Source organism: Calonectris borealis, chromosome 2 (assembly GCF_964195595.1).
Source record: "Calonectris borealis chromosome 2, bCalBor7.hap1.2, whole genome shotgun sequence".
Taxonomy (NCBI): domain Eukaryota; kingdom Metazoa; phylum Chordata; class Aves; order Procellariiformes; family Procellariidae; genus Calonectris; species Calonectris borealis.
In genome coordinates this window covers 20,988,957-21,133,135 of record NC_134313.1, presented here as the reverse complement: position 1 = coordinate 21,133,135, position 144,179 = coordinate 20,988,957, and the positions used below count along the sequence as shown (strand labels likewise).

The 144,179-nt window shown below is 40.6% G+C and overlaps 1 protein-coding gene across 1 annotated transcript; it reads right to left on the bottom strand.

Moving 5' to 3' along the window:
- Positions 1-47,493: 47,493 nt before the first annotated feature.
- Positions 47,494-124,119, bottom strand: RSPO2 (R-spondin 2). Its single transcript, XM_075144505.1, has 4 exons — positions 123,586-124,119; positions 60,642-60,830; positions 48,783-48,926; positions 47,494-47,750 (listed from the first exon to the last, which is right to left on the bottom strand). The coding sequence occupies exons 1-4, from the start codon at positions 123,677-123,679 to the stop codon at positions 47,494-47,496; spliced, it is 684 nt and encodes a 227-aa protein (XP_075000606.1). The 5' UTR covers positions 123,680-124,119.
- Positions 124,120-144,179: the final 20,060 nt, after the last annotated feature.

Genomic DNA, 144,179 nt, shown 5'->3' with positions numbered 1-144,179 from the left:
GCTCTAATGGGTCAAACCAATAGTTCAATATTCTGCCTCCAATAGCGGCAATGGGCAATACTGTGTAAGGTGAGCACATGAGCCACTATCTGCAGTCCATTCATCTCATACTTCCTCAGCATCTGCAATCATTGGATCAGGGATGGTGATTATGCTTGCCTATATACTCACCTATTCCTGTTTCAGATTATGGGTGTGAGAGGATACATACTTACCTATTCCTCTCATCATCTGTTTATAGACCTTTAGTCCATGAATTTCTCTTCAACTCTCTAGAGATAAAATACCTGATCACAAAATAAATTACTAGGATCAGCCTTAGGATTTGAATCCACATGCCCTAGTCAAGAGAATAAGCAGACTATGAGACATTTGAGGTAGGAGGGCTGTTCACTGTTCCTGCCAAAGCCAGGCCACAGGGCAACAAGGAACATGAGGCCAAAAGGAGAGTAGCAAACTGTGACAGAGAAATCCTGTGGCTGCACTCCATGTCCCTGAGATTTTTTGTGTACATAACACTAGAGAGCAACTAGATAAAAGACTGAAACAATTCTGGAGCAAAGATCAGGAGCCTCCCTGCAGCTGAGGGCCTTAACTTCTGTACATGGCAACTAATACCTCAAAGTCCACTCAGAAAGAGAAATAAAACATAACCTCTCACTGAAGTTTCTGATAAAAAGAGGACTTCAGGGGGGAAAAAAAAAAAAAAGCTCTTATCTTTCCCATAAAGTCCTCTCAAAGTCTGACAGGGAAGCTAAGACATAGTTGCAAGCCAAGACATGACATATTCTCTAACTGCCACTGTTCGCTCTCTTGAGTTGAATTTCTATTTTGAGAAGTGACTGGGGAAAAACAAATCAGCCTCATTTTCAATGTTTATTCATTTGTGGTCTGTGAACTATCAGTTAGTTTCATTGGTATTGCCCAATTAAAATCAACCAGATTACATGAGTGCCACTGAAGATACAATTTGAAAACAAGGAGGTTGGGCATCTCCTTCACAGCTGGCATGACCACAGATACACTACCAGACAGTTTAAGTAAGGATCCAACTTCACTGAAGTTGAGGACATATGTTCATTAGACATAAACAGAGCTAGTTTACATTAAAAAAAAATCAGTTGAAGTTTAGAAGAGTTAGACAATGGGCTGAAGGCTGGACTCACTTAGGATGCTCTTTCTAGTAATACTTTCCTTATAGCATTTTTGACTCCTGAGAGGAACTGCACTTTACACCCTGGCTTGCCTTCCCTCAGGTGTCCTGTAGGTCAGGCTGCTCTAATACTTCCTAAAGTTGATGTCCTTTCCCCACTCCTGGACAGAGTCTGCTCACGAAAGAAATGAGGTTCAGCGCAGAGCTTTCGGTAAAGAACTAAACAAAAAGCTGACAGTGGTTTTGGGTTACACTTTCAGAAGGGTACATTTTGTTCTTGTGGGTGTCAGTCCAAAATAACATCAGTCTAAAGTTTACTGGAATTTATGCTGGCTTACACCATCGGAAGTGAAAGTGAACTAGTGTCAAAAGACAAGTACATTTTGTTGGTGAAGGGAAAAAGATGTGCAGTTTGAATTCAAAAATCTCTCATACCCCCTGGTAAGTGGTAGCATCAGTCATCAGTAGCATCACTCACTTAAAAAAGCATGGCACTTGTGCTGGTAGTATCCAGTTAATTTTATTTTCTATTCTATTTTTCTATCTCTATTCTATAACGAAGTTGAAGCACTAACTCTGATCTTAATCTGTCTGGAAAATCTTCTCAATTTAGAAGTTCTCAATCAAGATTTTATCAATTTTTTAATTTTAATTAAAAAAAAAAAGTTACCATGGCATTCAATTGATTTTTGTTTTATTTTTAGCAAACTCAAGTGAAAATCTATATTTTTTCTCTGCTCTGCAGTTTTCTGTACTATAAACTCATACCGATAAAGGAAGACACACAATGTAAGTTCTACAAGTATTCACTTTTCTTTCGTAGTCATCTTTATGTTAAGCATATAGGCGTAAGAGGAGAATAATTTCCTAATACTGTGTCATATGGGAGGTTTGCATTGCCATAATGTGGAACACAACCTCTTTTTTTTTTTTCCTCAGGAATAGAAAAGAGACATGTAACAATAATTTCTCTCTAGCAAGAACGGCTGAGATGCATTAAAGACCAGTCAGCCACAAAATAATTGCTCTAAACTTGCACCTGCTTTTTTAGGGGGGTTTGGATTTTTTTAATTTGAAGAGGCAGATGCTGGGAGGTCAGGATAAGGTAAGGCATACTGAAGATAGAGAGATCCTAAATACAGAGAGGGGCTATGCAATTGTCTCTTCTGGGACAGGTGAATAAGATATAAAAGAATGTACACTTTTGAAAAATAACTTTTTGCACATCATTGCAATGTAACGCTTTTTTTAACGGATGATTACAGCATGAAAGTTCTTTATCCTACTAACTTGAATCTCTTCTAGTTTTAAACAGATTTCCAATAGCTAATCATTAAACTAGGGGCATAAAAACTTTGTGAACACAGAAGCTCCACTGCTCTGAATCCTTCCACTGTTTGAGAGAAACAGTTAGATTCAAAAAGTAATGACAGCTCTGAAAGGGGAAAAAGGTGGCATCTGTACCTGGTCAGCCGCTTACCAGAAAAGAAGTAAGACCTTTACAAGCCTGCTTCTGATCAAACTTGAAGGAAATAAGAGGTAGAGCGGACACAGGCTGTTTTCATGATATCCATCTTTGAAAACCTGATTTTCCTCACTTTTCCAAGAAACAGTATCTGTTTGAAGATCCTGAAGAAGTAGCATAAACCAGTCTTCTCCCAGAGCTGTCCCCAGTTCTCCAAGCATGCCAGCAGAAGTATGAAAGCCACCATTGTAAGGATCTTCTCTGGAATCCTGAAAGGGAGTAGTCCAGGAGAGGTTGGACCTCCTCTGCTCAGCAGTCAGGAGGCCACCACTGGGGTACTGTGCCTGGTTTGGGGTACTCAGTATGAGAGGAATGGAGTAAGTCCACTGGAGGGTCACTAAAATAGTTAAAGGGCTGAAGCACAAAACATCCAAAGAGAGCGCAAAGACACTGTGGGTGTTTCACCTGGAGAAAAGGAGGCTAAATGGAAATCTAGCAGCACTCTTCAGCTACATGATCAGGGCTTATATAGAAGACTGAGATCAACTCTTCTCAGAAGCGCACAGCAAAAGGACAAGGGGCAATGTACACAAATGGCAACAACAAAAAAAATCCCTGTGAAGGCAGTCAAACATGGCAACACAGACTAGAGAGGTTGTGAAATCCTCCACCTCAGGCAGATTTGATATAACTTTGAGGTTAGCCCTGTTTCAAGCAGAGATTGGGACTAGATGATCTCTCAAGGTCATAGAATCATAGAAACATAGAATAACTTAAGTTGGAAGGGCCCCATAAGGATCATCAAGTCCAACTCCCTGCAGGACTACCTAAAACTAGACCATATGACTAAAAGCATCGTCCAGGTGCTCCTTGAACTCTGGCAGGCTTGGTGCCGTGACCACTTCCCTGAGGAGTCTGTTCCAGTGACCAACCACACTCTCAGTGAACAACCTTTTCCTAATGTCCAAGGAATAGTTTTTTCTAACCTCAAGAGGAGTATGAACCTACCAAAACCCCAGTGCTATGAATACATTGATAGGATCCACCATGCAAAGGCAGGATAAAAACAGATGTCTAGGACAAAGAAGAAACTACACACGAGGGCACTTACTACTTAGGGATGAGTTTCTTCTATCTGCACTCTCAAGGAAACTCTGAATATGAAGGTGACGGGGACAAGAGAAATTAATGTATATCTAATGTACAGTGCCTTCTCAAACATGTTGTAAGTATCAACAAAATAGCTGTTTGGAAAAACCTCAAATTTTCTACTCCAGTGGGAGAAAATCTTTATCCACACACCTCCAATTCTTCTCTATGTATGCTATTCCAAAGGAATACACTCTTTGAATTAAAAAGGACCAAAAATATTTTACTCAGAAGCTTGTGACATCATTTTATTGTATTTTGTAGCATTCTTTCCATGACATGCCTAATACAATGTTTGTAACCACTACTAGAAGGATTGTATTCACTGCACTTACAGCCAAATTTATTAACCAGTAAGCAAACAGGCAGCTACAGTTCTTATTGACTTTTTTTTTTTTTTGAAGTGAGCATTTAATGTCCAAAATAGCAGCCCAGGATTAGAACAATCTTACTGTCCTTAGCATTATTATGTTCTAGGTAAATATGAACGTATTCTAAATGAAAGATGGTGAAAACCTCATGGTTAAATGGAAGTCCACAAGCGGTTTCATGGAACATTCAAATGTGCCTAACTACTGCACATTTTTGTAGCAACACTTGTCCTAGCTAAATATGGATATATTTGTGCTTATAGATGCTTTATTTCCCTAGTTTATTTGTAAAGCATATAACCCATAAAACTGAAACTGAGAATGTGGGATTTTTCTAAAGTATATGTCAAGAAGAGTTTTGTAGGGGTCTGGGGTCTGTTTTACCTTTTCCTTGCTCTGTGTAGGTCATATGCAAGTTTTAGTCCTAGAACTGGAATAACTTCTCTAAGTGACAGCATAAATGACAGCCATTTTAGTGTGGACTTTTCCAGCAGATATTCAAAAAATCTCCTTGAATGCAAGCCCAATAATGCTAGATTATCAAATCACACATCCTGAGCTGTTTTAGCTTCCCACACAGAAAATTCTCTCCACCTCTCCCCCAAAAAAACTCAAACAAACACCAGATGCAGATTAAATTTGCCAAACTTCTACAAATAACTGGCAATACTGGGACATTGACTGGGGTTTGCTATACTTCTGAATGATTGAACTTACATAGCTTTTTCTTTTGTTTCTCCCCCATTCAGGTATTTGTTTGCTGTATCTGACTGGATCAGGACTAACAGAAATAAAACATTGTGCATTATATTTGAAAAAAACTACACATATAATCTTAGATACCACGAACTTTCCATATAACTTCTCTTCTGACACTCAAAACATCTGTCATCATCGTGCCTCACCTTAAAAAAAGTTACATTTCCTTTTCTGAGACAAAGTACACCGGGGCTGAGATAGGAGTACAGAATAGCAGAAAAGACTCGCAGTTTACTAGTCTGGCAAGTATACTTCAGAGCTGACACTCCATTGCGAGGGTCAGTACAAGGTAGTTTAGCCATCTGAATGTGCTTTACAAATGAGAAAAAAATCCAGTTTGTAAGTATTGAGAAATATGAGAAGATACTTAAAACATAGTAAAAAGTAAACATTTACTGGATTATTTTAAAGTATATTACTAGAACCAACAGGAATAACTTTAAACATGTATGAAGTATTATACATAAAAATGCATAGATGTACAGTAAATATGTTCATTTATATGTAGACAGAATAATATGTACACATAGGGTCTGTTGTGCTTCTGTAAGTCTAAGCAGTAATTCCTGTGGTATATTGTCTTAAAGCAGTTTTATTATACAACTGTTTCAATGTAGCAGGCGCTGAGAACAACGTACATTAACACTAAGTAGGTAAGTCATGCCCATTTACTCTTGAAATGTACAAATATAGGAAACAAATGCCATAAATGCAATAGTACCTACGCCTCCGAGACTTCCTTTTTTTTTTTATTTAAATATGCACAAGTCCGCCTAATGGTGATACATAGGTTTCTTTCCTGCTTCCCTTCTGTGTCAACACGTTGACCAGGCACTCAGGACAAAATCTTTGACGCACTTCAGCACCACTTCCACTGATTCAACTCAGTGCACTCCTGACCTTGAAGCCTTCAGGTCAAAAATGAGAGGAAAAAAATAAAATAAAAAATATATAAATAAAACAAACAAGCTTGTGGGCTTTTTTCACAAGTTATTTGCCACCAATACTGTCAAAGCAGCTGAATCGTAGTGCATCCATGGGCAGGAGCATATAGCAGCTTTTGTGCACTTCGCAAAAAAATATATTAAAGAAAATCAAGTCTTTACTGGCTTGTTTTATCTGTTGCTAAAAAGATGCTGTGCTGCTTCTGAGCCCTTTCCATCAAATTCTTTTTCTTCTTTTTCTTGTCCTTTGTTTTTGTTGGCCTTCTTCCTAAAAATAGGAAAACCAATATCAATGAGTCAATTAAGTAAAGAATACAGAAGTGATATTAGACTGTAGTCGAAAAACTCAGTGGCACAGAAATTATTGATGGGGACCACAAAGGTAATGCTGGCTAATGAGCTTCGATCATCAGTGAAAACAGAAGTTTTCAATGTGGTACGAGAGGAAGCAGGGTCCTCGACTGTCATCACTTGTCCACAGGCACAATTTTGCTGGTATGAGTAACCATGTTGAGGTAGGTCTCACTTTCGGCAGGATAATTCACGCAAGCAACGTTATGCAAGAGGCTGGGGCCCAGAGCCAAACAAGTACATAGGCTCCTAACTCACTGAAAGCTGGATACGTGCCTTAGACCCTTGCGTAAATTTGCTTGAGTGAGTAATCCTATTTAAGTCAAGTCCAATATATCCATGACTTCAATGAGAAATTAGGCACTACAGCCCAAGTATTTGGTTGGATGGTGTCCTACATGCTTTGGCAGAAACAGTGCCGCCTCAGTGAAGAACTGCTATTATTGCTTATTAGTACACTGTGCCTCATTCTCACAGCATATCACTGTGCAGAAACAAAAATTTCATTACATGCTTCTTACTATTGGAAGTTCACTGAAAAATAATCAAAATCAGGAAATCAGGATCAATGCATGAGAAAAAATTCTCAGGCTCCTGGGATGGGAAAGTTTTTTCCTGTTCAGCTCTAATAATAAATCAGTGCCCTCTGATTATCTCAGCAAAGATACCATGGACTGAAAAAATGCTAAATACAAAGGCCCTCATTCAGCAATGCATTACCTTTTAAGTATATGTTTAAATCCTATCAAGTCTAGTAGGATTTAAGGAGACGACCGAATGCTGTCTGGAGCGAGAACGGTCTGGGTTTTCTTGGCAGTATCGTATACTGAAATATGTGATCAATGGTAAAAAAATAAGATTGTTAATCTCTAGAAGAGCCAACTTCATAAACTTTCAGGAGAACTATATGAACTTAAGAATACAGTAAAAGGAAATTCAAGTAGCAGACAACATAAAAATATGAAAATGCATTTTTCATCTACCTTGTCAGTACATTATTAATTGGGAGAAATGTTTGCCAATCTGGCTTTGTCTTACTTCCGTATAGTTTCTTAATTAAAAAGGCCCAAATCAGTATGAAGCATTTTTCTCTATTTGGTAATAACACTGAATAAATCTGATTCTAAAATTATCAGAATTTATGATTCATTAAAAATATAGGGTTATTTACTTCAGATTACATATTTGTAATATGCTGTCTAGGCTACTATTCTCTAGGAATTATTGGAATACTTGTATATAAAACAGGACAGGACATTAAGGTAATGAACACATGAGTTTAGTCCATATTAAAATCATAAGGGTCCTTGTCGTTTTCTTCTGCTTCTCATTAAAGTCTGGCATTAATGCTACTATGGCATTTTGCCATTTTTAAATCCAGTTAATCCTACACAGTAAAACCTCAGTCCAACCAATCATTAATCAAAGCAGCTTTTAAGTTAAAACTCTTTAGTAACACTGTATCTAATGACTAGGCACACCTAATGAGGTCAGAGGGAAGGAATACTTGACACAAAGTGGCATTACAACAAGATGGTTTGAATTATAGAAATTTCCATATGAAAATTTTATTACGTGATTCTACTAGTTGGTATATTGTAAGGCCTCAGAACTGGGATGAATGTATAGTTCAACACTATATATTATTATACAGTATTCTAACTTGCACTTTAAATATTCTAATTTTTTTAACCCAAATCTTCGAAATATTTATTAAGGAAGGAGTAGATGAGGGGAAACAATTTGAAACGAGTGACCAATGCTACTGGTCAACTGATTCTCACAAGACCAGCAGAATTAATTAGAGCTTTATTGGAGTTTTGCTATCCTGTTTGCTCAGTGATCTTACTTTCTGAGGTTTTTCACTGCACAGACCAATTAGTAAAAAAAATATAAACTCCAGTCAGTGCCTCATCTAGTTTTGTAGTGGTTTAACCCCAGCTAGCAACTAAGCCCCACACAGCCGCTCACTCACTCCCCCCTGGTGGGACGGGGAGAGAATCGGAAGGGTAAAAGTGAGAAAACTCGTGGGTTGAGGTAAAGACAGTTTAATAGATAAAGCAAAAGCCGCGCATGCAAGCAAAGCAAAACATTCCTACTTCCCATTGGCAGGCAGGTGTTCCGCCATCTCAGGAAAGGAGGGTTCCATCACACGTAGCGGTTAATTGGGAAGACAAACGCCATCACTCTAAATAGCCCCCCCCTTCCTACTTCTTCCCCCAGTTTTATATGCTGAGCATGACATCATATGGTATGGCATATCCCTTTGGTCAGTTGGGTCAGCTGTCCTGGCTACGCTCCCTCCCAGCTTGTGCACCTGGCAGAGCATGGGAAGCTGAAAAGTCCTTGACTATGAGCACTACTTAGCAACATCTAAAACATCAGTGTGTTATCAACATTATTCTCATCCTAAACCCAAAACACAGCACTACACCAGCTACCAGAAAGAAAATTAACTCTATCCCAGCCAAAACCAGGACAAGTTTTCTCTACAACCTCCTCCAGAGAACTAGAGTAAATGCTTACTGTAAGTTAAAGGTAGTGAAGGATCCTATTATTTTTCCTCTGAAAACTTTGAGATGCGCAGATAAAATGACACTCAACCCACTTGGTATCTTTGTCTAAGCCTTACAAAGTAGCTTCTGTAACACAAGCATCAAATCAAATTGCCAGCACGCTCCCCATACAATATCCTTAAAATAGAAATGAACTGGACTAGATTTCAGTGATTTGACATGTCATTGTGCAACAAACACATGGCAGTGCTTCTGCTGCTCTGCAGCAATCGTCCCTGTACCTGCTTTTGCCCCAAGGCACACCAAAGGCAAATTACCTTCTTTTACATGTGCCATGGAGTCACAACCCATGCAGGGGCAGTACCACTGAGCCGTTGATACCTGATAACTTTTTCTCCTGTTAGTGAGCTCTTTGGCTGCTCACTGTATTTCCAAGTGCCCTGCTGTACAGAGTAAGTTTCATTATTTTAAGGACAATATTAAACCACGCAGAGAAAATCCAGATGGCTGGCGATGCTGAGAGTTCCAAATTCCAAGTGTCATTTTAACCAGAAAACTGAATATAAAAGGTATTTCTTGGCTAACCATTGATTCCCATATTGTTACTAGAATGCAACAGAGATTAGAGATTAGTAAGAAAAAAGTGACTATAAAGACTATAGAGTTCAAACAAAGTATGCTGCTGGAGTCCCCACGCATGAGAACTTTTATTAAATGCAGATTTCCATTACAGTGCTTATTTTGTCAGCAGAAACACAGTGAACAGAAGTAACTTCTGAATATCTTGCTACAGACGTCTTCTGAAGAACATGGTGTTTATGATACCAAAAGTAGATCCTCAAAGAGGATCTGGGAGCCAAACTCTCCCAGTCCCCCAACTGGAGGGCACTGAGGTGAGGACGGTAGATGGAGGAGGTGCTCCCCCAGGGCCAGAATGGCAGCGGCTCCCTGTGCTCTGTGCCGTGGGTCGGGTGTGGAGAACCTCATCTGCAGGGACCCTTGCACGGTGTCGCCCACCCTCGTCATGCTCACTGCTCCTTGAGAGCAAGAGCCCTGACCCCAAGCCCCTCTCTCCATAAGAAGCAGCGGGCTCTGCTGCGCTTGGCTTTGCTGGGGCAGTTGAAAAGGATTGGATTTTAGCAGTGGTGTATTATAGTCCAGAACTTGCTGTGCACACAGAAGGCAATTCCTGGCTGAAGCAAACGAGGAGGGAGAGCAAAAGGACTCTGTCTCTGTAGAGGGGTTTTACCACTATCGATAACAGGTTATAGTATAACTGCACAGGACAGAAAGTGAAAATATCTGAGATATTAAGTCTGATCCACCCAGCCTATAAACCCCTCCTGATCAGAAACAGCACCCAAGCGAGCAACTCGTCCAGCGCAGCCTCCTGGGACCCGCAGCCAGCACCACTCTTTAAGCGACACTACATCCTTCCTAGGGATAACTCGCCTGCTTGTCATCTGGCAGGTAGCCATGCGCCTTGCTTCTCCTTTCCAAGTTACAAGCCTCCACATCAGGTCTGATCTTCAATCTTTATTTTATGACTGCAATCTATTTTTGAAAACCCTTGGTATTAACAGCAATGGGAGCAAATACAAATAATTCATGCAAAGAGCAGGATTTCTGAGCACTGTTCAGGTTACTGTATTCCTATTTTTATTTTGATTGCCTTTTCCCTTGCATACTAACTAGCAAACTAACATTTCCTTGAAAAGCATTTTTTATCTGTGTCTAAAAAAGGGGTCCTCAATTTTTATTATCATAGTCAGCTCTGAACATAATTTACAGAATTTGTTTAATACTCTGTAAAGTCATGTGTATACACTGAAATGTATAGGGCCTAAGAAAGATCTTAGCTGGATTTGGTGTTCAATTATCTAGCAAATAAAAGACTTCAAAGATTCTCTATCATTCTGTATCTCATATTTCTGCACAGGTTATTTTACAGAAGGAAGATTGGCAAAGCCATTCATTCAAACCCTTTATTGCCATGTTATAAAATTCAGTTTTGCTGTTTGCTTTATAAATTACCAATGAGTAAGTCCTCATTTTCTACTAAGTAACTTATCCCAGTGGTTGGTATCTTTACGGTATTATTCATTAAACTTTTGTTTGGACCACTTGCTTGTGGTAGGTAGATGGGCAACTAATACGCTATGCAATGAAACATTCTCGTTAGCTAACAATGTACCACAACTTCTAATGGTATGATAACACATAGGTAATAGTACAATAACATATAGATAATAACACAATTCTGACATGAATTCCTGAAAAAACATTATTTATGCTAATATACACAGCAATTGGCCGTACATCAGAGTGTAACAGCTACGAAAACAATTCTTTAACTTGGCTCTTGCTGGTTTTTTTTCCTTTTTTGTTGTTTTTGTACCATTTTGTCAGTGTTGTCCCTACAGCTGCTGCATGCTGGTATATTAGAAACTTGTACTCAGTTCTCTGGTTTGTCTCATACCCTGAACTGAAAGGTGCTTGGAAATACTGCATGTTCCTTCTGGATGGACCCACCTGGTCAATTTGGGATACGTGTTACTTGGTTCAGAAGGAGCCTTCATCACCTTCTGTCAGCTGCAAAGGCAGCTTTCTCCAGACAGAGTTTAGGCAGCAGATTCCTAACATTCAAGGCACTCCTGATTCTCCAGAATTAAAATGCAGCAGATGTATTCACAGGGACTCCCAGCCATGTTGAGATCCTTGGCTCAAACAGACAGCATCAGTTTAGTATCCAAACTGTCCTTCATCTGCTGTATAAATACTGTTGTATGTACTGCGCTTCTAATGAAACCCGTCCATTGCTAGTTTCGGCAGATGGAGAAAACACAGCATACATCCACATGAGGGCAGCAAGGATTTAAATTTAAAACATTTAATAAAAGAAAAAAAAGCAACAACTAACTGCAGCTTTATCTCATAGTGTAATCCCCTCACAAATTTTCAGCGTTCTCACATACAAATTATTATTTTACAGATATCAGAACGTTTAATACTCCCTTCTTTATTTAAAACATTTGTCTCTTCTATTGGTGACTACTGAATAATGGGACTTACAGGTGTACGCCTGCTTCCCTTCCCTGTATTTTCATATGCAGAACTTTCACTGTTAGCAGCAAAGGCACAATGGTGTCCTGGGATAACAGCAGACCTCGCTAAATACACCTTCTAATCTTTTCTTCCCTTTCATTTGTCCTTTTAGGAGCTACATGTTGCACACTTGTACATCATTCTCCTATGGCTGCAGTTCTATCATAGACACCACGTGTGGCAGCATCTCCTCCCCACATGTCCTGGTTTTGGCTAGGATGGAGTTGATTTTCTTCCTATTAGCTGGTGTGGTGCTGTGTTTTGGATGTAGTATGAGAATAATGTTGGTGGCACACTGATGTTTTAGTTGTTGCTAAGTAGTGTTTACGTTAGTCAGGGACTTTTCATCTTCCCGTGCCCTGCTGGGTGTGCAGGGGGCTGGGAGGGAGTGTGGCCAGGGCAGCTGGCCCAGCTGGCCAATAGGCTATTCCATACCATATGATGTCATGCTCAGCATATAAGGCTGGGCAAAGAAGAAGGAGGGGGGGATGTTCAAAGTGATGGCATTTGTCTTCCCAAGTAACCGCTACGCGTGAAGGAGCCCTGCTTTCCTGGAGATGGCTGAGCACCTGCCTGCCGATGGGAAGCAGTGAATGAGTTCCTTGTTTTGCTTTGCTTGCGTGCGCGGCTTTTGCTTTCCCTATTAAACTGTCTTTATCTCAGCCCACGAGTTTTCTCACTTTTACTCTTCTGATTCTCTCCCCCATCCCACCAAGGGGGAGTGAGCGAGCGGCTGTGTGGGGCTTAGTTGCCGGCTGGGGTTAAACCACAACACCACAGTAAGCTAGAAAAGTTATTACACTCAAATTGTATCACTGAAGGATGGCAGACACCCAGAAACCAATGACAGCAGTGGAAAAACGATAGAGACACTCGATGATTAACCAGTCAGATCAACTCAAGAGAAAGATGGCAGATGTAAGCTTCTGAAGGAGCCCTCTCTGGCATGACAACTTCTGTCTTGCACAGACCCGTAGATGCCTCATCATTTACTCCCCATTTGCAGTGCACATTAAACTACACGTAAACACTGACTGCAAAAATCCAACAACCAAACAAACAAAGGATTCAGTCCAGAAATGATTCCCCAGAGGTAATTTATTTCCTGGGCTTTCAGTTGGGTTAAAAATTTTGGATACTGAAACTGCCAGAGAAATGCACAAATTGTTAAGAAATCTTATAAACACATAATAAAAGAAAAATTTCCCCCACTGCTACAAAGTCAACCTCTTCCTAAAGCATGATTTACAAACCAATGCTGACAAATGGCCCATAGGGAGAGGATGCAAAGAGCTTTAATAACTTAGCAAACCACACACTGCGGGCATTTCTACCAATGTCACCTGCTACCGAATTCATGACAGCTTTCCTAAGCTAGTTTGCAGTTGTTTTTTTAAACACCATCAAATTTAGGCTGAAATTGGCTATGTTCAATGTGTGTTACAGGAGGAATATGACTTGGGGAAAATCAGCCAAAGTAAAATAGCCTTTTTGGACAGGGAGTGAAAGACATTGGGACTTGGATGGTGACACTGGAAAAGAAGTAAGAAAGTTGAGGAGATGGGACAGAAAGGGTCAAGTGTCAGAAACCAGTTCCTCATTTTCCTGGGTGAATTTCTGATGTCATTGGAAGAAGTCCTGCGAACACATATTTGCCCCTGAAGACAACAGAAGGGACGGTATGATCACAGAGTACATCAGCTGCCCACAACACCATTTCAAATCCCAAAATACCAGAATTTGCAAAGCACTGGAACATGGTAACAATGGACAGCATAAAAAAGTCATGAATTATTTTATCATTCTTTCTTCATTTGTAAGGGTTGAATAATAATAAGCAAATGAAGTCTTAAAAAAATTACTCAATAAAAATAGAAAAAAAACATACCATAATTATAGACTTTATCACAACTAATACAAAGAAGGAGCAAATGAAGGCACTTCTTCAGCTTTGAAGTGCTTGAGTTTGCAAGCTTACTCGTCTTCTTTTGTACCTTTTGGTGCAATACTAATAGCTAATGGTATAAATTATATGTATTCCTGGCCTACTGAAATTAATAATAGACTAAGAAAATGAGTTCCCTTATGTAAATGCACAGTTTGACGTTTTTCACACATTCTTGTCTATTTGATGTCAGCTTTCCTGATGAAAATCAGGGGAATTTCTATCTTGAGTAAACCTTGTAATTTCTACACAAATCATTACAAAAGCACTGGTAGTGCAGAAATAATCTGCATGATACCTTATTCAGTCCCTGGCAGCCAGAATCCTGGTATTTTATTTTCAACTTAATAATTTCACAGCTTCAGGTAAATTATTTTATCTCAGCCAACACTTAACATTGCATATACTTTGTGTTTGTATACACCAGACATCAGCTACTGAGATGAAAGCTAATTTAAAAGAATCAAAGAATAATTGCTCAATTAAAACAAATATCAAATTATCCCAAGTTTCTGTATCTTAATCCCACTAGCTTTTTTTGTTTTGACACATCCACTAAGAAATTGAAGGTTTTACTATTTAGGGCAAAAATAAGCAAAGTGAGGTATTCTTTTTCTCCCAAAGTACACTTCTATTTTTCATCTGGCCTGAATACAAACTAACTAAGCACTACTAAAATCTGATGTTCTTTCCTTCTGGACAATATTGAGTACCACCAGACATTGTCATCTGTTTAAGAAATACTGATTCCTCCACCAAGAATGGAATTTACTTGTCCCAGCCTATTAAGAGTTCAGTGGATTTTCTCCTCAACTTTAGGGCGAATTCACTGGGAAAAGAATCGTCTTACATTGCTGAAATGCAATGCATTTCCCACAGTGCAGTTTTCCAACGTGTACAGTAGATGGCAGTGAGATATTAACTGAAAACTGGCTTCCACTTCCATCATTTCAAAGAACATTAATTTTTCTTTCTAGAAGTACTCATTATTCTGCCTAAACATAAGCCATTCTATTCATTAATGAATATAAAAAGTGCAAAAAATAAAAATTCACACATTCAGAGAAGAAAGCAAAAGAAAGCACACTAGGGGAAGAGAAAAACTAGCAAACTCAAAGTGACATGGAAACTCTCAGAAAACTCTGACAGAAGACCTATGTTTAACTGAATAGTATAGGCGTTTAAATGTTGGGTCCTGTTGTCCTTTCAGCCACAGTTGTGTGAAAATAGGTGGGTCTCAATTGCAGCTAAAATGTTTATCTAATGTAGATTTAGCTCAGAATCCAAATGATATGAATATCAGTTGTATGCAGGGTACTCACTATTCTTACCTTAGTCAACACCATGTGAGATCAGATGCTTTGCAAGCAGAGCCAAGCAAAATATTTCGAGTGAAAGGTTTGGGTTTGTTTATTTTCCTTCCTTTCATGGTGCAATATAAAGCATAAATTTCAAAATAATAAAAAAATATTTATACAGAGTCAAGAGTACACATACATGTGTAAATATATTTTAACTCTATAGGCAACAATCATATCTAAGAACTGATTGGCTTTGAACTTCTCTAGGTTTGATTGGACACTAATCTGACTTAAAACTCCCTCTGTCCAGTATTTCAAAACAGATTCTTTATTTTAGTTCCATTTCTCCTTTTTCTAGCCAATTTAATTACTTTTATTTTTATCTCATCATATAAAGAATAGAAAATAAATTCTATTGATACAACATTTATTTGTGGCACTTGCAAGGTTTAATTTCGTACTGAAAATTGCATTTTGTTCAATTAAGGGTTTCTTACAGAGAAAGAGATTATACTGGAAAGTTGATATTTTTTAAGAGATTTTTTCCTCATGAAATACTATTTAGTTGTGAAGGGTTTGTCTTTTTTAATTCCCTTTAGAGATTATGGTCAAGAACTGAGGAACAAGTTTGTTCCAGGACCTTTTTCTTTTTTTCTTTTTTCTTTTTTTCTTTTTTCTTTTTTTCTTTTTCTTTAACTGAAACAGCTCAAAAAATAGTTTTAATTATCACTTTTGCCTCTCTTCAAGCAATGCACAGGTAATCCTATTGAAGTTCAGTAAGAAAAGAGGCTAAATTGAACACCTGACGACGGAATAAAGTACAATCCAGCAGGAAGACTCCTAGTGAATAACAACTGAAAGTGAAGATGAATGTATTATTTCTAATAATATGATGTAAAATTATTACCTCAGCCTGCTCATCAGGAATGGTGTACCAGATAAACTGCTGCACCTGCGTTGCTCGCTGATATTCATTTGGTTTATACTAGAGAAGGTGCTGAAACAGAAAGTATTCATCCTGCCTACCTAAATTTGGTCAGGTTAGTCTCTGTTTACCCGTAACTACCTTGGTGTATACTGTGTGCACTTTCCCCTTCTCCTCAGACGTTTTTCTGGTGCAGTGAGATGAAGCACACGCACTTGTTTTCTTCACCAAACCCACAATCAGAACTTCACTCCATCCATTATAACTTTTACTATCTGTACTACGGTCATGATGGCAACGCTGCCTTGGTATTCTAGTCAGGGTATCATCTCTTCCGAGATTTCCCCTCTGCTGAAGCAGTGCGACACACTCTTTATACCTAATGATCTAAATTTAGCTTTCAGGACTTCCCTTTACCTGTACATCCCACACAACTACAGCCACAGACTTCTCCATAGTAATGCTACACCTGCATTACTAAATTAAACAGGGTTAGAGAATATCCCCAAATACTGTACTTCAGTCGTCTGTCATGTTTTGACCTGGGGCAGCCCCTGTCCTTCCCAGGGAGACAGCATAGGCCAGGGCTGCTCCCGCAGACATGTCCCTGGCTTGGGAGCTCTCAGCAGAGCAATACGGATGTGGACCGACCTGGCCGCTCAATGCAGTGCCAGAGAACACCCCAGCATGTTTAGTTAACTACTATAGAGATAGTCACTATCTTTGAGCTGTGGCCAGTCACGATTTAAAAGATGTCCTGAGTTACATGGCTTTAACCCTCAAATGTATTAGAGTAGCTTTCTTGCTGGCTTAAAGAGAAGCACTTTCCCAAGTCTGCCTACGAGGACCTAGTACTCATATGCATGCCAGGCTGATTTATGCTGTAACCAGTTAATTCCACATCATATAGCTACAGGAAGTTTATTCACTTATCAGAAGCTGGAGAAAGGGCACTTTTCACCCTAAATCTTGTTTCCCAATAATCACACACCAGTTTTTCATGGATATTAAAATTAATACTGCACAGCCATTTATAAAAAATGGATAGATACAGTATCCAATATGGCACTTCAGCTTGCTGAAGCTTTTGTTTGTGTACTAGCGTGGTGGGTTGACCCTGGCTGGAGTCCACGTGCCCACCAAAGCCGCTCTGTCACTCCCCTCCTCAGCTGGACAGGGGAGAGGAAATACAACGAAAGGCTCGTGGGTGGAGATAAGGACTCAGCAATTACCATCACGGGCAAAACAGACTCGACTTGGGGAAATTAGTTTAATTTATTACCAATCAAATCAGAGTAGGATAATGAGAAATAAAATCAAATCTTAAAACACCTTCCCCCCACCTCTCCCTTCTTCCCGGGCTCAACTTCACTCCCGATTTTCTCTCCCTCCTCCCCACCAGCGGCACAGGGGGATGGGGAATGGGGGTTGTGATCCGTTCATCACACGTTGTCTCTGCCACTCCTTCCTCCTCAGGGGGAGGACTCCTCACACTCTTCCCCTGCTCCAGCGTGGGGTCCCTCCCACGGGAGACAGTCCTCCATGAACTGCTCCAGCATGGGTCCCTTCCACAGGGCACCGTCCTTCAGGAACAGACTGCTCCAGCATGAGTCCCCCACAGGGTAACAAGTCCTACCAGCAAACCTGCTCCAGCATGGGCTCCTCTCTCCACAGGCCCACAGGTCCTGCCAGGAGCTTGCTCCAACAGAGGCTTCCCACAGGATCACAGCCTCCTTTGGGCATCCATCTGCTCTGGCGTGGGGTCCTCCACGGGCTGCAGGTGGATGTCTGCTCCGCCGCTAACCTCCATGGGCTGCAGGGGGACAGCCTGCCTCACCATGGTCTTCACCAGGGGCTGCAGGGGAATCTCTGCTCCGGCGTCTGGAGCACCTCCACCCCTCCTTCTTCACTGACCTTGGTGTCTGCACAGTTGTTTCTCTCACATGTTCTCACGCCTCTCTCCGACTGCTGCTGGTGTTGCACAGGTTTTTTTTCCCCCTTCTTAACTGTGTTACCCAGAGGTGCTACCACCGTCTGTGATGCGCTCGGCCTTGGCCAGCGGTGGGTCCGTCTTGGAGCCGGATGGCATTGGCTCTATCAGACATAGGGGAAGCTTCTAGCAGCTTCTCACAGAAGCCACCCCTGTAGCCCCCCCACTACCAAAACCTGGCCACGCAAACCCAATACAACTAGTATCATCAAATCACTGTCACAACTTCAGAAACAGCTTTATGGCCCATGGAACTTTTTCTGAAGTCTGTTGTTTATATGGAGTCTACTTTACAACGAAGTTAGGAACATTAAATCACCCGACTGGGTTCTGTTAAGTATGATCTGGACCAGTGTTTGAAGCTCTGCTATTAACTGTAAAAGGAGTGCATGAGGAGTTCTGCAAGGAAGAGAAAAGGCACCAGGATGACGGTCCCTCCATAACGCGGTCATGCTGCCCCTGAGCCCGACCACTGCCTCCGTGGGAAGTGGCAGCACAGCTCTCCCAGGATGTTGATGCTAATTTTTTTCCACTGCAAACATGCCATGGGGAGAGCCGTGGAAAGGAACAGCTGGATTAAAGAGTGAGTTTCAGCACTCCAGGGAAAAACACGGTTCCGTCCCTACCCCAAAACTGGTATTCAAACAGGTACGCAACCACCGTACGTTCATCAGCACATACACAGGTGTAACCTCTTTGGTTTTAAAGAAGACTTATTCAGACTAAAATATCAGACACTGACTGTTTCATGCTGCCTGACAGACTTGGTCTGGAACGTGAAAGAAAGAGAAGTTGTATGACCACCAGCTATTTGTGTTATTGTCTATTTTATTTCATAAAGAAGTACTGTTAGGCCTGTTTTCATTTTCACGCACCACACACCTAGAGCTTTGCTGTACCCCTGCTCCCAGCCTGGCCGTGTTTCTGGCACACAGGCAGTGTCTGTGGGGGCCATCTCGAACTCTGGACCATGAAACTGTAAAAAAATCCATCATGAATTTAAAACTACTGCACGAATTTTCTTCAAACTTCCTCCTGGACTTTTTTCTCAGTGTTTGAGCTATGCTTGGTTCAATTCTCTGTGTAATTCTTGCCACAGGAAAAACTTTGCACCCCCATTCCCACAACACCCCCCCCCCAAGCATGTCTTTAAATGTCACCACGTTGCTGTGAAGTGTTAACTACACTTTTTTGACCAACTGGCACTTGAGGCTTGAACATGAGCTGGCTGAGGACAGGAGGAAATATCAGTAAATCAGGATCAAGGACCTAAGATAAACTGAGCTTAGAAGCATTTCTTGTAGGCTTTCTCCAAAGCAATCTATAAACAGACCATGGGACCACCTAACTTTTTTTGCCCCCAAGGTACTAAACTGGTGTACACCACTCATGAAATTCTTGTGCCCTGGAAAAATAATTTTGTTCAAGATATTGTAGGCCTTTAAAAACATAATAGTTAATGGGTTTCAGTGAATGGGATGTAAAATATTTAGTATCTTTTTTTTGTATTGCAAATATTGAGTTATTGAAAGGCATTTTTCCCCCCCCTTTTTTTTTTTGTTAATCCGAATATAGTGTAAAACAGCCAAAAGCAGAAAATTCAATCATCTGATATGCTTGGAGATTTTCACAGTGAAAGAGTCACATTTGAAGGAAATAAATGAGGTAGTTTCAAAGTTATGGTTATTTAAAACGGAAATTCACGCAGAAACAAACAATTCATGCTGTACTTTCTTTAAATTATGCTCTGCAACATTTCCAGATAAATTCAAGTCCACATGTAATAGCAGCATTAGATACAATGTATCCTATATAAAATTTTACTGCAGATGCACATGGGGGCGTAGTAAGAACAACCACAAGCCAAATAACTTGTGATTTCTCAAAGTTTATTATTAGACTTAATAACTTAAAGTGCCTTGTTTGCCTTGAAGCCAGCTGAACCAGTTCTTATCTGAAGTTCACTGCATCGAGATTGTCTCAAACCTGCATACCTTTTCAAAGTCTGTAGGTTAAATAATAAATACCTAGATACGAAAATTAGATAATGCATGTCCCTTTACGAATGCTTACACTTTATATTAATATAATTGAAAACATGTTTTATTCATTAGAACTTAAGATAATGCACTGGTTGCAGGTGAGAAGTGGGATCAAGAGAACATCTAGTGAGATCTCTTACATAAACATGAGCCATCAAACATGATTCTCATATGCTGTTGAGTTCTAATAACTTGTTGGAGAAATGCATCCGGTCTAGATCAGAAGACAAGAGGAGATGGAGGATCCACCACTTCCTCTGGTAATTGTCCCAGCAGTTAATCATTCCACCACCAGAAATATCTGCCCAATTTGCAACTTAAATTTTAATATCCAGCTATTATTTCTCATTATGCCTTTCTCTCCTTGATCAGACTTTTCTCTTTATGCATTGCAGATAAATCTCTGCTCATCATCTTTCTGAGAAGTTAAACACATGGCAGTCTTTGTGCACCTTTCTTTAAAGCTTATTTTGTAGCCCTCAAATAAAGTTTGTGACTCTTATCTGCACTCTGTTCAGTTTTCCAATATCTTCCACAGACTGGATGTTAGAGGTCTGCTCATATATAGGATAAAATTGAATTATTGTGCTTTTTCCTTATTACCAAAGTTATACCGCCAAGAATTACATTTGAAATTTTTCTCTCTACATTGTAGCGGACCCGTGTGATTTCTTCTGAGAAACACTGTTTTTTAGGTGCCATTCCTCATCCTGCAGGTATGCGTTCCTAGTTCAATAATTCCTTGATCCTCCAGTATAACTTTACATTTAACTAAATGAAAATTAATTGTTTTTGAATGGGTCCACTTTACAAAGCAACCTGGATTTTTATTTAGGTCTACTCTAGGTTATTGTTTACCATTATCCTCAGTTTATTATTTTTTTAATTTTTATACAATTGACTGAAACAAATAACAATGCTTACCGAACCATATTAAGGCCATCATCACTTTTTCCTACCTATCCAGCCAGCACATGCTTTAATTTTATTTTGTGGTAAAGATAAGAAAACTTTATAGATCTATAAAAGCCCCAAGTTTGAGCACATTCATTTCAAGTATAGTGGTCAGTCCTGCCCGTGACTTTTGTGGCGTTTCTGTTAGCTTCATTTCTACAGCTGCAAATATTAATCCAGAAGGAACTCAACTGACTTTGCAGAAGCTTTCCACATATGAATGTACAGGCTTAGTCCTCACACAAAGAAATTTTACTTCGAAAGGAAATTCGTTTGGATAAACTTATCTGCTGATGGTATGACAAAAACAAGAAAAACCCAACCTGGGCTGGACTTAACCATATGCCTCTAACAAATTTTACATCAGAAGTTGCAATAAACAAATAACAAAACGTGACCTATGAGGGGAGTGCCATAGAGCCTAGACTTGTTATTCACCTTCATCATAAAAAAACTATGTCTAGGAAGAGCCATGAGAAGCCTGAATGTAGTATATTTCCAGAATGAAACCAGTATTACTGCTGTTATGGGGAATGACCCTTTTCTGGGGCATTTTTGCCCCAGGTGTTCCTCAGTGCCCACCGCCTGGCAATTACCACTCTCACAGCTTTGCAGGCAGAAGGGGCTGTATTAACAATTTCTAATCCACCAAAGTACAAAATAGTGCCTGCAGGAAGGCTCCGACTGCCTCCTTGGTGCTGGAGGCCTCCCGGCAGAGCGTGCAGGGCTGGATGAGGAGCACGCGCCTGTTCCTTCCCCCAGCACAGCTGCGTAGCCAGGAACACCTACAGTGGGGCAGCGCTGGCTTCACGTATAGCAAACATGCAGAACTGAACAAAGGTTTACTTTGACAATTACTTTACTAAACTGAGCACTTGACAATAAATTTATCTACGAGCTGTTTCACATGCTTAAACAGACTAATAATGAGTACGTATTTCAACCCTAAGTGCATCAGTGTTCAAACACATTGTATTTAAAACCATGTACTTTTTATATTTAGCACTGACCTGAAGAACAACAACAAAAATAATTTTTCCCTTCCCAGAGGTAAGAGACATGGATTTGCTAGGGGAATGAATGGTCTGCAGCATCTCTGTTATGCCAGCCTATTGCTGCAGATGCTCTCAGCACCACAGCGGGCTGTCTTCCCCCCTCAGATACGCAGCAGCTGGATACAGCCTTGGCATCACATGATATAAGAAGCAGTATAATGTGGTGTCTAATAATACATACAGAGTGGACAAATTAGGCTCTCTTCTTATTCTGATATACATCTGCAAGAAAGACAGCACTATAATCTCCACCATCAGTTTAAACAGCCAGTCTAAACTAAATTGAAAACTAAAGTTTTTTCCTGCATAGAACGTTTTAAAGTATATATTCACTGATAAAGTTGAAGAAAAATGTGTGGATGCTTTCTTAAGAAGAAAAGGGAAAAGAATATACAAAATAAACACAGCATGTAGCTTAAAGGCTACTTGCCATAAAAGGCTTTTCCTGACTGGAAGTTACAGATGTACTTAAAAAACAGATGTACATCAAAGACTGTTGATTAGAAGCACAGAGAGAAGTAATTATCAGTTATTTTTTTCAAAAAAGAAATTCTTTATTTGAATACCAATAAAACCTTAGTATGTACAGAATGATTCCATTGGTTTAATTAACCATATGAAAAATATAAATGTATATGCTATTCCTGCTCCTCATCATCCCATTCTTATGGCTACTTTGGGTGAGTTGTGATGGCTATGAGATCTTGGCTTCATTATTTTGTGACAGTATTAGCTTAAAGACATTGCATAACTGAAATTGTTCAAGATCTATTTACTTTTTGCTTAGAAGTGCCTGATGCTAATAATTCTTTGTGGGCCAGAGGTATTTCCACCAGTACATATTGAGGCTGGCAGTCATAGAGAGTCCATCCTGCAGTACAGCACAGTGGGTACAGTGGCACAAACCACAATCCTTGCTAAACTGGTGGCCAGCTGCAAGGGCTACATCTTATGAATAAAATAAAAAGAGCCAGAGTACAGGTTTGAATGCTGTCCTGAAACACTAGCAGGTTTCCTGGCACGTTTCTGACTTGTGCCAACTAGTACTTCTCCCAAGAATGGTACATTCCTGTCTGTACATTCTTTGCAGAAGATCAAGAGATGATGAAAGAAACATTTACCTGAACCTTTTAGACTTCACTAACTTCAAATTAGCAGCTGTTTTTCAAGCTGAACAATTTTTACAGTTCTGATTTTAGATGCATATGTGATAAGCCTTTGGACTGGAATACATGGACCTAAAAAACAGACGTGCAACTGTATAATTTTGGCTACATACTCAGGCTGGGCTGATACTGTTTTGAACACTGGAAGGAAGTATTTATTTGAATCAAGCTCAGCTAAGTTATTATCAGCTTCTCACATTGAAGTATAGTTGATCTCTACTGAATGCTAATTACTTCATCATGTTAGCAAATACTCATTCTTTGGCCAGTGCCTTCATCACAATCTCTTCCATGTGTTGATTTAAACTGTCCTATAAGATTAATAGTGGGTGACAACTGGATCATTTAGGGTGTGACATACTTATCAAATTAGTTACAAGTACCCACTCAACTGTTTATTTTCTCTACTGAGACAATTAATCTACTATTATAGCCACTTTCCTTCTCTCTAACAGACTGGAAGGTAACATTTCTTCTTGTCATTTGCTGACTTCAGGAGATTCCTTTCAAAATCCTGTTTGAATTTATTCTCCTTCCAGTTACGCTTAACATCTTTCAGTTTCCTTCTGTGTAGCTGAATAATTACTTACTCCTTAACACTACCAGTTATTCTTCTTTAAACTCTTTCCCCACACACAGGCTTGGAACGTGTAATTTCTGTTGTTGTTAATTTCTGTGTAAATAAACTTCAGATAACAGCTCTTTTCCCAGACCTGATTTCAACAGGAAACATAAAGTACCAATAAGCAGTCGAAAAGAAATGTTTGTCATAAAGAATAAGCATTTCTCCCTGGTTTGCCTGTCTATGCAGACAATTAAAATCTGCACAATTATATGGATTATTAGTTAGAAGTTGCCAGTGTTATAGTTTGTCTCTATCAGAACTATGGAAACATCCTAGGTAAGAGTCACAAAGCAGACTGACTCTCCTATCTCCATGATCAACATTCACAATGTGCATTAATAGTTATTTACATGTAATTAACTAAATGGAAAAATCCTGCCACCTATAAAATGAGCATGCCATATAGAAAAAATAAGTTTTAAAATGCACATTAGGATGTAATATCAACAGCATACCATAAGTTAAAGAGTTATACAGTTAAATTTTCACTGATATACCGTTAGCTTTTCAAAGAAAAATACCTTAGCCATTTGAGTATTTCTAGAATACCGAAAATAATTTGGCCATTTTAAACTACCAATCAGTTTCTGCATGGGTCTACCCAATAGACAAAACACGCAGAAACATTTAAGAGTGATTTGTGAGGTAAGACCAACAAAGCAATTATTCATTGTCAGGAAATGTGTCTATTTAGATTAAGTGACCATAATATTATTTGTTTCCAACAAATACAATTGAGTGATCTTTAAACAATACATTATTTTGAAATACCTCTGGCTTAATAAATTAGAGGACTGATTTATTTTTGAAAATCTGGATAAATATACAAGCAAAATCCTTGTGAATCAAGACTTTCCATGCCAAGTCTCAACTACGAGGGATTTTTTATGATTAAGTATGAATTCCTGGAAAACATGGTTTATCATACAAAACCTGGCAAAACTTTCACAGTATTTGCTCTAACAGGCGCCACTGTAATGGCTGTAGATCTATGAATAGGCCAAGAACAGAAGCTAAAACTAACACTGAACAATACATTACAAAGTGGGAAGATAGTTTTTTTTTCTTTTTTAAATCATAATAGGTGGGATTGATTTCAATCCATAATTTACATAATGAAGAACTTAACTGGCCTGATGTCATCATTTCTCAAAAACATTGTTTTGATAAGTGATTCTGTTCTGAAATTTCATCTGGCAATGAAAATATGGTCATCTTTGAAGAACTGATTTATTCTCTTCTTACGTGCAAGAATTACTGCTTGGGAACGTAACTGAGCTTTCAAACAACAGATCAGATATAAGTTACTATCGCTAGCAGAATTTTGTTCATTCCATGCGGGCCATAAGTCTTGAACAATGCGCTGACCCTCAAATTTCACAAATCCTTAAAAGCCTATGTGCATAATGTTACGGGCTGAGATAGTCAGCTGGTGGCATCGGAATAAAAAAACACGAAAGCAGCTGCTCTGGGTCAACCAAGGATCCATCAAAACCACTATTGTAACAGTAGCCCAAAACTAACATGTCAGTAACAGTATAAGAGTAGGACAAAAATATATGCTCCCTTTCACAAGAAACTTCACTACCAAGCATGAGGCCTGGCATGTACATGGCCATATGGAGTCACTTACTGCGGAAGGGCTTGCAAACAGGTTTTGTATTTTGAAATCAAACTATGCCTATCAGAGAATGGTTGAAGTCGGAAGGGACCTCTGGAGGTCATCTGGTCTCACCCCTCCTGCTCAAGCAGGACCAGGTAGAGCCGGTTGCCCGTGACTATGTCCACGTGGCTTTTGACTGTCTCCAGGGTGGGAGACTCCACAACCTCTCTGGGCAACCTGTGCCAGTGCTTGGTCACCCTCACGGTAAAAAAGCATTTCCTGATGTTCAGAGGGAACCTCCTGTGTTTCAGTTTGTGTCCATTGCTTCTTGTCCTGTCATTGGGCACCACTGAAAAGAGCCTGGCTCTGTCCTCTTTACACCCTCTCTTCAGGTATTTACACCCATTAATAAGATCCCCCTGAGCCTTCTCTTGTCCAGGCTGAACAAGTCCCAGCTCTCCTCATAGGAGCTCTTCCTCACAGAAGAGATGCTCCAGTCCCTTTAATCATCTTCACGGCCCTTTGTTGAAGTATGTCTCTCCAGTATGTCCATGTCTCTCTTGTACTGAGGAGCCCAGAGGTGAACGTAGCACTCCAGGTGTGGCCTCCCCAGTGCTGAGCAGAGGGGAAGGAACTCCCTCAACCTGCTGGCAACGCTCCTCCTAATGCAGCCCGGAACACTGTTAGCCTTCTTTGCTGTAATGGCACATTGCTGGCTCAAATATATAAATATATTATATATTGAGATTTCTTATTTAAAGGTTGTACAAATATATCCCCTTTACTTAGATTACCTATTAAATACAAAAAGGTATCATCACGAAACATCAAAATTATCTGGTAGACTGATAAAAGGGATATTATCAGTCTAGATTAATTACATCAAAGAATTTATTTCACACAGAATGAAAGATCGCTTGCAAAATTGAAAGAATTAATTATACCACTAATGAGTAAATAAAAGAGGCATACAGAGTTGAAAACTCCGGTTATTAAAAAAAAAATAAAATGCAAGCATAGGAAGCAGAAGGAAACCAGGGAAGCAGGGAGGAATATAGTTAAACAGGGAGAACTGTGTCAAAGACAGAAGGAAGAAGAAAGCACACAGGGAACTGGAGATGTCCGGAAATAGTTTTGAAATGTGCCAGGAGCCTGGTAGTCATTAGGCATAACCAAAAAGGCAGAGGGAATGACATGTAGACATTTTGGTGAATTTATGTTAAGTGATGTTTTTTGTAATCACCCTCAAAACGAAGTAATTACTTATTTAATATATTATTTTTAAAATAAAGTATTGCAATTATTTTATGGGAGGGCAGAAAACCGATAGCGTTATGCATGTCTGCTAAGCTCAGCAACTTCGAAAATTCAATTTTTGGTAAAGCTACTACAGTTTGGTGTATACCTGGAGTTTTGATTTTCAGTACACACTATGCAAGCACCTGTACAAGAGCGGATCTGTCTTTGCATGAGCATCCTGAGTGCAGAGTCGCTCCATCAAACAAGAATATCAAATCTTGTCTCAATACAGGACTGAAATTATGCATAACATTTGAACAGAACATTATGCAATACTACCAGACTTTTTTCTTTTTTCACTCAAGTGACTTAAAAAAACATATCAAATTTTTTGTGGCTATGTTAGAGAGCTAAGTAAAAGAAAAAAAAAAAACACCCAGAAGTAGAAATGTCCTAACAAAAATGCACAGTGTGTGCAACAGCCGACCGCTCTCCAAACTGCATTGTTCCATTGAAACTCATTTATTGTAGTAACCATGAAATGGAGTTTTAAGGTTATTTACTAGCCACATCTTGACATTTAGAAAAATAGCTGTATATCAAGTAACACAATTATACACAGTACAATAACAATATAATCGTGCAAAACAAAACACAATCCGTTAACCACGATTTGAATATTTTCATATGCTTCTGCAGTTCCTACTTTTAGCCAGTAGTGGAAGCTCCAAAAGACTGGAAGAAAGATTGTTCTTATGACATGACTTCAAGGAGAGATTTTACGTTTCTATTACCTACTGAAATGTTTATCCCTTCTTTTTAAAGGTAAGATAAATTAAATGATGGTCAAGAATTTTTGCAATTATATAGAAAGCTAAATATTCTGGAGGTCATGGTTAGGATTCTAGGGATGTGGGTTAATATCCTGACTGTATTCAAAGACACACTGTGCTATCATTATTCCAAACTAATAAGTAATTCACAGGTAGCTACAATAAAGAAATCTCTGTCCCCCACTCTTCCTTTTATTATTCCACCCTTTGATTCAGCTCTTGAAAAATAAGGTTTCAAATACTTGAAAATAAATTGAGTATTTTTCACTGATACCAGGCAATTCCAAGGATAGTGCAAAAAAAGTTTTATGGCCAAACTGTTTCAAATCCCATTTCTAAACCAAAGTCATGGAGGGCTCCTTGAGGAGAGCTCAGCACATGTGACCACTGGATTATTTTGTCCCATTTGGGCTAATAAGTGTAACTGCAACATAGTCAGAAATATTTCATAAATTAGGTCACTGCTTCTGCAAAAAAAAAAAAACAGAACATGATTCTATGGGACTATATGTAATCTAGCATTTTACAATCTTGAATTTTAGTACGGAGAAATATAAGACTTCAAAAATCTCACAGCACGCTCTACAATACCATTACTTTGGGCAGAAAAAGACTAAGTTTAAGATGGACATTTTCACAACCCCCCTCCCACAATCTGGGATTCAGAACAGCAAGTCCATAAGGCATTTTGAAAAAAGCAGGAAGAATCTCTTAAAGCACACTCATCCTTCTGAAAGAATACTCTTCAGCAGCAAATGTTCAAAAGTGCTCAGCACTCAGTAGGGCCTGTTAATAACAAAATTATTATTGAACAAATTTTTGAAAGCCTGAACAACAACAGCTGTTTATTAAAAGAAGCACCAAAAAGATTCAAATTATTCCAGCTGCAAGGATCTTTTGGATTTAGGAAATACTAGCAAGCCTGGAAGCATACAAATACTTTTATTTCTATGCATATAGGCATAGATGTTAATATTTGTATTATATATAAACAAGCTATTGTCCCAATCTCTCTAACGTGGAGCATTAGCTTTTGGGGATAACGTGGTAAGTTTTAGGTATAAATGAAAAACATGAGAGATGTCAAATCTATTTAGAAAAAATTTAAGCACACACAAAATCTAAGTTTCCATATCTTAGCCAAATGTGTTGAGAGTTATAAAAATCAAAGCACAATAATAAATGTTGGCTCTTCAGCTACAGCAACTCAAACAAAAATGTTTCCAAATTTTAACATTATATACACGATTAAATACTCAATTTCCTGCTATTTTTCCATCAAAATAAAGCTAGACTGTAATAAACACTGTATGAAGCAAGGAAGATCTAGATCTGATTATTATTATTATTATTTTAAATTTGACAGAAAAGCATTCCAAAACCTCCAAACTAGAATCATAGAATCATACAGGTTGGAAAAGACCTCTAAGATCATCGTGTCCAACCGTCAACCCAACACCACCATGCCCACTACACCATGTCCCTAAGGGCCTCATCTACACGTCTTTTAAATACCTCCAGGGATGGTGACTCCACCACTTCCCTGGGCAGCCTGTTCCAAGGCCTGACCACTCTTTCAGTAAAGAAATTTTTCCTAATGTTCAATCTAGACCTCCCTTGGCGCAACTTGAGGCCATTTCCTCTTGTCCTATCACTAGTTACTTGGGAGAAGAGACCAACACCCACCTCACTACAACCTCCTTTCAGGTAGTTGTAGAGCGCGATGAGGTCTCCCCTCAGCCTCCTCTTCTCCAGGCTAAACAACCCCAGTTCCCTCAGCCGCTCCTCATAAGACTTGTGCTCCAGGCCCTTCACCAGCTTCATTGCCCTTCTCTGGACACGCTCCAGCACCTCCATGTCCTTCTTGTAGTGAGGGGCCCAAAACTGAACACAGTATTCGAGGTGCGGCCTCACCAGTGCTGAGTACAGGGGCACGATCACCTCCCTGCTCCTGCTGGCCACACTATTTCTGATACAGGCCAGGATGCTGTTGGCCTTCTTGGCCACCTGAGCACACTGCCGGCTCATGTTCAGCCGGCTGTCAACCAGTACCCCCAGGTCCTTTTCCTCCGGGCAGCTTTCCAGCCACTCTTCCCCAAGCCTGTAACGTTGCCTGGGGTTGTTGTGGCTGAAGTGCAGGACCCGGCACTTGGCCTTGTTGAATCTCATATAGTTGGCCTCGGCCCATCGATCCAGCCTGTCCAGGTCCCTCTGCAGAGCCTTCCTACCCTCCAGCAGATCAACACTCCCGCCCAACTTGGTGTCGTCTGCAAACTTACTGAGGGAGCACTCGATCCCCTCGTCCAGATCATTGATAAAGATATTGAACAGGACCGGCCCCAGTACTGAGCCCTGGGGAACACCGCTCGTGACCGGCCGCCAACTGGATTTAACTCCGTTCACCACAACTCTCTGGGCTCGGCCGTCCAGCCAGTTTTTTACCCAGCGAAGAGTGCACCTGTCTAGGCTGTGAGCCGCCAGCTTCTCTAGGAGAATGCTGTGGGAGACAGTGTCAAAGGCCTTACTGAAGTCCAGGTAGACAACATCCACAGCCTTTCCCTCATCCACTAGACGGGTCACCTGGTCATAGAAGGAGATCAGGTTGGTCAAGCAGGACCTGCCTTCCATGAACCCGTGCTGGCTGGGCCTGATCCCCTGGTTGTCCCGGACATGGCTCGTGAGCACCCTCAAAACGAACCGCTCCATGATCTTCCCCGGCACTGAGGTCAGGCTGACCGGCCTGTAGTTCCCCGGATCCTCCTTCCGGCCCTTCTTGTAGATGGGAGTCACATTGGCGAGCCTCCAGTCGTCCGGGACCTCCCCAGTTAACCAGGACTGCTGGTAAATGATGGAGAGCGGCTCGGCTAGCTCCTCCGCCAGCTCCCTCAGTACCCTCGGGTGGATCCCATCCGGCCCCATAGACTTGTGAACGTCCAGGTGGCATAGCAGGTCATTAACTTCATCCTCTTGAATTATGGGGGGTTTATCCTGCTCGTCGTCCCTGTCTTCCAGCTCAGGGGGCTGAGTATCCTGAGGATAACCACTCTGACTACTAAAGACTGAGGCAAAGAAGGCGTTGAGTACCTCAGCCTTTTCCTCGTCCTTGGTGGCAACGTTCCCCCCCGCATCCAATAGAGGATGGAGATTCTCCTTGGCTCTCCTTTTGTCATTAACATACTTATAAAAGCATTTTTTGTTGTCTCTCACGACAGTGGCCAGGTTGAGTTCTAGCTGGGCTTTTGCCTTTCTAATTTCCTCTCTGCACGACCTAACGCGATCCCTGTACTCTTCCTGAGTTGCCTGACCCTTCCTCCACAAGTGATAAACTCTCCTGTTTTCCCTGAGTCCCAGCCAGAGCTCCCCGTTCAGCCAGGCCGGTCGCCTTCCCCGCCCGTTCTTCTTTCGACACATGGGGACAGCCCGCTCCTGCGCCTTTAAGACTTCCTTCTTGAAGAACGTCCAGCCTTCCTGGACCCCTTTGCCCTTCAGGACTGTCTCCCAAGGGACCCTCTCGACCAGTGTCCTGAGCAGGCCAAAGTCCGCCCGCCGGAAGTCCATGGTAGCGGTTTTGCTGGCCCCCCTCTTTACTTCACCAAGTATCGAAAATTCTACCATTTCATGGTCGCTAAGCCCAAGCCGGCCCCCGACCACCACATCTAGACAAAGTACCTCTTGCACTTATCTTCAAGAAGTGCGAGATCACCGTAAGTACATTTTAGCACCTTTTTAATGGGAAAATATATTTGCTAGCATAAATGAGATTATGGAGCTTGTTTAGTATTAACTTCTGCCAAGCGTAAACAATTTTTCTCCGAGTTACAGTAACTATAATCACTTCATTTTCTGTAAAATGGCTTAGACTTGAAACCTCCCACACTTTCCCCTTGCGAGTACTCTGGACTGTTAAACAATCAGAAAGCGCTTGCTTTCAAAATCTAATACGTGTGGTAGCATGGTGGCATCACTACCATTCAACAGCCTTTTAAAATGTGCTTTTTTCATTTTAAATTGGGCTCAGCTGAACGCCATATTCACATGAACACTGATGTAAGACGATAACTTCAATCAACTCATCTTTGAAGAGTAACACATTTTTAAAAGAAAGCTACTTTTTACTAGCAGAATGTAAATATAACTAAAGACTGAAGTATTTTTATCTGTAGCAGCAAATTGCTGTGCTTGATAAAGGATTTGGAAAGTCTGACTATATCATAACTGGGTTTAGTGCAAGCTCTTTGAGGACACACAATTATACCTATTCAATACAAATGAAACTGCTGACAGAACCAAGGAAGTAAATTACCAGCTATTATTTCGCTTGGTCACAATGCATTGCGTTAGCTCATTTTTCAGAGCCTAAACTAGAATATGAATTTCTAATCTCCTCAAATTAGCATGCTAGATCATTGTATTGAAGTGGTCCTTCACTAATAACACTTGATTTTTTGCTGCTGACTACGTTTTACATAAATACCATGAAAGCAAGCTCTTTGGAAATACGCCAAATCTATAGTCCTACGTGACAACATTCTCTTCTTCACAAATTATATGCCAAATGTTTTCGTATGGAAATACATCAGAGTTTTCACATGAATACCTAAACGAGACACAGCATTTTAGCAAACACTAAAAACTCTAAACCAGCACCTTTAAATATGTTCCTTTTGGGGATGGATGTCTGGTATAAGTTTGACAACCACATTGAGTCAAAAATCATGAGCCAGACGCAAGTAAAATTTTAAACCACTAGATTTTAAAGCAGTAATTAATTTCCAGTGCTTTTTATTTCATTTATGGTGTTGAAACATTCAGGTTGTCCATGTTTTCAGACTTTTGCCTGCAGCTACAAAGACTGGAAAAATAGCTGAAACATGAAAACTGTTATTATGTGGTGGTTCCAGCAGCTGAGCTTTGAGAAATCAGGAAACTGGTGACAAAAATCACACGAGAAAGCAATACAGGGAACTCCAATTAATGTCCTCATTACTACTTTATTCTCTGCATTTAATCGTCTTACGAAGCAATAAGGTAACGCCTTTTTATAACAATTCCTGCAAGTGATGCACGGTAACGTCCACAGTTCAAAGCGTTCTGCTGAAGGAACCTGAGCTTTCTCCAAGTGTCCACAGGGGACGAATACTCTTACAGATTTCAGGGCATTTGCACCTTTCCTCTGGCAGCTGAAGCATCGCCACGCTGATAGTGTCAGAGTTTCACTTCCTGAAAAAGTGTCTTTCCAAAATCATTCATTTTTGTGTGAGAGAGAAGCCCAAAGTTTCCACATCACACTGTTCCCAGTAAAAAGGCCTTCCCCTGTTCTGTTGTTTATTATTGCCTTAGAACAAAACCATTAGAAAAATTAGTGTAAGTGGTATAAAAGGTAGACAAAACAATTCAATTGCTAGTGAGCTGACATGGTGTCTTTACCACATACTGAACAGATCTAGAAAGTTTACACAGTTAATTGTATAACTAGATGAAATTCTGGTTCACATAGAAAAATAAAATACATCCCTATCAATAGATCCACTCCCTGCTTTAATAGCCCTGAAAGATGATACGGAGATGCTGACTTGGACAACTATCTAAAAATAAGTAAATAAATTTTAAGTGGTTCTTTTGCAACATGTTGCTCCCAGCTTTGAAGTGCACACACTGATGCAGCCAGTTAGAACTCCAAGTCCAGAAATGCTATTTAAATTCTTATTCTATACTCAACTGGTTGGGGAAAATGTAATTTTTTTTTTTTTTAAATAATTTCTTCTAGGACAACCTTTCCTGAATTGGAGAGAGGTTCCAAAATTGCTCAGTGAAGTGAGGAGGACTGCAGTTATATTCTGGCTCCTATTTTAAGTTCACTTTTAAGTTCCGAGATCCTGTTACTTTGTGGAACAAGTAATGATTACAAAACAGCCAGATTAGCTTCTCATTTAAACCAATCAAGCAACGAAACTTTGCTGGCTTTGATGGAACTTCTGACTTTTGGCAATAATCATCAAGAAGCTCACGCTCATCAATGCTATGAGAGATCAATAGGAACTCATCTATAGAACAAATTGACCTATAAGTATCTCACCCAAAGAACTAGGATGTGAACACTTTATAAGCTTAAATCACAGTTTGAGATACTGTAAACCTATGACACCATAATAAAAGGGGGTGGGGGATGATGTTCCCTTCCAAACAAATGGAATTTCTTTTATCTCCCTGAAAAAATAATTCAGATGGTTGGAAGAAAAGTAATAGAAAAGTAATATATTATTCTTTCACAACATACTCCACTCAAAAAACATTATTCTGGAAAAGACATATGAATCAACTTTTTTTAGAGCTTGAAATTTTAAGGACAGTTACTTATTTAATAAAAAAAACTCAAGTTGAAAGAAATATTCAGCATGTTATAAAACTTCTTACGAAACACTTTGCTGTTTTTTGGGCCGTCTCTATTACTGAGTTCTGCAGAAATTATAAATCCCTCTTCTCCTTTTCCTTGCCACAGCTGCAAGAGAAAATGAACCTTATCTCCCAGGATTTTTCCATTTATATGTCTGGGACTTATGATCCACTGCTCTCAAAAGGGGTATTACTGTAGCCTACGCTCAAGCTGGCATTGGATTGCAGAGCCGATTAAGAAAGTCTGGTGGCAGAATAATCGTGTACTGACTGCTGCGAATTACAGCTGATAGCATCTATTCATATATTTAATCACCTTCAATGGTTATGAAAAATTGATTCTGCCATTACATCAGAACATCAGTATTTGGTATTATAAAACTGACACAGTCTGTAATGATCTTGAAACCAACTTCCTTTTCCTTCAAGGCTTACCTCCCTGTATTCTGCCACGCTACTTTCTTTTAGCTAGAAAGCTTCCACCAGTTATTCTAGTTGTCTAAACAGAGCAATGATTTGAAGCCTGACACAGGACTTGCTCAGTAGATATTTTTTATCTGTGCAGTTTTTATGGCCCAGAAATTTCTTCAGCCATCAGTTATCAAATACAATCTCTTTTCTTCTGTTGTAAATACACTCCAATAGTCCTACTCGTATATCACTCCTAGTGCTATATGGCAGAGTTGTGAACTGATTTTTAGTGCATCTCTCCTGCACAATCTTTTGCAATGCTTAAAATTTATTCTCCGTATTTGGCCAAATTGTGGGTTTTCTTTGCTAGGTCTTACAAAAGTTGTGCCTTCTAGTTTAGATGTTATAAGGAACAGATGGTAAATCAGGAGGTAACAAAATAATCTGGTCCATAAATTCAGAGCAAAAATACAAAGCTGGAATTTGACCATCTTTGTGGTAATTTTTAACTAGCTTTGTTTTAGAAACCCTTCAGGCATTTGTCATCTCAAATAGCAGATAAATGTAGCACTTTTGTCAGTCTTGAAGATACTATAGTATTAAAGCTAAATGTAATCTAGCTTCAAGTCAGTTATGCTAGATCTGATCAAAGCTCCCTGGCACTTGCATCTAGTCAGCAGCTAAGGTTTCATTGTGCAACTTTAAAAGCAATGAATTAAGCAAAAAAGTTTGACAGTTTTTACAGTACTCTTTCTAGTGTGCTGAACTCTGTGTAAGTGCAGCTGGCAACCCATTCAAGATGTTCATATTTGTATCTCACAGAGAAGCAGAATAATTTAAGAGCGGGCTGTCATTTTCATCAGGAGTTCACCATAATGTGTGCCACGGTGTTACCATGGGATATTCATGTCATTGGATCTTTATGCTACATGATAGTGCAACTCCAACATAGGAGCTTGAAAGTCATGCCCCTTGTTTCAACTTCTTAAACAAAGTTCTTAATAAATCTGACATACTGTAAAGCACCTGCTCTTACTGGTGTCCTACTGCTGCTGCTCTTTGCAACTAGATACCTGCATGCTTCTCTGCTCTCCAGCAGAGTCTGACTTGGTACCAGGTTCCCAGAAGTTATCAGACTTACATGTCTGATCAGCTAAGAATGCCAAGGAAAGCTCATAGGAAACCAATAAATTATAATTTGAGTAAAAAGGCTTAAAATGGACAAATATATGAACAGCCAAGCTAATCAGGTTCTACAAGAAGATCTCAAATGAATAGAATTAAAAGATGAGCTAACAGTTTGCTACTGTGTCTGCAATATTTATACGCAGTAAATAGATGTGCATGACATAAGATTAAAGTGTCAAACCTGAAGGTGATATGTACGGCTGTATAAACTCAGCCTTCATTTGAACTCCAATAGCCTTCTTCCTGATTCACGCTGTATAAAGAAACATAAACTGATAAACTCTCACATTAACTGGCAAAGATGATGTAAGATTCTAATTCAGTGGAGATCACTTTATGGTAGAATTTTGGGGCCCCTTCAGAATCTAAGCTGTGCCAATTTAGACACACAACATAAATATGATTAAGAGAGAAGTCTTGTTGCATAAAGGAGCCCCTTTGGGAACCAAAATATTGATGCAGTATTGTGTCCATCATAATTAATACTGCTTCTATACTTGATCATCTGGTGCAGAATGTTATACAGACACAGGCACAGTACTGAGTTACCTCTGAGGTATTACATTGCTATTTTACATGTTACTGCTTATTTGAGGCTAATTCATTCTTAAGACTGTGCCCAGAAAATTAATTAAATCTACCCATTTTTAATGTGAGGCTATAATACCATGTAAAATCAATGCAGAGTAGGGAAGCCCTGTTCATCACGAGCAGTTCTTGCTTTCTCTTGCTCTTTTTCTCTGCTAGTGTTCCCACTCCTTTTCCAAACATTACCTGCAGTCATGTTTATAGTTCTTCAGAAGGAACCTGGAATTCAAACTGTTCAAGAGGACGTTCTTTTCATTCACCTCTAAGGTGCAAAGCAAAAAGTACTTCAGGAATCAGTGGTGTCCAAGCTTTCCAATCTGAGGTAAAATTATCTCAAATTATCTCAGAAAGCTCTAAAAAAATCCAAAACAAGAAAAAACAAGCAACAATAAAAAAAAGCAGCAGATCTTTTCCTCCATTCCCCTCCTTCTGTGCTGCTCATGAGAGGTAAAGATGCAGACATATCTAGTAGCTCTCTATGAAGGATTCCCACAGCCCATCCTTAAAAATCAGTGCAGTCGACTCCAGCCTAGTTCTAACACTGGCAGCGACTTGATCAAGTGAGAGCAGCTGCGGAGATTGCTCCTCACCTATCCCCTGTCGGCATTCCCCTTTGACTCCTGTAGCCAACTGGAGCAAGTTAATTAAATGAAATCTGGCCTACAGCAGAGTACTGGAAGCTGCTGCATTTACAAATTGAGCATGGTCTCTTTCCAGAATTTTTGTGAGCCCCTTTGTGATAACTATTTGACAGGAATAAACCCCACAAGAGAATGAGTCCCCCAGGTTAGCACTCGTGAGCTATGCATCCATACAGCAAATCACAGATCTTTATCACAACTCATTCCACCAGGATTATGTCAGGATGTGGCCCCTGTATCAATGTTGTGAAAACAAATAATATCTGTATAGCCTAATAGGTTTATTACTTAAGGAGAGACTTCTGTGCAAGGACAGCCTTAGTGAATCCTTAAATATGAGCGAGGCTGGCTGCTCTCCTGACATGCCACACCTGCAGCAGATCGCTCTCCAGACCTGCCATACCCAGGCCTGTGGTTAGGGAGAGGATACGCATAGAACGGTGCCTTACTCATTGACCTTCAGGGAGGAAAATATAATCTCAGGTAGGTGAGTGTTTGCTGGTTTCCCTGTTGTGACTGAAACGGCTAACACTATAATGCATAAAAAAAGATGTCTGGCTGAGACTCAGAAATGATAACGTACATGGCTTTTCCTCCTACAGGTGGACCATAGTTTCAGAATGAGCAAAAGACAAAACCAACAGGAGTTGCTTCATAAGGGCATGCACAATAAAATTTATCAGGTACCTTTTATGGACAAATTCAATCTCTGCACTTGGATCAGCTACAGTTCTTTTCAATATTTGTATTTCCATGTGGATTAGCAGCTGGCTATCTTTCAGCATTTTTAAACAACCCTGAACTGTATAATTGCCATGGGAGAGTTCTAACTCACACTCTGGTCATTTACAAGGATTTACACTCTGGTACTTACTCGGTTATTCATTAAAAACAGATAACTCCCATAGGAGATACTGCATCACATGATGCTCATGCTACTTCTGAAATACAATATACTTAAGGAAACACACATGTTGAAAGAACTTATTTGGTCTAAGATAGAATAATGGCAATAAATAAATTGTGCGTACAACCTTTTAATGATTGGAAAGACTATGTGAAAATCTTCCCAAGAAAATATTTCCTATTACTTTATCTAAAAAGGAGAATTGAAGAATAATCTATATTCAGAAGGAAGGGAAAAAATGTGCTTGAGTTGGCACTTCTGTACTGCCAGTAATTCCCTGATATCCTTTGAAAATAAGTTGAAAATATATCATGCTGCAACATGATAAAACAATACATAAAATTCCACAGGCTGAATTGTCCTGATAAGGTACGCAGAGCTAAAACTTTGCACTTAGGTATATATAGTCCATTACAAGATATGCTTTGGGCAGTGGTACTTAAGAAGGAAAACTAAAACAGAAATCAGATGACAACAACCTTTTTCCACGGAAGTGTTTTGCTAATGTCTTGAAAGGTACCCTCTAAAGGTCACTTTAGACAGATTTTATTTCTAGTCTTAAAAAGAACCGTGAATTTTTAAATTCTGCTTAAGTCAAAGAGAACTAAGCCTCTTAAAACCTTTAAAAACCTGACCTGTCAGTTAAATAAGCAAACGAACCAAAACCAAACTTCACTACAACAGCACTCCAAGGAAATTTAGGCCACTTACATCTAAGCTAAGTTACAGGTTTCAATATAAGTAATGTATTATTTCACCATATTCACACAAACCCACAGATTTTAATAATTGCAATTGTAACCCATTGTAATATTTATCTGGACTAAAATAGCAAAAAAGGGTTTATAGGAACACTGTGACTTAATATCAAGCTGCCTCAACTTCCATGCAAGATCCACCATACCAGTTTCAAGGAAAATACCAACCCAAATACTGAACAGTTAAAAAAACCCCTCAAACTTTGAGAAATTCTATGAACACTGAATGGGCACAAGCAAAGAGAGAACTTACGAATTACCTAAATCTTGGAAGGGTTATTTTCAATAAGTGTTGATATTTTTCAGGGCACTTAATTGCTCAGCTGCTTAATTTAACTGACCTTATTTCAAACACGTGGAAAACGGAGGACAATGAGTCAGCAGCCATATGTTGTTCACAGAGCTTTGAGAGCCACCTAGACCATCAAGCAATGTGATGTAATTTCATAACAGCAAAGAGGAGTCATTCCTCTAAAATCTGCAAAGGAAACCTGGATGTTGGTCCTTACCAGATAGTACTTGGATTTAGAATTAAACATAACTGCTACTCAAACCAATGTTCAAGTTTATATAGCTTATAAAAACTATTTCTACCTACTTTTCAGATACAAGTCTAACTGGACTGCATTTTCCCTTTAGAAAATAACTAGGGAATGGATTGCTTCCAACAATGTAATAGAAAAATAACAGCAATTTTTAAAAAGTCACACTAAGTTTACACTTGAACTCATTTTAATGAATATGAATCAAATGCATGTGCAATACAGTTATTTAATCTCTTAGCTCATACGTGTATCTTTTCTCCATGTATTCAGGGTTTTTTTGTCGCTCAGGTTGGGGGTTGTTTTTTTAAAAAAAGTGCTGAAACATGTGCAAGAGAAGTTTCAGAACAGGATTTCATAGATGCATTCAATCACGTATTTCCTCATTAATATGATCAAACAATACACAAATTACACTGAAAAGTAATATTTATATTAATCTTTCTGTATCTCTGTCCTATAGCTGTGAACATCAACGTGTCATGCTGGGTTGTCAGGATCGAACAGACTTGTTGTTCATCAGCCTTAAGGAAAGAACATATCTGCTCATGTTTCATCATTAACACACCTTAATTTTCTTTACTGCTTTGATAGGAAAGTATGGAGAAGAACACTCCTCTATCAACAGATTCCTAATTTTCCCATCCCTGCTGCAGGACAGAAAAAGAAGACAAACACACAAGAAATATCAGTATATGTTTTTTGTTTCTAAGAAAAAAGAATATAAAATACTATATTTTAATGCCGAAAAGAAAAATCAGAATTTCTTGCTATATTTCAGTTACTTTATAGTATGCTTTCGGCTGAGAGGTACACTGTCTAACTTTATCTGCAAATCTAAGAGGCATCAGGTATAGAAGTGCTCCAATACAGGTACATACATGCACTATATATGTTTTCACATCTAAGTGTAAATGAATGCAAACATCATGAAAATGTAATTTCAAATTTGCTGTGCATTTTTATATTTTTCACTTAGAAACCAATAAAAATAACAACATTTTTTCCTCTAATTTATAAATCAGCATCTCACAAATAAACGTATGAAGAGGAACAGAGCTATGACCAAAAAAGGGAAAATATTTAATCTCCGGGGATTGTCAGAGTAATAGCTAATCATGGTTTTCTCACAATTGACCTGATTTAACAGGAGGCTGGATTAGATGACCTTCTGAGGTACTTTCCAATCTGAATTACTAATTCGATTTTGATTTTTTTATTATTACCAAATAGAAATGACAACCTTTGTGCTCTTTTTTAGAAGCCGTCACAAACTATTGATAATATAACTATGCCTCTTGCCTATGTGCCTTAATTTAAAGTCTAGTTGCAGGCACTCTTACTGAAATAAGCAGTATTACGGGTTTCATTTTCCTTAGGGTTTGGATTTCCTTAACTATTAGTTTTCACCTGCAGCAGTCCCTTCTGAATGTGACCAGCTGAAGGGTAGAAAAAAAAAACATTTCAATATTCTCAGCACAACACTCTCTGTACAAAGCAGATGTTGACAATCCAGACAAGCAGATTCTGCAGCTGACAAAAGCTTGTTTCCTGAACAAACTTACTAACAAGCATGCCAGGCTCCGAGGGTTAAGCCACACTATAAAACAGTTCTTGTTTTCTGGAAAGTCTCCAGACTACGTCCGTCTTGTCCCTTCTTGCTCCCACTTGCTAGCTCCTTCACAAAGTGTGCAGAATGGCCACCAACTACACCTCTCACAAAAATATTTGCTCATTACTATTGCTTTCCCAACCTGCACTGGGCAAATAAGCATCTTTGGTGGAGTTTACTTCCTGTAAACTCTGCTGATGCTGAAATGTTTTTCCCTTTTTTCCTTCAGAAGCTTTGAGTCATGCTTTGTAACTGAAAATTATGGGTTATATTTTCAGACAAGCTAAGGCCAAGCCTTCTTGGTCAGAGTGTAATTGGTGCTCACAAAATACATCAAGGAAGCAAGCCTGCTTGGTGATACCAATATTCTAGCAGAGCCAGTACTCAGCGGAGCTACACTTAATGCAGTTTCTACCTGTCTGCTGAGGGCAAAAAAGGGCAGATTTGGTCCAATGCTACTGCAAAATTAACAGAGAGCTGCAGTAGGCAATGACAGTATATTGTTGTAAATACTATGTACTACAGTCTCGTTTAAAAGGCTGATAAGACTTGTAAAAGCTACTTTTTAGTATTACAGTGATAAATAATATTCCAATGACTTCAAGATTCTAACCAAAGCAGTAAAATCTTACTGTTTGTAAATCTTGTCATATTTCTCAGAACCACAATGCCTCCTATTTGCTACCAACCCTCTTCAGATCATGCCTCGACTTATAAGATAATCTTTTCTAAGTAGGATCATTTTCTTTTACCTATAACTCACCACATACATGTATGTCATGACTTAACTAACAATGGAATGAAATCTTCAAGTTACTAAAAATGTCAACAAATTAGACTGGACTTTTCTTTAAGATTTGAAAAGTCAAAGCAAATCAAAAACTAAAATACAGTTCTATATCTGCAACTCTACAGTACTTCTGCTGGTCCTTCAGTGTTTTCTTAGATTGCCACAGCGCATTAAGTTAAAATAGAAGTACGTTGTGCTATGTATCTTTTAGATACTATGCAAGATTTTGAAATTACAAGTGTGCAGCATTCAGCCAAAGACAATTAAGTGAACAGGTCAAACAATAATAAAGTAACTTAAGAAATCAGCACTTCCAACTAAGCTTCCATACTGATTAGAGCTAAACTCGGAAATGCATGAAACAATAGTTAGCATTATATTCAAAACATTAGAAATACTCTGCATGTTATTTCAATGTAAATAAAAAAGGCCAAATTAAGACATCTCAGCACTATAACAAACATGGTAAAGACTTTTGTTCCTTTTTCCTGTGAGCAGTCATTCCAGCTTCTCTCTAATTGGGAGTAGAGGATATCAGAAATTTTGCAAAGCCCGAACAGGAAGAACAACGTTCTTTCAGCCTAAACCCACAGCATGTCCTGCCTTCTGCAGCAGCAGAATCATCCAGGTTGGTCCCCAGTCCGACCTCCTGCTCTCAGTAGCATCAAGACCATTCAGACCAGATTGTTCAGGGATTTGTCCAGTCAGGTCTTGGAAACTTCCAAGGATGGTGACTGCACAGTCTACGGACAAATCTAGCCCACTGCTCAGCTGTCTTTGTGGAGAAGGCAACAGTTCTTGCTGTTCCTGGACCAGTCTTTGTCACCTAGGCTATCTGTTATCATGGCAAAATAACAAGATCAAGAGGAGACGTAAAATATGGTGGTTATGTTTACTGAGAAAGTAACAGTTTCTACTATGTTTACTAGAGAAAGCCCTAGCATTGACTAGGCAGACGGTGTTTGCAGGTATTGTGCCTACTTGTGACTACGAGTGAAAGGTGTAATTTAAGGTCTCAAAAGCACCCTGGCTTACAAACTTTTTCACATTGGGCACTTCAGTGTGGATGTAGTCAAAAAGCTCAAAAGAACATAATTATCTGTGGGATCACAGAGATCACTCACTGAGTTCTGGTGCTACATTTATTTTGAGCTTTTTTTTTTATTTATTTCTCACTTATGAAGAAGAGATTCATTGTAGCTGAAAGGAACCTTATGAAATTCAGCAAAGACAAGTGCAAAGTCATGGCCCTGGACCACCTTGTCTGACCCTACTTTGAGCAAGAGATTGCACTATGTAACCTCCCTAGGTCCCTTCAAACCTGTATTATTCCATAATTCTATGACTTTGTTGGTTGCGCATCTAAAAAATTCTTCAGTTAGCCTCTTCTAAATAAATCTAATAAAAGAGAGAAATCCTGATTTCCTTTGCCAGGTTTCAAAAGAAAACAAATGTTAGCACCAAAGTTTCGGGGGGAGTGGGAGGGACGACACAAGAACATTTTTGACCCTTTACACTGCAGGTTGTCAAGTTAAAGCCAGAAATTTTAAAACATTCACTCTCAGAGGAAATATGTCAATTTAAGGAAGGAAAAAATACTTACTGACTAAAGATAATTATACCTGTAACATAGCTTCTATAAGAAATTATGCTAGTTTAGTATACTTTAAGTTTATAGCTAGTGTCTTCACCAAAGTGTATGTACAGTTTTACTCTACGTATTGTTTAACCTACCTTAAATATTTTTGCAAACTGGGATCATTAACTCCCTGTTTGCCATATCACTAGTAGCTTATCAGATTAAAAGAACTCACACTACTTGGTTAACATGCATTTTGCAGCTTTGCATATTTATTAGTTTTCTATATTTAAGTATATATTCTTTAATCTTTTAATCTTTTCAGTCATAATTTCTGAATATTAATAATGAAACGTAACTGCAGTATAAGGACAGAAAGTCTGATTGGGTCTTTTTACTATTGCTCTTCCAGAAGTCTTAAATTCTATTGCAGCAATGGAAAGAAGAAAGATTACTGCATAAAAAGCCTCCGAAGTCCAATCAAGCAGCATGAAGTCCATCCAATTAGTCCATCTGTGTCAAGGAAAGAACTCCCTCCCACTGTAGTCTCATGACCTGTCCTGCTACTTTCCCTCTTTCGAGCTCAGGAAATTAATGCAGACATACATCCCATCTTCACCTCTCTTTCTTCATGTCCGAAATAAGCATTCAGAAATTACATCATGATTTTTGCTAGAAATAATAGAGCAATATTCGTGTATCAGATGATAACTTGAAGAACTGCAGTCTGATGGAAGACTAAAAGAAGTAGAGAGCTGCTTTGCTCGCCTTTGTAATACTTAATAAGAAACATGAGAGCAATCTGCAAGTACCTCCCGGGTACAAACAAAAGAGGAGTGATTTACTGAGGTGAACATGGGAAACAAGTATAAAAATAAGAGGTAAAAAGAGACTATTTGTAATAAATACATGGGAAAACTTCTAGACAGCAAGCTGTATCGGCCCATGGGACATTTCTGCCTCCTAATTTCCCCATTGCTTATAACACAATCACTCTTTTTTAAAAATTCTTTTTTTCTTTCTTTTTGAGCTAAAGAGGAGAAAATTCCTTATCAGGAAGAGACCAGCACGGATAGGAGGTGGCTTGAACGATCCAAGTCATCTTCTAAGTCTAACCTCTCATAGTATGAGTCATGTTACACCCAAGCCACAGGGTAACATACATAACATGAACAGATACACAAATGTGACATTCCCATCTGGTAAAAATAGTTAAATCAATTAGTACTGACAATAAGAAAATACCACTGAGTAACATTTGAAATCAAGTAGAGTATCCTCTTTTGTTGCTGGCTTCAGTAGGAAAGAAATGAAATCATCTTTCACTTGCATTCCAGCTTGTATCTCTACAACTCTGCAAATATTGGGAAAGTGATAAAGAATTCTTCTTCATCAGCTAATTTGTACCACAGCCATATGGCCAGATGGGTAACATCTCAATCCTTGATAAATATGAAACTGAAGTACTTAGTAGGAAAACTGAATTTAACTTCACTTCTTCTGCAGACATGTAAAAATCTGTTTCGGAAATTTTTCTGTAATGTGGACCATAAATAGTAACTGCAAAAGGTACAGAAGTAGAAAGCATGTGTCAAAAGCACTTTATTTGACCCTGTTCTACCAAAAAAATCCTTACTTCCTGTGCTCAGTTTAATCCATCACAATCTACAATCATCTTAGCTGTATAATCCAATACTTATCATAACATTTGTGTGAGTTTATGTACTGAGAACGTTAGGAAGAAAGGATTTATTAACAGCCTCTCAACCGACATTTATACCAGGGATTATGGTTCTTCAGTCCCCCAGTAGTGCTAACCCTACATTTTTCTCTTATTTCCTCCATTTAAAAGTTCAATTACAAAATTTCTAACATTAGGAAAACACCGTATTTTTAAAAACACAGAATCTCCTCCTTAACAGCCAGGATCTGCTCAATTTCAGCTTCCCAGCGTCTCTGCCTCCTGCTACTTCGCAGTGAGTAAGCAAGCAAAGAAACATTTTGGGTGTCTAATGGGGCAACCTGCTAACTAATTAAATATGATAAGGAATGGGATCTTAGGCCAGTCGTGTATATAATCATAATTAAAACACACTACAAAACAGGAGGTTTTGAACAGGACAATTTTTGCGGCTTCCCCACCTGCAGAGATAAGCAGGCCTGGGGAAGACTTACCCCAGGCACTTAAAACACCACTAAAATACTCCCTCCCAGGAGTTTCTTAGGAGAGAGAAAGGAGTTTATACCTGGCCAGTGTTTTATATGATTGCACAGAAGCAGTATTAAGCATCAGCATTCAGTGCTGAGAGTTCAAACCTGCAGTTTTGTACATTTTTATTTTTATCTCTGAAAACAAAGGCAGGGAATTCCACACCATGGGAGGACCGGAGAGGACTGTAATCTTTAGGATTTACTGGAGCCCACGGTTATGAAAGAGTACTACAAGCCTTTCACACTGAATTTGTATTTGCAGCAACAACTTTCCTGATACTTAGTGAAAAAAATGCAGATATTTGGTCAAAGATCTTGATATAGACTAAGCAATAAATTTCCTAACTCTTAGGAAAGCCCACCACTGTGCCTTTGAAAAGATGATAAAATTTGAGAGGTAGATCTTTAATCAGTGACCTGAATTTGAAACAACCTAAACATACAAAAAGGCATGAATGTTCAATAGCTCTGAATTACCACAGTTACATGAGCATGCTACAGCATTCACAAATATTATGGTCCACTTAAGCACACTTCTCAAACAAATTACAACAACTAGTATCCTAACTAAATCATGAAGACTAAACCCACATCTGTAATTTTCTACTTGCCAGGAGTTTATATAGAAGCTGGACATTGCATCCATGAAATACCTCCCTCTATACACACTGGGTACATAAATGACTAAATCTCTACCACATGGAATTGAGTTGAAAATATTATGCAATTTTCTCAAATTTTCTACTACAAGCTAAACTTCATGCATTTGAACAGCAAAAAAAGAAAATACCGATTGGAGATTTTGTAGAGCTTCACACAGGCTCTTTTTTCTTCCTTCCGTTTTAGCAGTAAAACATTTCCCCAGTTGATCTGATCACTAACCCCATCTGGGCTTCAGAGTTTGTTAGAAGTAACTGGAACAGCTCATCCACCTCAGCAGGCTGCAAGCACTTCGAAGTGTAGCTACCTTGATGTAGATGCAGCTGACTCACATTCTATAGAGATGTTTTGTAGGTTCCACTCTTCAATGTCTTTGAGAAGTTTATTTAGGTTGCAGATTAACTGTGCCATACAACGCATCCCAGTACCACTATGACCATGCACAACGTGCGCATGCACGTGTGTATGAGTATAGGGAGTGGGACAGGGACGGAGAGTGCATAACAGACCGGTTAATCTGGGTAACAGAGAATCACTTTTATATTCTCTTCCAGATTGTGGCAAGGTCCTGGAGACAAAAATGAAGCTTGCACAGATTTAATCTGTAAACTAAAACTTTATGTATAATTTTCACGCATACTGGTGGGCAGTATGTCCAAGCCAAGAGAGACATATTCAATAATTCCAGAACACAAAGCAAACTTATTTATGTACCTATTCTAAGATTATTCCAGTTTTAGCTTATTCATCAGGTTATGGCTTTTCTCAGGACTCTGCAACCCTTTATTCCTTTTTATTTGTCTGATCTCATGGTTGACCAAGCTTGCCGCAGAAGGTTGAACTAGAGATCTCTTGAAGTCCCCTCAAGCCTTTAATTAATTAAAGTTCCTTTAATCCTATGATTCCAAAAGGAATGGCATCTTTATCACCTGTTGATCACCCACCTCTCCTGCAAATTCTGAAAACTCTGTAAGTGTTTATTCTGCACAAGTGAAAGGTTAATCATTTCAATTTAAAAGATAACAAAAACTCCTCTCTACCAGTGACGTGTCTCCACTTTGGGGTCTACAAAACTGAACACAAATTTGAAACTCCATTTCCTTTTTCAAATCAGCACCACTACTTAAGTCTTAGAACACCATGATAAAGAAATTTGATTATTTCTTTTATCTACTCGTGGTAATTGCCATAAGCTGGTCTCATGCTGAAAAGCTTGATATCTGTCACTATTCTGCTTGTATCACATCTGTCATAGTTTGGCCCTCATCTACAATATTCAGAACAAGTAACACATTCCAGCTAATAGTTCCCGCTAACAATGCCATGTGTAACTAACCTCATTTAATTTAAATGCCCATTTAATTCAATTTAAATACCCATCGCACCAGTACTGGGTGTGCTGCCTGCAGAGAGGTTTAGAATCATAATCTTCCCATGCACAGAGCAATTAGTTATTCCACCATCACTATCGTTTTCATGGTGAAGCTCAAACTGCAATCTGTTATGGTTCTTCCACGAGGAACCTCTTTGAAAAAGCCTCAGCACCACACCAGGAAAAAGGCAGTTTCATAGTCTACTGAGAGACTGATCACTCCCACGCTGAGCCTTTCCCTGGAGTCTTGCTGCACAAATTAGGACTGCTGTAGTACTGCTGCCTTTCAGCCTTGGCTGGCAGAGCAGAGACAGGATTTCCCCTTCAGCTGGGATGAAATAGCTCTTTTTTCACGTCAGAAATAGGATTTCAGTTAAGGAAAGCTCATAAAGATTTTTGTGGCATGGACTACGCTTACCTCCTGGACAATGCCTCATGGCCATTTTACACCGTCTGGATTCTGCAATGGTTGGGCACGGTATCGTGTCTTTCGCTGGCTTCTTCACAATTTGTCTTGTTCTCGTTTCCAGGCCCCACTTAAATCCACATGTTTTGTTATTTCTGCTGCAAGTTCCCCATTCACTCCACTGACCCACTTCACAGCCTTCTGATAAAGCAAAAGAAAACATGAGTCAGCAATTCTTCTGAGTTTTTTTTCTTTGTTTTCTTTTTTTTTTAATTAGAATACACTATTAGAAAGCACCACCTGAAAGTTTTACTGTTAACAGGCAAAAACTTAGAAATAAAATTAGAATCTCTTACAGAACCTGAATCTTTTTGGCCGGCATCAACCTGAACATAAAACCATCAGACTCTCAATCTGTATAGATATATAGACATCATGTCAGTCCCAAATATTCAAAAACCCTCCTAAAATCATGAGATTTATTTAAATTTTTCTCTTTTTAATAAATAAATCCTATTTGCTTGTCACTTGGATTTGCAAAGCTCAAGAGTTCACATTTCCAGGTCCTCTCCATCATGAAATGCAAGGAATACTCTTGAAAGAAAGAGTCTATTCTGACACAATTCCCAGGCTTCAAGATAAAACACCAAATTGTGAGACTCGAGAAATATTGTGAGAACTGCCAATGCTGGCTGAAAGTTATAAAGTAAATTTCTACTAAAAACACTTATCATCTGGTGGTTTATATTTGTTAGTTGCTAATGGAAAAGGGGGGAACAGCAGAGAAACTAAAAGTGAATTTAAAGCCCAGATGCTACAGGAATTCAGTCTGCCCTGCTCCTGATTTCTGGCTTTGGTAAAAGGCAAAATGAGCAGGCAGTTTTATAAGGGCAAGAGTCCAATGAATATGTCAATAACTTAAAGTTCTAATGCAAAAACTGGCCCTCCTGAAATCTTCTAAATTCAGAGTTATAAAGCCTCATACAAGGTGATTTACAATTAAGAGGACAGAACTTTCTGATGCAGAACCCAATAATGCAGCATTTCAAAGTTTGGAAAAAACTATCATTAATTATTATTATTAGGGGTCAAGAGATCCAGACACAATCTATTAGTGAATATTTCTTGACAGAAAGTACCAAGCATCAGCTTAAAAATAGCGTCATAAGTATTCGAACCTGTCCACCTGGCAAAAGAGCTGCTTCGGCAGCACTGTTGTGCTAGAAGACTCACCCACGCATTCCATAAGCTCTTCCAAGGCTGCAAATCCCGGGGGGCATCCTCGGAAGCAGCGGCCTCTGTGCGAGTAGAAGCCAGTTTTGCATTTGGTACAAAAGTCTCTGCTAAAGCAGGAGTCGCAATTTTCTATTCTGCATCCTGAATCAAAAGGATCATAAGGAACAATGAGACAGCTAAGTTATGTTAAGACTAAAAATGAAAGGACTTATAAAGCAATAAAATAGAAAAACCAGAAGCGCTATAATGAGGAATACTGTCATCCTGAAATCCATCTGCTCTATAAGAGAAATTACAGTTAACTGTAATTATTTACCACATTTTCCCCTACATCCTTTTAATCCTTTCTTTTTTTATCAAAATTGTGGACAAAACCTCTAGTTAGGTGATATTTGAGTTAATTTCATCTTTTTGGAGGAAAAACATTCAATGTCAATTATTTTTGTGTTTAAGTAATTTTGAGGAAACTAAAATGCAACAAATTGTTTTGGGAAGTATGCATGTATTATATATACTGTCTTCAGTTTATTATTTGTCATTGCAGACAGGATACATTTTTCTTCCATGAGTTGATGCTATAAATAGCTGAATTAATGCTTTCATGTATTATGTCTGATGTCCGTATCTACATATATGCATGTGCTACCATGCAAAAAGCTTCCATTTTTCTGGATGTAACTCCTCTCTATTATTAAGGCAGTTAATCCATAAAAAATAGCCATTATTAAATGACTAAAAGACAAAGCTATAATCAATTGTAAAAAAAATAATACTATTGCCTTTTGAAATATTGGATTTCTCTGAAAATTTAAGAGAAATATCCACAATAGATTACAGACTCAGAAGCAGACTATTCAGAAACATCCTATTCCATACTAAAACATGGCAACTTGGAAATGAACTGGATGTCAACAACCATATGCACACCTGAAAAGCAGAAATACTTACATGGAAGCTTATGAAAGTCAGTCATACATACCTACAAAAAAATGCCAGGGAAAAATGTTCCAAAGATTAAAAAGTAAAAGCCATTATATTTGGAACAGTAATGAACACTTCAAAACTAATTTAAAAAATGTAATCCTTCAGCTAACATACATAAGTTACATAAACTACATTAACTGCATCCTGTCTTCAGCTATCTGAGGTCACAGCAGGAAGCATTTGTTATTTATGTCATGCAACAATATACTAATCTTTCTGGTCACTTATGTCATTCATTTATTCTTCATTCTTTTCTAAAGAAAAAATAAATCACAAACCATAAGGACTTCTGTAACAGCTATTGGTAAATATCCCCTAACAATACTTCAAATTTAGCCAATCTTTATAAAACAGATTTTAATATTTATTCTTGAATTTCAGCAGGCCAAAATAGGGCAAATCATAACACTTCAACTGGGTGGTCATGGGAAATTATTCTTTGTTAGGAACTAGGAAAATATGAGGCTTTTTAGATCAGATTTCTTGTGACATTGGACAATAAATTAGGCAGATCGCATGTAAAGAAAAAAAAATATTTCAAATGCTGGTACACCTTTCTTTGGTTAGAAGGAATGAAAACAGTTTGAAGTCTTCCACTGCCAAAGGGAAGCTCTGCAGGCTCAGTTTAGACACAACCACACACAATCTGCATGCTACCAAATCTAGTGTCCAGCACCTCTCAAAAGTGCTTTTAGAACTTGTGTTCATCTAAGCAGCACAAGTTGGGCTTCTTCTCCACAGTTTAGTTTATAGGAAACTCCCAAGAATGAGAATTTCTTTTTCATGAGGTTTGAACCAATCTCCAAAGAACAGGAGATCAATGCTCATACAATGACCCTGCAAAATCACTTCCCCAGATTAATGTGCCTGCAAGGCAAAATGATAAGGTGAGCTGCTCTGGAGATGTACCGCAATAGTTAATTGCAAATCTGGTTTGTTACACTCAAGATGTACTGCAAGCATTTTATTAATTGCAATGCTTGAATCAAACATCCAGTGTGTTTAAATATTCAGAAAAAAACATTTGCCTCTTGCCCACCCACACAAGACAGTTTGAAAAGACATCAAGGTTTTTCCAAATCATTTAGTCCAATGATGAGGTGCAGAACAGAACATTAAAAGAAAAATTAGCATCATGTGATGCTCATCACTCCCTCACATCCAAGTGACGCAAGTATATTTTTGAAATAATGTTTTAGCTATTGCTTTCAAAACATGTTGGGGAGTAACATGTTTAAAGTTTACTCAATTTGAATTTTTTTGGGTGGAAGAGGGATTAAATTAAAAACTTCTGGTACAAGTTGCCTTTTGATATCATATAAACACACTTAGCAGGCGAAAGCCTGCCTCACCTTACGCTAGGAATATCCTCCATAAAACTATTGCTATTTAACAGCACATATGTGAATACTCCATATTTAAACATTAAATGAATAAATCAATCTTCTTTCAGTTTCTTGAGCATACTTCAAAATTCCCATCCTATTTATATCTTTTGCTTTGCCTTCTATGGCAGTTTTCTTCTCTATCACAGTAGAGTCCTTGCCATGACAATTATATTTTGGAAGCGTTAGTAGGGGCTCCTGGTGTAAGGTTGGGTGGAGTTTCCCCCCAAGGAAGTTTATTTTCAGTTTTTTCCTATGAAGATAAATTAGTCCAAACATGAAATGCGTATTATTTAATCTGTATCAGATGCAAGTTAGGGGAAAATACTGAAAAAGTATTAGGAATACTTTAAGAATTCTGAAATTAAAACATTAATTCACCAGAGTGATACTCAGTGCAATGCTCAGGGTTACTGGGTGCTAATCGTGATGATAGTTTAACTCAGTAATAGACCACACTGTAGCTGAAGATCAACTGGGATTGACAACTTCTCCTTTTTGACATCCTCCATATACTCTGTTTCAAATCACGAAGGGTGCTGGTGCAGCTCTAGGCCTTGCAGGGATTTTTTTATAAAATTTAAACAAACTAAACTAAAGAATTAAAGAAGAGCAGTACTCCAGAAGTTAGAAAAGCTAACTTTCTAAAAGTCTATTTCCAATTACAAACTGTCATAGGAGTGGTTATAAAATAAAGAAATTTTTAAAGAGTTTATTATTTTTGGTGCCTAGCTTCATTTTATTATATTGTTTAAATGCTTTAGGGGTAAATTTTCTTTTTTTTTTTAAATAAAAGTGCTATTAATAAATTATTTTTAACTGTGACAGAGGTTAGTAAGTTAGAATAAATGAATTCTTTAAATTCTTTTGCTTTTACAGCCAAATATACCAACATGAAGAGAGAACGTTTTTAGTTGGACTCCTAAAAAATGTTGATACTCCATTATGAATATTAAGATACAATGGTTTGGAACTAAATGTAAGTGTGACAAATTTTGTATTTCTTATCATTAATCAGAATCATTATCTATGTATACTTTGTTAAGTATAAGTCTTAATGGAAGTATATTGCAGAATTCAAAAATGTTTTGCATTCTATTATTTAAATAATAAATTGGATAATAAATGAATACCCTAGTATGAAAACTACTAAGAGCTGTTTGACATAATATACAATAATTAAGAAAACCAGCATTTTAAAAAATTGTTTCAGCCTTTACACAAAATAATATAATAAAAAACAAGGAAATATTTTTTAAAGTTAATGACCTGAACTCCTTTCTTCTGATTTCGAAAACTGTGGCACCTTCTGATTTCAGCATCTTATGGCTAACTCTGGAGAAGGAAAGCAAAATCTTTCCTACTTTTCAAAACCCCTTTCTAAATCCTTTTAGATTCCCTTTAAATTAACTAGTTAGCTTACTGATATAATAAACTGGAACAAGAGAGATTTTTTTTTTTAATCTGGAGAAGGTTCTTGTCAAAAGCAATTGTATTACTTCAATTTACTAGCTATAGATCCAATTGCTTTTCTCACCAGTTCAGTGGTTTCATTTTCTGTATAATTTCAGTAACTAAACCATGCTGCTAGTGTATTCTTTTTATTCCACTTAAAAGATTACCTAGAAGTTTACAACACCAAAAAACCGCAAAGGAAACAAGACCAAAACACTTGAACATAGATAAGATTTTAGACCCAAGGACCTCTTTAGAGGAAAGAAATAGATACTGCATAACCCACAGTATTCTTCAGAAATGTTTTGAATTTCTTTTCTCTAAAAATAAACAGAAAATGGTACCCAGTAGAGGTTTCCCAATAGACAAGGGTAACTGCCTGGGAGATTTTAGAAGAAGTAAGAAGGGAGAGCCTAGAAGTGGAAGCTTTGGAGGCACGGGGAAAGATAAGATTGGTGTTGAGGGGAAAAAGAGTTGATAAATTCAGTCGTGCAGAAGAGCCCCAAAGAGCAATCACATACCTTTGGCAGGCCTACCATACTTGCAGGGCAACAATGTCAAGGTTGGAAACCTAATCTTCAGAACCTGAGAGTGAAGAAGTAAAGGGTGCTTCATTGCTGCTGTTCCCATTTAGCTAGCAACAAGAGGTCTGTAGGTTAGGGGCAGACACTTGTGAGTCCCTACCTCTTCCTTCCCTTGTATTCAATTTTGCAGTGTCTCATCAAGGGTCTGCTTCCTACCAGACCTCAAATGCCTTCTATTCCTGCTCAGCATCATGTCTCCTTATATCCCACGGGCTCTACTACCCTCTACATAGCCAGGACCTCTCAGACTCATCATAACACTCTTACCGTAGCTCTTCTAGCACAATCTCGTATTTTCTTTCCAGTGTTTCTATCTTGGGAAAGTCAGAAAGTCAAATATTTGCTTCCATTCTTCCATGTGAAAGGTATAAAACACCCTTGAAAGCCACCCTCATATGAAGACTACGCATCTTCCTCTGGTACCACCCTCACATAACTGGGCTTCAAAAAGCACTCAGGGAGGCCCAGAGAAATCTGCTGATATGTTTGATTAGCACAGCCTATTTCTAAACAGATGACATTTTTACATACAACAGAGTTGTATGTAAATGCTAAAAGAACAACATTCTGACCTCACTGAAATACATGGCAAAGGTCCTAATTGCTTCAGCAAGGGCAGTTTTAAACTAATAACTTTCTTAGCCCATCAAATAGACCAGAGCCCACTGCAATGACTTTAATGGGCAAAATTAATATTAAAAACCTTAAAGAGATATAATCTTTCATGATAAATACATATTTATAAAGTGAAAAGTGAGAACTGAAGAACAGCAGTACTTCAAAAGTTAGAAAAGCTAACTTTCTAGAAGTCTATTTTCAATCACAAGCTGTCACAGCAGTGGTTATTAATTCACAGCTCCGTGACTTCACCTCCCATGAGAAAGGGTGGAAGAGAAGTCACTACTTTACCTGGTCAAGCTAAGCTGGGTTGAAATTAGACAGAAGTGCTTTGCTCAAGTATCTTCAGTGTTCAGACAAAACAAAGCAAAACAAAACCCTATGCCTTCGACAGAGTTCTGAAATGTTGAATTATGGGACAAGATAAGTAACTTCTCCAATGGAAAGTCTATTGATACTGTGCAATCTCTTAATTTAGGCTGACAGGAGAGTAAGAACTTGAATGACTGACATTTCAGTGGAGCACGAGGGTAGATTATAGTATGTAAAAGTGCATCCATGTTCGAGAGCAGTTGCAGAATATGCTCAAGTAAGAAACATAAGTCCACGAGCTCATACTGTGCCACTCCTCAGTCAATGGCCAGGAAACCTACCAAACTGAAGGACCAAATTCTTTGGTTCTACAGAGGAGAAAAAGAAAAAGGATCATAATATCTCCCTTAAAAAAGGCCATTGTCAGAAAAGAATCCGAAGACAGAAATTTAAAACATCTTTGACTTTGCTTACTGAAACAGAGTGGCAAAAGACAAGTTATGTACAGGACTTAGGAGCCAAAATCCCCTTTTCCTTAATTTTCAGTGAGCGCTGGCACTCCATGGCACTTCAGAAATAATTTTCTTCTCAAGTGTTTTGCACATACACCAGATTTTAAAAAAAAAGTAATAGCTATGAGCCATGTTTCAGTCAAGGTTAGTGCAACCAATCTGATCTATAAGATGTGCATTTAGCTAGCCAGCAATAAAACATTGGTATTTAGGCTTTATCATTTCATTTGTATTGACCCAAATGTTCCTCTGCCATTTACTTGAATATCATAACAAACTAAATCTGATTGACGTGGATGAAACGTACAATATTTATAGAAAACTACATAAATGGTACATTAAAGAACATTGGAAGGAGAAAGCCCGGATTCCTGACAGTCACGATAAGCCACTCCTACTCATTCTTCTTTTAAAATAAGCATTAAAGAATTGACAGACTTTCATTTTAGAGAAGGAATCAAAAGCCCAGGAGTTCAAAATACAAATTCAGATATTGAATTAAATTTAGACTCAGGTGCATATGCCTGTTATTGTAAAAAAAGAGTATGAGCTCCTGTAAACAACTTCTTTCTGTATTATAATTATAGAGAGCATAATGTTACCAAAACAAATACTATCCTTCCACAGTAAATTTATCACCAGCTTATAAGGTGATGCAGAATAAGGTGAATGGTAGGGAAACCTAATGCCTTTGAAGCTCAAAATAACGCATAAAATGCTCCATACTGAGATGCATGTGCTTCATATTTTAACATACCTTAACAAGAAGAAGGTTTACTATATTAGTTTATCATACGAACTGCAATATGATGAATTTTAAGGTCAAAAGTTGTCTATCTCAACTATAAAAAGTAGTTAACTCATTTGTAAAGTATTTTTACTGATATGCCTAATCTTGAAAATTTTACATGAGCCTTATTTTGCCTTTGTGAAAGATCCGTATTCTGTAGTGTTTCTATTGTCACATTGTCCCTTTCTGAACATAATCAATGTGATTGACTATCCACCCATAACTCCCTTCATAACAAAGGTATTTTGTAGTACACATAGTGGAAAAGACATCTGGTCAATTCCTAGTAATGTTAATGATGACGACAATTCACAGCAAGTTCTGACAGACACCAGTGAAGAGCAGTTGAGTATGGGAAAGGGAAGTGAGAACATGTGAGAGGATCTGCATGAGTGGAAACCAGCAACCACCAGCGTAAGAAGGAGAACTGAACACCTTCGAGACGGAGAGATAATGATCGTATTTTGCAAAGGGAAGCTGCAGACTGAAGCTGGGGAAGGAAATGTGGCATTCTTAAATTGAAGGGCTTGGTAGTCTTTGCACTGAAATTGGGTCCTTGCTTGAGGCGTCCCCTTGTGTTTAAGAAGTCAAAGTAATAGATGATGATTCACTACAGTTAGTGTTTTCCTTTTGAAGGTCAGACTCAGTCTTTCCATTGAGGCATCATTCTAGTGGAGCCTCTGGGCCTATGACTTGTGAGGTTGGTTATCCTGGGGAGTAACAACTGTTGCTTGGTCCAAAGCACCTAATACTTTGGTCTTTCACACTGAGCTCTGACTCACAGCGCCCTGCTCTTCTTGCCTCAGATCTCTCTGCTTCTTCTACCCCAGAAGCTCCTAACTTCACCTATCCCCAGAGTGTCCCCATGCCCACCACACTCACTTCTTCCAACTCCTGCTCCCATCCCTCTGCTGTAGCATTGGTGCTACCGACTTTACTTCACGCTGCCATCCTGACATGTCCGTTGGCACTCTACACCAATCTGTCATTGACCAGCACCACCTTCTGTGCTAATCCTCTCCAGAATTTCCTGACTTGGGAGAGACTTCAAAAATCCAGACAGACTACACATTTTATAACTCGCCTTGAGGACACAAGGGCACATGAAGGACAAAGACTGTGCTAGTGCTAACAAGAGCAGGAGACAGAGGCAAGATGCTGAAGAAAGCTTCGATGTGAGCAGTTCTTACAGTGGATGGAGTATCAGCTGAACAACCAATGGAAAGAGAAGAGAGACCAAAACTTTCAGGAAAGTCACTGAGGGGACAGTAAGGAGAAGAGGAAAATCATAAGCAAAAGAGCTTTAATCTACAAGGGAATATCTATAATAGCCAGCTATTTAACCTCCTAAGCAGATGTGGCTTAGGTAGTTGCAGGTTTATTATTATTATTATATAAATAAAGATTTTTAAGCTACAAATTTGGCAGGGGCTGAACATGAGTGCTAGAGAATGATAAACAAGAGTCACTTGACCATAACAGTTTAGTTTTTTATCCTAAAGTTTACCACAGGTCTACCATTTCATGGAGTGCAATGCTTGGAATACAACATCCTAATTATAAAACACTATAGTTAGGACATTTTTAAAAATAAATAACTTAATAAACACTTAGTGATACATTTCCAGTATGTTCTAATCTTGATTCATTATTAGTTGAGATCTTTTAAATAAATGCCAAACCACAGTGGTTTCAATTAGTACTTTACAAATATACAATTGCCCTATTAAATCTAAATTGACTACAGATTTAATAAATCTTAATTCAAAGCACTATGATGATTTTTGTTGCCAGATGGATGGAACAAAACTATTCCATCAAAATACAAAGTAAGGCCAAAAATCAAAAAAGTCCAAGTGAAAAAAAAAAAAATCATTTGAAGGAGGAAAAGAGAGTGGAAGAGATAAGGGAAAAAAAAAAAGGAATGCCTATAAAATAATGATAGCTAGACCTCAATTTCTGGCCATCCAACTCCATTTTCAAAATCCCAAATGCTATATTAAGCTTGTTTTTAAAATATAAAGCCATATTTGAAGGAAACATACACAAAAGTAATGAAAACTGTTTCTAAAAAGTCAGAAAAATTATTTTATTTCAAGCAAATAGTGCTGCCCCTGTGGTAATTGAACCCTCTGACAGTTACAATTGCACTGGCTACAATAGTCTCAGAGGTCATATGTTCTTCTATACTACATAAGAAATAGTCAAGCCGTGATATATTAATGATACCTCACTATTTTGTAACAAAGTTCAAAAAAAATCATTACCTTTCTTAATACAATGAATTAACTACACGTGTTTAATAAATGCTCAATTTGTTTAAAAGCTTCTCTTTATCTTGTTTTTACTTAAGGCGTATGGAAGGGGGAATTACAATTTTAGCAATGTTTGGCCCTCCTGTGAGAAAGAAGGTGAACCTAAACAAATGGAGTAGCCAACCAAAGCTGAAAGGAGCTGTAATTTCTAAACTCTGAGTGCTTCCTCTCCCTAAAATTGTAGAGGTTACTATGGATACAGACTAAGTTGAAAGGTTCAAGACAGGCTTGATCCATTAATCAGACCAATGTTAAACCAACCACCCAGGTGACAGATTTCATCTTACTCTTTAATTCAGCTTTGTTTTTTTTCTCAGGAGATTATTTCTTGTTGGAGCAGTTCAGTTCAAAGTCATTAATTATTAAAATTTCTTGGAAAATTAACAAAGTGTAGCTCTTCTCTTGGGCATTCTGCTACAGAAGAGACTCAACACTTTCCAATTTTGTGTCCAAATGTACTGCACTTTCATACTGCAGTGTTCAGGAGGAAAATCATCTCCAGCAGGAAAGTCTACATCGATTTCAAGAGACAAGCAGTCTCAAAATTACATGATTCACTGTTACTAGAAAAACAGTCTAGAACCACTTAGCAAATTCAAGACACACATACTGCTTACATGTAGAAAAGAAAATTAGTCTTGAAATTCAAAATTTCCATCATTTTAGAGCTGCTGCACTTGGCTGTGGTATTTATTGTGTTACATTTGGCACTAACTATGTTTGGCTTTTAAAATCATGTCAACATTTTCCATAAAAATATGTTCTATAGCTTCTCTAACAAAAATGGGCAAGAGTTTCAGTAACAAAATATTAAACAGCTTTTGTGCCTATAAAGATATTAATAGGGCAGAAATAATTTCAACTTATGTAATCCAAGCCCTGTAACTCCCAGAAGGATTTTAACATAGCCAGAATTTTTATTATTTTTAGCTGAGATAATACTATCTGAGCAATGGAGTCTGTAACTAAGCGTACCTCAAAGTATTTAGCATCACGTAGGAAGAATTCTATTCTATTTTTTAAGAATGTTTATTTTAACTCAACTTCAATCCACAAAATGTCTGTGTGTCCACAATGCAATCTATGTGCCATGCAAGATCACCAAACCAAGAACAAAAATGAAGATGTGATTTATAAATACACCAGTTGGCAGTTACACTAAAATAAAAATATACAATACAAAAACCATTGGAGGGGAACCAGGACTGGTCAGTAAATGCAACTGCATCATTATTCTCACAGGGGGAGACTGTCAAAGGCATGAGGGTGAGTTAAATATCCAGCGCTCAACACGTGCCAATATGGGTTGGACACAACTCGCATTTATGCTTTTCAAAACCAATCCTGTAATTCAGGGAAAAAGGCCACTTTCTGTAAGTGGTAAAAATGAAAAAAAGTTATATTGAATTCACCATCCACCTTCTGCAAATAACTTTTTTTTCTTTTTAAGAAAGTAAAGAAAGACTGCCCGTCCAGACTACTTTTCCTGTCTCACAAGCACAGTACAAGCTAATACAGAAAAATTCATCTATTTCCCAAAACTGTAACTAGATTCAAAAACATTTTTACATGGACAAGTTTTTACAGCCCAGTTTTGAAAGGTTTAAAGTGGACGAGTTGCTGAATTCACAAACGTGTTATAAAAATTAAGGCCAAGATCCTAAATTACTTTACAGAAGGGATACGTAAACCATATACTGGTCTCATTTAATTTTTCATCAAAACCTAGCCACCTGGTACAGATTAGGCAGCACTCAGCAATATTACACAGCAGTTGGGAACACAACGCGAAGAACACCATATCTTCGGAGCCTGCGCAGGGAACGGGGAAAGAGAGGCGGGCTGCACGTGCAACAGACGGGTCGTGAGTGCTCCCCCTCCAGCCCGGACTGCCACGGCGTGACCTCACGTGGGTCTCAAGATTATGTGTGATGTGAAAGCCAGCACCCGCTTTCTCACAACGCGGTGCGTCCCAGCGACATGCCGCAGTACTGAGGGGGAGTGTGCCGTGCCTTTAACAGACACTTGATTATTCCAGGAAGCAAAGAAAAGCTATTTCTCACTTCAGGTTCTTAAGTTCGGTGACCTAATTCTGTTAGGCTATCACACACACATACACAAAAACCCATAAATACAAATTAGAGGTAATAGCAATGATTAATAATCCATATGGGTAATAGTCCACATATGAGCATATGGAAAAATCAATATCGGCACAACTGCCAGACAGCGGTGAAATAATGTGTAGAGATACCAGAGCACTCACTGGTTTTAACAGTTGTGCTTCTAGGCACAAACATGCAAACAGGGAATCTTGTTGCACATTAGCAGGTTGTAAATTTCCAAATAAAATGCAGTACTAAAAGTGAAAGGTTGTTTGTTTGTTTTTAATAGTACATCTGTTTTATTAAAATAGCAACACTTACATATTAAAGCATGTCTGGTGTGAGGTGTCTGGTCACCTGAAATTTGTGTGGGAACAAAAAGCATGACAAGAAGCCCACCCATATATCGGTGCATATACTGACTAGTACCTACACGAGGCACTGTTAAATTAATGCTTAATCCTTTTTATTTTCATATAATGGAAATTTGTTTGTTAAAACTAGGAATATCTGCTTAAATCACCATTCTTTCCTAAATTTCCCTCCTAACTAAGGCAATAATAACAATAAAAATAACAACAACAATAAAAACTAGGTTAATGCATCAACTATTTAAGCTGCTGAATGTTACATATCTTGGAATGAGCTGGGATGTTCTTTAGCAAAGAAGTTTTATGATGATCTTGAGACATCTGTGAAAATATCATCATGTTCCACAACACATCATCTTAAAAACTGAGCTTGAATTATGGCCGTCCTATAAAAGTGAATGTAAGCATTCAAAAAAAAAACTCACTTGAACATCTGTTCATATCTGGCGTTCGGAGTCCGTAGTACCCTGATGGGCAGGAATGCAAGCATTCACCATATTGTCTCATTCCTTCTCTTCGTAGGAAGAAGAATAACTTGTGTTGGCATCTGATACACCCATTATCCTTTGAGCAAGATAAACAGCCTTTGCAAATTGGATTTGGTCCATAGCTAGCTGCAAAATAAGGAGATAAATTACACTTTAAGATCATTTGGAAATTATTTTGGCTGGAGGTCCTCTTCCCTCTAAAATGTTACTCATCTACCGCATGATTACAAGTAGTTTTGAAAGGAAGGTTCTGAAAGTGCAGTCATTCTCACACATCTGCACTGGCAAGTGAATACAAAGAAATGCAATTTCTATATTTTTAATTGTGTGTAGGGCAATTTCATGAATTTACACACTTTTTAAATACAGGTAAAGGCAAGCAGAGACCAGCCTACATAAAGTGCACCTCTACAACATAAGTAAAACCCAGGTGCCAAGTCCTAGTTTGAAGCTGAGCACGTAAGCGCACAACAGCAGCAAAATATAACAACATCAGCATCCTGATATATGCACCTGGAATGGTATGTCCATGGAAATCCAGCAACTTCTGGCTTGTGAAGAGAGCAGTATTAAGAGTAACGAACTCTCTACAGTACAGGTACAGCACTAGCAAGGCATGCTGTCCCATAGCTCTCGGTGTACTAGAACAGCTGTCTTGCAGTCTCTTCTTGGGCTTTCTAATGAGAATGTCAGGATTATTATTTCCAAAAAAGAGTAGCAGTTTTAACTTCTAAGAGCCTTTTTCTACAAGTTTCTACTCAAAATGGGCTGAAAACCATACACACAGACATTACTGAAGGAAGGCGTTTAGTGCAGATTACCATTTTAGGTCACCAGCTGCTATGCCTTCAACTAATTCTATTCTCTTTTTTCTTTTTTTTTTCGTGTTACTTGACTGATACTGCAACACAAACCTTAGCTGCATCACTCTTTGTCCTTATGAGCTTTTACTGTCCTGCCTTTCTGCAGAGTCGCAGAACACTCCCCCGTCCCTATGGGCTGTCAACTCCTTCTCAGGCGCTGAGTCAGCACAGCAGGTTAGCAGAGGGAGGATGGTTCAAGACATTCCTGAAACCAGCATAATTTAACAGGTCTGTTTTAAATATTAAATTGGCTACAGGACTTCACAGAAATTTGCCAGTTCAAACCTGGTTTACTGGAAACAAAAGAAGAATACTACGCAACACAAGGAAAGTGATTTTTTGGGGTCTCAAGAGCTTTTTAACAGAGGCCACTCTGAGGACAGCTGATCAAAAGGGCAAGGACTATGTTTAATTGTTATATTTTTAAATATTTCAAAGTATTCACACCCTAACATAGTATTCTGGTACTTTTATCTTGTATGGATGGGTAATTGAGGTTGTTCAATGGATGACTTCACCAGCAGAGCTGGGAAAAGAAAAAAGGAAAACCCCACCACTCTCTGAACCAGTAGCTGATAAGCTTTACTCTCACCTTCACACATCTGCACACCACATTCCCACTCCCTCTCTGCTCCCGTCCCCCACACATGCCTCTGCAAGTTCAACATGACAGCATTCAACTCCGATCTTCTACAAAATAATCCTAGTGGGTGGCAGGCAGGACGAGAAGCCAAGCAATCCGGTGTGAAACAGCTCAGTCAGTGGGACACTTTCTGAGTGTTGGAGTCCTCTGGCACCAGGCTCACCTGGTGAGATCCTCTTGATGAGAATAGCATCCTTACTTTCTGTGGTATATGTACGATTCTTTGGCTCTCTGTTAACCCCTTTGTAATGACACACCCTACCAGACCAACTGCCTTATACTCCTAAACTAGTTCCCATCTCCTGTTGCCCACAAGACCTCAGATATAACTTTTCCTACAGTTCATCTTGCAACTATTCTCATTCACAATCCACATCTTCAAAGACATACAAGAAGAGAAACAAACAGATGATGAGCTAGGCCTGGATGCATCCCTCATCTCACTGTCAGCAGGGATTGCCTATCTGTAACCACATCAAATAATATGTGACCATGTACTCCAAAGCAATTGTTGCTTAACACATGGTGGGCAATCCTGTAGACTTCTGAATCCCCTTTTAGTCTCCTTGCATCTCATTCTCAGTAAATCTGTACCTCCACCTTGTTCAAGCTTCCTCAGAGAAGCCTGTACTTTAACAAAAGAATTAAAAGGAACAAAGCAAAAGTAAAGATGCAAGATGCCTGAATTTATTCACCACTAAAAGCCTTTTTTGGAGTTTGAACCAGCTGAAGTCAGGATCTCATATACAGCATGTTGTTTCTTCCCCGAATCAAGGACTTTTTTTTTCTCTATATCCCTCAGCTACACAATATTGACATCAAGTAACCCAGCTCCCCAGTTCACTCCAGGCTTCAGCCTTGGCTGTCCACCCTGTGTAGCTGTCACTCCAGCCCTATGCTCTTCTCTGGAGTGAACTAACTCCTTCCAAAACATAACCCATACATGCCCTTGGGGAGAATCTGCTCCAGGGAATCCTCCAAGTAGCAACATGAACAAGACTGCACCACTCTGCCACATAGTCCTCGTACCCTTTTCTAGCATTCTGGAGCAGAACTCACCCCTTACACCTGGGTATCCCTTTCTTTAGGGGTACCCCTTACATTCACACCACCCAACATGTAACAGTTGTCATAAAAATCCATGATCCAAGCATGCTGTACCATCCTTGCATTATTTCAGAAACTTTGAACAGAGAGAAGGATATATATGATTATGACTTAGCGCCAGGCCAATTGCTGCATAGCATGGGTATAGCTAAAGGTTACTATTCTCAATAGTCTGGTTTGGAGAGCAGGGATTATGCTCTTGAGCGGATACATTTGTAGTGTCCATGTAGGTCTCATTCCACCTTCCCTCATTGACCCCCATTAAAATCCAGACTTCTTGGCCACAAAATGTGTCTCAGTTGGACTCTACTGTCCAACTTTCCTTTATCTATGACTACCCACATGTTACTCTCCTCAAATATCTCTTTTTTTCTATTTCTGTTACAATGTCTTTGTTGATAACCCTTTGTTCTGCAGACAAATTTAACTATGCTGACTTCCCTGGGCTTCAGCCATAGTTTTATCCTAACATACTCTTACATGAAAAGGAGCTAACATCATAAAATGATTCTCCATTATCCTGTGTTATCCTCTGTTTAGGAGATGGACAGCACATCTTTCACAGCATAAGGTCAGTACAAGATATAGGAAAGGGCTCAATAATACAGTAATTTTGTAAGTTGTATACATTTATCCCAAAATTTTAACTTGTGTGTACGTTCCCCAAATGATGACATCTAGACTCTCCTTCTTCTTTATCTCCTGAACAGCCTTAACAAATTATTTGTAATTTCTATGCCTCTATTTTTTTTCCCTCTTATAGGAACACTGTGATATTCAGTTCATCAAAACTTGTAAACTGCTCTCAAATCCTCAGATGTGAGGTATTATAGATGTGACACATGTATTGTTACTTAAATGAATGATTATTAAACTCACACATTGAATTTGGACAACAGAGTTCAAGATGTCACATAGTTAATGGTCACATAGTGATGACTTTCCCTGTTGCTCTCCTAAATACTAAGTTATAATAAAAACCTAAAAATGCATCAGATACCTTTCTTTTCTTTCTTTACCACACTAGGCAAAAAAAAAAAGAAAAAAAAATCACTGAAGAATTACACAATGGTAAGGGGAGAGAATATGATTTGTATGCTGTAATACAGACAGTAAACTTCATGAAAGAATCTGAAAACTTCCCACTGTGTTGCTTAGGCATCAAACTGAATAATTTCCAGGTATTTCACATAGAGTAGATTATTGTGAAGTCTATCTCACAGAATCAGTGTTCTTCCACTTTGTTGTTGCTTATATTCTTTTCCTAGCTTCATGGGAATCATACTGACTTCTGCAACCTTTCTGTCAGTTCAACATGTCCCAAAGCACGGAAAATCATGATATGCTCTACTACTAAATTTCTTGGACATTGAACATATACTTTAACAAATCAAATACCATAGCACTGTTTTTGGAGTCACATAGGCATGCCATCTTGAAGATATCAACTTAACTTTCTCTCTTTGCCCCTATGTACGCAGGCTATAATTAAATCCTACAAAATCCCCCCTGCCCCAGAGTCTTCCCTTTCCATCTTGGTTTTTTAACACAGCAAATACAATGTATTCTTATCACATACAGCTTTTTCAATTCTCATATAATTGCTCTTTGAAGGAGGAAGTGAACGCCTCTGTGTTCAGCAGAAACATCTAAACACTTCCTTTTGAATTTCTTCATAACCTCTTCTTTTTCCTTCTGTATTAGACTGGAAGAAAAAAATAACAAGCTTACAAAACATAGTCAATCACATTCCAAGTTACCAGCTGCATGATACGCAATGTAAAACATCACGCTACTCTCAGTTCTCACATCTCTATTTTGACCCTGCCTGGAACACCCTCCTCAACTCTGTGTGCCAGGCAGGCAGGTTTCCTCCAGCCAAATCCCTCACGGAAACTCGCTCCTTCCACAAGGCCCGCAAATGTTAACCAGTGTCAGAGCACTGCTGTCGTCACATCATAAAACCGAAAATGCACACATGCTCTAAGTTAGCACCATCCTCTGGGTCTCAAAGCGCATGATTGCCCTGGCTGTCTGCTCAGACTGTAAGGTCCTTGCAGCAGGAGCAATGTTTTGTACAGACACGTAAGTATGTGTGGTGTTCACACCCGGGTACAAACACAAACACACACCTTTATTCAGAAAACACATTTTCTATTCCTTCTGCTTGCTGCTTCTACAACTATACTCTAGAGCATCTCTATACTTAAAGAAAAAATACAGACTTCATTCCCTATGTTGCTTTTTTATTTTAAATCTGGGATTAAATTTGCCAAGTTTGAAAAGGTTACTTGAGAACACAGACTCGTACCCAAACACTGAATGAAACACTTCTGAACTCTAAGGGTGTTCAAAGTTTCATGGTTTGGATCCATATCAAGTAAAATCAAATGTCAGCTAATTACTTTAACTCTTGTCTGGATCAAATGTATTTAAGCCATATTGCTGAAGTGGTTTTAAGTGAATTGTTATGACTATTTGAAATCACAAGAGAATCAACAGTACAAAATGAGTCTAGCCTGCTCCCCACAAGAATACAAGTTGTTTTGTAAGCAAGAGAACTAAGAGCATTTGATTTCCTATGATCTTACTGTCTTGCAGCCCATACCACAACAACTGCTACTAATTTGTGTCTTTCTTGTATACCTTCTTGTGTACCTTGTATACCTTGTTAGGTGTCACAAACCTCTTTTGAACCAGAGCTTCAGCTCACTACAAGAACCTAGTATTTTTACACTTCTGTGAAAATCAGGCTGAAATGGACAAATGAATCCAAAACCAACTGGAGAAAGAGGAGGGCCTGGCAGAGAAAAAAGCAGTAGAAAAAGTCATTACCTAAATGTCATTTCTTTAGAGGGCCAGGCTAAGATGCTCATTATGTTCCTAATACCACTCGCTGCCTGGTCATTGTGTCACTATTTGGCAGTCTTGGTCTTTTGAACTCTCTGAAGTCAGAAACTGGGCTTACTGGTACAATGGCCAGCTTAATGGCACTCCTGCCCTAACTGGGATTACAGCCACATAAATGCTGGTAATTGGATTCGAGTTCAGATCTAGCAGGAATGTCTCTGAGACACTTATCACTGCAAACATGAGGTGTGCAGATGGGACTCGGGAGGGAAGCAACTAAAAGACCACTACAAGCTGCACTTATTGCATAAAGAGTAGATTTCATAATCCTGAATTCAATTAATGCTATAAAGATATCTCATACATATCTCAATAAAACCAACTAAAATACACTCAGGCTTGGCATATGTCTTCAGTATACCAAAGAATGGAACAAAGAATACAGCCTTACAGGTACACCAATATCATATAGTATACCAGTGTACTAACACTGTAAGACTGTAAGGTCGTACAGTTAAAAACCATCTGATGGGCTATGAACAGAAGCTGGCCAAGAAAAATACCTAGTTCTCATTAGAACTGTGTAAGTTTTGGACAGAAAACTTCAATAACAAAAAAAAAAGGGAAAAAAATTGACTAGCTTGACTCTAGTCATTGTCTTAAATTAAGGGAATTAAGAGATTCAAGGTCAAAGGGGATTTTTGTGACCAATTAGCCCAATGCCCTGTACAAAGAAGCCACAGAACTTGTGCTTTACTAAAACATATCATTTAAGAAACCATTCAATCTTGATTTTTAAATTGTCAGTGGTAAGGAAACCACCGCAACCTTTGTTAAGATATCATAGGGGCTAATCATTCTCACTGTTGAAAATCTGCAGTGGAATTTTGAACTTCAAATAGCAACCACTAAACCTTTTTATATCTTTGCCTGCCAGATTGTTAACAGTTTTTCAATGTTTTTTCCCCAATGCAGACACTCTGATCAGGTCAAGTCTTAGCCTTCTCATGGGTAAGATAAACAGAGAAAGATTCCAGAATGTCTCACCGCAAGGCAAAGTATCCAGTCCTTTGATCAATCCTTTACCATTTTATCAACAGGCTTACAGACACCAAAAAAAGAGCTCAGCAATGGAAAAGCGATTGTACCAGTGCCAAATACAGAAGTGATATAACTTCTCTACTATTCCTAGATATTACTCTCCTGAAACATTCATGTGTTATATAAATTTTTTTGACCACAAAGACACAGCTTCCCAAGTACCACGCTGCTCTGGGTAGGAAGCAGCCATTTTCTGGAGTTACGCAGGAGATCACCCCCTGCTATCTTTCTTAGGACACTGGTCCTTAGCCACTCAGGATCATTTTCTCTGAAGTTGTCCACAACTCAGAAAACCCACATGTTCCCCACTGTTCCTCTGAAGACAGACTAACTGTAGGGTGGCATTTCACTTCAATGAGTTTGGTATAAATCTCACCAAATTTATGCTCATACATGAACAATTTTGCCTGCTTATTATGAAACCATTTCTTCAGTTCCTTTGCAGGTCTTAATTATATTTTCAATACCAAAATTTTATGCTTAAACTACTCTCATTTGTCAGCTCATTTCATTCTCTCGTTACTGATATAATGTTCTTCTGATTATTCTAGTCTAGGCCTCAGAAGTCTTGTCTTCATTCCATCTATATTCAAAAGACAGTGGACTTTCATTCCACTCCCAAATCAAAACATTTTACTTTTGCTACATGGCTATCCAGCTGAATACTTTCAGAATATTCTGTGCTGTTTTCCCTGCCACCATGGTAGGGAGAATCACTGTGAAGATCAGTTAGATATTATTCTCCTTCAGCACCCTGGCAAGTCTCAAGAAGTCACCTACATGTTGAGATATTCTGCAGTATTTAGTGACTATAGGCATTATCAGCATTGCATACTGACTACTAAATTCAGAAGCCTACTTTATCAATAAAATTACATGTATGTTGGTTTCAGGATGCCTTGGTTGCTTAGATATTTTGAGAATGTTACTGACTTTCTTTCCAGCTGGGCTGAACTGCCAGTCATAGATGTATCTCAGCTATCTTTCTTCATTCAATCATCTGGAGCTTTTAAAGGCATCTCTCGTATTTTAATTTCTGGATACCTGCTATCAACTGGAAACATTTAACTCCCTTTGTCCTTTTCTGTCTGCTGTTCACAGCCTACCAGTCCTCACTTGCCTTCAACTCTACTGAATGCTGCTTCCTCCTTCTACTTCTGATGTGAATCCTCCTGAATTTCCCTCTGTTCAGTTCCTTGGGGCACAGTTCCTCCCTCCCTGAAAATGGAGCAGCAATGCTTCCTCAATCTGGTTGCTTAGACCTCTTCCATTTCCCCAGTGTTTCCCAGTGACAGTACTTGTCCTTCCAGTCCAGAAATCCAGCGCTGTCAACAATTTACATTTTATGCACAGGAAGTCCTTTCTGGCTACCAGATGGAAAAAAAAATACGGAACATCTGTTGCAGGTCACAAACACCACTCCATCACCTGCCATCCTAAAAATCAAGTACAGAAATAGACACTGAGAGAAAAATGTCCCACTCCCTGTTCAAATGTCCTAGGAAATATTAGCGTTTATTGCTGTTTGCTGTTCACAGATTCACCAGTTTTATCCTAGGTCTTCCGGCTGTCACTGACAGAGTAATTCAACACTCACACTTGAAACACTGGGGATAAAAGGTACAAGCATCACAGACACAAAGTGCATGCAGAGACAAAAAAAGGTAAAATAAAATAAACTAAAAGAGCCCTCTTCCCCATATGTTCATGCATACAGGCCAGATACATAGCCTGTTCAGAAAAAAAAACAACCATCAAGCCTTACCAACCCACTGGTTCACAAATACCACTCATAGGTCATCTATCTTGAAACATAGCCCCCCCGCCAATACTTACATTTGGTGTTCAAAAGTCTTGCATGATTCACATTCATGTGCAGGTTGCCAATCTCATTTCTGAGTTTTAATTTATAGGCCAACCTACTTCAGCTATAGTAAGAAATTGCATTACACCAACTAATGGACCAGCCATTTCCTTTAATTCATTCAAGTTGTTGATTTGTAAAGTGGCTGCTTCGGTTATAATCACACTGAGAAGAGTCCCTCCAAGATGACCTCTGTTTCATCTGCTTATGAATTGCTAGAGTGATGCTTTTTTAGGAACTCTGTAGTCCAGCAGTACCAAAACATAGCCAATACATGCCCATCGCTGTACTGTTTGCACAGCTGCAGGCAGTTTTGTCTACTCCAAATCTTAAAATTCTTTATCTTTAGGCATTTCTGTAAAAGTATCCATGATACAAGCTTGAAATAAACTTCTATCAGGTAGTTTTATGATTTAGGATACTTATAAGCCCCAGATAACTTGATTAAATGCCGATAGCTTCATGTATAGTAACCTCAAAAAACTCCAAACATAAAACCCAAGAGGATTTTTAATATGCAAAACTTTTGAAGGATAACTTGTCTTCCAATTTCTCTTATTTAGAATTTACATTTATTACACTTTCAGCTTTCTACAGGTCTATAGAATAAAACGCAGAAATCCCCCAAAGCCGCTACCTAAAAAGAAGAAAATAATCACATCTGAGATTCTGGGTTGTTCCTCAAACCCCAGCAATTCAGACATGTAGGCAAAGCACCACAAGACATTACAGCACAGATTAATTACATCCGATGAAAACTGAATAAATCAGTTGACGGGGCAGAGACCAGACCCTGAGTCTGCTCTACCCCTAGGATCTACCCCAATGTCCGGCTCTCTCTGGCATGCCCTTCGTGCAGTGGCGGGGCTCCTTTGCCTTAGTGGCACAGCGGGCTGGTTTCAACAAAGGGATGTCTACAGCTCCCTTCCCACCCAGGCCACCACGCTATCACTCACCGGCTGCAGCTCTCCTGCAGACAAAGAAGTGCAAAGGAGCGTGAATACTGAGCAGCCTAGCTGCTCGGCACGGGAGCTCTGCGCCTGCACAGAGCCGACCTTAAACCATCTATAGCAGGGATTGGGAATTTTCAAAACCTGTTGTTGTGTCCTCCCAAACAGGCTTTTGAAAATCATGTTCCTCAGCTAAGGCTTTATCTCTTTTTCACTTATATCTCCCATCTCTCACCTACATATGGCCCAGGAGCTCCTTCTAGGCCTTGTATGTAGGAAGAGGGAGGCAGAGAAGACAGTACGTGACAATCCCCACGTTCCCCAACTTATTTCAAGTGGAAAGTTTATTTGCCTTCCATTGAAAATAAATCACATTGGGACGCACGAGCAGACGCTCGGAGGCTGGCAGTTCCATTTCTAATACAGAAGAAATAGTCATACTCCTTCCAGAGACTTACTATACCTTGGACCAACTCTTTATATGTGGTGTTAATGGGGAAGCTGTGAAGAGAAACAAAACTAAAATACAAACACTCCTTTACTTTCCTCATAACACCACGCTGGTGGGGAGGTCTGGTCAGCGGGAGTCCACAAAGCAGTGTATTTCCACCTCTCAGGTGGTTAAAAGTCAAAAAAGACACCAGTCTCAGACCTTTCCATTTCAGGTTCCCACGCTAGAGTCATCCAGAAATGCACAGGCTGTAACAGCTTATTTCTTAATTACAAAATTGCACAGAAATGCACAGGAATGCACTTTCCCTGTGTATTTATTCTGTGTGCCACTATCTGATGGCACATTCAAAAGCAAACTTCATCCAGCGTATTGCTGCTGTAAATCAACATCTGGGACACAAATTCTATTGGAACAAAGTCCCAGGCATTTAAACAGATTCATTTTTTCCCAAGCCTTTTAATATCTAGAATATTTCAGCTAGCTGCTGTGAATAAGATTCATCTCTAGCGTGCAGGTGAATAAACAGAGATTTAATTTTTTCCCCTTGGATGGCATGTTTACTTTGTCTTCTATTGTAAGTTATAACTTTTCCAAGCACTGAAAACTGCAGGGATCCAACGTAGAGGCGTTCCAACAAAAACACAGTTCCAAACCCAGATCCACCCAAACCGCTGAAGACAAAACATTATTGGAAGCACTAAAGCTAAAGAGGTGAAGATCCAGAACACTCTGCTTAAGACACAAAGTACAATGACATACAAGAAGATTTTACATATGATGTGTGATATTTCACTTTGCCATTTCATACTTTTACTGAACAATTACTAAAAAGGTAGAAAAAACTGAGGAACAGAAAAAAAGTAGTTAGAGAAGGAGCTCAAGCCTTTCTTTTCACTTCCTGGAAGATTAAATTCAACGTATTTTACAAGTGATAGATATCCATACAGTAATTCCAACAGAAATAAACAAAGGCAAAGATTATATGATTACTTTCATTGTTATATTAGGCACCACTAAACTAATGACTACATGCTTAACTATTGTTTACTATCACATTTTTATTGTACCACAGGAACCGGCATGTAAAGGAAATGCCAAACAAATAAATATTTGACTGTGATTGTAAATCTGTAACAGTGAAGAACATGCCTTGTTTCTCTAGTTTATATAGCAGTGAACACACTGGTTAGTGTTTCATAAATACCAAACTTCTGAAATGTTGAACAGCATGAAAATGGAGCTTTTTGCCTTTTTTTTAAAAAAAAAAAAAGAATATTATTAAATGGAAAGGCACAGAAAGTGGTACCCTCTGAGAATGAAGAAATATAAGGTTTAGATTGTTGGGAATAGTCTGGAAGATTTAATGGCCTCAGACATAAGACGCTGAGTAGGAAACTTTAAAATGTACATAAGGCTATATTCACAGTATCATAAGTTTTGCAGAAGAAATGTTGTGCAGGTCCTTACACTGAGCAAAAGGCAGTTAGGAGCAAAGCTTCAGTGGGCGTCTGTACAAGCAGACGTCAAAGCTTGATGGAGGCAACCTGGGTTTCAGGTTAGGCTTTAGGTTGAGAATGAAGCTTGGGCCACATAGAAGTAAAATTGGTCCCCACAGTATTTTAGAGGACTAGGCTGGTACTCTCCAGGTAGGAGGCTCTCTCCTGGAGACTACAGTCTACAAGTCTGTAGGGAAACCCATTTGGGTACTGTGTAGACACAGCACTGCATTTCCTCAGCTACAGCAGCTGACAGAGTAGTCAATGATTATGTTTGTGCTAGAAAACCAATAGCATTTACAAGCTCCAGGTGGGGTACTTAGGCTGAACCCATTTCAACCCTGTATTGAAGCACTAGGCAGCGAGTAGATACTGCTCTATTTTCGACAGGAAATTCAAAGCTAGATGGGCGCTGTGGTTACTCCAACAGCTACCCAGTTTCAGTAAGACCAGGTTTCCAAGTGGCATCACAAGACTCCTGAATAGGTAAAGGAAGGCACAGCCATTTGAAGCCCCAACTGGATAAAGCCCCAGCTAAACTGGTCTGGCCTCACACCTGACCCTGCTTTGAGCAGGAGATTGGTAAGGGAGGTCCAGTCTTCTACTTGGGAGGTCTCTTCCAGACTGACTTATCCTGTGGTCCTGTGACCTGAATCTGAAGTATCAGATTTTACTTCTTGCTTGAAGAAGGAGGTAGCTTGAGCTACATGATGTGCAACGCACTTCTGATGGATGAGGAACAGGTAACAAAGCACACAGGGATATGGAAAGTTTTCTGGATGTCCAGATATATTCTTTTTCACGGGAGATCCCATGGAGCGAAGCAACAAGTATCAATGAATGAAATGGAAACAAAGCATTTTGGAAATGTGCTGTAATTGCAAATAAGGGAACCTAAGGGATATCTTCACAGCTGGAAGTACCCTTACCCACACAAAGTGAGCCAAAAAGAGAAAAAAGCTCACCAGAGGAAAAGATCTATAGGTAGCAATGTAGCTCAGCTCCAATGAGACAAAATTCAGGAAAGCACAAGACAACATCCACCATTGGCCAAAAACCCCCGAAACTTCCCCCCAGAGATACCTTTCTTTTGAAAAGAGCAGAGATGTTCCAGAAAGACAGGTGGCAACTTCCTGTCTCCTGCGAGCAGAGGACCTCCCCACAAGGACAAGCCACCCTGCCCTACTCTGACACTAGAACAGAGGTTTCATTATCACACTCCTAAAATGAGAATTTGGATATGAATACCCACTCTGTATTCCCAAGACTGAGGAGAAAAGGCTGTATGTTCAAATGCTGAAAATCCCACCCGCACCCCCTCGTTCCAGCACGTGAGACTCTAATAAGCAGTGATGGGGACAGTATTCTGCATCAGGCAAACAATTACCCTTTAGTGTCACACACACAGAAGTACAGCAACTCCATGGCCTATAAAGCTCACAAGACTAAAACATTAGTACCAGTGGGCTTCCAGCCCTCCCAAAACACCAGGATAAATTCTTCCTTAGCCATCAGCTGTCAGAAAAGAAAAATGGCATCCCAGGGAACTTTGGCATTGGAGAAATCTGATGAGAGATATGTCTGATATGAGCATTTAAAGAACGTTATCTAGAGTTTCTTTAGAAATACAAAAAAACCTCACCTTATTAAAAAGCACTACCTTAGTGTGCTTATTATGGGGCAATTCAAAGTTAGATTAATTTTTAAGACAAAAAAAACCAGATAAATGCTGATCAAAAATTAGCAGTTGACAACATACCTGTGAGTTTTAGACTGGCTACATTTCCACTGTACAAGAAGTACATAGCATAAGCCAGAAATGTGATTATTTGAAACTGCAATGGCCAAATTTGCCAAGCTTAAATTACTTCTTGGCATAATTGACTGGAAACAAAAATTAAACGTTGGGAAGAGTTAAAATTGGTAATTGTTTAAGGATATTCTACTGGATGAATAACAAGCCATAGTACCACAAATACCAAAACAAAAAAAAAAAAATGTAGGGCAAAAAAGACCATTCTGACTAAAAAAAAAAAATTATGTGGAAGTGGTATTAAAGCACAGCTTCAAAGGATGGAAAAACAAGACGTTAATAGCAAATAATGTAAGTTAAAAAATGTCAATAATCAACAAATAACCTAAAGGGATCAAAAAAACCCAACCAAAAAAACCAACCCCACCCCTTTAAACCCTCAAATCCCAAAACTCAACAGTGAACAAACCATATTTCTAACCCTTAAAATAACAGACAGAGAAAGCAAAAGAGCCTAACATGTCGTGTTTGGAATAAAGCAGGATGTATCCACCCAATGTGATAACACAGCTGTAATCAAAAGTTTGCCGTCCATACAAAAGGAAGCTATGCAAGACAATTTGCCAAAGAGGAAAAAAAAATTAAGCAACTATCACTGCCAGTCAATTGCTAAATGCATTAACTTAATGCTTCTCTCTAGATTTTTATTCTTTTTTAATAAATGCTTGAAGACTGATGAAAGCCCAACAGCTTGGAGGACAGCCTATGTACCAAACAGGGAACTACAGGCTGATTCACCTGACATCAATTTCAGGGGAAAAAATGGAGTCTTTAAGAAAGCGTTGCATCATTGAGAAGTAGAGACTAAATATACGTACCTACATATGTAATAGACAGCTAGAATAAGCAAGGGTTTAGATCAAAATAAACTGTTACTCTCTATGAGCATGGAAGAAAAGAAAATTGTTGGTGAGTTATACTTTGACTTCTTCAAGTCATCTGACTTAGTACAACATGACATTTTGATTTTAAAACCCAGCTCACCAACTAATCTCTAAATGTACACTGTATTAAGAAAGAATCAATGCTTACTAAAAAAGCTCCAAAGAATATACAAAATCTTTGCTGGCACAGTCTCCAGATGACAACAGTTGATGGGGTAAGTCATCAGAAGGAACCATTACTGGTACAGAATCACCTCAAGTCTCAACTAAGCATTTACAACCTAAAAAATGCAGTTGAACAAAGGTAATTCCAACTACCCAGGGGAAAGGAGGGAGGGGGTCCATCTTGCTGATGATGACTGGAAGCCGAAGTTAGGCTTGAACTAAAACCAGATGTGTCCACCAGGTAATTAAACACTGCAACATGCTACCTGTAAGATGGAGGCAGGGGGAGAAGGGAATGGGAAGAGGTTTGGACTGGCTTGAAGCCCTAGTTAGGGAGACTACCTCTCTCTTCAGAAGTTACATGCTTTCATGGCACTTCTGGGATAAAGTATTTGGTTCTTGTTCCTGGAGATGTCATGCAAGCACTTCAGAACACATTAATTGTGAGTGTTTATCACAGCTTGGATCATCAGTGTGCTTTTATATCAGGAATCCAAATCACCCCCCATAGACTGAGCTTTGCTCTACGTGACAGAGCAGTCCTGGAGCTGCATTTCCTTCAAATTAACCTGAACTGGAAAATATGCTCCAAGTGTACACCTAACATTCTTCAGCAAGTAGTATGCATCCAGTTCACAGGACTGGATTAGAGCCCAAAGTAAAACTCTGAAACGTGTAAAGCATGGGCACCAGGTCCCCAGAACTAGTTGTTAGGTTCTACAAATACACTGCATTGGACCTCCTTTCTTGCTATTGTAGACATGGCCAGTGAGTCTTTCCTGATCCCAGGTAGGACACAAATGCCCAGATTGCCCTCAGTAGTCTCATGCCTTTTAAGACATTAGTTATAAATCACATATAGTCTCATACTTCAGGGCCCAGTCAGTAACCTGAAAAGGTTTAACATGCAACTGGCAGATGTAGTTTTCCAAGAATAAGGGAAAATCATTTTTCTTCCTCTGAATGATCAGAGACTGGCCATAGCTAGCGGCAAATAACATGCTAGATGGAAACTCGTGTCTAGTTTGTATATGTCCCCCATATACTCAGAGTCAGGCTAGTTATCAGATTACATTGAGAAAGGAATTTTCTTCCATCAAATCAGCATAGACTTGCAGCATGTGGCACGGTTTACCTGCTGGGACTGTCTGGGCAATTTTCATGTAGTTAACGTCTCGCCTTTCCAAGGACCTGAAGTATTTTGCGGCTGCTTGGTCACTGCTGTGGTCTATGACACATAGTTCAGTAATCTGTGAATTGAAGTGCTTTGTGCCAGTTTGAGTCTTTAGACTACATACATCTGAGTAAAAGGTAATAATACTTGGCAATATATTATAATAACAGTCATTCCTGGTCTTAAAAAGCAAATGAGGATATGCTAGATAAATCATTTTATTTTTTATTCCCTTTTATTATAAAGGCTGTACCTCTGAGACGAGAAATGAACTCCCCCAGGGAGCCCTCAGCTTAGGATAAGACACACCTAGGTTCAAGGAATAATTCAGCCACAGTTGTTTTCATGACTTGGGCAAATAACTTAGCTTTTCTTACTCTAAATTCTTCATTCTTAAAATTGAGATAATAGCACTTCACTATCTCAGAATAAAAGGAGTGTCAATGCCTTAAAGTAAGAAGTTACATTAGCTTATAGCTCACTTTAAAAAAAGAGATAGGGGGAAAAAAAAAAAAGAGATCAATTCCATTAAAAAATGGAAAAACTTCATTTCTGGAGTATTTCATAAAAGAGAAATGACTTCTCTAAAGTTCTCCCCTCAGCTCTCAAAACACTTCATCCTAGAGACCACCAGAGAGAAAAACTGAGTAAGCCACTGAAAAAACAGCTACTGAAAAATGCAGACCAGTATTTTCAAATGAGGTACTTGAAACCTGGCAGCTAAATCGATACTTTGATATTTGAACAGGTTTTTATTTTCGACATTGCTGTACATTAACAGACTCCAATCATTTCAAATAAGTCAGTGGGAACCAGGACCACTCCAGTTATGAGTCTCCTGGTACAGTTTGCTGAATGATAAATATTTGTTGATAGTTCTCCAGAAAGGAAGGACTGTGCAGTACAGCCTTGGTGCAACTATGGTCTTCAACTCAGCCTGCTAATTCATATCACAATTACAACTCCCATTACTAAATTTTTGACTTGAAATAAAATCATAGAATCATAGAATCATAAAATCATTAACGTTGGAAAAGACCTCTAAGACCATCGAGTCCAACCATCAACTCAACACCACCATGCCCACTAAACCATGTCCCTAAGCGCCTCATCTACACGTCTTTTAAATACTTCCAGGGATGGTGACTCAACCACTTCCCTGGGCAGCCTCTTCCAAGGCCTGAACGCTCTTTCAGTAAAGAAATTCTTCCTAATATCCAATCTAAACCCGCCTTAGCACAACTTGAGGCGATTTCCTCTCATCCTATCGCTTGTTACTTGGCAGAAGAGACCAACCCCCACCTCGCTACAACCTCCTTTCAGGTAGTTGTAGAGCGCGATGAGGTCTCCCCTCAGCCTCCTTTTCTCCAGACTAAACAGTCCCAGTTCCCTCAGCCGCTCCTCATAAGACTTGTGCTCCAGGCCCTTCACCAGCTTTGTTGCCCTCCTCTGGACACGCTCCAGCACCTCCATGTCCTTCTTGTCGTGAGGGGCCCAAAACTGAACACAGGATTCGAGGTGCGGCCTCACCAGTGCCGAGTACAGGGGCACGATCACCTCCCTACTCCTGCTGGCCACACTATTTCTGATACAGGCCAGGATGTTGTTGGTCTTCTTGGCCACCTGGGCACACTGCCGGCTCATGTTCAGCCGGCTGTCAATCAGCATCCCCAGGTCCTTTTCCTCTGGGCAGCTTTCCAGCCACTCTTCCCCACGCCTGTAGCGTTGCATGGGGTTGTTGTGGCCGAAGTAATTAACTAGAAGAAAGGAAACACATCTTCCCGCTGGAAGCAGATGATATGAGTTTTCTCATATCAAAGATGAGAAAGATTTTTCTCTCAACGGCAAAAGCTCTTTAAGAATCGGACTATTAGGAAAGCCCATGGAGAGCCTAAAAAACATCATTTGAGTAAAGAAAATCCTAGCCATACTGTCATTTAACAAGAGCCGCTTAAAAATTAGCAGTACTAAACATGCTCTCACATATATTTGTCCAAAGTCACATACTAGGACCTCAAAAAAAAAAAAATTAAAAAAAAAATCTTCATTCACATAACTACCTGTAAAAAGAAGCCTTGGTGTGGACATGTCTGGGCTCTAAAATGAGAAGTGAAAATGACTTGAGAACAAATTTACTTCATTGCATATACTAATGCACGCTCATACACTGAGAAGGAGAGCGCACTCAAATGATCCCCTAATACATCTGTTTTCTTCACACAGTTATTTCAAGGGAAGAAAGCAAAATATTTAAATGTATCTCTCACTTTGCATCTCAGATTTACTTGAGTTTGTAATTCCTTAAGATTTTTAGGAGGTATTTGTGACACATAAAGCTGCAGCTGAGAATCATAAGCACATTTTCACCTCTACCACCAGAGGCAAATTTTTAGGAAGTTATGACACTTACTTTTGCCTCTGAAGAAAACATCATTAAACACATTGATATTTAAATTTATATTTAAACACTTCATTACTTAAACTGAAACCTCAAGTTACTCCTGGAATCTCTATGGTGTTGTTTTTTGTTTGTTTATTTTTATTATTTTATAACATTGTGAAGCATGCGGAAAACAGGCTATTCTAACCTGAAGTACATTTTTAAAAACTGGAATAAATGATGCAGCTAGAATATTCTTCAAAGTGCAGCTCCTCTCCAAAACATGACTGCAAAACCAATATTGTGGTGTTCCACACTTGTGCCTCAAGGACTTCCAGAACAAAGTTTGTTCAAGTTATGAGCTGCACACATGTAAATGTGTACATGCACACATATACACACGCACACATATTCCCTGCCAAAATCAGCCCTAGAAAACTAATCAAATCATATCATGCAAGGTGCTTGTATCTCCCTCAAAGATTTTGTACTCACTATGTTTTCTATTAAACCACTTAAAAAGCATGACCTTCATAATTAAAAGGAGATGTAAATAAAGGCAGAATTTAGGTTGCCAGTGCAATTTTATTTCATTATTCTTTAAATATATAAGCTGGAATCTAAGGCATTTTTTGTCACAATGCCGGCTTTGCAAAGCCAACAAGACAAACAAGCACCTTTTAACTCTATGAAGCAAGAATGACAGAGAATGCATGCAAGATAGTCCCAGAGAAAAGAGTGTCTTATAAAAGATTTTTTGTATTTTCAAGATTATTTTATCTATTTTTTTAATTCAAAATACAATCACCATGTCTCAATGCAGTACTATTAACTGTTGCCTAAACACTCATCTTCAGCAGTTAATATTACAATCATCCAGATATAGCATGATCCTAAACATGAGGCAGCTCCTAATTTTAGTTTAGTGTCCTCTTATGCATGGTAAGTAACATCAGGGTCTCCTTACATTCGGGGTCATGGGACAAAACACAGTGGTCCAACTCACTAAGATGAAGAACCTGGCATCACCTCCATGAATGGTGAGCTCCAGGATGGGAGCACCAAGCCCTGGACGTACAGTGACTGCCAGTGCCTCCATGTGGAGCTGTAAACTCCTGGCTTACCACGACTGCCTCCATGCTGGTCATCACAGGCAGCTAGTGATGGTAAGTTTGTGATTACAGTCAACCCTTTACAGGAGACCTGCCTCCAGCTACTCCCTCCCTCCATCTGAGCAGGAGCACTGGCCTGCGTGACTCTGACCCTGAACTCTGGGCACACCAAAATACAAGGTGATGTTAACTCTGTCGCTGTTTTCCTTTAAAAAAAATCTTGTCTTACATCTGCCTGAACATAAAATGAAACAGATAAGTATCTGATCAAGACAAAAGATAAAGTAGATGATTTAGAATCACCATGGAAAATGCAGCAGAGATAATCACGTGTGATTATCAGACTTACATATTTCATTGCAGCCAGAGGAGAAGACTGGATCTTGGAAACAGCTTCCCCTCTCTGCAAGCTTTCTGTAGGGATTGTTTGATGATGCAGTGCAGTCAGGTCAGACTGGGGTTCTGGCAAAAAGATATAAAATATCCTGCAAAGAGGGAATGAAAGGGGAGGGGAAAGAGGGATATATATATAATGGCACCTTCCTATGCCCATTCTCTCCTCCTACACTCCTCATATATCACTATTCCCCGTGGAGCTATTAAACTCAGCGTATAGCCCCTTACAATTATTATAACCATCTGATTTTTATAACTTCCCACTCCAGGCTTTCATTAACCCCAGACTCACTTGATGCCAAGTCTTCCTTCCTGGAGCACCAAGGCTATGTGTGGAGTCCAGCTGGCGAGTCAGGGAGATGTCGTAAATTGGAAGAGTGTGCTGGAGCTACTTAAAGTTGTGGTGAACCAGAGGAAAAGGACCAATTGCACAAAAGATTTAGGAAATGGATAGAAGGTGTTAAAATATCCATCGAGAGCATAATTTGTGAAATGACATCCAGAGCACAACAAAACCTAACACTAAAGACATCTACACAAACCAAAATTATCCACCCAAACCTGGTTCTGCGCAGAGTGACCCATAAAAGCAGACCCCGAACAGCCACCATACACCTATCGTCGTGCATTTCCTGACTTCTAGGAGTGCAGCACAGTCAGAAAGCAGCAGATTTCCCAGTCTTGCTGATGTGCTTCTAATTTCAAAGCTGCCAGACTTTAATTGCTTTTCAGCAACGACCTCACATGGCATGCTTTGGCTGGGAACATATTTTTATAGACAGTTATAGCTCCCTCACTCCAAATGGAAACATTGACAGGTTTCTAACTCCAGAAATATTAGCAGGAACCATAACAACACGAGTCTGGTTTAAAACGTAACCTGTGACCTGGAAAGTCATTTTTAACACTTTGTGTTTTAACATTTTGTGTGCCTTTTTGTGGTTGGTTAAATGTAAACATTAGAATCTGAAAAAGAATCCCAGGTGCCAAAAATGCACAGATTTCCCTCACTCTCCACTATGGTCCTTGTTGAACAGCTGCTTCCTTCGTCTCCAAAGATGGAGAGAAAAACATAATTGTGCCATATATGTGCACGAAAACATTGTGCTATGCTTAGCCCTGCTTTGTTGCAAGCACTATAAAACACATTCATTTTAATTTAGCTTTTAAAAATTACTTAATTCATATCCGGAAAACCAGACAGAAGGATGCATAAACACATTCACAGAATCATAGAATTGTTTGGGTTGGAAGGGACCTTTAAAGCTCATCTAGTCCAACACCACTGCAATGAGCAGGGACATCTTTAACTAGATCAGGTTGCTCAGAGCCCCGTCCAACCTGACCTTCAATGTTTCCAGGATGGGGCATCTACCACACTCTCTGAGTGTTTCACCACCCTCACAGAGAAGAATTTCTTCCTTAACATCTAGTCTAAATCTACCCTCTTTTAGTTTAAAACCATTCCCCCTTGTCCTGTCGCAACACGCCCTGCTAAAAAGTTTGTCCCCATCTTTCTTATAAGCCCCCTTTAAGTACTGAAAGGCCGCAATAAGGTCTCCCCAAAGCCTTCTCTTCTCCAGGCTGAACAATCCCAACTCTGTCAGCCTTTCTTCACAGGAGAGGTGTTCCATCCCCCTGATCATTTTCATGGCCCTCCTCTGGACCCGCTTCAACAGGTCCCTGTCTTTCTTGTGCTGAGGGCTCCAGAGCTGGACGCAGTACTGCAGGTGGGGTCTCACCAGAGCAGAGTGGAGGGGCAGAATCACCTCCCTCCACCTGCTGGCCACGCTTCTTTTGATGCAGCCCAGGATATGGTTGACCTTCTGGGCTGTGAGCACACGTTGTCGGCTCATGTCCAGCTTTTCTTACACCAGTACCCCCAAGTCCTTCTCGGCAGGGCTGCTCTCAATCCCTTCATCCCCCAGCCTGTATTGATACTGGGGGTTGCCCTGACCCAGGTGCAGAAACTTGCACTTGGCCTTGTTGAACCTCATGAGGTTCACACGGACCCACTTCTCGAGCTTGTCCAAGTCCCCCTGGATGAAATCCTGTCCCTCAGGCATGTCAACCGCACCACTCAGCTTGGTGTCATCTGCAAACTTGCTGAGGGTGCACTCGATCCCACTGTCATTGATGAAGATATTAAACCATACTGGTCCCAGTACAGACCCCCGAGGGACACCACTTGTCACCAGTTTCCATCTGGACATTGAGCCGTTGACCACACATCCTCTTCACAGCGCTGCAGCAACCAATTTATCTGCAAACAGTTCTAACAGGGGACAACCCGTTTCTGATGAAGTTGACTCAAAGACAAACTCATTCACAGGCAAAATGATCTGGTTACACAAACCTGCTCACTTACAAAATGAACTGGTTCTATGCTAGAGCCATGAACTCTGCCTCATCAAAAGTCAAATAAAATCACCACAAATGCTTGACTCTTGAAACAACAACTAATCTGCCAATTCAACAACAATTGTGAAAAAGGGAGTTCATTAGAAAAATGGCATAAAATAGAAGGGGATTTTATATGTCATGCTATACTTCCACACCACTAGTTGTGTGATGACTTTCTAAATACAGGTTTTTAAAGTATTCTATTCCCTAAGTACATAACTCTCTATCTGAATCTATCTAATAATTCAAAATCCTGTGGTACAAAAACGGTCCTTCTCATTTGCAGGGATGTGCAGGAAATATAATCCCACTTCATAGAAGATCTTCTGGTTTCAAAATCAGTCTTCGTTCCAGTGCAGAATAAAGTAGGAATAAATATTTCAAAGATAAGCCAAGTTCTGGTGCTGCCCACCTGACAAGAGTATTTCATTGTGCCAGAGGCAGGAACTGGCATCCCCAGGGCTTCCCAGGTACTCACGCCCTTCATCGCATTTAGTGGGCTAAAGAGAAGCCCCCAGTGACCGGCACCGAGACACACCAGTCTGCTCTCCCCACAGTGCCTGGGAAGCTACTGGGGCAGCCAAAGTCCTGGCAGCACTGGAATATGACGGTAAAGTGAGAGCCCCAGAGCTCAGGAGCTGCAGCAAACACCACTCCCAGCTTCAGCCTCCACAGCATCTCTCCTGGCTACAAAATACTGCCCGCCAGACTAAGAGGGGTTTATATGCCAGTGGTTTCTGCAGTCATTTCAAGATGGTCCAGACCTGGTTGCATGTAATGACCTGCTGACTGGCAATACTTATGTCCACCCACATTCATTTTATGATTAACAATCTTCCTGCTATTGTATTCAGTAGTAACAGAGCCTCCCTGGCTCACTGGAAGCAGACAGGCTACAAGAGAGCGCATGCAAATACATACACAGTGCAGTATTTTAGAACCAGCTTACTTTTTAACTATATCCATTAAATTTTACTTTGTTCTACACCCCTCTTTTTCTCAGCAGAAGATATAAGATATAGAATTGAAGAATCCTGATTTACAATCAGAAGAAACGATAGATAAATCGTCTTAGAGCTGAAATACCACATTGGGAAACATAAATTAAGAAGTTACTTAGGATATACTTTACTGCTTAACTTCCTGGTTGAAGACTGGAGAACATGCATTTATCAATACATAGAAGTTCAATGGGAAAAATAATTACCATCTCCTTTTAAAAGCTGTCTGAACTCTCTGTTTCCTTAAGGAAACAGAGTCTTGCCAGCCTTAATTATAGTTTCCTCCAACTGTAACATTCATAGCTCTTAAATCCTTAGTTTTATTGCCAGTAATTAGAGAGTGTATGGTTTCTGTCCAAAAGATGGAAATGTTTTAAAATATTAAGAACTTTGTCAAGAAAATTAAGTACTTTGGTATTGCCAAATGACCATTTCACTCTGCCCCCTCTGCTTCCCCTCACCCCATTTTGCTGAATTAATTTTGGAACATAACATTTGGATTTGGATTTGTCCCAGACAAATGAACTTGAAATCATTATTTATCATTTACGATGCCTTTTCTAAACACATTTGGCAAGCGAATCCCAGCCAGATCCCTTTTTACCAAAGAGTGTGTTTGAACAAGCAGGGCTTTAGACACCAGGAAAACAATTTGTACCAAGAGTCAGAGTACTAAACCCGAACTTTCAGTCTTAAATATATTCTGCAAAAGTAAGTGCACTTTCAGTATATAAGTGATAAAATATATGACTAAAACGTGTGGGCAGTATTGTGATCATTGCAGGCTAGAAACAACATACAGGTTAAACAGCCTTGTTAAGTAGTGGAGTAGGCACACATACCACAAAACATATGCCTTAGAGATCTTCTGTTATATTAGCCAGCTAATGACACATGCTTTGCATCCAAGTATCATTAAAGGAACACGAACAAACAGCGCACAGCAAAGCAATGCTGTAAAACTGGAGGTAGACTCTGCAATGTTATATCACTTATAAAACAAAATCTTTGAACTAGAAACTGCACTACAGCCACTGCTACCTCAGGAAGCTGCGGTTTGCTGCTTGGAACGCTTCATTCAAGTACTATTTTTAGGAACGCGGACATCTAAATAAAATTTTGTAGGCACACAAGGTTATCTAAGGGTAAAACTTAGTTTATCGTATTCAAAAACAAAAGAGAAAGGGAATACAGAACAATACGTGTCTACTGGGGCAGTCTTTTTGGAGAATGTGTGATTAGGAGACAAAGAAAGGCTTGTCATAACTCTTTCAGTCCAAGTTGTGCTCTTAGAAATCTGCACCACCACGAGGCTCAGAAGGGGTCTCAGATAAAGAGATGGTAGTTTGAATGCCACTTCTTTTCAAGAATGGATTTCTTTCCCATAAATAGCTGGTGGAGAAGCCAGAAGTGCCTTGGATGGTAATAAGTAGGCTGAAGTTTTTTTCTGGGTTCATCCAGCTGATTGTGATCAAGCTGGTATCTCCCTTTCTATTTAAACATGAATGTGGTCTTTCTCATAGCTTTGTTCCTACTGATGGCACAGGTACCACTAGAATTTGCTGCAGAGACAAAGACCACTAAGGCCTTCAACTGGTCCATCAGAAAACTCTTTGTTGTTCCTCATAAAGGAAAGTTCCAGCCAAATGCTGTCTTACTGAATCCTCCTGCAGCCCCTGTACAACCACCTAGCATGGCATGGACCCCTGTGGAAAAGGCCTATATTCTCTAATTAGGTGCAGAGAGAACTAGGAACACCTCAGTTAGGAACTAAGACGCTCAAGTCTTTTACATGCCCAAGTATCTAATTAGATGTGTTCTTTAGCAGACAAGCAGGTCACATCAACTTTTTACGCCAGAGGGCCATAAACTAGGTTGGTCTGAGGGCACGTAGGAACATTAAGGGTATACATGAAGGAATTTCAACAAGTTTGCAAGGAGATTAGCGTGCAACCCAGTTTCACAGGGGGAGAACAAGTATGGGGGAAGTACAGACAAGAAAAGGTCCAAAAAGGAAAATTAGTCTATCACATTCACACGATTTTCATTTTATTGGAGGAAAAAGTACCGCAAGCAACCTTACTCCAGGTCAGGATGCATTTGACTTGAGGTCTTTACTTCAGTTCTTTACTGTACGAGATGCATAGTAACAACGAGAAGCAGAGATACCGTAACAAGGAAGCCTAGGTTACATTTCAACAAAGAAATTCTGTATGCTGCAGCTAGGTTCCCCACCTTTATTTCTAGCTAACAATAAAATGGCAATTAGTTTTGAGTAGTAAGATGCTTAAAACCGTTCCTACTATCTTCTTTCACTACCCATCCCCCTGTTCTTTTTGCGTGCCTCCACAGTCCAGGTTTGGTTGTCAGAAAGGCTGCAGGTTGTGCATTTAGACTCTGTACTGAACCAGTGGAACATAAATCAGCATTCAGCTGATTTAGTCATTTAAATTATAGGAATTTTATATACTTTGGGGATTGCGTTTCTGCTGTTTGCATTTTAGCAACTGTGCCATTCCCACCCCCATCAATCCCGCTGTGTACAGGAAGTCACACTCCTTTTCTAACGATGGGATGTTACGCTTGTGTGTGTCTGTGTGCGTGCGTCTGTATCCAATGTCAAACCACTTCCTCAGGCTTCAAGGAAAGGTTCTTGGAGAAGGTGGTGTGCAGAGGAGTGGATGTAGAACAAAGCTCTCGTGGGAAAGGGAAGAGAAAATAAACACCAAGGTAAAGCCAGCAAAGGAGTTTGTTAATACTCTGTTTCACAGTGCTGGCTGATCTCAAGTCCTACCTGTCCCAGTTGCAGATGCAGAATTGACAACTGATTATTCGATGAATTCTGCCTACTATGAAAGTCCTGTCAATACTTTAAGAGATGCTTCAAATTTCTTCTGTTCTCTAACAGTTTGCAGTTCCACGCTTACCTCCTAGATGTCAGCTGCCAGTTCTGCATGCTGCTGGGACAGACTAGCTAGTAAGATCCAGCTGGAAGTTAACAAGCCGAATCTGGCCCAGTGCCTTTTCCCTGGAGGAGGCAACCCAGCCAGCCCAGCCCAGCCAGCTGCCTCTCGCACAGCTGGGCTGGGAGCATCTGCCACCCCGCAACGTCACGGCCTTGCAGAAACCTGCGCGCTGCAGTTTTCTTCAAGTGTGGAAGAAAGAAGAGTCAGCAGAACTGCAAGCTGCTGTTTATCAGAGAGGGAAAGGAGACAGGAGCGGAAGAGGTCGGCCTCCAACACAGTCAAGGCTGCCCTGAGCTTCTGCTGATGCCGTCTCCCAAGAAGAAACCCAAAACTGCCATCTAGTTCACATGCCCAGTGGTTAAGACCAGACCACCTTAGGCTAAATAAAAACCTAACCATCAGATCTCCTGTGGTGTGTTACCTGTAAAGTTCTCAAAATAGAAGACCAAAAAAAAAGCTTTTTGGAACCAGATCAGAAAGGATGAAACTATTAACTGCAAATGTGCTAATCCCAATCTTTCCTCATGCTTAGCAGTGGGAATTGTCAGTTTGATGTACATGAAGGGACAGATCACACTTAGCAGGGCTCGGAGAAATCTCAGAGGTTTTTCATCCCTGTGGAGAAGATTCCCGTGGTGGCACTCAGCTGGAACAGCAGGGAGTTGCCGGGTTCTTCCAGGCACAGAAAGTGTTACTGGAGTCCTGCTGGGCAGCTGTAACGTCTCTGCCCATTCATCAGCTTTCCCTCAATGGTTCCTTCGGCTCAGGAAATCTCCCTGCAAATGCCCATTTCTGCATACACTGTCCAGCCAACAGAAATTAACAGGATATGCTGAAGTGGGATTTAGAACAGGAAAAATGAAGTTAGATATTCTGAAAAACCTCTGAAAAGGTCACCTTTCATGAAGAGGAGTGATCATCCGGTCCATTTGCCTTTTTTAATCGTTCTCCACCTGCTGGTAGGAACGTTTTCGACACTGCAATACAAGAGAGGGTGAGGAAAACTATCTGCCCTTAGGAATTAATAGAAATTTCAGAAAACAATGCCCAGAAAGGAAAGCTATACACAGACATACACACTCAATCTCTGTAGCTGAACAGCTCCACCATTTGCTACCAGAGAAGTGCTCTTCTAGGAAAAGAGACCATGACTCAGTATGACTAAAGACCAAAAAAAAAAAAAAAAAGGCAGACATCAGCCCAGACTGGCTGCCCTACTGCAATGCCCCAAATCACTTCTTTCTCAAATAGAGATGATGATTTAAAAAATGTATTTATTAAAATAGGGAGAGAGTTAAAAATATGATTTTAGTAACAAAGCAGTTTGGAGATTCTACAAGCAATTACTATATCAGTTTAGTCTTTGAACTGTTTAAACTAAAGATTAGTCTCATCTCCTTCTGGCTGCTGCTCTTGCAGACGCATGCAATCTCAAAATATCATGTGTCAAAACAAACAAATAAAAATGCATCCAAAAGTAAAAAAGCTCATCCAAATGTACCTAAGTGTCTTTGGCAACACTAGGCACAAATACATGACAGAACAGACCATTTTTTGCTGAACTGATATATCAACTCTGACCGTGTCCAGAAAGTGTGCAAATGTAAGATTCTGGCATACAGCTGGAGGGGAAAAAAAAAAAGTTAATCTTTGTAAACCACAAAATAACATCTGCTTACAAATGCGGTGCAGTTTCAAGTATGTTCTTGTGAGATCTCCCATCTTTACATACTTATTGTGCAGAGCCTTTTCACAGACTAAGAACAGAACCTTTCTGAAGAAGACACCATCATGGAGAGACGAGGCTGAATGCTGCTCAGCTCCACTTGTAGCGATAGGAATCCACTACCAGCTTAAGCCACCTCACTAAGCAATTGTATGAAAACAATTGCACCATAGTCAAAATGGAAAGTATATTGACACTCCTTACTTCCAACGGTCTTGAAACCAGCCTCGTTTGACTAGATATTTAAAATCAGTTACATCTGTACAAATTTGAATTTGTTTGGAAACATCAGTATGGAAAGTAACTTTCAAAGTGAAATGATAGGGGAGTCTAGACAATATATGGTACCAAACAAGCACGCTTGGGACAATATATCAAGCAATAAAGCTGTGTCCCGGAGATCAAGTACTGTTCTTTAACTTGACATCAAGTAGCAAGTACCTGTTCTCTCCTTGCCAACTGAGGCGGCACAGCACAATTCCCTAACCCTTCCCTAGCTGCACTGGGTCTGGTCTAACAGTAGTCATAGGTGTCTGTGGAACTGGAATAAAAAGACTTACAGGAAAAAAAAAAAAAAGGACAAGCACAAATGAAATAATGAATCTAATGAGGTGTCAGAAGTTGCAAGACCATACATACCACTCTAAAAATCCTACCTTAACGTACAGGTGCATACAAGTCAAGTATTTTCACCTGCACATGGCCAGTAACTTTACCATGAGAATAATTACAGACTCAGTTATAAGGAATCAGAGCATAAAATGGGAATTCTCTGTTTTCTACTTAAATAAGACATAAATACCATAGGAAAACCCTATTTTTTGTGGTAGGGGTGGGGGGGGGGAATATCTAACACTCAAGAAACTGAATTCAAATTCCTTCTAGAAATAAAAATAAATTTGCTGAACATATTTTCAATAAATCCTTCAAATCTATGAAACATGAGTCAGTCCAACTCTTAAAGCACTTTTAAAAAGTACTTTACAAACTCCCTTTGATCGACACCGGAGACATAAAACCTACCTACAAGGTCAGCTGTGGAGAATATCAAGAAAAGCAGGGGCCACACAGAAGCACTTGCCTACACAGACAAAACAAATACAATACATATAAGATTTCAACACATTTTCAAGTCTTTTTAGAGTTGGCAGAAAATGCATGTTCCCTTGAGTCCCATTGAAACTATAAACTTTACCCAGGTCTCAGCTTTGAGAGTCTGTTGAAACAACTGTGTTTTCCACAGTGTATTTTGTGTCGACTACAAATGTTGGAAAAAAAACCCATATTTTTTCCTTTTTAGTTTTTTTTCTTTTTCCTCTTTGCTCTCCAAGTCAGTAAGTGAACATATGAGACGATACAAAGAACAAATTATAGCACTGTGGAAACTCTAAAACAAACACATCACCACAAATATAAGTATTAGAGATAAAGATCAGTAACTACAATGCAAAGAAAAAATATTTAGAAATTAAACAGAAGGCAGAAGCCAGTCAAGCACCAGTGTCAAAAAGCAAAAGGATTTAAGAGCCAAACCACCGCTCCACCACCCCTGCCCCTCCAAAAAAGAAAGTCCAGGATGGTAACTATGCAGAGCCAGACAGGAACCAGAGGAAAACAATAACCTATTTACACATACAGAATACTATGGAGAGGTTAATATTGCTGAGCAAGTGAACATACCAAGATTAGGAGCTTGGCAGAACATCTTAACGTGCTTTCTAGACAATCCTGAAATTCAACGTACCATGGCAAGACTGTCCACAAACACTACTGCTGAAAATGTTTCAACTTTTAAGCTGCTTTAACAGATTTGGGGACAAGCAGATTTCTTTATTTGGTAAGTGTTTCCATCAACTCATTGACAGTTGTAAGAATAGGAATGTCATCCATAGGAACTGTGTTAGCTTTGTGCACACGAAGGTTTGCAGGATGTATTGACTCAAATCTTTTTTGTGAAATCAAGGTTCTGAAAATACAGGAATGAAGAACAGGAAAGGACCTGTGCAGGTTGTACAATGTAAAATACTTGTCATAAGCCTTTTAGGTTTCATCTTAAAAGCGTTTTTCTGCCATAATCCCTTCTGCTATCATTCCATCATGGAATGATGTTTCAAAAAAAATTCACTGAAACTTCGATCTTCAGACTCTACCAGAACTTCCCTGACCAGAGCCCACCTGCGGGGATTCTGAGTCTTGACAAAGGTATTTCTTTTCACAAATTCACAATTCAAAATGTTGTTTTGCTCAACTACATTAAAACAAATGCTTTGCTTTACTAAAGTTCGTAACAAACGTGATTTAATTTCCACCACAGACATCCTGGATCCTTCTCAAGTCATAAACAAGTACACCCTAGTAACAAGCTACAATATTTAGCAAGCTAGGGATGGAATTTATCTCACCTAACTTCACCAGCTAAAACCTTAAGGATTCACTCTTAGGTCAGCCCCTCGGCATAAGATAAATTACCCTCTGGAGATGATCATCCTCTTCCACTGACTACAGAAGAACCTAAAAGCTAAGTGGGCTGAACATCCCTGCTGAGATGCCCATTTCGTTTCACTGACTAACGGCTAGGTCTGACTGAATCTAACCTTCAGATCACTAAAACTAAGTGAAATGGGTCTCTCTCTAAACTTTAATCTACGACATTCTTGTACTCTGTTTGCTGTAACAACCTGTGTGATGCAAGGGTACTACACTTCTGGGGTACACAGAAAGATGCTTTCCAGTAGTATCTGTTTTCTAAGCAGCAGCTCCAAAAATATATCATTTTGGCATAAATATCTAACAGAAAGAATAGAGAAGTTGCAGTAAAATGAGAGTTATTTTGCCTATTATTTCACAAGAGGTTTGAAAATATCTTTTTGCTGTACATTTGGCTGGGAACTATGATCACTTAATGCATATGAATTCATACCATCTCCTTGAAGTTGCCTCTAAAGACCCCTTTTATCACAGTTTATTTATTACATTTAAAACTCGTCAACCACGTAAGAAAATTACTTTTGGCTTAAATTTCAGTCCAATTACCTTTCAGTGGTTGAATTTCCAGCTTTGAGATTTAAGGGGATTTTCTGGGGCTTAATGCTTTTTTGTACATATGTGCATTTAGCATTACTGTACTGTTATGCTATAGGAAATGAGGCACTCATACTTAGAGAACACCAGCTTCTTGTTAAATTCAATCAGCAGACAAACAACTGTGTCTTTGTCACAGAAGCCCAAGTTCAAATGCATAAGGATCAGATAATGAAGAAAAAAAAAATCTTGTATGACACAATATGCTTTCACTTTATTTAAGAAGTGAATGCACAAGTATCTAAATCAGATGCCCTGGAACTAAAGCAGTTCAAATGAGTGCATTTTAAAGCCTAAAATATGTTTAAGCAGTTGGATGTTATAACAGCATATACCACATTAAAATTAAGTTAAAATCAGACTTTTTCTGGTAGTCTTAGATGTAAAAGAGAAAAAAAAAAAAACAAAACACAAATAAATTGCTCTAAGCTCCAGAAATACTTTTAAAATTTCGGGAAGAGGGGTTAAAAGAATCAGAATTCATTTTCAGAAACAAATTACCATCTCAACATCCTTGTCTTTTATGTTCTGAATATGTAACAGGAAGTGGGAATTGTCAGAGGTATGTATAACTATGCCTAAATTATAGCTATAAAGCCAGCCAGCCTAATTCTTAGAGAACTTCTAGTTAGAACCTACTCAGATTACATGCAGATAATAAAAAGAATTAAGCTAGGAAGCTGAAGGGGTTTTTTGCCCACACGTTATTTAAACATGAATCCAATTACTGAAGTTTCATGAAGCGGCTGTCTCACTCCATCCATTTTCCCCTAAAACAAAGATGATATAGCTGTATTGTGGTGTTGCACAATCCTGAATTAACATGGGCAAATGAAATCCCTTCTACAACATTATTCTGCTGTGGGAGGGGGTGTGGAGGAATCCCTTTTAGCATAATAAAAATGATGGTGATATAATGAATAATTATTATGGGATTTTATAGCTGGAAGGGATGGTAGTTATTTCAAAGCTATTTGTAACCAACAGCCTTATAAAAAGCTAGAATGTATTACATATGTGCAGAAGGTAACTGCAAGCATGTATTAAACCCCAACATCTGAAATAACGAACGGATGTTTGTTTCTACAGTAATTACCTCTCTATCAAAAAATGTGGGCTGACGAGCAACTAAATTAATTAATTATCAGCCTTTTAAGAAAACAGAAATGAGGACTTAAAAATAAACCGCCATGAGATGAGAGCTCTCCTTTCCTTCTCTGATGGCTATATGATTCCCTTCCTTCCAGCAGCAGTTTGGTTTTCTGGTGAAATGCATGGGTGGACGAGCCCTGGTAGATTAATTAGTTCCAGTTGCCATTCAAAAAAGGGCTGATGCCAAAGAGCAGAGCCTCCAAAAGGTGGTATTGCCAACACTTAAGATGTGGGAGAATGGGATCCCAAATACCCAGGTCCTGGATTCCTGTGATAAATACAAGAGCAAACAATGGGATTTCTTTCTTCTCTTCTGAAGAAAAAAAAAATCTGTAAAGGAAAAATAAAGAAACGGTGTCTAAGTTTGCAGTCAGTTTGTATAACAGTCTTGAAATGCATGAACTACTTTACAGACCATGCAGAACTTCTAATTTTTTGCTTTATCTCCCTTGCTTTATAGAAATATCAGCAATTCTGAAAAGTTTTGAAGAGACTGTTTTACTTCATTATCATGACATAATGCTGTGATACCACTCAAGAGGATGGTCCATACGCCTTCTCTGTATCTCCAGGAGTTAAAAATGGATCCCACTGCTGTTACTCCCATGTAGCAAAAAAACATTTCATTTAGTAAGTGATCTCCCTGTCTTTACCTCAACCTGGGAGCTTTTTCATATTACTTCCCCTGCTGCCTTGTTGAGGAAGGGCAGTGAGAGAGGGGCTGGGTGGGCATCTGGCAGCCAACCAAGGTCAGCCCAGCACTTAGAACAATCTTGAGATGAAGTGTGAATATCCATGTGGACTATGGAAGTGGAAGATGCACCTGAAGGTGGGGCTGTTCCTTTGAACAGAAGAACTAACTGCTCTGAATATGACTTTGAGGGGGTAACCTACAAGTAGTAAAACAGTTCCTTTCAAAGTCAGTCTACTTTTTCAAGCAAATCTAAACAGTTCATGGAATTAATAATTCAATATGAAAAAAATTTTGAATGAAAGTAATAGAAAGGTTGAAATTTTTTAGTTTTTCCAAAAAGTCTTGGAAAAGACCATTTTTATATGCTTGTTTTGTAAAATTTTGATTTTTGACACCTAGACAGAACGTAGTAAGAACTTCAACAGTATGCAATAATTCCTCTATATGTGCTCACACACTTAAACACACACATTTACACATACTTTTCCGAAAAGCACAACTCATTTTAAGACATATAATGAAAAACTAGATTAGATTCCTGCCTATGCCCTCTTAATAGAGCTATGGCCTTTGTTTTCTACCAAAACATGCTTGTCTCATTAGGGTACACTTATGCAAATGTCCAGAATTCCTGTCTCAGAGTCCATCGATAGTTTCTGTCCCCCCTCTTGCACATGCCTCAGTGCCGCTCTGCGGTTTTGATCCATGCAGCAACAGACCCAGCTAGGAATGGGGGAGCAGCACATCCTCTGACATGATGTGGGTATCCACATTCCTCACCAGCCTGTGCCTAAGGGGTGGAAGCAAAGGAGGGATTGCTACAGATTTTTTTAACGTGCTCCCTACAGGAATGTTGATACAGAATCCAGTGATCTTATTTTCACTACGAAAGGAGTGGCTAAGCCAGGCAGCACGCATGTAGGGTCAGCGGGTTCGGAAATACTCCCAAGTGTAAGCACTATTTTGGAGCAGGCAATCAGACCCCTTACATCATGCAGCCCTAGGCTAGCTACCCATTAGTATCTAAGCACCAGTTTCTTAAAAATGATGAACAGAACTGCTTTATTTAAATGCTTAGCCATGAAACAACTTTTAAGAACTAGTAATTAACATTTCTATATAAAAATATTGTCACTGATGCAGGAAGACTGCATCCTATAGCTACATTTTCCTATATAAATCTACTCTTTGTAATCTCTATTGCAAAAGAGGATAAACTAAGATATGAACAATTGTTTTAAAAATGCAAGTGATATACTTGAAAAGCTGCTTGTTGTTCAAAATGAGTTTTTCCTCAAGAGCCGGGATACTACATTTCAGTTTTCAGGAATTTAAAGGGACAATGCAACCAACACTGATGCCTGCTTATTGTAACAATATAAACCATAATACTGTTGGCTTGAATCCATTAATGAATTAATCTTTGTCAGAAGAGTGTCTATAAAGAAGGTTCTTAAAAGACCCCAAAGACATTATAGCACTGATGGTTTACCATTATGTGGTATAGCAAAGTTTTACTCAACCAGTTCTAAAAGCAGACATATGGAGTCCATTAAACCCCTCTCTTTTTTGTGGTGTAATTCTGAATGGCTGTATTATGCTACTTATTTAAAATATGGATTGTAACTTCCACCACCAATTAATAAGAGTTCTACACATTGCATGCAATTTATAAGATGCACAAACTTTGTCATCAGCACCTAAAACTGAAACAATGTCAAGAACGGTATTTCAGCTAACTGTAACAAACAGAAGATTAATATGATGAGAGCCAAATAACATTGACACTAATTAAGTCAGGGACACACAATTTAGCTGCTGTTAAAGTCAACGAAGAGGTGCTTCTCCTGTAAATCTCCTGATATTTTGAATGGTTTGTCTTTTTTTTTTTTAATGTGTACATTGCTATCCTCTGTCACACATGCATAACCATACTCAACCACAATATTCCCAAATACGGAATTTACATTTAATTTTATAAATAAATATTTTTAAAAAGAATCCCACACATGAAACTAATCAACTCAGCTGATCTCCCTCCCATAATAAAAACTGCCTTCTTCTCAGTTCCTTCCTCTTGGTGCCACACTCTGCCCTCTTACACCAGCATCATCTTTTCCCACTTTCCTTTCTTCACTATGCTCTTTTGGACTTCCTGATTAAAGCAATTAGGCCTCAGTCTTACATGTGGATCTTGAATTCAGTGGAGTTCAGTATGAACCTAGAAAATCCCTTATGTATACCTTTCTGCAACATTAGGGCTATGATAAAAGATCCCAAGAGGCAAGGACCAGGGCGCATGCTCAAGGTTCAAGTGACTATCTTCTCGCAAAGCATCCTACCCAAATAACAAAAAGCAAGGAAGTACAGCTTAAGAGATATTTAGAAAAATATAGCTGCATTGCACTTGCACAAGTACTTATGCATATATGGATTGTCAGTCAAAAACTTCACAGCAGAGACTAACTAAAAGAAAGCAACACAGGAAAGCTTGTTTATCTTTACTCAGCCCCCTAACACTGGGAAATGCAGTTAAAATGCAAAAAACACCAGGTTTAGTAAACTTCTCAAGTAGCTAAGAAGAAAGATTTTCAAAGATACAAATAAGAGTAAAGGAACTAACTCCCTTGTCTTACTGAAAACTTTAAATTTTCAAATCCATATGACCACCACGTTCAATTTAACATAATAACATCTAGCACTAAAAAGTGTGAGATCTAAGGGAATCTGATAGTCCACAAATGCAGTATCTCACTCATATGCTGGCCACTAGAAGTAGATACATTGAAGAAAATCGAAGGGAAGAAAGGACAATCCATTTAAGACTGTTCTCCCCACATGACAGCCTTCAGCCTGTGAAGTGTTACAAGGCCACGAAGATGAGGATGTGCAAGGTTCTTTGTTGAGCAGACCTGTGTCTCACTGAGCCCATCACTGGCTTGGTTCAGCTCAGGAGGAGACCAAGATGACATGATCATATGCTGGAGGATGTTGGCAGTTAATAGTTATCAGCACCTGTTAAATATTACAAACAAAGCTTGAAGCCAGACTTAGGTGAATGTAAGGTTCCCTGCTAAATGCTTAATCAAGCAGATACCATCCCTTGCAACTTTACAGTGACACTATCGCAGCTTTTTCCTTCCTATTTTGGCCTCGTTGGCTTTATTCTGAATGGGAAAGAGAAAGATCATCTCCACATGAACCCAAGAAAAGACTGTCCTTTGAAAACCAGGTCTTACACTTTATCTCCTTTCTGTAGTTATAAAACCTTGAATACTTCATACAGCAATCATATAACCAAGAATTAACAATCAAATATAACACACAGCACATAACACGTTCTCAGATGAGTCACTGTACTCTTTATATTCTTGATTTGTTGGCTTCTTTGCAGAGCAATCATCAGCTAATTACTGGGCTAACTATAGAACACCAAAATTGTTACATCTGCTCAGACACGGCCATCAAGGAAAAAAAAAGATTTCTCATTTCATATTTGAGTTAAAATGAAAGCATACATAATGATAGTTTTCAAGAGATCTCATTACTACTTTGCTTCAACTATTCACAGTTTTTCACATTAATACGTCCTTTAAGTTTTTAAGAGGACTGCACAGCTATATTATCTACCCACCACAACAGGCTGCTCTCCCAGGCCTTGTAATACATTTGAGCAGATCTGGGTTCCTCAATTCTATATCTGGAAAATTCCAATGGATCGGGTAACATTACAAAACCAGAAACAATCTTTCTACAGAACACAGGGTGCAATTTTTTTCATTGCTTTTGCATCCCACGCACACAAAGTGAGCAAGGAGTAATATCACATGCTACTGCAAAAGAGTTTACAGGTCTTTTAACCAATATGAAAGCCAACACAGTGGACGAGACAGAGTTGCCCACTGTACAACGCCTTGGGATTCACAATGCACAGTTCATAGCAAGGAACTCTGTATCCAGGAATGTTTCTGGAGCGTCCTCCACTGCATTAGCGACCTGTTAAAATCATCATTGTATCAACACAGAAATGCATCTCTCCCTACTGACAGTTCTTCAAATGGCAAAGTACTTGCCAAAAAAGGACTGGCTTTTGTTCAAAGAAAACTATGCAACATGGACAACAGGCAGCCAAGCTGTAACAGCAGCTTTTAAAAGTAGCAGTAAAAAAAAATTTAAAGAAATCTAAACAACTTTTTCTAAGTAAGCTCGTCTTTTTTTAAGGAACTGTAAGAGGAATGTCTACTACTGTTACAGATACAGGTACCACTGCTGGTAGATATTAAGTTTCCAATTATTTGTTATAACACAGCTGAGAGTGATTAGACAGTTTACATATGACTGCTAGGAGCCCGGTGCACATTATGTGGGCCATCAGGTCCTGCAGCCTAAACACAATTCTTGATTTAATGGATAAATGAATTTTGCTAAACCACTTCAAATACAGGAATGTTTTCTGAATCTGTGCACAGGCTGTTAGTATATTTCCATGAAGTCTTATTCCAAAGAGATCACAACGCACTTTGTCAGACCCAGTAAAAACTGCACCCCAAAATCCCATACCAATGAATTAGATACTGTTTTCTATGGCTGCTTGTAAGCTTCTACACTGATGTCTTGTTTGGCAATTATTTTTCTTTTTACTAAATGATACTTTCTATGAAAGTTGTCTGCTTTTCATGAAGAAGGTTGGTGGTTTTTTCCCTATTTCTCTGCCTAACCTCCCCCACCACTGGAAAACACTACTTTGTTTTTCACCACCAAATACACTGTTTCCTTTGCTCATTTTTTCAAATTAGCATCTCTGTGCTGTGGAAGCATAGTGATCTTGGTCCTAAAGGAAAAACCTGAGGCTTAAGAAAGGGACAAAGTAAGGCTACAAATTCTCTTTCACTGCATCTTCTACTGCTCAGTTGCCAGTGTCCTGGAACTTGACTTGTTCTTACAAATGCCATTATTGAAGATCTGAAATTTCTGCTATGCTGTCTTGTAAGAAGGGGAAGAAAGTAATATGGCAGCACACTAACACAATACCAGAATTTTGCAGCATTATATAAGTAATTAAGCATTAATTAGGTGGTCCCAAAAGGGTATCTTCTTTTTCATTTATAAAGGAACTGACATTTCACTTACGCAAATGTATTGAAAGTCTGTCTATCCTGGCAGCCAACGCACTGAAATACCTTCAGGTTGAACTCCATGGGGAAGAACGGGAAACTTTATAAAAAACATGATGGCTTTCAACATAAACAATATGAAACTCTGCAGTACACAGTGGGTCCATTTCTGGAATTACAGACTTCAAAAACTTTTGAAACATCACATACAATGAAGGCCCTTGATCAATACTCTGCCCTTCGCAAATTTCAAGCAGGAGTCTGGCACCTTGACAGTGCTAATGCCAATCCAAGAGGAAAATATTGCATGGGAAATTTAAAGCTGTATTCAAAGGCCTTCAAGCTTCCTTTCCACTTGCACGGTCCTCATGGATGAGCTACAGATAAGATACACAGGCTATTCACTAGAATATACTTTCCAGTTTGGAGGTCTGCTTTTCCCACTGAGTAACACCAACTAATTTACTGAACGTATAGCCACTGAGACCATTATGATCATCACTTCCAAGATTCTCATAGCGCATGCTATGGTATCAATAGGAATTTATTCTTTCCTACTTCTTAAGTGATCTGAGTAACTCTCCGATTAAACTTGGGAAGGAAAACCAGTCCCAAATTAAAAGATCATGGTAAAATAGAAGAGCTTGGATTTACTGCTTCATTGACTAGAATTATTTTATTAGTAGTAGTATTATCCCCAATGTAAAAATGTAACCATTCTCATAATTGAGGAGTCTTTTTCTTCTGTAAGACTTACTGAAGAACTCTTCACATATTCTTTAAGTTGTCTTGTTTCTGGATCCAATGAAGAATACTGAGCTGAAGGTAATAAAGCCACTGGCCCTATCTGTTTAAGTTATGTCCAGCAAGATGTGATAGGCATCAACATATAATGTCAAACAGTTGACATTTCTTAAGGCTTTTTGCTCTTAACCCCAAAATAAACCAATAGCAGATGAGCCTTGTCAACAATTTGCTAGTTGCTTAGTACACTCTGACTACCATGTTCTAGAATGCACACTATATATCTGGTTGGTATTAAAGTGCATAATGAAGAACATATTTACATCCTGTATTTTTCCAATCTTATTCACTATATTACAGGATTAATGGGCCTACAGTTCATGTCAGGAGCCAAATTGTTCTAATAAAATATGAAGCATTTATCTACTGAGAGGCTGGAAAGGGCACAGTTTGTTTATTGCCAAGTCTGAAACAATGCTAACAAGAGTGTATGTTACTAAATCTCATTCATGCCTGTAAGATTTCACATGCTAAGACTATGCTGAGTAAATAAAATTCAGAAACCTAAAGGAAATCCTATTCTCTTCTTTTTATTGAGCATTAGTAACAAGCTTGGCTCTGTACTGGAAACAGCCTGTTTTCCAGCTCACCTCAGCTACTTCTAAGGTACCTAACGCCTCATTATAATCTACATAAGACATGGAAAGTACTGGGCAAATAAGCAAAGGAATACAGTCCTACCAGAACCCAGAAAAATCACTGGATAAGCAAAGTTTGTTGACAGCCATATCCAACTGTCACAGCATTTCACCTGGCACTTGTGAACCAATGGTGATATTCTCATTCCACTCAAGTCAACAGAATACGTGCTATTAATTTCATAGGGCCAGAATTCTCCCTGTATCTTTGTCTTAAAGAACCTACAGAGCAGTTTAAACAAATAACAGTACACTGTTCTAAAGTCCAAGTATGAGGTTTTGACCATCATGTTGTTCATGGAGAAAGCTTGCAAAGAACGTATTGGATAAAGGCACTAAAAGTGGAAAATAATGAATGCTAAGGAACAGGTCTTCCAAGTTACTAATATCAGAACAAAAAAAGGTATGTAGCAGAATGTAAGTAGAAACAGAGAACTAGATAGTAGAAATGAATTTATTTCTTCTAAAAGAGATGTGCAGTCTTCACCATTATAGTTCTGTTACAGGTCTATGCCAGGAGCAAATGTGTAGTCCCATTTTCCAGATGAAGAAAGATGGGGACAGGAGGTGGACGGAACAACTCACCAAGGCCACACAGGTGGAGAGTCAGGAAGTGAAAATAGTTCTGCATCCTGAGACAGCTCCTTATCATTGCAGTCCTCTTGTTCTAAATCTTAGTAAAACTGAACATAATCAGTGCAAAACCATGATTCATATTGCTCTTAAAAAATTCAAACTACTAAATTTTAAAAGGCTTCAAAACTTCCTGCAAAGTTTTCTTCCAAAATAAAAATGAACCAATAAAACCATTTTCAATAAAGACAGGGGGTTTTGGAGGTTGGGAGACAGGAAGAAGGTGATACTTCCAATAAATATGGAAGTTTCGGCAACAAGTTCCGAGAGAAAATGAAGGATTTGCAGGCAAAACAAAAGAGCTTATAGAAACTTGGAAAAGCCATGAAGGAAGAATGCTAAAAATTATGCTAAAGCTGCACATGACTGAGAGGAGGAGCAGTAAAGCCATCTAATTAGAAATGGGGAAGGTAGAAAAGCAGAATAGGTGTCTTTAAACATAGTGGAGAAACACCAGATCAGAAAAATATAACTCTGGAAATATGCATATATTACCACATATGAATGTATCTGAGTTACAGAAAGATGTATGGAAAAGACAACTCAAACTCTCACTGCTTCCACACTATACAAATACACACTTAGTTGCAGGACGTCACTTTAATTCAATCCAACAGCACTGTGCTTTACATTCTGCATGTACTTAGCACATTCAAAACATCCACCAAATCTTCTGTCATCCTCTCTGTTGTCAGCCCAAGGCATCAGTTTGAGACATCAAACAATGATGATGGACCAGACTTAGAAATCTGGAACTAGAACAGATGGAGCTCATTTGCTGTTCAGATATGTATAGTTTATCTCCTCATCTTGCAAGAATACCATTAAAAAATGAAATTAAATGAAGTAGCTTCTGTATTTCAGATCCACTTAAATCACAGTAGGCTGGGTCCCATCCCGAAAGAATGACACTTAATGGCTACAGGGCTTTTTTTAATCCAAATCAGAATTCCCTCATAAAGAAGACAAAAAATAAAAATATATTAAATTTACCTGTGCACTCTAGGTGCTTAGCGTTCAGCACATTTCAAGCAGAAATTAAAATTAGTATTTGACAAGGGGGTACTGAATTTCTTTGGTTGTTCTGTGGGAATGCAAATACAGTCTTAAAAACAGGCAAGTCATATGTTTATAAAAAACTAAAAGCCACTTGGCTCACATTGGCATAGACGAGGTTTGTGAATAATAAGGGACTCTAGAATTAAAGGAAAGACACTGGCAGCTCTGAGGAGGTAAAGACAAATATGCCATATATATTTTTTTATTCTTCATATAAGAAATACACATTTCTTAATTTTGAGAATGCCTTGAATGTTTAAAGCTATGTTTCCTTTTTCAGGTAAGTTACAGTAAAAGTCGGTAAGGTATTCAGATAAGTATCTCTAAATGCAGACCTCAAACATCTTCATTTCAGAGCCCCAGTCTGAGGTGCCTCAAGCCTCTTGTCATTTTAAAAATCTGATCATATAATTATCTTATTCTAGTATGAAATAAAACATAATTTGTTTTTTATGAATATAGAAATTGTTCTTACAGCAATTTAGTCAGCCTACTGCAAATGCCTACTTGCATATGAAGAGCTCCATCCTTTGCGTCTGAAAGTTAATAAAATACGTCAGGATAAAACCCCATTTAAATACTTTATTCAGATGCATATCTTGTCATGAAAAAGAGGGCAGTAATTTCTGGATGCTACACAGCAGAGATGCAGAGTCACACAGGTTTTGCTGTCTCATCTCTGGCAGACATGAGAACGCAGAAGACTTCACATCAGATAGAGCCAACACTTTCTAAATCTCTTAGATCATTGCCCTGGATGCAATGTTCTATATGCAGGTGTTTGCTCAGTCAATAAACTCGGAGGCAGGAAACTCATTTATGTGCTTATTATCCTTCAAAATAACCATATACATGCCTAGAGATTAACACTCTGGACCTCTTAGCCATACAAGTCACTAATATAATTTAAACTGCACTGTGATAAAACACCAAAGGAACTGAGGCACAGAGGCACAGAAATTAAATAAAAACTTGCAGTTCTTGTTTAAGCTGTGAATGCTCAACATTTATTTAAGAAAAAAAGGAAGAGGAAAAAAAACTTCTGTGCAGGCACGCATGCAAAAATCCATTATGGGGGTGGTGGGGTAGAAGAATCTGGTTTTAAACATACTGACCAGCTCTGTTGGTAAGAGAACCAGGCACCTTGGATTCAAATTTCATGCTCTCACCACTAAACCACAATCCCTGCAGAGCATTTAAGTAAAGCTGTAAAATGGAACATCAAACACGAAATGCAAAGCTCTATGAATACTATCAAGAGCATTCAGCTAATCAGATTTTTCCTTGGCTAAGCATACGTAAACAAATGAGAAATTATTCCATATAGCAGAATATCATGGGGATGTCTACATGGTTACTACAAGGAGAGAAGATATAGTGTTTCTGTTACAAACTAAACATGAATGACAAAAATCAAGAAACAAATTAACACGGTAACAAGCAGTGATGAAAAACAAGTCAACTATGTTTGTGGCTAAACAAAATGGTTAATGCTTAGTCACAATTTCATAAGTTATCAGTGTAAGATGTAAATGCAAAAGAAGGATAACACTAAATAGTTCTGACATTAAATCATTTCAATACAAGCCCCTTGAGAGACATGCTATTCCTCCACAGCACTACATTTCATTGCGTGCTTTTTCTCGTTACGTATCTCCCAGGCTTAACTGTGACTTGAGGTATTTTTAAGAAGAAAGATCAAGCCCAGGAAGAGATATGCTATGCTGAACCTCACAAAAATCTAGAATCAATCACCATTTTCTGTAGAAACAGAAACTCTGTAATGAAAATTTTACATGGAAATTGAAATACTGAGCAAAAGCATTGCTCACTCCAGCAGCGGTCAATAATGCTTTAGAGAAAGGTATAAGAAACCTCTTGTTGGTAAAGGCAAATTAATGTCCACACTAAGAGTATTCCTAGTCTGTCATACTCAAGTCTAAACCTAGAAGCATAAGATGAAGTAGTTCCTTTGAAACATTCTAATCTTAATATGCACAATTTTTTTTTATTTCCATATAAAAGTATTTCCTACACCACACTGCAAGAGTCAAATGTCAGATTTAGCAGGAATGGCTATAGTGGCCTGCTGTGGTAAAGACCCACCTAGTCGCATGATGCGGGCACAATCAATCATTTTGTTTTATTCTGCCCCTATCCCTTCTCCTAGAGAAGCTGGCGGCTCACGGCCTAGACAGGTGCACTCTTCGCTGGGTAAAAAACTGGCTGGACGGTCGAGCCCAGAGAGTTGTGGTCAACGGAGTTAAATCCAGTTGGCGGCCGGTCACGAGCGGTGTTCCCCAGGGCTCAGTACTGGGGCCCGTCCTGTTCAATATCTTTATCAACGATCTGGACGAGGGGATCGAGTGCTCCCTCAGTAAGTTTGCAGACGACACCAAGCTGGGCGGGAGTGTTGATCTGCTCGAGGGTAGGAAGGCTCTGCAGAGGGACCTGGACAGGCTGGATCGATGGGCCGAGGCCAACTGTATGAGGTTCAACAAGGCCAAGTGCCGGGTCCTGCACTTCGGCCACAACAACCCCATGCAACGCTACAGGCTTGGGGAAGAGTGGCTGGAAAGCTGCCCAGAGGAAAAGGACCTGAGCGTGTTGGTCGACAGGCGGCTGAACGTGAGCCGGCAGTGTGCCCAGGTGGCCAAGAAGGCCAATGGCATCCTGGCCTGTATCAGAAATAGTGTGGCCAGCAGGAGTAGGGAGGTGATCGTGCCCCTGTACTCGGCACTGGTGAGGCCGCACCTCGAATCCTGTGTTCAGTTTTGGGTCCCTCACTCAAGAAGGACATGGAGGTGCTGGAGCGTGTCCAGAGAAGGGCAACGAAGCTGGTGAAGGGTCTGGAGCACAAGTCTTATGAGGAGCGGCTGAGGGAACTGGGACTGTTTAGCCTGGAGAAGAGGAGGCTGAGGGGAGACCTCATCGCGCTCTACAACTACCTGAAAGGAGGTTGTAGCGAGGTGGGTGTTGGTCTCTTCTCCCAAGTAACTAGTGATAGGACGAGAGGAAATGGCCTCAAGTTGCACCAAGGGAGGTTTAGACTGGACATTAGGAGAAATTTCTTTACTGAAAGAGTGGTCAGGCCTTGGAAGAGGCTGCCCAGGGAAGTGGTTGAGTCACCATCCCTGGAGGTATTTAAAAGACGTGTAGATGAGGTGCTTAGGGACATGGTTTAGTGGGCATGGAAGCGTTGGGTTAACGGTTGGACTTGATGATCTTAAAGGTCTTTTCCAACCTTAATGATTCTATGATTCAATCCATAGCAGGGTTGTTTAAAAAAAAAAAAAAAAAAAAAAAAAAAAAAGAAGAAGAAAAATCACTTGTGACTTGTTTTTTCAGAGATGCAAAGCATCCCCAATCCTTATTCTCCTTTACCTTACAGAGGAACTCAGGCCTTTATAACCCCATGACTCAATTTCTACACCTATAAGAGATACCCCTCACTTCAGAGAGGTGCACGGAAAAGTGTCCTGAGCACTCCAAAACACAATCACAAAACAGAAGAATAAGTGATTTCCAAATACACTGTCACAGTAGGCATGTTATTAGGAATATGCGGCCACTGGGTTCGCTAACCCCACATAATCAGAAAACAAAGACCATGGTGGATGAAGTACCATTGCTACTAACCACTCCACTGGGTCTCCTCCTGGATTTTGAAGTGTCAATTCATGTATTTTTTTGAAGCTGTCCATATCTGAGGATATGAACTACACATGTAGCTGTTTATCAGCTAGAGTGCATACACTGAGCTTGCAGTGAGGATAAAAGCAACAGAATGTAGATGAAAAAATGTTAAGACTTTAGTAATTAGAAAAAGCCAGCTGCAGTTAATAAGGAAAAGGAATGTTAAACTGGGAATTTTTTTTTTTTTTTGTAAACTTTACTGCAGCTGAGACACAGAAGCCAAGTAAATTACTGGACTCTTTCACTATTTGACTGCTGGTAGAATACTGTGCATGGCAAAACTACTCCAGCTGATCTGGTAGGAACACAAGCCCTAAATAGAGGTCTTCGTTCAGGTCAAGCTTTGGCAAGTTCTAATCCTTCTCAGGTGACATGACTTGCATTTGAGCACATCCAGTTGATCTCTTCAAATATTTTCCTTCCTCTCCTCCTTAAGCCTTCCAGAGTGTGTTTAAGTAGCACAGACTAATGTTATTTTACCCAATGAGCCTCATATTACACCAGGCTCAATATGCAGTAGTTTCACTTAGCAGCTGCTTGGAAAGCTATTAAGAGAAAACAATATGAAACCAACTCTGTCTTCAGATTTAGGTTTAATAGAGTCACATTTCAACCCTTTTCCAAAAGTTAAAAAAACCCTACATATTGATGCCACTGCTAATGTTACAATAACTGAAATAAAAGTTGGAAGCAGCAGGACTTTTTCCAGGAGTCTGATGGAAAGAACTGAAAGTAATGAAAAAGTGTTTGAGTTCTCAAATACAGCATTAGCAAAGTGAACTACAGCTCTTAAAAAAGAGAAGTGCCTGACTTTCAGTCTTCCTCTAGGATCTGACAGTAATATTGCATGAGACAATAGACCTGAGCAAACGCTGCTTCAGAAATATACACTATATCTGAGACAGACTGACGTTACCCCCAGATTTACAACAAAATGAGTGAGACCAAAAAAAATGGGGGAGCAAGGAACTTATATGATGCAAAATTAGCATGATACACAACCTTATTTTATGATAACTTTAAATGATCTCAGGATCACCCAGACAAACTTTGGGTTTTGTCTTCCCTCTGATTTCATAGAATCATAGTATGGTTCGGGTTAGAAGGGACCTTAAAGATCGGCTAGTTCCAACCCCCCCTACCATGGGCAGGGACATCTTCCACTAGACCAGGTTGCTCAAAGCCCCATCCAACCTGGCCTTGAACACTCCCAGGGATGGGGCATCCACAACTTCTCTGGGCAACCTATTCCAGTGCCTCACCACCCTCATAGTGAAGAATTTCTTCCTTATATCTAACCTAAACTTATCCTCTTTCAGTTTAAAGCCATTACGCCTTGCCCTATCACTACATGCCCTTGTAAAAAGTCCCTCTCCAGCTTTCTTTAAGGCCCCCTTCAGTTACTGGAAGGCTGCTACAAAGTCTCCCCGGAGTCTTCTCTTCTCCAAGCTGAGCAACCCCAACTCTCTCAGTCTGTCTTCATAGGAGAGGTGCTCCAGCCCTCTGATCATCTTTGTGGCCCTCCTCTGGACTCGCTCCAACAGGCCCATGTCCTTCTTATGTTGGGGGCCCCAGAGCTAAACACAGTACTCCAGGTGGGGGTCTCATGAAAGCGGAGTAGAGGAGAAGAATCACCTCCCTCGACGTGCTGGCCACGCTTCTTTTCATGCAGCCCAGGATACAGTTGGCTTTCTGGGCTGCAAGCGCGCATTGCCGGCTGATGTTGAGCTTCTCGTCAACCAACACCCCCAAGTCCTTCTCCTCAGGGCTGCTCTCAATCCATTCTCTGCCCAGCCTGTATTTGTGCTTGGGATTGCCCTGACCCATGTGCAGGACCTTGCACTTGGCCTTGTTGAACTTCATGAGGTTCGCATGGGCCCTCTCAAGCTTGTCAAGGTCCCTCTGGATGGCATCCCTTCCCTCCAGCGTGTCGACGGCACCACACAGCTTGATGTCATCGGCAAACTTGCTGAGGGTGCTCTCAATCCCACTGTCCATGTCACCTACAAAGATGCTAAACAGGGTCAGTCCCAATACCAACCCCTGAGGAACGCCACTCGTCACTGGTCTCCACTTGGACATCGAACCATTGACTGCAGTTCTTTGAGTGCTACCATCCAGCCAATTCCTTATCCACCGAGTGGTCCATCCGTCAAATCCATGTCTCTCCAATTCAGCGACAAGAATGTCATGCGGAACAGTGTCAAATGCTTTGCACAAGTCCAGGTAGATGACGTCAGTTGCTCTTCCCTTATCCACCAACGCTGTAATCCCATCGTAGAAGGCCACCAAATTTGTCAGGCACGATTTGCCCTCAGTGAAGCCATGTTGGCTGACACCAATCACCTCCTTATTTTCCACGTGATCTGTTCCATGATCTTCCCAGGCAGAGGTGAGACTGACTGGCCTGTAGTTCCCCTCGTCTTCCTTTTTTCCCTTTTTAAAAATGGGGGTTATGTTTCCCCTTTTCCAGTCAGTGGGAACTTCACTGGACTGCCACGACTTCTCAAATATGATGGATAGTGGCTTAGCAACTTCATCCGCCAGTTCCCTCAGGACCCGCGGATGCATCTCATCAGGTGCCTTGGATTTGTGCACCTTCAGGTTCCTTAGACGGTCTCGAACCTGATCTTCTCCTACGATGGGCAGCTCTTCATTCTCCCAGTCCCTGCCTTTGCCTTCTGCAGCTTGGGCAAGGCTTGAGCACTTGTCGGTGAAGACTGAGGCAAAAAAGTCATTGAATACCTCCACCTTCTCCATATCCCAGGTAACCAGGTCTCCCGTTTCGTTCCGGAGAGGGCCCACATTTCCCCTAGTCTTCCTTTTATCCCCAACAAACCTATAGAAGCTTTTCTTGTTGCCCTCGACATCCCTGGCCAGATTTAATTCTATCAGGGCTTTAGCTCTCCTAACCTGATCCCTGGCTGCTCGGACAATTTCTCTGTATTCTTCCCAGGCCACCTGTCCTTGCTTCCACCCTCTGTAGGCTTCCTTTTTGTGTTTCAGTGTGTCCCGGAGCTCCTTGTTCATCCATGCAGGCCTCCTGGCGTTTTTGCGTGACTTCCTCATTGGGTTGCATCGCTCCTGAGCTTGGAGGAGGTGATCCTTGAATATTAACCAGCTTTCTTGGGCCCCTCTTCCCTCCAGGGCTTTGTCCCATGGCACTCTACCAAGCAGATCCCTGAAGAGGCCAAAGTCTGCTCTCCTGAAGTCCAGGGTAGTGAGCTTGCTGTGTGCCCTCCTCGATACCCTAAAGATCCTGAACTCCACCATTTCATGGCCACTGCAGCCAAGGCTGCCCTTGAGCTTCACATTCTCCACCAGCCCCTCCTTGTTGGTGAGAACAAGGTCCAGCATAGCACCTCTCCTCGTTGGGTCCTCTATCACTTGCAGAAGAAAGTTATCATCAACACATTCCAGGAATCTCCTGGATTGCTTAGGCCCTGCTGTGTTGTCCCTCCAACAGATTGATGAAAACACTACCTGTGTTCCAGAGTCCCTTATCGCCGCTCCCAGGGCTCTGTAATCCTTCTTGATACTCCTCAGACTGCTCCTGGCTGTGTGACTGGCACCCACGTGGAACAACAGCAGCGGATAACAGTCAGTGGACTGTACAAGGCTTGGTAGTCTCTCGGAGACATCCCTGATACGAGCCCCCGGTGAGCAGCACACCTCTCTAGGGGCTGCGTCAGGCCAGCAAATGGTGCCTCCGCACCTCTCAGAAGAGAGTCGCCTACTACGATCACCCGTCGCCTTTTCTTAGTTGCACTGGTTGTTATATGGGGGCAGGTCGGGCTGCCTTACTCAGCTCCAGCGTCTCTCCTGCTGTGATGGGTCTTCCCTCTTCAGTCTGTAGAGCGGTGAAGTGGTTCTGCAAAGGCACCTCAGGCTTCAGGGCAAGTCTCTTCCTCCTGCTGGTCCTTGCCCTTGCAGCCGTCCATTCTTCTGTGTTATTGGCCCCTCTCCCTTCTGCGTGTGCTGGTGGGGGAGGTTTTGGCTGTTTGGCCGTGGGCTGTGGGTCCACTGCAGACTGCGCTTGGAACCAGCTCTCCAACTCCTCCTCCGCCTCCCTGGCCTTATGCAGCCTTCTCGCCGCCCCCTGCGGCTCAGCCCCCTGCTGCAGCGGGTCCTCCCCCCGGGCACAGCTGCTGCGGGCAGGTCTGCCGCCTGTCCCTGCCCCAGGGGAGAGGTCTAGGCCCTTCCCGCAGGCCTCAGCCTGCACCGCAGCCTCGGCCTTCAGCAGCTCCATCTGCGTGGAGGCAGCGGCCACCGCTGGGGTAGGTGGTGCAGACCCCCCAGCCGGAGCTGCAGCCTTTGCTCTCAGACGAGTGCCCACCATTCTGCCTTGAGGGTCAGGCAGGATGGGTGCCCTTGACCTGTGCCCATGGTCACAGAACGGTGCCCGGCTGCTGGGTTATGTGTACCTCAGGTCTCCCACTCGGCCAGCGGAACGCGCCTCCTTCGAAGAGGCGCCCTCCCCGCGCGCCCTCCCGCGCACATGGACGCCCTGGCTGACGCGCCAGGCCCTGTTTGCCTGACATGTTGGCAGCGCTCCTGGTCACCAGCGCTCCCTGGGGCTGCCTTTTGTGGGAGCTGGGGGTGGCCGCCATTACTCCTGGCCCTGCCCAGGCCTCCTCAGCCTCTCTCATGCGAGCTGCCAGCTCCCAGCAGGTCTCTGCATTCTGCCGGGGCTTCCCCACCTTAGGAAACCCCCTGTGCGCTGCGATCCCTCGCTCCGCTGCTGAACACGCCTGCACCGGAGCTGATCGCCTCTGCGAGTTTCATAGAATCATAGAATCATTAAGGTTGGAAAAGACCTCTAAGATCATTGAGTCCAACCGTCAACCCAACACTACCATGCTCACTAAACCATGTCCCTCAGCGCCTCATCTACACGTCTTTTAAATACTTCCAGGGATGGTGACTCAACCACTTCCCTGGGCAGCCTCTTCCAATGTTTAACCACTCTTTCAGTAAAAAAATTTTTGCTAATGTCCAGTCTAAACCTCCCTTGGCGCAACTTGAGGCCATTTCCTCTCATCCTATCACTAGTTACTTGGGAGAAGAGACCAACCCCCACCTCGCTACAACCTCCTTTCAGGTAGTTGTAGAGCGCGATGAGGTCTCCCCTCAGCCTCCTCTTCTCCAGGCTAAACAACCCCAGTTCCCTCAGCCGCTCCTCAGAAGACTTGTGCTCCAGGCCCTTCACCAGCTTCGTTGCCCTCCTCTGGACACGCTCCAGCACCTCCATGTCCTTCTTGTCGTGAGGGGCCCAAAACTGAACACAGGATTCGAGGTGCAGCCTCATCAGTACCAAGTACAGGGGCACAATCACCTCCCTGCTCCTGCTGGCCACACTATTTCTGATACAGGCCAGGATGCTGTTGGCCTTCTTGGCCACCTGGGCACACTGCCGGCTCATGTTCAGCCGGCTCTCAGCCAGCACTCCCAGGTCCTTTTCCTCTGGGCAGCTTTCCAGCCACTCTTCCCCAAGCCTGTAGCGTTGCATGGGGTTGTTGTGGCCGAAGTGCAGGACCTGGCACTTGGCCTTGTTGAATCTCATACAGTTGGCCTCGGCCCCTTGATTTCACCTCTTACCTTTCATTTCCGCTGTGCATTATCAGCTTTTTTTGCATGGAAGTGTGCATAGGAGGGAGAAGGGAATTAAGAGGTGAAGCAGATGCTATTTCAAGACTTCTGCTAGAGTCTTGTTGAGGGTAAAGTGACAGAGCTGGGAAGTCCTGTGTCACTGCTAAATACCAGGAAGCTCCTCTGGGTTGATCTCAGTACTCAACAAAGTTAAGGTGATTGCAACTGCACGCGATTCCATCACGTATCCCAAGGATTCCTAAAGGGAATGGACTCTCCACGGTTCCCCTCCACAGCTGACTATTACTAAAACCAAGTAGGCACAAGCTAGGTACCTGATACATTTCAAAACCACCTTTCACAGAATGGTTGATGTTGGAAGGGAGGTCATGACCTCTGGAGGTCATTTGGTCCAATCACCCTGTTCAAGCAGGGCCATCTAGATGCAGTTGCCCAGGACCACGTCTGGATGGCTTTTGAGTATCTCCAAGGATGGAGATTCCACAACTTCCCTGGGCAACCTGTGCCAGTGCTTGGTAACCCTCACAGTAAAAAAGTGTTTCCTGATGTTCAGAAGGAACCTCCTGTGTTTCAGTTTGTGCCCATTGCTTCTTGTCCTGTCACTGGGCACCACTGAAAAGAGCCTGGCCCTGGCCTCTTTGCACCCTCCCCTCAGCTACATTGATGAGATCCTCCTTGAGCCTTCTCCAGGCTGAACAGTCCCAGCTCTCTCTGCCTTTCCTCACAGGAGAGATGCTCCAGTCCCTTAATCATCTTTGTGGCCCTTCATTGAACTCTCTCCAGTATGTCCATGTCTCTCTTGCACTGAGGAGCCCAGAGATGGACACAGTACTCCAGGTGTGGCCTCACCAGTACTGACTAGAGGGAAAGGATCACCTGCCGGCAACAGTCCTCCTAATGCAGCCCAGAACACCATTAGCCTTCCTTGCAGAGCAAGAGCACATTGCTGGCTTATGTTCAACATAGCGCCCACTATGACCCGCAGGGCCTTTTCTGACAAGCTGCTTTCCAGCTGGGTGGCCCCCAGCATATATTGATGCATTGGGTTATTCTTTCCCAGGTGCAGGGCTTTGCATTTCTTGTTTAACTTCATGAGTTGATTTCTCCAGCCTATTGAGGTCCCCCTGGATGGGGGGTAATTTCCAGAATACTGCTGGCACAAGATGCAAATAACAAGACATTTTTAGCAGAAGAACAGACAATATCATCTTCTTCTTGTACCCAAAGTTGAGCAAAACTAGATTCCCTTTGACACAATGTAGAAGTCTCTCTGTTGGGTTGCAGAGATTATGCGAAAGAGATGGATAGAGCATAAACAGCACGAGAAAATTGTTGACTTTCTTGCTGAGAGAGGTGCAGATAAGGCTGAACTCTGCTATGATGTGAAATGGAGGAAATACTTTTTTTTGTTCTAGTGCATGCCCTCAACGCAGAGAAGCAGCATAATCCAGTAAACATGCACAAGTCTGAGAATCAAAACTGGAGATCAGATACACAACTTTGTCTCAAACTGTTAACCACAAGGTTATTCTGTGCTTCCTCTTCCTCTCCTAACCTGTGTCAGTTTTGCTTACTTGAACCCTTCAAAAGAAGTATGTATTTTTACTACTACATGTCTGTACAGCAGTAAAGATACACACTGTGTAGCACTATGTGGCCTATATAAGATTTTGCAGAAGATTTGCTTCTCAGTTTCACAGCACACAAATTGCATTGAAGCAGTTCATAGTTTTCTGGTTCTACAATAATCTGCATTAAAAAACAAACAAAACACAGTAAACTTGAATCAAAGTAAGCTTCATAGAAAAAAATAGTTACTTTAACACTACAAAAATGTTGGGGATTTTTCTCATTTTACTTTTCAACTACAGCTACAAATGTTTCCTAAAACTCAATTCCCCAAAAAAACTTCGAAGGCCAAGTGCAACAGGTGAAGTTCAGCAAAATCTGAGACTGACTGAAAGAGTTATGATAAGCACTTGTAATTCTGCAGTTTCATTAGCTAAAAAGAGAAACAATGACCCACTGTCATCTCAGCATCAGCGAAGTTGCTGCACTCCAGCATACTGCAGTAGTGCTGTGAGAAATACAGTTGGAAGCCAAAGCACCTGTCGAAAAACACCACTTCTATTAGATATTTCCATTATTAGCTCCCATACTGCCATAATATTAACATTTCACTCTGGAACGCTGCTTAGCATGTACAGAAAAAAAATCCCTGTTTTATATTACCATTGCCATTGATGCATACGTGTATTAACCAAAAGTTTTACATGTGGAAAGACTAACAATGAAAGCAATCCCTCTAACTTCCTGAACATACCCTCTTACCAGCGAGGCAGACTTCCCAGCACCGAACCATGTCAGGTAGACAACACAGACACAAAACAGCCATCTGCCCATGTGCAATCAGTATTTTCTGAACATCTTAAAAAATCACCAAGAGAGACGCATGCAGGCCAGGTATATTTTTGATGGCCCAGGCAAGGAGCCTAAGATTAAGAACTGTCTGTCATCAGCTCTTGCCACAGGAGTAGATCACAGCAGCAAAGGTAGACAACTGCCCTACTCCAAAAGGTGCTGTCTCTCAGATATCCCTCAGAAAGTCAAACTTCCTCACAAATGACCGTTCAACTATTTTGGAGAGGGCAGGAGACCAAATTTAAAGGTAAAACCACCTCCTGAGAATGCTTCTGATGAAAGTATTAAAACATTTAATTCCATGAGGACAGATGAATAAGCAAACCCTCTATAAAGTGTTCTTTGGTTTTAGGTCCCTTGCAAGAGTGAAGCATCTCAGATCAGAGGCCATTTGTAAGTATTTTGCAATAATTGGCAATAGCTTTAAACAAACTAAAAACAAGTAGCTGCTGTGTTATTGTGCTGTGAACACAAAGTACCTTAGGTGCATTGCAGTGATCTTGCTGAGTTACAGTTACTCTTGCTGAGTCAAAACTGAATCTATATCCATCATGTTATTAGCATGCATTGTGTAAAATGAGACCTAAACAAGGTCTGAACTAGCTGTAATGAAAGGCCAAAGAACATTTCTGCTAGTGGAGGGAAAACCACGACAGATCCTGCTCTGGAGACCTTAAGTCAGAGGTTATTGTCTAAGCAGGGCCAGGGCTACAGGACCTCACCTCAGTTGGGATCCTTAAGTACTATCTCAATATAGATAAAGTGAAAGGTGATGAAACTTTAATTCCCATTCAAAAGAGTCTTAGCTACATGCTTGTCAGTGGAATCACTAGGTAAGTCGGTAGGTTTAATGAAAACATATCATATCTACCAAAATTTTTTGTAGTAATTCAAGAAAGAAGCAAGACCAAGGCAGTAACACCTATCTTTGCTAAGCATAGTTGCTGTTTCAGTGGTTTCTAAGTGGCCCAACAAGTTTTAGGATGGACGCGCTGGGTGTTGTCAGCACTGCTATACATGTGCAGATTAATCTGTGCATGCACAACAGCCATTTGTCTGATGTGGCTAGTTTGGGGTTTTTTTTGGTATTTCAAAGGTGGCAACCATACGTCTGAAAAGACCATACATTAGTGCAGAGCATATATTTGTGTGTAACATATTTCAGCCAGCATTTCAACTCAAAAAAGAAAATAACATGTCTGGATCAGGAAGTTTATATTTTGTCGCATCACTGCAATTCTCTGACACAAATACTGTTATCCCTTTGCAGTGTAAATCAGCACAAGTTTCTCCCAGTATATAAAAAGGCACAGACATTGTCTTCATTGCTGCACGTGGTCTACTTGGGAGTTCATGTTCATGCAACTGCCCAGTGATTAAAAAAAAGTACCAATTTAGGCAGCACCTAAAAGCCAACATCACAAACACTATTTATCTTTTAGGTCCTTTCCTCCATCTCACTACATCTATGTTTGGGTCTGTTTTTCATCAAGGTGGAGAAAATCTTGACAATTCTCCAAAAAAATAGCAAAAAGTTTCTGCAAGGTAAAATTGAGACTCATAATCCCTAAACCATATGCTCTGGATTTATTTTAGATTTACATTTTTTAAATCCTAGAGAGCAAAAATTATTTTTTAAAACCAGAAAATCATACTAGAAGGATTTTCATAGTATTTTGCATCTATGTTAACCACACATGAGATTTGCTCTTACCCTCTTCAAATAAAGTTCATAATTCAATTAAAAGTGTTTATTTTGAAATGTAATGCCTTTAGAACTGCATGCCTTTTCTAAATGTTACTTGTAATTACTTACACTTTCCTTGTTATACAAACATCCCATAAAAACAACAAAAAAATAAGGATCGAGAGCAGATAGCATAAATTCCATTCCCCTACAAAAGGACAAAGTCTTGCAGATACATCAAGTACTTGGCTCTACTGAAATTAGTATTTCAGAAAGAAATACATAACTCATTATTTACTGGATGCCAAGATTTGCAAACTGCCTGCTATCAAAAGATGTTTCTCCTATTACAGTGAAACAGAGAGCATGAACATTTTTTTCTCTGCTCACCACATCTTGGCAGATGGGATCTTAAAAACCTCCCTTTGGCTTTGCAATCACATAAACAAGGTACCTAGGATACCAGTTGCTTCTCTGCTCTCCCTTTAAAAAAAAAAAAAACCACCACACACAACTCTCTCTGCCCTATACTACAATTTTATGCCTTTATATTCTTTCACTCTTCACACTATGTCTTCACAGTACATAGAATCATAGAGTCATTTAGGTTGGAAAAGACCTTTAAGATCATTGAGTCCAACCGCAAACCTAGCACTGCCAAGTCCACCACTAAACTATGTCCCTAAGCATCACATCCACACGTCTTTTAAATACCTCCAGGGATGGTCACTCAACCACTTCCCTGGGCAGCCTCTTCCAATGTTTGGCACCCTTTCAGTGAAGAAATTTTTCCTAATATCCAATCTAAACCTCCCTTGGCGCAACTTGGAGCCATTTCCTCTCATCCTATCACTAGTTACTTGGGAGAAGAGACCAACCCCCACCTCGCTACAACCTCCTTTCAGGTAGTTGTAGAGCGCGATGAGGTCTCCCCTCAGCCTCCTCTTCTCCAGGCTAAACAACCCCAGTTCCCTCAGCCGCTCCTCATAAGACTTGTGCTCCAGGCCCTTCACCAGCTTCGTTGCCCTCCTCTGGACACGCTCCAGCACCTCAATGTCCTTCTTGTAGTGAGGGGCCCAAAACTGAACACAGTATTCGAGGTGCAGCCTCACCAGTGCCGAGTACAGGGGCACGATCACCTCCCTGCTCCTGCTGGCCACACTATTTCTGATACAGGCCAGGATGCCGTTGGCCTTCTTGGCCACCTGGGCACACTGCCGGCTCACGTTCAGCCACCTGTCGACCAACACGCTCAGGTCCTTTTCCTCTGGGCAGCTTTCCAGCCACTCTTCCCCAAGCCTGTAGCGTTGCATGGGGTTGTTGTGACCCAAGCGCAGGACCCGGCACTTGGCCTTGTTAAGGGCATTCAACTCCATAAACAAGAGGAAAGGCCAGGAAGGCCACCAATCTTTCACATGCTACTACCTAAAAGGAAATTTGAAGTGACAACTTCACATTTAAGCAATAAATAATTGCATCAAAATAGAGTAGATTAAAGCATAGAACATATATTCATTGCAGTGTTGCATTCAAGAGAATTTAAGTACAAACACAAGGATGAGGCATTGTGACCTCTACACATCCAGAAAATGCTAGCACCTGCTCCACGGACCACAGTTTGATAGATAAAGATCAGAGATGTGCACAGCTTCAAAATCAAGATGCTAAGATGGAGCAATCCTGAAGCAAAGACATACAATTAAGGTCTCAAACCCTTGTAATCTCAGAAGATCTACAGTGAAAAGTACTGTGATACTCCATCATTTTAGAAGAGTTATAGTCATCATCTCCATTCCATGCTCAGAATGTTGACTGTCACATCAATTAAGTATTTGGAGATAGGATTATGTACAAATACCAGTTTCTTGTAATTCTTCCTTCCTGGCCCCCCATCTCCGCTGCAGAAACTGTATTGGAAAGGTGACATTAATTAGAGTGTCTGTTAGACTCATTCTTTCACTCTTGCCTCTCCCGTATTTGACACTGTTCCACTGTCACCTGCCTTTTTGGTGCATACACTGGAGAGACCATCACCCTGATCGCTTTTGACTTCACTTCTCGGAGTTTTGAAAAAGTATTAGTGAAAATGGACAGGACAGTTCACCTCATGGTAAACCCTGTGAGAGCTGGAACAGCCAGATGTGAAAGAATAAAGTGATGCAGCTAGGTTTCAAGTCAGGCTCACAAGTTATCTTACTGCCTACGGACATATGAAGTTCAACAAGTATAAGAGTAAACCTTCGTCAATAAGTGGCCTTTATGTATGGAGCTGGCTGGACAAAGCCATCATGTAGATAGGTGAAATAGCTGTATGACCCAAACTCTGCATCTGCCTGATGGTCGTCAGAAGCGAGATCCACTTGACACTTCACTGCCTAAGATGTATCAGTCAGAATCCAATTATCAAACAGTTGTACCACAAGCGTATGCCACGCTCTACACCAAAAATTACTTGCTAAGAGATTTAACAGGCTTTAAACCCAGCTCTACTGCCCCAAAAAGTGATAGATTTACTCTGCATGCACAAAGTGACTTTGCAGCACCCGACTGATTTCCCGCTTTCCAAAGCGTTGCATCTGCTAAACAAGTACTACAAACACAATGAGTATATAAACCATGGCAGCACCTAATTTTAGTGTCTAAAGCAGCCCATGATGAAAGGATCAAGCTGTTACATTTGTGCATTATCCACAGCCAACATGTATGAAGTCATGCTTTTCACTAAGAAAAGGATTAGCAAATACTTGGAGCCTAGACAAATACAAAAGGTTCTCCAACTGTGCCTGAACAAAACTTTAAGGTGAAGAGAGGGCATGCCTGAGGAATTTAATTTAGTATTAAAAAATACCTGAAGCTAAATAAATCTCTAATACAAGAGAAAGTACAAATTTCAGGGACCGTATCTGTTAAAGTTAACAGAGCTACACCAACGCATAATTTTAATAAAAGGTCAGAAGATTGGATGTGGTAGATTCTTTCTCATTTGGGGTTGATTTCAGCTTACTTTAGGGGCTAACAAACAATGAAGATGTGTACATCTGAACTACATTTCAATTACAGATAGAGGCAATCAAGTCATCTTATTTAATATTTATTGAGTTTGGGGTATGCTTTATCTGATCAAAGGCAGGCTTCTACTGTAGGATGGGTTAATTGTCCCAACAGTTCCATGGACTGTACCAACTAGCAATACATCAATTATAAAAGGAAGTGTAGACATTCATGTTGCAGATAATTACATGTAATCATGCGAATCCCACCCTTGAAGTTTATAATCAAGGATGCATTTTTGGAAAGGGATGTTATGGTCAGCTATAAGCTTCTGAGTCTGATGTACTGTGCACTGGGAAAAGTTTGCAACCTGTGATAATTTGCAGGTTTGACTAGACAGTCCCCTCTAATCTATGGTTAGCTAGGGTTTTTTGGTATTAAAAAAATAGCTAGATGATCAGAAATGAAATGCAGACCTCCATGGGACAGTCAGACTCCTGGCAGAAGTAGCAAGAGAAAGAGAAAAGAAAACAAAAAAAACAGCTTACAGAAAGGCCATTGTTTATTTCTTTATGCTTTGAAGTCTGATAGTGAACAACTCTTCCACTTTCTAGCTTTTAAATAATGTCATATTTTTCATTAAAAGCAGCTTATATAAACATCATGCTAACATACTTTATCATAGTAATTATGCTGGCCTGTATACTGTAAATGATACATTGAAGTGAAAAACTGCATTCTTGCTGTTATCACCATAGCTTCCCTATATTAGTATACAAACTCACTTTTGGTATTTGTCATGCATTTTGAACTGCTCTAGTAACAGATTTCAGCCAAGCTTTGGAAAGCATATATCCCCCCCTTCCCCAAAAAAGGGAAAACATAAAATTAAGCCAAGTTTATCAAGCAGACAAATATAAGTTCTTCATCACAGTGTAAATCCTCTTGCACGTTTCAATACAAAAGCATATAAGCATAGTCTTCAAGGTCTGACCAGACACACCCATCTAGTCCAGTATCCTAACCCCAAGTGACCTGTAATGGAAGCTAAGGGATGGATAAGGGAAAGGAAAACATACATAGAACAATGCTGTGCAAGCACGTGCTCACCATTTTCAGTTTCCACCACAACGGGCCTTGAGACACCTAAGGTGGTCAGATGCATATGACTTGCTGCAGGGTATCCTGCCTGGCCTCCAGTTGCTCAAGAAGGCCGTGTACGTGCCGGGTCCAAAAGAATATCTTTTAAATATCACAAGCAGCACTAGAAACCTACTTTGGGCAACTGAATCAATCAAGCTTAGGTGTCCATTTTCATGCTGAATCCTGCTCTTGGCATTTTGAGCATCTCTTCTGCAAAATCTTCATGCTCCACTTGAGCATCAATTATCCTCAGTAACACTGCATCATTAGCTAGCTAGTTTGGTATTCAGTCATCCCCTCACACAGAAGTTCTGACTTCAGCTGACATTTTAGTTTAAGAAACTTCCTCAGATTTACCAGATAACAGAGCATAAGTAGTCAAAAGTTTGAAAGTTTTGACTTTTCAATGGTTCCAATGTTATGATATTCTTACCGCTGTAGTAATGATGTGTATATAAAGAATGTTTAATAACTATCCTAAGTAGTAAGCAGCTAGGGAACAGAAGCTACCCTCCAAAGCTTTACCACTGATCACAAGTACCTGGGAAATTACTCCAGAAAGTGTTAACACGTCTCAGTTCTTTTATAAGTTCTGTTACAAGCATTTAATGTAATACCTGAGGAAAACAAGTCTTTCAAAGTACAGCTTCCTCATAAGATTTTGAGCCTTAACCCACAGACAAAAAGTTAACTGTCCTCCAAATGTAAAATATGTTTCAAGTTCAAAGAGAGGAGGATAGAATAGGTAAAATATTTGGATACTATTGGAAAATTAAAATATATTCTTTGTAGCATAACTTTTTTATTATTTTTTTGAGATAGTAAATTACTCTTTTGGAGTCCTTGTAAAAGCAGATGTGGTATTTATTTCAATCAAGTATTTCCAACACAAGTTCCTTTTCCCTAATGCTGAAATCATCAATCTTTCCCAAAGCCTGACCACACAATCCATCTGAGACAGGTTCCAAGATTATCACCATCTCAAGTGAGTATCTAGTTCGGAAAGCCAAATCACAATCCCCAATATCTGAACAGGTTTTTCTTCTAGTTGAAAATCCATCTAACAACTTCTTATAACTAGCTGGTGGTCAAGATTCCCATCTTACATTATGATACAGATTTAATTGACATAATTTTGATTCCCGCTACTATGTTCCTCCATATATGCATACACTCCTATAAAAACCATACACAGAGCTATAGTGAGCTCTGAGAAACACTTGGGGAAATTTCCTTTCCCAGGCACTCCTCCTATTTCCACCTGTGGATATTTTGCCATTACCATTGTCGCTTACTATTCACTCGTTGACACAGATATTGCCCCTTTCTTTATGTATGTCTAATATAGAGTGCGAGCATCCAGGAGATGAGTATGCGCCTTAGCCCTTATCACACCCCTTGAATATGAACTAAATTGAAAGACAAGTATTCAACACCCAGTTTTTCTTTGAGTTCTCGGATATAAGTAACTTCCAATTTCCCAGTGTGAATGCGTCCCATTCATATCTCTCATTATTCCAACATTGGTCTCACCAACTCCAGAGAGCCCCTCTGTACTACAGTTAAGTCTTCCCATCAATGCAGGCACTGCTGTCATGTTGACTTTTTTTTCCCCTCAGGGAATTTTGTTAGCATCTAATTTTTGACAGTTGTTTACAATGAACCCTATATTCTTTTCTGTCAATGCTTTTGCAGAATACCATCACTCCCCCCGGTAAGCCAGCCTGACAGTCTTCATTTCTATATACTCCCATTCTGATTTGTGGTACTCTTCGGTAAAGTTGTTTTTACAATGTCTCAAAGACAAGGGAAAAACCACTGCTCTTCCACGCACCCTGTGATACTCAGTGAAATGCTGATCTTATACTGACTGCTAAAGAGAAATCTGAAGAAAAGATAAAAATTTTCATTGAAATGAACAAGCAAGTAGATATCCAGAAGAAATGAAAAGTCAAGCTATACAATTAAACAAGAAAGGGAAAGGAGGTGCTTTGATATTAGGCTAAGCCAACTGTGAGATTACACCACTGACCTTTAAGCTATGTAACCCTTAAATATGTTTTAGAACAGCTTCTGAAGAAAAGACAAGTAATCATAATTACCTGCTCAGGACAGAGACTTCCAACGGGAGAATTTGCTGGGGTGTTTCAAGGGAAGTAAGGTTCTGCTCTGAGCCAACTAGGCAAAGCAATATTCTAATGAGCTGCGAAAGTAACTAAGAGCAGCGGTGGAGTTAGCAGAATCTGTTGATCACAGTGCGTTTACTGAATAATTTTTAATGAAATGACATTGACTAACAAAACACAAATCAATGCCAGGTAGGAATCACATTCTAAACCTTAATTTTTCATTCAGCTTCTACTGCAGTATTGCATGCCTTGGTTAAGGAAAGGGTTGAAAGCGGAAGGGGAATGAAGAAATCTGGGAATGTCCCCCCAAATTTACTAAACTCTTGTTTACTAGAGTATTCTACATCAGCTACAAATCCACACAAACTCCAATACAGGCATATATACTTAAAGTTTACTGTACATTTAGCTGCTTTTTAAAAAAAAAAAGAAATCATCTACACATGATATTTGCCCATAATTCCAGACTGAATGCAATTGATTTCTACCGCACAGAGACTTAATCTATGCCAAAAATTTTATTTCATTAAGAAAATGATATTATGGAGCATCTGAGATCATGTAACAGACAAAACAGAATGCCAGAGAAATTTTAACTGCCAGTACCCCACAGTGAATGCCTGATTATTTGCAGATGGGATATGGAAAAATTGTGAAATTATTGGAATTTTGGGTCCTGTACGAAAGCATTACTTCAGACTGCATGTGTCATGGCAAATGTCTATTATAATTTGAATACATTCTTAGATTTTGCTTTCAGTACTTAGAACTGGCTATGCTTACTTCTTTAGACTTATTAAGTGAAAAAGACCGCATTCTTTAAAGCGCAAAACAAAACCCTTAGGTGACAGCACAAAACAGTGCCTGTAAGTCAACTGTCAATACTGACGTTATTTATCCAATAACTAAACTAAAAACTAATTTAAATCAATCTCCTCTGGAAAAGCCAACTGTTCAACAAGCACAACAATTGGTCTAAGATCAATCAGCGAACATGAGATCAATTAAAACCAGCTTAAGTTTTTGTAGGAGGACAATTCACACAACTCGAGTTAGATGTCTATTCATTTCAGTACTCCCACAATGCAATCCTTAAGCTCTGTTGTAAAGCAGAAATACCACTATCACCCTCCACTGTCTAGCCAGCACTCTAAGTAGTTCCACATTTAATTAAAGACACAGTATACCCTTTGTTAGCACAGATAGTCTGGTCACTTTAAAGGACTGCTATCGTTTTAGCCACACACACAAAAATTAAATTCTGGAAACCATCTGTTGAAAAACCATCAAAACTAAATTGCTTTGCAATTTTATTTGTACCTACTCTGAAGGTGACATATGCATGAAAGTGCAAACTATTTTCTTTTCACAGTTTTATTACTGTTTGTACCGGCTTAACACTGGAGATGTTAGCTCCCTCCCCTTCCAAATAATTGCACTAGAAGTGCAGTTCTTTCAGAAATACAAATTTTCCAGCAGCTGAGCCACCTGATTTTCAGTTAACTTTAGAAACGGGGAGAGGAGACATGGCCGAGAAAATAATAGGAAAAGGGATAGCAAAATAATTCAGAATATGTGGATAATAAAAACATTTTATACTGAAGGTGTACCCCCTCCCAAAAAAAAAAAAAAAGGAAGACAACCCTGACAGCCGGGGAAGAGCTGCAGTAATCTTTTCGTCCACATGGGTGCTGTACTGGCACGTTTCACCGCTCCGACTCCTGAACTCTGGTAATCCCGACGCTAGCATCTTCGGAAAATAGATTAAACCCTAACGCATCGTTCCTCTCCTTTTTTCCTCAAAGGGATCTGCAAGCTTCGAGCGAAAGTTGGCGGCACAGAAAACCCCTCGGCGCTGGGAAAGGCGCGGTTGGCTCCGCCGCCGCGGCTCTCCCGCGGGCTGAGCCGCCCGAGCCCCGCGGGAGCAGCACGGCGGGGCCGGGGGTGCCCGGCGGCCGCGGAGTGGAAGGCGAGCACCCGCCTCTCTGCCTCGGAAACACGGTCACTCTAAGGATGGCCCACGGAAGGCAGCCTCAAAGTCCGCCCCACGGACACGCGAGCCGTATCAGCACAGCTAAGAGCGAACCTCCGGCGGCTGTAAGCTGTTTGACGAGGTACGACGGCGAAATCAGCGGCTGACACCGCTCCCTGCGGCCGAGGCGCCGGCGGCGGCTGCCGGCAGCGCCCTTCCTGCGGCGGGCAGCTCCCGGCGAGACCCCCGGCTCTGCCGGCCCCGCGGGGGGGAGGGACACCGCCGTGGCGGAGGCCCGGGGGCCGCGGGGGGCTCGCACCTACCGCTCGACGTCCCCGTCAGCCCCACGCGGCCGCGGAGCAGCCGCGCCGCTCCGGCCGGTCCTTTCCCATCGGAGCTCACGTCCCCGCCGCTCCGCCCGCTCCCGGCCCGGCCTCCCCAGCAGGAGGGCGGCGGCCAGCCCCGCGGAGCGGTCGCCACGCCGGCATGGCCCCGCGCCCCCAGGCTTGCCGCCGCCGCCCCACGTGCTGGCCCGGGGTCCGCGGGCGGGGAGCCGGGGCGCGCCCCGCGCTCACCTGCCGGAGAGCTCCCTTTCCTCGGCGGGGAGGGACGGGCACGCAGTCCTCCGGCAGCCCCCCCACCCGCCCCGCAAGCGCTCCCGCCCGCTGCCCCGGGCGGGAGTCCCGGGTGAGCAGACGGCGCTGCTCACCTCTCTTGCTGCGTCTCCAGCGGCCGGCTTGGCAGTGGCCGTAATCCATACAGTTCAGGACGATCAAGGCAAAGGAGAAGAGGCGAAACTGCATCCTGGGCCGCTGGGGTGGGCAGCCTCCTCCAGCGGCGGCGAGGGGCGGCGGAGGCCGGCGGCTGGCTACGTGCGGGGCTGCGAGCGACCCCGGGCGAGGAGGGGGCCAGCAGAGCGCCGCGGGGCAGCGGCTGCCGCGGGGACCGGCAGGAGCTCACACGCCTCTTGCTCCCCTGCGCGGGCGCTGCAAACTCAGAGCCTCTTCCAGCATCTCCCCTGCGCCGCAGGGAGAGAGAGGGGAAAAGCTAGGCTCCTGGCTTTCCCGGTCCTGCCCCTTCTCCGGCTCTCCCCGAGAAACAAAAAGAGGAAAAAAAAAAAAAAAAAACCCAGGTCAGGGCATGAGCGGGGCCCCGGAGCGGAGTCACCGAGAGCCCCAACTCTGTCCCCCGAGCGACCGCAAGCAGCGGGCGAGCGCTGCCGCTCGGCACCCCCGCGCGCCCCGGGGACGGGCTGTCAGGGAGGGAAAGCGCTATTTATCCCGGCGCAGGGGCGCACCCCGCCCACAGCCGCTCAGGTCGCGGGCACGGCGGGGCGAAGCCTCCCCCCCTACCTTCCGCGGCGCGGCCCCGCGGCCATCCCGCCCCGCCGCCGGGTCCGGAGAGCGGCTCCGCGCCGCGGGGCAGCCCCCCGCGGGCAGGCGCGGGCTGGCGGCGGCCGCCGGGGCTCGGGCTCGGGCGCGGGCTCGGCGGGGCGGGCGGCGGGGGCTCCCGGCCACATGCAGGCGGTGTCCGCGCCGGACCCTCCGCTCCGCTCCCCCGGCCGCCCGCCTCCGCCCGCTCCTTTTATGCGGCGGGGCGGGGGCTGTCAGCCGGGGGCAGCGGCGCGGGCAGCGGGGCCGCGCGGGCTCCGCGGGGATGCGGGGCCGCGGTACGTAGGTGGTGCCGCTGTCCGGCCATCCCGCCGCCCGGCCCCGGCGCCGCCCGGCGCCGCGCCCCCGCCCCGCCCCCGCCGGGCCCTAACGCCCGCCCGCCCCGCGCCCCCCGCCCCGGGAGCCGCTGAGGCTTTTGCCTGGAGGCTCTTCCTCGGCGGGCTTCTCCCGCTCCCTGCAAAGCCTCCTCGTCGCTTCCCTGCCCTGCTTATAGCCTTGAGAAACCTTGTCCTGCTCACTTCTCGCTCTTTCCTTTTTTTTTTTCCTTTTTTTTTCTTTCTTCCCGCGGTGTTTGATAATTAACTCTCTTTCTTTCATCCCTGGTTTTAAGACCTTGATCCATTTATTTTCCCCTCCTTTCCTTCTGGCTTCCTAAAATTCTGATCTGGCACATTCCAAAGCCTCTTCTTTGAAGCGCCACTTTCATTGTCCTGGGAAGATGACTCTTGAAGTCCTAAAGTATAACGTTAGTAAGTGATTTTTATCTGTTTTCTCTACTTGGCAAAGGTATTGTAAAGCTGGTAAAGCGGGAACCCTAATAGTACAGATAAGAGTATGAAACAAGGGAACACCCACGAAGTTCCAGGTGAATTTAGCTCTGATGCAGGAGGGTCTGTTAATTCCTCATAGCATCAACTACGCTGACCGCACAGAGCCATTTGATTTCTCTGCTCCTCACTCACAGCCTGTTCCCCAGCCCTGCAGGTACCGACAGACCGTGGCTCCTTGGTTGCAGTGCTGGACCTGCTGTGCCTGATCTAATGAGCCCCATAGGACCTGGGGCGCAACAGGGCAGGTGCAAAAGCTGGGGAGGCAGCGTGGGTCTGGCACAGCTGGCACAAAGCCAGGTCTCATAAACCCAGCTGGATCCAGGCTGACTCTGCGCTGGGTGTTTCTGCTCCTTTCCACCTCCCAACACTTCTGGTTGTGGGAATGTGATGCTGAAATACCTGAGCTGCCTCAGGATGGAGCCAGCTAGGTTCTCACAAAAGCAGATGTACTCTTTCCAGAGCAGAGCTGGCCCTAGAAAGAGTGTAACTGCATTCACATGGCACTGTGCCTGAGCTAATAAATTGTGTTAGACCCAAGCTGGCTTTTCATCTATGGCCCAGACAATCTGACCACAGATAAATGAAGTCTGACTGTGTGGCGTTTACCATACCATCCTGAGATCTCAGAACTTTTGATGGTATTTATCAGTATAAAATTTCTCTGAAGCAGAGAAGCATCAGCATCCTCAGTTTGCAGATGGAAGACTGAGTGACAAAGAGGCTAAATAACTTGCCTGAAATCAAAAGGGAGGTATGCGATAGAGTCAAAACTGGATCCTGAGTTTCCCAAGTTTTCAGACAGTGCTGTAGCCCCTGGGCTGCCCTTCTTTACACTTATAGTACTACAGTAGTAGTACTCTACTAGTTTAACCGCTAGTATGAAATGTAAAGGTTTTTTTAAAGTCACATTACAATATATAAGAATATCTTCTGATGTCAAATCTTTATTTATCTTAACTGTCATTATGGGGTTACAGTGTATGAGGTCTCATTATGCTACATAGAGCACCTCATACTCTTCAGTGTTGTCATAATCTAAGAATTACAGAGATGGGACCCGTCAACTAATTAACACAGGCTAGGTCAGTCAAGGTCATTCTAGCTTAGTGTCAGTGGTCTCCAAGTGGACTTAGAGTGGATGCTATGGGAAAGTGCAAAAAATAAGGCATGTATATATGTGGTTTGTGGTCTTTATTTTCCCCAATCTACTTACACACTGAAACATTCCAAAGGAGGTAGATATATACATATATAAAACTTGCTGCAACAGAGGCCATATGTTATTTTAGTGGAGGATGTTTACAGGCAACCGGAGTTGTAGTGTAGTCCCCATATCCACTCTAATTTCATGTGACAGCTTGTGTGCCACAGGCAGCTGAGACTGAGACTTTTTGTACTAGCAGTATCTTTAGAGTACACGGTTACTATTTTCTGATGCAGAAATAAAAAGTATACCACCGCCCCACAGATCCTCCCGAGCTGCAATGCAAGGGAGAGAGAGATCAGACTACAAGAGGAAGGGGAAATCAAACAGAAGTGTTAACTACACCTTTGTGAGGACCACAGGAACTGATCTCCTTGCCTGTTTTCAGGTCTACAAACCCATAGTCATGGGGCTTTGAGTCTACAACAGTTACTTTGGAGATGAGTGGAGGCGAGTCTCGGAGTCCTTTGTGTAAACAGTGATATCAGGACCTCCCCACTAATACAACTCCATTTCTGGATGTGTCTGAAATATATAAAAGTATAAATGGATTTTCAGAAAGTTGCCCTGCTGACATTGAAGACAACTGAGGTCTCTCAGAGTGTAGTACTGGGTTTCAGGGGAAACAGGTCTCAGACATTTCCCCATTTCTTGAGGAAGGATAGCCTGTCACCCTTCTCCAGCCTGGGCTCCTTTGAAGGTCTCCCAGACCTGGAAAATAAATATGAGGAAAGTATCTCCACGTGAAATTCCTAGCCTTTGAGAGCAGGAGTAAGCCTCAGCACTGAGTTTTTCCTGTATCAATGGGAGAGGCAGTAGCCCAGGTGGGAGCCAACTCTGCGGAGGAAGCCTGCAATCGATGGTTCAGGAGCTGGCTGGGATTTCAACATCCAGTTTGAGCCAGGCAGGCTAGACCACCCACAGGCAGCCCACGTAATATACCTGGTAGCACTAGCCATGGGCTAGCATACTATCATGTAAGTACAGGACATAGCTACTTCCTCAGGACTGCTTGATGTGATTTCCATCAAGTGACAGCTGACAGGGAACATCTGCAGACAGTGAGACACTGTTGGTCTGTAACACGCAGGCAACTGAGCTGGAGTGGCATTTTCAAGACTTTGGTAGGAAACACAGCTATGATGACTTTAAAGGAATATAATTAATTTTTTTTTTTTTAAGTATTTATCAAGAGCTCTTTCTAAGCATGATGGGCTGTTAAGGAGACAGAATGAAAGCACTTGTATGAAAGATCCAGAATTTGCGTGATGGAGACCTGCATCCTGGATTAAATGGCAATTGGAGGTAAACTCTCAGTATTGCATGAGGTATGATAGGCAAGAAGTGCTTTCAAAGAGAAGACAAGCAGCTTATGCTTCCTATTATGAGGAAGAATCAGTGGAAGTATGCAAGAAAAAGAGCATTACAATCAAAGTTAATGGCCAAGAACACAGTGCTAGATAGTCAGCAGGCTAAATTGGATTTAAATCCACACAATACAATGTTGAAAAAAGCAAGATATTTGGCAATAAGGATCTGGATGATAGTTTTGACACGATGATGGATGGAAAATTCATGTTTTAAAATAGGCTGCATGGAAAGAATCTTCTTTCTAGATATAGACTAGATACAGTTTGGTTGTCAAATCTGCAGATGAGTCTTAGATGATGACTAGTCACCATTACAGAAATAATAATTGAATTTGTGTTTTCAGAGAAGACTACCCAGAGATAGAGAGTAGAAGGAGGAATGAAGAGATACATTGAAGAGACTAGTCAGCCCCTGTCAGGCAGCTGGAAGATGGATGAGAATCACCAGAGTATCTCTTTTGGGTGAGCTTCTGAAGGAATGATAACAGGAAAAAAAGGCTGCGAACAAGAAGAGCTAATGGAGGGCAAGAATTCAAGCACATAGCTAGCTGTTTATGATGGTGGATAAATCAAGAACAATGAAGGTAACTTTGAGATCTGATTAAGGAAAAGTCGTTAAAGATTTTGGGAAGAATGGTGTCAGTGGTTCAGAAGCCGAATCAGAGTCTGCAAAGCCCAGAACATGTTTACAGTCAGAGGGAAAAGGGGTCTTGAGAGGTTAAAAAGCAGAGAAAGAAAAAGTACTGGAATGGGTTCTGTAGGATGTGGTAGACCTTTGTGTCTGTAGTCCCACTGAAATCAACAGTTCACTGTAGGCATGGCACTGTGTGTGTACCATCGTGCAGCACTGGAGCACTAATGAACACCGCACACATTCTAAGGAGGACTTTGTCAAAGTGGGGAACTGGGAAAATTATCTGAGCAATAGTATGTTTGATGAACATGGTCGTAGGAAGAAGGCATTAGTCAAGGCCCAAGAAGATGACGTGGCAATGATTGAAATACCAGATGAGAGTCTGGGCAACAGCTTTAGCTGTGGGGATAGCTAAGAAGGGATGTATTTTAGTTAAGTTATTCAAAAGTCTCAGCAGACAAATTAATGCACATGAACATTGATGAGATGATTCATTACACACTGTTCTGAAATCATATTATTTTATAGAACTAGAGTTCTGTTCATTGAAAATTCAGTTTTATGCGTTGTGCTCCACAGAGGTTTCACTGACTGTAAAAGATCTTACTTCTACACTTCAGCTGTATTAAAGCCAAAACGCTGCTACTTTTGCAGTATAAAGAATTGAACCTTTCCATTCTTTATTGGGCTCCATAGGATGTCATCTGTAAATATCCTAACTTCATCACATAGCAGACAGAGATCTTAAAATGAACAATACCAAAGTTTATTTTAAAAGAAATTTCTCCATATTCCTATAGTTGGGTGACTCATCTCCTCTACACTGAAGTCATGATCTTTCCTAAGACCAGAGTCTCAGCAGTAATATGTAAGGCTACATAGCTTTACACTGAAGTAGAGGAAATGTATCTTTATTCTCAGTGAAAGAAATGAGTAATCCTGATGAGCTTTACATCTAAACTTGAAAAAGAAATAAATTTATACACAATCCAGATTCCAACTCTTTATTTCCAAGTCGATCTTTGCCTCCTTTAAATTCTTAAAATACATTTAATTTATTAATTCTTCAAAATGTGATCTAAAATAATAAAAAACAATACTGGAATATTATGCCCAGTTTTGGGCCTCCCAAAACCAGAGCAAGACCACTGGAGGGCTACCAAGATGTTTAGAGACTGGAGCAGTAGCCCTGCGAGGAGGGACTGAGGGAGCTGGGCTTGTTTGTCCTGAAGAGGCTGTTTGGGGGAGACCTAACGGCTCCTTTCCATACCTAGAAGGAGGTTGCTGAGCAGGTAGAGCCAGGATCCTTACAGAGGTCATGTACTGAAACAGGAGAGGTTCACACTGGGTATAAAGAAAGTAATTTTCCCTGTAAGGATGAATAAGCACTGGAAGATGTTTGCCCAGAGAAGCTGTGGACCCATCTTCCTTGGACAAGGCCTTGAGCAACCATGTCTGAACTCTGCTAATCTTGCTTTTAGCAGGAGGTTGTACTAGGGACCTCCCAAGGTCCCTGCCAACCTGGATGATTTGGCAACCCTATAAAAACCATGAGCTCCCAAAATAGGTGGAGAAGATTGCCCCCTGCACCTTTTAGACACCTATGTAGCTTTCCTTCAAACCCTATCTGGCCACCTGGTATCTCTGTAACATCCACAGTGCACAAAAAACCCAAACTCTCATAAAATTGTCTCTGGTTTGAAGCAATAAAATGATTGAAGCAATCATTCTATTTTTAATTTTAAGCTACAATGATCTTTAAAAATAATTTTCTGTGTAAAGCCTGTGAAGCAAAACTATCCCGAATTCTTCTGTTGGGCTACAGAGATTTCAATATTCTCTGTGGCAAAACTAGGCTAATTTTAAAAAATGTGTTTACTCAACAAAAATACCCGATGCCTTACAGAGGAAGACTGTAGATATTAAGAGACTGTGATTAGAAGCAAATCCAACTAAATTCTCTTACATATTGAGTGGGGGATCAAAGATCGTCTTCCTTCTGACTCTCCTCCCTCTCTGAAACACGATCAAACTCCTCAGTTTTTGACCTGTTTGTGCAGGCTCTGCTTATGCAACACTTCCAGCAGTATCCATGAACATTTTGCCTGAAGAAGAACAAATTCATTAAAGCTGTATGTTTTCATTAAGGGCTCAGGGAAGCAAATGGAAAGAGGGGGTAACATCTCTAAAATAACTTTTGTAGCTCTCTTGAGTTTAATTTCCAGTTCTTTCTGTAAAAAAAAAAAAGAAACACAGAAAAAGTAATAAGAAAAATATGCTCTAAATGATGTGTATTCTCCTCTCCCAATTTGGACTGGCACAAGACAAACAGTTCCTGCCTGCCAGCTGTGGACACCATATTTCTCTTGGAGTGTGCAAGAGCCAGTGTGCTCGTGTGTGGGTATCGCATTTTGAAGGTGAGAGTTCAAATTCCAGCTTGGCAGCTGTAGATAATCCACTTCTTTTGGAGAATGGTGATTTTAGTTTGCCAGCATATAGATCAGAAAATTACTAAAAAATTAATGTATACCAAGCCAGTTCAGGCTTTCTGTTTTGCAATGCTTTTCATCACACTCTAACTATAGAGTAGAGGTTTGCAACATGTATATATGAGTTTAAATTTGCACTAGTATGGCCTCAGAAAAATGGCTTCACAAGGACCTGGGGAATGTTACATACTTTTACATAGATTTTACATCTTCTGCCCTAAGCTTTACGCAATCACTGCTTTATCTCTCATACACATACAAACCCACCCACACAAGATCATAGAGTAACTGAGCTTGGAATGGACCTTGGAAGACCGTCTGTCTAACCTCTTGCTCAAAGCAGAGCTAACTTCAGAGTTAGGTCAGGTTGCTGAGGGCCTTGTCCAGCTGAGTTTTGAAAATGTTGAAGATGGAAGATTCCACAGCCTCTCTGGGTGACCTCTTCCAGTGCTTGTCCACCCTCAAGGTGGAAATTTTTTCCATATATCCAGAGAGAACTTTCCTTGTTGCAAGCTGTGACCATTGCTCCTTGTCTCTGTGCACCCCATCTTCTTATAAGCTCCCTTTGTATCTGAATATATGTATTTATATGTTGAATTATTTTTATATATTCTGTTTTAAATGTATGTTTAGGTTTTATTTCTACTTTGCGCTTCCTCTGTTTATCACCTATACATCAAATAGAGAAAATATCTAAGATGTTTTTTAAAAAATGACACCCTTGAGATTAGCCTTATCTCTTTGAGACACCTACCTTGTTTTCCCACTGTTTCTGCTGATTACAGAAGGAAAGAGAAGCAAAGATGGTTAGATACCTGTAAACACAGAACTGTTACCATCATGAGCACTGATAATCAAAAGTGGCTCTCAAAATGATCCCTTATTAAAAGGAAAGTGATATGATGGAAACTTTTTAATTGAAATGTTAGAATTTGCAGATTATTTGCTTGTAACAGAAGCATTGTTCAGCATAGACATACTTTGTATTCAACATCTTGTCTGAATAACATTCTAATTTAGTAATGGCTTTGGAGATACCATCCAAGTACAATTTAGAGACCTTTACAACTTAACATTAGTAAGTGTTAAATGTTGTGATGTTAAGCACATGCTTTCTCCAGCATATCTATTTAGCAATAAAGTGATTGCAATATTTGTTGGAATATACAAGACGTAACTCTGCCAAATGATAATAAAGAAGGGAGTTTAAAAAGAATTTTGGACAGTTAAGAATCCCTAGATAAAATCCTAACAATTTGTGTAGTTAATCTACAGTGGGTTTCGGCAGTAAAAATGCCTCCATTAACATAAAAGCATATGTTCGAGACACTTTTATAATCTGCAGAACATTATACTTCTCCACTGTCACATCATTGATTACCTCTTGTCTTATACAGCTAACAAACAAAGCTCAGGAAAACAAATTAAAAGACAACTCATGAGCATTCTCTCTGAAACACTGTCACCTCCTTTAGCCCAGCTCAGAAGAAAGCCTGGATCAGTAGATAATCCTACACCAAGGGAGCAACAGATAGTGACGCTGGTAGGAGACGGGTGTATGATCTCACTGCGCTCAGGATGCCAGCCCTCGACATGTTGTTGTGACAAATGTCTAAGCACAGAAATGAAGGTTTTCAGTGAATGGGCAAGAAAAGAGCTTACATTCAGTTTTGTCAGAGGAATTACACAGATGTACCCGAGGACATATTTTCAGAAGTTGAGAGCCACAAAATACAGCTTTTAATTTTAAAAAGTGCATAAACCACACTAGAATCCTGTTTTGTTTGGGCTCTGTACCCTGCTGATCACGATGGGAGCTGAATGCCAGCTTTTGCTTCATTGCAAGTTTTGCAAAGGTGTATCATACCTTTCTTCTGAAACAAAAATTTGACTCATTTCTGTCCCTATAGTAAGATAGAACTAAATCATAAGGGAAAAAAAGTGCAAATTTAAGGTCATCATTCTTCAGAGTAAAATTAAATTAGAAAATAGGGCAGAGAAACTGTGAAGTCTGCCATTTCAACAATACCCCAGGGGCTGAGAAGGGGACTGCTGGAGCCAAAAGCATGAACCACAATACGTAAGTAGCTGTAGACTTTCACCATGCCTATCTTCTGTTGATCAGCAGAAAGCCCATAAATCATGCTCCTTAGGGACTGAAAGGCTTAAATAAGTCTTAAAAGATTCAGTCCTGCACTGGCAGAATAATACATATGATAATCTAGAAGATGTTGTCTGCCTTTAATTTCTACTTTCTTTTGGACTCTCTTTTTTTTTTTCTCCACTGCCCCCTTTAAAGCATGAGAACAAGCGAGGCCATGCTAAATGCAGATATTTCACTTTGCTGTCTCTGAACTCAGCACTGAAGTTTTTATCATCACTTTAATGGATATTTTTGGATTGGTTGGACCTCAGTGATGATTTTCATTATTTAATGTCAGCTTCTCTCCTTGGGAAAAATAAAAAGGTTGGGTTTTTAGCCAGCATGACAATTAACAAAGGGAATATTACAAATCACATGGCTCAGTCTAAAAACAGCTACTGATCCTCTGCAATGCCCTCATGACACTCCCCAACCTTCCTTCACCCCAGTTTTGGTTTGGCCCACAGCTGGCAGCTGAATATTTTCTGACTGATAGCTGGCTTGGTGAATACAACTAATAATAACACTGGGCCCAGGTCCACTCCCCAGTGTTTACTACTTCTGGGGAACAGCATCTTGCACTGTAAGCAATTGTTCAAAGAATCAAAAGCAATTTCAAAGTATCAAAATCCACACTTTATCTGCCCAGCATGAGGGACGCAGAGAGATGTGGCTGGGACAGTTTCAGGCAAGGGATTTTTAAAAATTAGTTCATCTTGTGCTACTGCTGTCCCCTTAGCAGTGTGTCACCTTCAAAACTTAAGATTTATTTTAAATATTAGGAAAAGATAAGGTACCTTAAATCTTACACCATATATATATATATGGGGTAGAAACTAGGGGCTAAACCCCTGAAGAACTTTAAGGATCAATCTAGTGGAAGATATTTGAATGTCTGCAACTAAATTTCACCTGAATCGATGCACCTAAATCCAAAATGGAAAGAACAATAATAAAAAACCCCTCTCGTGGCTTGCTCCTCACCCTGGAGGCTTTGAACTCAGTGGCACCATTTAGCTTGATTTCAAAAGTCCTGGAGGAACAGAGCTTTGCTTCTACCTCAAACCAGGTGGAAGGCCGAGACCCTCTCCGATAGAAACATTCGCAAGCCTTAAATGCAAAAGAAACACGAAATGTGTATCAGTATTTTCAGTCTCTCCGCCAGCCCTGTCAGTGTGATTTATCAGACACATTCTGAGAAAATCTCTGGGGATGGTCTCCTCGCACAACACGGCTGTGGTGACTTTTTTGTTAAAGACACTGCCGGCACCAGTACGCTCATACAACACAACAGCTGACTATTTTCCCTCATTTGCCTGATGATACCAAAGCCTACATCTCTGAATGTATCCTAAGTAATTAGAAGCGGAGGGCAGGGTGGGGAGGAGGCGATCTATACCATCCCTATGGCAGCTGGGCCCCTGTGCAGGAAGGAAATCAGGATTTGTAGACTAGAGAGAAGCAGGAGAAAGGAACCCTCAGCCTAGGAAAGAGCCACGCTTGGGATTCTGGTTTCTGCCCCCCAAAAGATATACATAATACATTCATCAGTTACTGCATAAAAAGTTACATGTGTCAGGCTACAAAAACATGTCCAGGTGGGAGGCTGAGAGCCCACAGCTATACATCTCCTTTGGAGCAATCAGCCCACGACACGCTCTGCCTGCAATCTGCTTTGCTACCTCAGGTTAAAATTCACATTTATCACTACAGATGTTCTGTCAGATGTTGGATGCTTAAATTATGATTGTCTGCAGGGAAGTGGTGGAAAAGAAAGGCAGGCAACAGCACATAAACCCAGTCTAGCTAGATATCCATGCTCTTCTTTTTGTAATAAGAAAGGTTTGCCATGTCTGTGCCTGCATGTGAATTCCCAGGATTGCCACTGTGTACCTGGATGTGATCTACCTGGGGCGAAAAACAGAGAGCACAGAAGAGGTCTAAGACCAGGCTGATAGGGTCACAACATACAGTTTTGTCAAGGAAGTCTCCTTTTTACTCCAACTGCCCACTGCCTGTTTGGAAGAGGCCTGGAGAAAGGCCAACGGTGTTGGCTGTGGTGGGGACACAGGACAGGAGCTATTGCCCAGCCAGCAGCTGTGCACCCAGCAGCTGCCAAAAGAAAGGAAAACCACAACTCACAACTGTAAAATCAGCTATTATTAAAGAGGAATATGGAAAGAGGGGAAAACTTCTGAAGAGCTAATCCTAAACCTACAAGGTGGGAAGGCAGCAAATCATCTTTCTTACCAGTGGTAATAGCAATAGAGTTGCAGCATGAAACTCTGCTGGCAAGACTTAGAGCAGACGTCTCCATACCACTGATGGTTTTCTCACTCACTCACTCGCTGACTCAGGTCATATGTCATTCTTGTGTTAACGCTTCCCTCCTGAGAAATGCAAACTACCTTTGAATGAAGATGATTACTCCAGAATCCCTCCCGTTCATGTTCATGCCCAGGGCAGGGGGCAGGATCAGGATACTCCTCTGTCTCCAGAGGACCCATCAGTGTCCATAAACTTTCTTCCAGACCTTCATCAGAACTCAGCCTTCGCCAACCCTGTCTCAGAACCTGGCCACATTCATACTGCAGTTGCTGGCATCAATTTATTTTGGACATTCCCAACTATTGTCCTTGTGCGGATGGTTTGTACTGATGGAGATCTTGGACCTCTGTCCAAGGCAAGAGGGAGCATATCATGCCAACCATGGAGAATACACCCCTAGCAAGTTCTGGGGGCTGACTTTAGCTATGGCATAGCTGCATGGCTGTGTCATATTTTTTTATTAAATATGGACAAGCTGCACTCTTCGGTACTGGCACACTTCCATTTAGCTATCTCACGTAGAAAGGTGATTATGACAGAATCACAGAATGGCTGAGGCTGGAGGTCATCTGCCCCAACCCCCCTGCTCAAGCAGGGCCACTTAGAGCTGGTTGCCCAGGACAATGCCCATATGGCTTTTAGATATGTTCAAGGAGGAAGACTCCACAAACTGCCTGGGCAACCTGTGCCAGTGTTTGACCATCCTCACAGTAAGAAAATGTTTTTTGGTGTTCAGATTGAATTTGATGTTTTTTAACTTGTGACCATTGCCTCTCACCCTGTCACTGAGCACCACTGAGAAGTCTGGCTCCCTCTTCTTCGTTCCCTCCCGTCAGGTGTTTATTTATACACATGGATAAGATCCCTCTGAGCCCTCTCTTCTCCAGGCTGAACAGCCCCAGCTCTCTCAGCCTCTCCTTGTATGTGAGATGCTCCAGTCCCAGAATCATCTTTGTGGCCCTTTGCTGGACTCACTCCAGTAAGTCCATGTCTCTCTTGAACTGGGGAAATGAGTGGTGGTTCTTCTGAGCTGGCACAGAAAGGCCAAGCAAGGCGGACACAGGCCTGAGACTGCTTAGGAAGCCTGAGGACAAAAGATCTGGGCCTGGTTGTGGACAATCTAATCAGGCTGATAAATCATCATGAACATACAACTCCAGATCCAGCAGAACAGAGGCCATACCAAAATTACATAACAAATTTTTAACACTTTTAACCTGATAGAGTCCATTTATTCTGAGTCAGAAATTTGGCTAAGGTAGCTGCAGTGTGTTTAACTAAATCCCAAATTGTCTGCAACTGTTTTTGCATTTGACACTGTAATACATACAATATTGACTGAGAAGTTAATTCATTTTTATGATTTGCTTTTTCAATCTTCCAGCAAGATACTCTGGAAGTGGAGAGTTTTCATAAAAGCAAGTAGTATCTTAACAGATAAAACATGCCAGAGCAGCTAATGAAAATAATATAATATTTTCAGTTAAAAAGAAAAAATATATATTAAAAAACTAGGCAGTCATACATGTCCAGCACGAGACTGTGGACATATAAGAAAAATCCTGCAATACTGTGTAAATTATTCAAACAAATAGCATAAGAAAACACCCTTTGAGCCAACTACCTGAAGTTAGCAATCAGCATAGCTATGCCAAGAATGATTCCCTTTGCAGATATCTCACATCTCAGTCAAAATAAATCCACTTTGTCGCTCTGTTTACACTGCCAGGGAGTTTTGGTGAAACCAAAACCTTTCCATAAACTGCACTGGTTTGTATACAAGGTATAGAAAGTGTTTGTGTTTGGGTTACTGGCTTCTCCATTAATAGTTTGTTTCTTTAAGAAAACAGCTGGTTTGCATTCAATAATGCACTTAAACATTGATTATAAGGGAACAACTCTCAAACTTGCTGGGGCAGACCTGCTCCAAAAATCATTTAGGAAGTGTAAAAGCCACCCTGGTGCTTTCTTGAGGGGTGAGATATTGAAGTTCAAATCCTTGTTCTAAATCAGGAAAAAGAGGGACTTAAGCCTGCGGCTGAGTGTCTCGGGCATGTGCTCAGACTGTACAGCCGACATATCCCTCTTTGTCTTTTTTGCTCGCTTTCCTGCTAGGCCAGGTCTCACGTGTACGTTCAGAGAGTGCCCACCGTGCGGGCTGGACGCTGCGTGCACGCCAAGTGAAGGAACGCTCCGTCAGCTCTTGCACAGCTCAGCCTGCACGCACGAAATCGGGACTTAGCCACGGGGGGGATTCAGAAGTCTCAAGGGTTAGACTGCAGCTGTGGAAGGCATCGCAGGTTTACATTTTGGATGTGTGGTGCTGCATTCACACCCCCCCTTCTCCTGGGCCGCTTGTTGATCTGGGCCACTTGTTGATCTCAGAAATTTCCTTGGTGCACTGAGTCTGGTGGTCGAGCGCTCCCGACCGTATCAGAAGCTCCGCGTAGCGGAGGCTGGGAACGTACCCCTGCTGCCTGGCCCAGGCGCCCAGGAGAACAACACTGAAACCTCGAGAATTTTTAGTCACTACCACCTGGGACTGTGGCCAGGATGGAAATTTACGGATGACTAAAGCCAACCATCTTGCGAACCTATAAGCAGCGGTCCTAAGTGGGGCCCTTTGAGCTCTCCGGGACGGCAGCGGCTGCGCCCAGCACCTCCCCCTGCGTGGGACGCCTCTCAGAGCACGCGACCTCCCGGGTCCGCGGTATTCGGAGGCCCGTCGCCTGACGGGACCTGGGCTGAAACTCTTCACTCCTCGAGGCTCAACCCTCGCCTGTTGAGAAATGCCGAGACATTTTATGTGAATATTTCTTCACCGAACTCAAGGGGAATTTTTATCAGGTACCTTTTGAACATTTATATATATATATTTCTGTTTGTGTGTGTGTGAACTAATAGTAAGCATAATCTGTAATCAAGTCGTGATTGTAGTAGATTCTACTAACACTTCATAAATATTAAATTAATGATTAAGTGCTGCTGAAGTTTGTAATGCTTAGTTAATGATTAAGAGCTGCTAAAACTGTGAATGAACCCTAGACTGCTGCTAAACACATATAATGCCTAAGATATAAACCCTTAGACATAACATGATTTTTCTTTATATGTTTCATCCGTGTAGAAGGTAATAGAGTGGACCTTGCCATCGAACTCTGTTAAGTCACACCTTTATAAGTCTCTATTAAAATCGCTTTCTGCTAATACCTTTGACGGTGATTCTTTAAGCGGCCTCTAAACCACTCCTTCGCGACAGCATGTAGGCACCTGAAAGTGAAAGGAGGATTTGCTACCACTAATTTGTCCTGTGGGGTCACATGAGGACCGTACTGGTGATAAATGGTGTAATAGTTATCAAAGAGGTTCCCCACTGCCTGGCTGAAGAAAGATGGATGAATACTGGCTGTTCTTACGCATTTCTGCCTGTTAAACTAACACAACCTACTCTGTTAACTAACACATTTCTTCCTTCTGGTTTCTTTATCAATAGAGTTATGGTTGAAAACAAAAATTAAAAGTGAAGAAAACACCATATTCTAAGTCTTAGAGGATCTCAGTAAATGTTGCAGGAAACCTCCATAGACTTGATGCCAGATGTGAAATTATAGTTAGCTACACTGTTCACTTGAAAGCCAGGCAGACAATTTTGGGAATGCACAGTATAGGTAGGACAATACTGCTGTAGCGGCCATGGCACGTCCTTACTTTTTAATATTTACAGGGCAATCCTAACACTGCTAGTTTGGGGGATTTTTAACACACACATTAAATCTGCGCTGCAAGTGAAATTGGAAGTGTAAGCCAGCAGGTAGCAGAGAAGAGCCAGCAGCGGAGGTTTCACCACGGGCTGTGCAAACCTGCTGAGGACACCGAGACCTTTCTGAGATTCTTAATCTGCGCTGAGTCCTGCAACATAGGATCCGCATTGCGACTGGTGTCTAGGTCAGGTAACTTCAGCCTGGCATGGGTACACCCTCATATGCAATGGTCACACCTCTGTTTTGTGGAGTACATCCTCAGCTCTGCGAATGTTTTAGATTGTCCAAGTCCTGTTCACACACAGCTATTTACTAAAATTTGTACGGGCGGATCAGATGGATCTAAAGAACAGGCTTAAGCCCCTAAGTCTTCAGTGAACTTTGTACCTTCTCCATTTGCCAGTTTGACAGATGCATCTGGAAGGGGGCTTGTGGAAGGATCTTGAAAGCAGGTCTGGGGTTGGAAGCTCCAGACTAACACAACAGCTACATTTCTAGTTCGATATTCCAGGCCATTTAACAGCATCAAGACACACAAGCCACCTATAGTGCTTGGAACAACTATGCTCTGTAATTTTTTATTCTCATTTTAGATCAATCTAGCAATAATAAACTGATTCTTATGGTTCCTGGCACGCTGCCCCAGTATGAGAAGTATTCTCTCCCTTGTTTAAACGAAGGATCATTCAGCCAGACTTCTCCTGTAGCTCTGGGAGGTTTGGATTGTGGTGACTTCTTGCTCTCGGCCATCCCCACATCGTGGTATTTATTTGTGGCATTTTGTATAAGAGCTCCTATGCAAATTATAGCTTGGAGCCTTTGTCCGATGGATAGCGAGAGCTGCAGTGTGCCGTTCCCCCAGTGGCAAGCCTGCTTCGGTGTCACTTAATAAATCACCATTCCAAACACAAGAGAAAAAATATAAGTATGTTGGAAATTTAAAATTGGATCTTTTCTGTCATTCTTCTCTCATCACAAATAAACCAAAAAGAAAAGAAAGACGCTTGTGGTACTAGAAGCCTTTGGATTGTTGTAACTACTAACCAAAACCTCCAATAAGCTGCCAACCAGACTACTTTCCTCAAGCTTATTATTCCATTCCTGTTTCTGCCACTTAACTCCTCAACTGTAATATTTCCATGCAAACAGCACGGTGTGCCCAAAATATCTTATCTTACATTAGAGAGAAAACAAAACTTTTCAGGGAGGACGCTGCATCTCTTTTCCCCCATATGGCTGAAACTATGCAAAACCAAAATGGTTTTTCTCTTGGCAGGCAGGCAGGATTCCTAATGAGCCAACACACAGAAAACAGATAAAATTAAGAGACAAACACTAAGAGCCTATTTTATCCTCTTTCTTTTCCCATCATGCTTTGTCCAGCTCTTACATCCCCATTATGACCACTAACTACAGCCAACAGATATTTAGAAATTACATTTCGACCAATGTCATTGGCTGACAAGCCCCATACATTGATGCAAATTTAACACTTCTCCCCCATATTCATGGCTATCAAGAATTTTTATTTTGTCCGTACCTCTCCTCTAATTTCCTCCTAACTTTGCCTAGTACTTCTTGATTCTTCTTATCTGACAGCTTATTTTCTCTCTCTTTTCCATAACATGCTTCCTGTTGCTTCACGCTGTCTTTGCACTTTCCCCAGGCTTCTCCTCCACTTGCTACGTCCTGTTTCTTTCGAACTTTTTTGGAGTGGAGGCCTTCCCCACACCTTCCCCTCACATCCTTTATCTTTACTCCCTCATACGAGTCCATAATAATTCCTCAGTTTGAGAATGATACAGGTGGAAAAACCCTTGGGGGGCAAATACTGCATCTCAGATTCCCCGCTGCTCTGGAACCGGCGATTTTGAGTTGATGCATCCTGCACAAATGGATGGATACTGTTAGTTAAATAGATGGATCCTGCCAGCTGATAGATATCCTTTTGTATCCTATTTACTTTTCTCACAAGTGTAGAGTTAACACACGGAGGGAGTGAAAGAGAGGAGGGCTGTGTTGGCTTTCTCCACAGGATCAACTCAGAACCTGTAGAGCAAGTGAAGATAGAGAACGTGGTGGGGTACTGGAATACGTGGGCTTAAACTAACTCAACGTATACCTCTTTGTGGCTCCCTCTGCCTATGTGTTCAACAGTCCCACTGAGTCTGGCTCTATACATGACTAAAGCATATATATAATAGCCCATTAATAATGTCTAATATATAATTTTGCTTTTTTTTTACCCAGAAAAAAATTTTAGTATTTTATCAGCTTTCAGTTCTGCTGACTTCTAACAAGCCTTTTTGGGAATTTTTTTCTTCTGAGCTGGTTTTGGTGGTGAGTAGGAGTGAAGAAAGAAATTCAATAAGCCTGCAGGCAATTGCTGTACTGGCAGTGTGCATTGCTTTTCATTTTGCAATTGGCATGAAGGCCCTCCAAGTAACACAAGCTCTCCTTTTTGACAGAATTGACAGATAAATTATATAACAAGATGCAGTCGGATAGTTTTTTGGGGGCATGAGGGCTGAGTGCAGTCAAAATGGAAAGCTCATTTCACATCAGGGGTATTCCTTCACCATACTATTAAAATAAAGCACCTTTGATCCAAAAGGCTGCTGTGGCACTTCACAATATGTAGCCAAGATTTGAAATGACGTGGCTGTCTAAATTGGGTTCCTCAATCTATAGTTGGACATCCCAGTAACAACTTGATAATCACAAGTGTTTGACCTCTCAGAAATTCTGTTTACTTGGCGGGGCAGGGACACTGCAAATTATTAGTACCTTTAAGCTGTGCAAGTAATTTCAGCTGAAACTGTATATTCTTTGAAAACACTGACTGAATTTGTACAAGAAACTAATATCTCACCATGTTGAAAGCCAAAATAGATGAGTGCCCTTGTTTCTTCTAACTTAATTTGAACCTCCTGGAGCCCCACAACAATTCTCTGACATTTCCCATTCTTGGTAACACTTGCTTTATATTCAAATCATATAACATATTGGACTATATTTTTCATAATAATAATTTTCAATACATGCTTTCAAAGCTTTGGAAGCTGTCTGCCCTGAGTGAGTTTCAGATCCTTCGGGAAGATTTAGAAGGCGGTATGAAGTGAAGAATGGAGAGGAAAAGAAGTTGAAATAAGCCTTTTCCTACATACACAGTAAGAAAGGCATGGCACTAAACAAATAGTCTTAGGTCAAAAATAAACCTGCAGAAAAGAAATACAAGTTGCTCTCTATTCTATATACTGCTCAAACCTCAAAATTTCCTGTATTACTAACAAAAATTCTTTGTTCTTTTCCAAAAGTAATTAGGAAGAAGGTTTTTACATCAAGGAAATCATACAACACAAGGTTCATGTAAGTGAGAAGGATGAACTGCAGTTTTACGTAGGATAAACTTTACTGTCATCACCTTTTTGCCTCTTCAAAAATACATCAATCTGGCATCATGGGAGGAAAAATGCTCCTTAAAGCAGTAGAAATAGGGGGAAAAAAAAAAAATTAAGTGTCATCTGAACAATTATTATCAAATAACACATTGCAATTCTGTGGCCCCTACTGTACAAGGATCTGAAAACATACTGAAATAATTAATTAAATCCCAATACTCCAAAAAGGTACTTTAACTTCTAATTCCTAAGTGCAGACACAAAAATTGCATGTTTCTTTTTTGAGATGGAACAAGAAATCTGTGTCCAAGCCATGTGTAGAATCTTAACCCTTCCACAACCAGCCTCATCATTCAATCATGAGGTCGATAACTCTACACATTCAATAAATGGCTCTTCAGCACAGCACAATTTTTCTTTAAATACCATAACCTCTAATCACTGAGGGACAACGATTAAGTGTTCCCAACATGGGTATAAAAAGATAGTTGTCCTAAATAGTTGCTTCCACATACCCTGCCCAGGGTGACTATTAGAGGAACATAATCTGCATGTTCCCACCTCCTAAAAACTCTTGTAGTGCAGGTTCCAGCCCATGGCCGTTTCAGCCAAACCAGCCATAGCTGAGCAGCACAGCCAGCACCTTTCCACATCTCTATTGCAGCACATGCAAGCTCTCACAAGCATCCAATTTTTTTTTTTGACAAATTTTTTATGACAAATCTTCCATGTACATTGGATGTTCACTGCAACAAGAAGCTCAACCTACTGAAACAAGCTTAAACTTTTATGTTGTTTCTGTCAAAATTTCTCTTCATGACCAACTTAGTATATTCAGGGTTGGTTAGCTCCAGGAAGACAAGCTCCAACATCACACTCATCTAATTCATACACGTTTTCAAACTCCTTAAGCTATGGAATATGTTTACACTGCATTATGATTTTACCTGATACTAAAGTTCAAATTTGTCCAGTGGTCATAATGCATGTATGAATGCAAACTCTCACATAGAAGATACTTTGGGACACAGTGGATGGAGTTTAGTCCATACCATCAGTGCAGTGTGGGTGACGTGCTGTGCTTGGTCTAGTCTGCTACCATGTAGCCTACTCTTTCAAAAGGGGAGACAGGGATTGTACACAGCCTGAATTCAAAATGCCCTCCTATCACTGAGGATGCGCTGAGCAAGAAACAAATATAGTACTTCTGAAGATGTGTGTGGAGTGCAGTCAAGGAAGATGCTGCGATGTAGCTTACTCCCTAGCCCAGGCTGCTAAGAAACCACAGCCATCCTCTACTTGAACAACTTAACGTGAGTATCTTTGGACAGCTATAAATCAATGATCGTTTTGCTCTTTGCTTAGCGTTGCTCATCCTCATACAAAATGAAAATATTCATTAGGAAGCTTGCAGTTTTGCATTTTCACATCTTTAAATTATAGTTTATTTAATCAGGACTGCATTATACAAGTAAAGAAGGAAGTTATTTTACAGCCTGTCAACTGGCTGCTCAGTCATGGTAATGAATTAGTTTCACAACTCTGCTCCTGTTGCCAGTCGTCATCCTTTCTAAGGATAGTGAATTAATGAATCCAGCTGCAGGGAGCTCACATGCATCTCCTGTACAGTTTATTGGAAGTCTCTTCTCAGTACTAACCACCATACTGTGCTGTTACCCACTGGCCTCAGAAGTCTTTAATGCATTATTTTGCTATAAGGAGGTAGGTACCTATTTGTTGCCATCTTGTTTA

Excerpts from the sequence above, each read along its gene's own strand:
- RSPO2 (XM_075144505.1), bottom strand. The coding sequence starts at position 123,679 with ATGCAGTTTCGCCTCTTCTCCTTTGCCTTGATCGTCCTGAACTGTATG. Across the intron at positions 60,831-123,585 it reads CTGGAGACGCAGCAAGAGAG|CTAGCTATGGACCAAATCCA; the intron begins GTGAGCAGCGCC and ends CTTATTTTGCAG. Across the intron at positions 47,751-48,782 it reads AGAGCTTATGGAATGCGTGG|AAGGCTGTGAAGTGGGTCAG; the intron begins GTGAGTCTTCTA and ends TTGCTTTATCAG.